The sequence below is a fragment of the Sitophilus oryzae genome, unplaced genomic scaffold, assembly GCF_002938485.1.
Source record: "Sitophilus oryzae breed Bouriz unplaced genomic scaffold, Soryzae_2.0 scaffold_358_pilon_pilon, whole genome shotgun sequence".
Taxonomy (NCBI): domain Eukaryota; kingdom Metazoa; phylum Arthropoda; class Insecta; order Coleoptera; family Curculionidae; genus Sitophilus; species Sitophilus oryzae.
This window is the reverse complement of record NW_022146927.1, coordinates 2,733,614-2,851,924: the sequence shown is the minus strand read 5'-3', so window position 1 is coordinate 2,851,924 and position 118,311 is coordinate 2,733,614. Positions and strand designations below refer to the sequence as shown.

At 33.1% G+C, this 118,311-nt stretch overlaps 1 protein-coding gene across 5 annotated transcripts; it reads left to right on the top strand.

The window, feature by feature from the left end:
- Positions 1–41,216: 41,216 nt before the first annotated feature.
- LOC115884896 (talin-2) lies at positions 41,217–117,579 on the top strand. Of its 5 annotated transcripts, none has more exons than XM_030903614.1 (38): positions 41,217–41,356; positions 81,138–81,297; positions 84,349–84,501; positions 84,721–85,234; positions 87,607–87,900; positions 88,013–88,222; positions 88,335–88,426; positions 88,558–88,649; positions 89,213–89,449; positions 89,535–89,759; positions 89,816–90,024; positions 90,859–91,366; positions 92,446–92,592; positions 92,653–92,880; positions 92,951–93,104; positions 93,248–93,411; positions 93,472–93,631; positions 94,547–95,090; positions 95,463–95,781; positions 95,953–96,569; positions 96,841–96,996; positions 97,064–97,313; positions 97,486–97,735; positions 97,928–98,076; positions 98,194–98,356; positions 98,444–98,692; positions 101,055–101,245; positions 104,787–104,903; positions 105,622–105,754; positions 105,973–106,233; positions 106,371–106,495; positions 110,758–110,900; positions 112,619–112,734; positions 112,827–113,028; positions 113,384–113,526; positions 113,730–113,793; positions 115,189–115,227; positions 115,625–115,816. In XM_030903614.1, exons 2-37 carry the CDS (start codon positions 81,168–81,170, stop codon positions 115,205–115,207), a joined length of 7,728 nt encoding a protein of 2,575 aa, XP_030759474.1. In that variant the 5' UTR covers positions 41,217–41,356; positions 81,138–81,167; the 3' UTR covers positions 115,208–115,227; positions 115,625–115,816. The 5 variants fall into 5 exon arrangements, with proteins under 5 accessions (XP_030759474.1, XP_030759476.1, XP_030759472.1 ...); XM_030903616.1 differs by having other exon boundaries at positions 113,730–113,805; positions 115,625–115,706; XM_030903612.1 differs by lacking the exon at positions 115,189–115,227 and having other exon boundaries at positions 115,625–117,579.
- The last annotated feature ends 732 nt before the right edge of the window (positions 117,580–118,311 follow it).

Below are 118,311 nucleotides of genomic sequence, written 5' to 3'. Positions count from 1 at the left end.
AAAATATTTCGAAATTCTTTGACATGACGCGACATCTATTGGACAATGCTTTAACTGCCTTGAAAAAAGCTTACTGTATAGTGGATCAATATTGCGTGGGACGATTGATTTAAATGTTAGTTTAGCAACTAGCAACCAGATGGCGCCATATCCGTTTGAGAGTGATTTCAACGTGATAATGGAGAAGAAAAACGTTTATTTAGAATTAAATTATTATTTATCTATAAAGTTATACAATAATGGGTGTTTAATAGTTTATCCACTCATTTGAAGCGTTTAAAATTATATTTTATCCACCTAATTGGATAGAGTAACTTTATTCCACTAGTGGAATACTGAAATTAAAAATACGAAATTTTTGTTTTATTTTAATTGACATTAACATTAAAATTTATATTAATAGACACTTCCTTTTGTTTGATTTGTCACATTTTTATTTCATTCTTGTTGATTTAGAACGCTTTTTCGTAATGTTCTCTAGACTTCGCATCAGGCAAAGTAAATGGGTAGTTGCTTTTTGAGATTACGCAAAAATTGCTGTTGGAATAACATCACATCATTTTGCATTTTCCCGTGATTTTTAAAAAATACTTTCTTAATTCTTAAAATAAAAGCTTCAACTTTATATTTTTTACAACACAGTTACCATAACAACAAATATGTACTATCTTTAATTCGATTTTAAAAAATAAGACTTGCTGCTAATTTTTCCTTTTAAATTTTGATAATTTTAAATAAATATTTTTTATTTTTTGAAAATTAAAAATCAGATATTCGAAAAAAAACTTAATGTTGTAAAATCGTTTTTATTTTTTCCTGGCATTTTTTGTAAATATCACAAAAGTATCACATTTTCCGATAACTACATCATATACAGGGTTGTTCACCACATACGACACGGAGTATTGTAGCTAAACGATTAGATTTTTACAAATTGTAAGTTTTGGGTTCGTTGAAGGTCTATTAGAGCTACAATTTAAAAATATTTTTACAAGATACAGAGTGTCCCAAATAAGTAAAAAATATTATAGTTGTATTTTTTTAAATGGAACACCCTGTATATTATTCTATTTTTGGATTCTACGATTGAAATAAAGGTAAAAATTTGATTAAGGTTTATCACACTTAAACCTTACCGTTTTTGAAATATTTTCAATTTTATGAAATTGCATTAAAAATTTTAATGCTTTATTTCTCCCAGGGTATCAAAGTTTTTAATACTAAATATTTACTGAAGATTATTTATTGATCAGATATTGTGTTGCAATAATAAAAATTTTACTACCTTATACAGAGTGTCCAAAAATTTATATTAAATAATTACTAGCTTTAAACGGCAATAACTTGTTTAATTTAAATGGAACACCCTATATATTTTACGTGAATCAGATGCACAATGTAATTGTCTATCAAATTGTATTATACCATTTTTACCCATCTCTTCAAGTTTTCGTAGAAAATGCATTTTCTTATAATTTAGACCTCATTTATCACTATACCCATGGAATATTGACATTTCATATTTTTTTATAGCACCATAATATGCACAAAATGTACTGGTGGTAAATATTCAAGCCCATTGGTATACAAAAAACTATTTAAATCTTTGTAAAAGAGTATACCAATTAAATATACCACCATTATTTCCTACCAAAAACACTAAAAATTAGTTAATTACATATTTTAAATTGTTTTAATTAATAAATTATTCTAAATAAATGTGGATTTGGCTCAGAAATCAATATAATAATAAGTTATGAAAATGAATGTCTCTATTTTTATAAATAAGCATTCGTCAATAAATGAAATAAAATTAATAAGGTGTTACTTTTTACCACACTGTCTAATACCCACAAAAAATTATTTTTTTTTATTATTTGGAGCAAGTATTACTACAACGTAAATAGTCAATTAATGTAGTTTGAATACTAAGATTATATTAATTGGTCCTCTAACAAAAAATATAACAGTTTTTATATTTTTTAATTAAATAAGCCAACTATATCGACAATATTAGTATCTGTACCCTTTGAAAATTTGTTACATCTTTAAAAATAAGCTGAAATGTCAATATTCCATGGGTATAGTGATAAATGAGGTCTAAATTATAAGAAAATGTATTTTCTATGAAAACTTGAAGAGATGGGTAAAAATGGAACAATACAATTTGATAGACAATTACATTGTGCATCTGATTCACGTCAAATATATAGGGTGTTCCATTTAAATTAAACAAGTTATTGCCGTTTAAAGCTAGTAATTATTTAATATAAATTTTTGGACACTCTGTATAATGTAGTAAAGTTTTTATTACTGCAACACAATATCTGATCAATAAATAATCTTCAGTAAATATTTAGTATTAAAAACTTTGATACCCTGGGAGAAATAAAGCCTTTTAATAAAAAATAAAAATTTTTAATGCAATTTCATAAAATTAAAAATATCTCATAAACGGTAAGGTTTAAGTGTGATAAACCTTAATCAAATTTACCTTTATTTCAATCGTAGAATCCAAAAATAGAATAATATACAGGGTGTTCCATTTAAAAAAATACAACTATAATATTTTTTACTTATTTGGGACACTCTGTATCTTGTAAAAATATTTTTAGATTGTAGCTCTAATAGTCCTTCAACGAACCCAACACTTACAATTTGTAAAAATCTAATCGTTTAGCTACAATACTCCGTGTCGTATGTGGTGAACAACCCTGTATATATATTTATTTTTTTTTATCACATTTTTCGTAGAATTCAACTAAATAAATTTTGTGCTTCTTTAACATTTTAAAACAGCAAAAAACACGACGTTAATTAAAATTCTATTAATAACAATCTCTCAAAGAATCGAAATGATATTAGAAACTCCGTTTGATTTTAAGACAAAACAAAATCAACTATATTTTCATGTTTTTTTTAATTTCTCTAAAACGGTATGAAAATTTGGAAAAGTATAAACGGGATTAACCATTTTAGAACAATCAAAAATATTTATGAAGAATACATTTATCTCAAAATGTCAATAATAAAAAAAGTTTTCCTCTTGTAAAGATAATCCGGGGACATACTGTATATCTAATATCCTAATAAAAAAAAACTTGTTTACAACAAACTCCCTGTTTTTCTAATCTCATATTTTCTCCTCCTCCTCCTTTTTTATCTCCAAATCTTTATATCCTCCTTCCAATCCAGTCACATGTACCGGGTGGCCAATTAAGAATGGACGCCGGCTGTATCTCAGAAACTACTGATCGTATAACTTTGGGAAAAAAAATTCTAATAAGTAAATCGATCAAGAGAAATCGCTGGAAATTATTTTCAAGTTCGAAAAATGTCCGCTAGTGGGCGTCTCGCTGATAGCCAATCAGAAAACGGGGTTTTTCTCAAAAATATGCAGGTGAACAGGTATTTTAAATATTACTATTATAATCGTCGAGAAATTTCTAATTTTTTTGATATAGAGTGTTTTGTTCTATCTCATAAATTAAAGTGGTGGGGGAAGGTTAAACTTGCTTTTATTAAAATAAGGATAACTCTGGTTTAGGTTAACCGATTTAAACAAACTAGAGCTCGTTTAAAAGAGATTTTCTTCCTTATTGATCTCCAGTTTAAATTTTGTTTCCATCATTTTTTTTTGTGGTAGCTAGAGGGCGCTATTTGACATCATAACAGATATTGCGCTTTTGCATAAAAAAATTAAATAGGAGGCTATATTTCTGTTTGCACAGTTAAATAGAGCACAAAATTTCCAAAATATCAGCGCAAACCGCAACTTTCTATTTTCTCTCTAACCAGAGATATTAAGAGAAAAAATCATGTTAGGCTGCCGCTTAGGATTATATGGTCTAAAAATTAGAGATTTTTCGTACTTGAAAATAATTTCCACCGATTTCTCTTGGTCGATTTACTTATAAGAATTTTTTTCCCAAAGCTATACTAAAAGTAGTTTCTGATATACAGCCGGCGTCCATTCTTAGTTGGCCACCCGGTAACCATTTTACTAAATATATACTATTACAGCACAAGACACGCCCCCAAATACGTCATTGGAAAATATAATCTATCTCAGCACATTCCTCCAAAATCTAAACGTTTGCAGCACAACAATACGTCGTTGGAAAATTTAATTTTATGTTCATTTCACGTGTGTCAGGCTGTGTGGAGATGGTTGTGGGATGCAAAAAATCACATAGATATTAAAGAAAGAAAAAAACTTATGATGGAATTCCGTTATATACTTTATGCACAAAGTGAAGAAGAAGCAGAGGAATTATTTGGTACCTTATGTCAAAAATGCAAATACCCAAATTTTATCAACTATCTTAAAAATTTGTGGGAAAGAAGGAAAGAAGGAACGACTTTTATAGAAAATCATTGTGTACTAAAGGACACAACACAAACAACTTTGTTGAAGCATCTACCAGAGTACTGAAAGATATTATACTGGAAAGATGTAAATCCTTTAATGCTGTGGTATTAGATTTTATAACCAATATTCTGGAATGTTACCATAAAAGACGTCTGATATCATTTGCTAGCAACAGAAAAACGAAAATTAATTTAAACTACTTAAAATTTAAAGATAAAATTAGAAATCTAACAGTTAAGAAAATAGATAATGAAACTTTTTTAGTTTCTTCAGCTGAAGACAAAAATATGCATTATACTGTTCTAACAAATTCCGCCTTATGCAATTGCGCTAGTGGAACAGGAGGGGCCTTTTGCAAACATTTATGTGCTGTAGAAAATTCGTTTAGCATCAATATTTTATCGAGTCCCCAGTTAACGGAAAATGACCGACAAATAATTGTTTATCTAGCCACTGGTAAAAAAAACTGTTCATTTTTTAAAACATGATCGAAAACGACGATTCGGTTGCATTTGGGGAATGCAATACCACTTTAAACGCAAGTAATCAAACCCAATCGGATTCTATAACTGATATTGAAAATATTGAAAGTAAACCTTGTAAGATAATCTAAAAGTTATAATATTGTTACTTGCTTAATATTTTTTGTTTTAGGTAGCGAAGAACATAAAAATGTAGTGGAAAGTCTGAAAAGGGAGTTTAGCCGTATTGCAGATTTAGCAAAACATGAGAGTTGTAATACAGAGTTAATAAAAAAGTTTGTTGGAAGCCTAAGAGCAATTAACACAGGTAGTCAGTTGGATTCATTCCTAGCTAGCAAGCAGTGTATCAAACGAAAAACAAAATTAATAAAAGTACAGCCTACAGCACGCAGTAGAAGAAAGATACAAAATGCGAAGATGGGGGGACAGAGAATTCAAAGTGGGCGCCCTTCAAGAAAAAGAAAACCCAACCTGTCCCTTAATATCCTGTCTAATCTTCCTAATTCCAAAATTCATTAGATGTTGCTATGTGTTGCTTTGTGCTGTTTTATTTTGCAGATATTAGATATAGCTCCAATTAAAAGAGTATCTATTAAAATTCAATTTATTCCATTTCAACCGATTTGTATGACTCAGCCACGTTGTTGTGCTGCAAACGTTTAGATTTTGGAGGAATGTGCTGAGCTAGATTATATTTTCCAATGATGTATTTGGGGGCGTGTCTTGTGCTGTAATAGTATATATTTAGTAAAATCGCCACCCGGTACAGGGTGTGATATAACATTTGACATTATCGCCAGGGTTAAAGCCCGTATCTGAGACGGTTTTTCAAAGGGTTTTACAGAGGGTAGTTCTCCATCTCCGATGTAACATAATACGTAATTCCTCATGGATACCATACTGTAATTTTTGTGGTCCATCTGTTGTCCGTCCTTCTTGCCCAGGTGTTCTGTACACTATTTTATTTTAGAGAAGTAAATTATAAATAATACCTCTTTGTCCATGGGATATTGGGACACCCTGTAGTACATCCATATAAAATCAAGTAATAAAAATCTCTTATCTTTATATTCGCCCAAATAGACAAAACTTTTTCAGCTTCTCCCATACTCATACAGAAAGAACTTAGAACGACTACTACGTAGTTATTTTGACAAATGTCATTTTTCCAACCCCGTCAGAGGGGTTAAGGGCCAAAAAAAGGGAAGTTTTAGGGACAGGAGGAGTCAAAGGGGGGTATTGGGGTACGGGTGAGATAGTAGTAGTTCTGACTGCAGTCGAAAACAACCATAAATAATAGAAATAAAACAAGCGATCCATGGAAACAGGGTGGTGCAGGGGGGAGCAGTGCGGGGGAATGTTTTTATCTGTCGTTGGGAATCCCGCACCTTGCTCGTGATTGGCCCAAGTGACATGGCCAACCGGGATAGATTCGGAATAGAGGAACGTCTGTTAATTCGGCTTGATTTAAAAATTTAATAAAACGTTTATTTTAATAGTGGAAATTTAGATATTTAAGAAATTTTATATATTTCATATGCCTTTTTTTAATAATATATTATTATACTCGTAGTTATAGAATAAAAATTTTTAAATTTCGTGTATTTTACCTATTTTATAATTAGGAGAGAATTTTTAAAAACTTATTTCTGGTAATTTTTGGATACCGATGTATTTAAATGAACTTTTTATTGAAAAAAACAACACGATCAAAAATGCTGTGATAGATAGTCGTCAGCAGTATTATAAAGTATGTTTCAAAAAATTAATTGCTTACAATGACTGCTTGAACCGAGAATAATTAATCGTGCAAGAAGTCATGATCAGCTGACAGCTGACTTATTAGATATGTTTTCGTTTACCTATTTATTTCTTTTCAACATCAAGAACTTTGGTTTAGGTATGGAATGTGTATAATAAGGCGTGTTGAAAGATAAATATGTATCTATTATTTTTTTCTGAAATATTAAAATCTTACGAATTGCAGTCTATTTGACAGCAGCACTGCTTTAAACTGCATCCTTAATTAAACACCGTTAAAGTGAAAAAAATAGATGTAGAAAAAAATAATAAATACTCCTATTAAATATTTAAACAATTTTTATTGCGCAAAACTTCCAGAAACCTTCACAATGTCTTCTTTTTGGATACAAAAATCCTTTAGCCCTTTAATGGACGAAATTTTACTATAAAATCCTTCATATTGAAGGAAATTACAGGGAAGTCAAAAATGTCGTGAGTTGCTTTGAGAAAAAGATGGCTGAAATAAGAAATATAATTTAACCATTTTCAAGATATTTTTTATTAATCTTGAAAAAAAAATTAAGCTTTTTTTATATTATAAGAAAAACGCACTATACCGGGTGCGTCTCAAAAGTGGCTTACCCCTATAACTTTTTTATTTTTTCAGATAAAAAAACGAGATTTGGTATGTTAGTATATGACATAAATTAGGATTGATTGACGTATAATAAGTTGTTCCGACCGAGTTGTATAATAAATTGTTTTCGGTCGCTTCCTGTTTCACCAGAAATGACTACCACTCTTGATTTTTAAATGGCACCCTCGATATTTTTTTACTTTATTCGATAGAAAATGACACTCTGAATCCAATGACATATCATATGTCAACTTTAGCCATAATTGTTCAGAAACAAATTGTATTTTAAATTTCAATCTAGAGTGCCATGGCTGTGTTAAAAACACTAATTTTTAATCAAGGAGCTTTAGAAAAACAGACTTGATTGTCTAATGTTTTTAGGGTCTTGTCCCGGCCAGTTAAAAGAAGCTCATATCGTATTTTTAATGATATCTAATTTTTTTCAAATGGAACAAAGGTGGCTCATTAGCATATTTAGAAAAAGCATTTTTTTACGAATAATTTGATACCACACACTTGGTATTTCGAGTCAAATTGTCGTTATGAACCTCATGCTACAATTTCAAATAAATCATATGCGAAAATGTCAAAAGTTGACATAATATGATAATATGTCATTCTATTCAGAGTGTCATTTTCTATCGAATAAAGTAAAAAATACCAAAGGTAGTTTAAAAAACAGAAGAAAAACAAAAGTTGTAGTCATTTCCGGTGAAACCGGAAGTGACCGAAAAAAATTGAATTTGTCAATCAAACCTAATTTATGTCATATACTAACATATCAAATCACATAACACATACCAAATCTCGTTGTTTTATCTGAAAAAATAAAAAAGTTATAGGGGGTGTACCACTTTTGAGACGCACCCGGTATATTTTTGAAGTAAAGTGCCTATTGAATTACAGGATATTTTGGGAAAAGAATTTGAAATATCCGACATAAAATTAGCATTTTCTAGATATTTTTATTAATCGTTACATGGGCTTTTTCGTTTAACAAGTTCTGGGCGAATTTACCCGCGGTCTTCTATCCAGGCCTGCTCCAGACCGGGATACGTCGAATTCGGGAGGTCCGACGGCGCCAATGGCGGGCGCCATCCAGGCGGCCCTGGAAATTTCTTCGCGGGAGCTGCCGTTCTGAGCCATTGTTATGCAACAATCGCTGGAAAATTTGGCTCCGGAGACGCGGAATTATCCGGGGGCGCCGAAAATCCGGATAAACATGGCTATGTGTATGGGAGATGACATTTTGGGGAATAACAGCACTATTGGAACAAACACTTTAAAGTCAAAATAGTTATTTAATCGTATCAATAGTCCTCTTGCATGTTAGATCTGTTTTGTCACCCTTTCTTCAGATATAACTCATTATACAGTCTCAGGGCTTTGACAAAAGCCCTTATCTGAGACGGTTTTACAGAGATTAGTTCTCCATCTGCGCTATCAGACGTACCAAAGTTTATGGTACGAATGGTTGTTGTCTTGGCGAACTCAGTGATGAGGTGCTCTGGTGTTTCCCCACCTGGGACCCACTCTTAGTCTCTACAATAAGTCCTTAGAAATATCGAATGTTTTAGACAGATGATTATAAACTGCAGTTTATAACGCAGTAAGACGCGCGTCCAGTGTAAAAGCAAAAGTGTTTTGGTGTATTGTGGTGATTTAGTGTTTTTATTTTGGTGTGTAACACCAAAGGTTCCAACCCTCAACTGTGAACTAAATACAGCCAGCAATAAAATGGGTCTCAAAATGAATTTAGCAAAAACTGACTATTAGACTAAGACTAAACACTGACTAGTAGAAGCTTATTTGGGACAACTAATACACAGCTCGGGATCTCTACTACAAGAAACTAACAGAAGAATTAAGTTGGCTTGGAGTACTTATGGAAGAAACGCAATCATATCCAAATCTAGAATGCCACTAAAGAAGAAAACATTCGACCAATGTGTAATGTGTACTGTATCAGTCATGACCTATGCATGCGAAACCTGGACACTTAGAACGGACATCGTAAGGAAACTGCATGTCGTACAACGTTCAATGGAACGAAATATACTGGGAATAACCAAGAAAGGCCGTAAAAGGGAATAGAGTGAATACGACAAAAGATCCAGGTAATAGATGTCATCGCCAGAGTCAAATCCCTTAAATGGCAATAGGCAGGACACCTGGCAAAAAGAACGGAGAATAGATGGACCACAAAAATTACAGCGACCACAAAAATTAGAGGAATTAAGAGACCTAGAAGAAGACCAAACCTGAGATGGGACCATGATATTAGAAAATTAGCATGGATAACTTGGGCCCGCATATCCAACAATAGGCAACAATAGGCCCAACTACAAAGAGAGTATCTAAATATATGAGGAAGGCTACACCATAATTGGAAATGGTTGAATAAGCTGAAAATGATGATGATGATGATGATGATACATATTTTTATAAATGTAACATGGCACTTATGTGTATAATGTTCACAAACTTGTAGAAATATTCTTCATATATATACATATCTGTTTACTGTAGAGGGTTAGTGTGCGAACACAGTGCAAGCAGGTTTGCCGCTTACTAGTAGTCAGCGCCAATCTGGGTACCTATTCTTGACATCATTCGCAACTTTGCGTATACGCATCACGTGTATTGTTATAAACAGGGTATCCCAGAAATAAGTGCAAGTATTTTAAAGGGTTTTAGATCTCGATAAAAGAAACATATTTTCTCTTTATCGTTTTTCAAATAAGTCCAAAATAACGGAGTTATTTTACTTTGAAAATTTCCAAAAAAAAATGATTTTTTGCTAAAATTTTGAGAACCTTCTTCTTCATGTGCCTTCTCCTCATCGGAGGTTGGCGACAATCAATTGGAATTCCTCCCTGTCTTGAGCCAAACGGTTAAATGCACTGGCCTCTCCTACATCAAACCACTGGCGCAAATTCCGCAACCAGGAAAGCCGTTTACGCCCGATGCCTCGTCGTCCTTCAATCTCTCCCTCAATGATCAGCTGTAGGAAACTATATTTGTTATTTCGAAAAATATGACCAAAATATGCTGCTTTCCGTCGTTTTATTGTAGCCAATAGTTCTTGGTCCTTACAAATTCTTTCCAATACTTCGAAATTTGTTTGAGAACCACTGGATCTTTTCTGGATTTTCTTTCTTGTAAATTGAATCTACTGTCTATGTTGCCATATTAACAAGAAATTTTTTTTTTAAATAAAAACTAAAAAAAATTCCGATTTTTAAAAAAAAATTCGGCGCGGCCTTTGAATATGATTAGGTTAGGTTAGGTTAGTTAATCAGGTAAATTTCCACTTAATTAACTACTTCCGAACCCTGCTCGCATCTCCGAAAAAGCGATATAACAATACACGGCATATACGCAAAGTTACGCATCACGTGTATTGTTATATGGCTTTTTCAGAGATGCGAGATGTAAGCGATATTTGAAGATGCGAGTGGTCAAGAATAGGTCCCCAGAGACGGCGCTGGTTGCCGGAAAGCAGAAACCTGCCTCCACTATGTGCGTACCCTTAGTAACTACCTATGTTATTATATGCTCAAGATGTTGTTTTAAAACAACAGATACAAATTTTTAAAAAAAATTGTATCTGTAATCGCAATAAAACAGGCAAAAATCTAATTTAACCATGATATTGTCTAGAATTAGAATTAGAATAAGTGGGAGGGGGGTTAATCTTTGCGACCTTAGAGATCTATTGTGTCCCCCTTTCTTGAGTTATAACTCATCATACAGTCCCAGGACTTCCTACGGAGACCCGTGTCCCTCACAGTCGAGGAGCTACGACCCAGGCCGAGTAGACGAAACGGTAGCTTGTGTCGCCTGTTGGGTTTAGAGGTAGGAGGTAGGCTCCCGACCCTTGGAGGAGGTGGTAGCTTGTATGCCACTTGCGGAGGATGGTCTCAGGCAAGTGTCAGCCACCTCTCCTGTAGTTCTCTTTGGGTTTGGCCTCTTGGAACTTTCATTGTTACTGTTCCCAGTGTCGCTAGGGGGTTTCCCCACAGCTTCACCGGTGATGTTTTTATTACTATTATTATCAGATCTCATAGTGTTCCTATGAGTCGCTAAGGACAGTCGGTCCACTTCTACAGAGCCCCGCATGTAGAAGTAAGGGGTAAAATACAATGGGGTGGCCCCCGGTGCCACAAGGTTGAGGCTGTCCGTAGCCCCGCCCGGTATCGTTATATGTCTTGGTGCAATTCCCTGGCCACGACACTACAGTCAGGGACAAGACGATGAGTGAGATGCTTCTTAGACCAAGCCAAGTGCTAGGGGGATTCCCCCCAGCACCTGACCAGGAGCTTCACCACCAACGACAAGGTCTTGCATCTCCTAGGGGAAGTTATGATATTGTCTAACTGGAGTCTAAAATATTCAGGAAAAATAACTGCTTTCAATAACACACATAAAAATCTAAAAGAATTTTAAAACATACTTTATCATGTGTTTCTCCATGATTCAGCTTTTAAGCTTTCTAAACAATCAAAAACTTATCCATCTTATTACTTTGCTCCAACGATAGTTTGAGGAAAAAACGAAAGAAAGAAAACAAAAGCACAAAATGCTATCAGACTTTTTGGCATGGGAACTAAAACTACCCTTTCAAGTGGAATTACAAAAGAAAAAGAGTGCGGAGTGTGGGAACAAAGAAGAATCTAACACAATGTAAATTCGGCTTCTATCTTTCGGGAAAAGATAGAACAATATTTACATAAGGAATAGTGGATGTTGTTGCCATATTTTAGACGAGATTGAATGAGATATTTTACAGTGGCGTACCTACCCTGCTAATTCCTAGTGATAAAAAATAAAAATAAAAGAAAAATAGTTTGTTACTTTGTTAGAAAATAAAAAAAATAAAAAAAAATATATATATATATATATATATATATATATATATATATATATATATACAGGGTTGTTCACCACATATATATATACAGGGTTGTTCACCACATACGACACGGAGTATTGTAGCTAAACGATTAGATTTTTACAAATTGAACAACCCTGTATATATACGAAATAAATTGTCAGTTATACTATACAGTATGTCCCCGGATTGTCTTTACAAGAGGAAAAACTTTTTTATTATTGACATTTTGAGAAAAATACATTTTTCATTAACATTTTTGCTCGTTCTAAAACGGTTAATCCCGTTTATACTTTTCCAAATTTCCATTATATTTTAGAGAAAATTAAAAAAAAACATGAAAATATGGATGAATTTTTTCCCAAAAAGTCCTAAAAATCAAAAGGCGTCTCTGTGGTAGTATAATTTCGATTTCATTCTTTGATAGATTTTTTTTTTTTCGCCCGAAGTAGGCTTTGTCATCAACGTCAATATTTGGGTGATAATTGGTACCTATCTAGGAATATTTTACCATGAAAAATTTGATTTTCATGTCAATATGAATCCTACTTGTAGAGAGCGCCACCTACATATTTCGTAAATGGTTTGAAGAGTAATAACTTTTTTCAGTACCTGTATAAATTACCGAGTAAAAAATATACATTTACGACGTTTTTTACGTAAAAATGGCCTCTTGGTAAAAATCGCTACGAGTAATGGTTCTGGAGATATTTGAAACCTAAATTATCAATACCTGTCATCATTGACATAAATTAAACATATGTTGACTAAATAGTCATTAGACTGAAATCATAAATTTGAAATGTTCTTGTGCCAAAAAATCAACAGAAACTGTTTTATCATCATTTTTTTTGCAGAAAAATTTATGATTAATTTAAAAAAATAAAAAATTCCCAAATTTATCATTTCAGTCAAATAACTATCTACTCAACATGTTTATTTTTTGTCAATAATGACACGTATTGACTATTTCCATTCTAAATATCTGTTGCTCGTAACGATTTTTAACTAGAGACATTTTTTACGTAAAAAATCACGGAAATGTATATTTTTTCACTCAGTAGTTTTATATAGGTACGGACGAAAAGTTATTAGTCTTCAAAACAGTTAAAACACATATAGGTGGCGTCCCTTAGAAATAGGAGTCATATTGACAAATTTCTCATGTCAAAAAATCTCCAGACATCAATTTTCATCCAAATATTGACGTTACTTCAGAAATTATTTGGAAAAAATCGATATAAAAATTACTTTTACTTGTCCAATAGAAACTAACTGCGTCAAAAACTGCTACTGTCCAATTTTTTTGTTAAAAAAAAACTAAAGTAATTGTAAAGTGAAACGTTTGTAAAAGATTTGATCCCAAGCCCACCCCTGACTATGTTCGGATTTTTTCTCCGGCTCTCCATGGTACAGCGCCGCGACGCTGGCGACGCTCAGGCGGCGCCAGGCGACGCCCTATCCCCCCACCTCGTCGCAGCAGCTAAAATAACAAATTGTTACTATCGGGGAGCGTTTTTGCAAAAAAGTTGGCATCGTTTTGTGTGCTATTAAATGGGACTCTCTCCTCTTGGCTTTTTGTTGGGTTGTTTACGAAAAGGATCAAATGGTTTTGGAGGGCGTAAAAAGATAGTTGGAGGTATAATAGGAAAATAAATAAGACTATTTAATAAAAATAACTAATATTGTTGTGAGTGGAGTGGTTTCCACATAAGTTTTTGGAAATTCAAGACAATTGAGCTATGAAATCCGAACTTCACATGTAAAATGTGTTTTGTGTCTATAATTTGGATGTCGTCTGACGATATTCGGGCCCATTGTTGTCTATTGTTGGCTATGCGGGCCCAAGTTATCCCTGCTAATTTGCTAATATCATGGTCCCATCTCAGGTTTGGTCTTCTTCTAGGCCTCTTATTTTCTCGTAGGTACCTACCATGCTGTAATTTCCGTCTGTTATTATCAGTCCTTTTTAGCAGGTGTCCTGCCCATTACCACTTGAGGGATTTGATTCTGTGGATTGCATCTATTACCTGGGTCTTTTGTCGTATCCAGTCTACTTTGTTACGGTCTTTCTTGGATATTCCCAGCATATTTCGTTCCATTAAGCGTTGTGCGACCTGCATTTTCCTTATAATGTCCGTTTTAAGGTTGATTCTCACTATACCTTCCATATCAGCTCTCTTCCGTTTACATAAAATATTACATCATGTAAACGAATAGGACAATACACACTATCCGTTCCGTTTCCCTTCCGTTCCATATCCTTTCTTTCCTTTTCTTTCCTATTTTTTGTAAACACTTCTGCATTAATCCAAACGGAAACTACTCGTCAGATGTTAGGTTTACAGATATACCTACAAATTTGCCTAACGAACAAAAAAATGTTTCGGAAAGTTTATCTCTTTCCGTCGTCGGAAGCAAAAAAATACAAAGAATAAAGAAAAAAACTATTTAAAATATTTAAAATCAACTATTCGAGAACACTTTAGTTTTTTAAAACAGATACGTCTACAAAAACCGTTGACGTTCTGTTAAAAAAGTATGGAACTGATACAATACAATAAAAAATACGGAACGAATATGGAATGGAAACGGAAGGTATAGTAAGAACCAACCTTTCTATCGTGTATTCTTTTTTAATAGAAGATAAATCTTTTGAGCATTTTATTTTAGCATTATTAAACCTCATAACTCTTCCAGTTTCCCAGATCTCAACGATGAGGTTCGAACTACTGGACATCCCGTACATACAAAAACTAATAGTCCCTTAGCTCATAGAAATCCATAAAAATATACATTCGCCAAAGGCATTTTTCCATTGAAATGGAAATTCGCTACAATAATACTCTACGACTTTTTCCGCATTTCCGATGATTTTCCAAAATAAAGATTAACGGTCCGTGCGCCAGCGCTTGTTTGATGGATAGATAGATATTAGTAAGGGTGGATTCGACGATGTTTTTTCATCATCAACCCCCTTTTCTTTCTTTGGAACTTGAGGGATCGTCATAGGAGACGGTCCATGTCGCAGCGGCAGCATCGGAAAAAACGTCACGGCTGACTTGACAGTTCGGGTCGCCGGAAACGGGCCTAGGAACCGGAAGTGACGAGAGATGTCACTGTCGTCTTCGTTAAAATGGAGGGGAGGAGAAAATAGAGCAAAGGAAGGGGTTTCAGAGAGCAAACGATGACTTGACAAAAGTGATTTCTTTTCTTCTATATAGTTTGTTATAATAAAGCTTCATTCACGAGCTTTAAATAACTATACTGGAATAAATTAGTGGTTTCAAGTAGCGTAGAAGTTTGTTTCTTTAATTTGAATGTAAGCAAGTCTAAATTAGTGGTAGTAATTTTCAATTAGTAGAAAAATTTACCAAATTTTCAACTTTTCCACTAATTATACTTCAAAAGTTGTGAAGAATGTCATCATATCAAGAACATTATATAAACTTTGAGACCGAGACTTTGAGTCTGTTTTCTACCTTGTTTAATCCCAAGATTGTTCTACTTAAATCAAGAAAAATCATTGATTTCAGCAGTAAGTCCTGAAAAAAAGTTTCGAGTATTTTGACCGTTGGAGGATTCTCATTCTTGAGTTCCGCTTTAAGTTTGTTTCCATTTAGAAAGCAGAACGGTTCTGGTCCAGTTAGTAGAGTGTTTGCTCCTTTTCTAGCTAGATCGTTTGCTTTTTCAATATTCAATACCTTCTATCCTTTGGTGGTCTGGCACCCAGAGTAGAAGGACTTTATTTTCTTTGCCTAATTTGTTTAGCTTCTCTAGGCATTTGACTATCGGGTAAGATGGTTATTTCTTGTTTCCGATTCATTTTCATACAATATGCAATCTTTACCATTAGTACAATTAAGTTTTCATATATTAAAATTACATGTCACCCTAACCAATTATCACCAAACACATTTGATCTTGCTTTAAGCACCATCTAACTCATCCCAAGACTCTAATTATATTATCTTTCTGCATTCGGCGACTCTAAAATTAACAGTTACTTTACAACAACCCTATTAATAACATTCATCGTTCGGATATTTATTCTGTTCTGTCATTTCGGAACGCTGCCCTTTTCTAAGGGTCCAAACGAAACCAAACCCATTATCAGTATTAAGTTCCAGCCGGCTGAGGGCTATATGGTATAGGAACGACATAATTATTATTAGTTGAGTTGTTAATCCAATAAAGACGCCCTAGTCGCGTCGATCGCCCTTTTCGGGTGACGAGGAATCTGTTTGGCCCTTCTGACTGCGTTCGAAATTTATGTTTTATTATGATTATTGTATTGTTCCAGTAATTTTTTAATATATATATTAATCGGTTTAAAACGTTCTACGTCTTCCGATGCCTGTCTGTCTCTCCATGCACCGTCTCCGAGAGATCTTTCCTCCATAAACGTGTCAATCCCTTCCTGCCAACTTCTTCTCGGTCTACCCGGTTTTCTTCTTCCTGCAGGTTTCCAGTTTATAATTTGCTTTGGGATTCTTATTTCTGCCATTCTTTGGACATGCCCGTACCATATGAGTTGACTGTTCTTTATCTCGTCCATTATCGTGTGTTTAACTTCCATAATCTCTCTTATGCGTTCATTAGTTATTCGCTCGAGTCTTGATTTGTCTGCTGATCTTCTCCAAAAATCCATCTCTGTAGCTTCCAGCATTCGTTTTGTTGTTTCCTTAATTGGCCACACTTCACAGCTGTACGTGGTTATACTCTTGATGATGGTATTATATATTAGAGTTTTGTTCTTGTTGTTTATGCTTCTGTCCCACAGTATCCCATTCAATACCGTGATAGCATTCCTTCCAAGTTGGTTTCGTTCTTTAATTGCTGTATCCAACAGTCCATCATTTGTGATTTGCATACCCAAATATTTGTATTTTATGCAGCACTTAAGTTTCTTCCCTTCTTGCGAGATTCTGAGTAAAGCTTAAAGGGGGATATTTTGTGAATCTATCAAAAAATGAAAACGAAATTATATTACCATAGAAACGCGTCTTGATTTTTAGGACTTCAACTATAATTTCATATTTTTTTAATTTTCTCTAAAATGGTATGGAAATTTGGAAAAGTATAAACGTGATTAATCATTTTAGAACAAGCAAAATTTTTTATTAAGAATGCATTTTTCTCAAAAAATGTCAATAATAAAGTAAGTAGTAACATACTGTATATTTATAATTGTTTCTTAATTTTTTTTTTTTAATTTTGAACTTTCCAAAAAAAAAATAGATTTTTAGTTAAACAAAACATATCTTGATAATATGGCAACATATAGGTTATAGGATAAAATTTGGAAGAACAAAAACCCAGAAATAATCCAATGGTTCTTAAAATTTAAGCCCAAAATCATTTTTTTTTAAATTTTCAAAGAAAAATAACTAAAAAAAAATGGAAAAGAAAAAATATGTTTCTTTTATCAAAATCTACCAGCTCTAAAAACATTTGCACTTATTTAAGACTCACCCTGTATAAATAACAGATAAATTAAATAATGACGGATATTTTTCAGGAACCGTGTTCCATAATATTAAAAAACTGGGTATTCTCTCATTTTTTATATATTTACAATGTAGAAAATATTATAAAAACAAAAAGTATGATTTTCGAACGCAGCTCTTCAGCGTTACATTAAGCCCTTTCCCCACTACACATCGCGGATCGTTCGAACGGGCATAACATTTGGCAATTCATTATTATTCACGACCCCATAACCCCACCCCACTCCACCCCCATGCTCATTCCTATGCCCTCGTCGCGCTGTAAAAGTTTTTTATGGTCCATCATTGTCGACGTCGTTTTCTGCGGCGGGAACTTTTTATTTAGCGGAAATAATCGTCGGGACGCCATTTCGACTTTAAAGTCGACATTCGGGCACCGAATTGGTCATTCGAGTGCGGTCTAGGTCGGGTTTCCGATTGATTGGATGCTAAACTAAGGGTGTAGGGTTAGCTACAGCTGACCAACTAAAATCCTTTCCCCTGTTTTCACTTTCAAGTGCGGTTGGAACTGCCCTATGCATTACTTCAACCTCACAAGATATTCTCCATTTTCATCATCATTATCATCATCATTTTCAGCTTATTCAACCATTTCCAATTATGGTGTAGCCTCCCGCACATACTGCAACAAGTCTACAAATGACGCTATATTTTCCCTCCTTAATAAAGTTTACTCCAGCCTAAATAACCATTGATTGGATTCATGTGTAAATCATAAGATCCTAATTAATAAACTGCAGCACTATGGGTTCACGGGAACATCTCTCGAATGGTTTAAGTCGTATCTGAGCAACAGAAGTCAACTTGTGAGGGTGGATACCACGTTGTCTTCTAGCAAGCCAATAGAATGTGGAGTACCGCAAAGCTCAGTACTAGGCCCTATTTTGTTTCTTCTTTTTATTTAACGACATTGCTAACATAAACATCAGTGGTAAAATATGTCTTTTTGCGGACGACACTAGCTTCACTTGGAGCAACAAGAACGTCACGACACTTCATAGGATTATATCTAATGACTTAATCACCATTAAATCTTCGTGGTGCGATTCGAACTTCCTGAGTCTCAACATTTCTAAAACTAAAGCTTTGTCGTATAAAAACTCGCTGCAGCCTTTTGTACTTAACAACATTGACGTCGTAAAATTTGTAAAATTCTTAGGGCTTGTAGACAATTCTCTGAAATGGGACATGCATATCGACGCTTTCTCGAAAAAATTAAACTCTGCCTGTTTTGCATTAAGTTTCTGTTTCTAAAGAGCTTAACTTGTCAGTGGCTAGAACTGTTTATTATATTCCATTCTGGGGTACGTGTTGTGCGACTCAATTTGACCGCATTTTCAAGCACCAGAAGAGAGCTGATCGATATTCACTGGGACTAAACAGCAGAACTCATTGCCAGGACTTTTAAAAAAAATAAAAATATTAACTCTTCCTTCCTTATTTATATTTGAATCAGTTTGCCTAAACGTAAGCATGTATCAGCTTCTCAAAAAAGGCCATCTTACACTTATCCTCTCAGGAACGCGGAGAGCAAGATCTTTATCTACCCACGCTCAGAGTTAGTTAAAAGTTCAATATTATACAACTCGAAAAAAATGCACAATCACCTGCCATTTGAAATCAAATCCATAACATCATTTTCTTCATTTCGCAAAGCATTGAAATCTTATTTACTAGATAAGGCTTTCTACGCCGTAAATGACTTATATTTTGATGATCGAATTTACACTGGTCTAATATTTGCTATTACGACATTTTCTATAAACTTACTAAATATTTTTGAATCTTATTTTTATTTTTTTTATTCTTTGACATTGTAAATATTTATAAACGTTTATTTTAAACAATAAGACTGACAATGTAAGTTGTATACTTGTTTTGTATTCTCTTTTGTTTGTTTAACAAACAACAAACAACGCTTTATTGTACAAAAAGCCAAAACAGCATCATCGACAAATCACTCACAAACAACAAAATCACAAAAAAAAATACAAACAACAAAAAATACACAATACAAATAATACAATTCAAAAAAAATTTAGTCTTTAAAATTACAAAAAGAATATACATGGACAATTTTAGAACAGTACGCAGTAAATAGATTTAATTTTAGAGTCATAAAATATTAAATACTTAACCTTTGACCAGTGTGTGAGATGATCAAAATTTTAAAATTCAAAATTGTTCATAATTAAACATCAACAAAAAATCGTTTACCGCATATAGGGCTCTCTCCAGTAGGTATGATTTTAGAGCTTTGCGAAATGCGGGAAAGAATGAAAGCGACTTGATATTCAAAGGCAGATGATTGTACATTTTTTTGGCATTGTACAGTATTGAACCTTTAACTAGTTCTGAGCTCGGGGTTGGCAGATAAAGATCGTGCTCTGCATTCCTAAGCGGATAGTTATGAGATGGCCTTTCGGGAATAGCAGATATGTGCTTGCGGATTAAGCAAACGGATTCAAAAATGAATAAAGAAGGAAGAGTCAGTATTTTCAAATTTTTAAAGAAATTCTGGCAGTGAGTTCTACTGTTCAGTCCCAATAAATATCGAACTGCTCTCTTTTGAAGTCTGAAAACTCGATCAAATTTTGTTGCGCAGCAAGTACCCCAGAATGGAAGGGCATAACGAAGTAACGAAGATGTGACTCAAAAAGGGCATAATAGGTTATTCTAGAGGTTGAGAAGTTAAGTTCCTTAAAAACTGATCTTAACGCAAAACAGGCAGCGTTTAGTTTCTTTGATAGAGCTTCAATGTGAAAGTCCCATTTTAACGAGTTGTCTACAACAAGTTCTAAGAATTTCACAGAGTCCACGACGTCAATAGTGGTGTTATTAAGTACAAAAGGTTGTATAGTACTTTTATATGACAAAACTTTAGTTTTTGATAGGTTGAGGCATAGGAGATTAGAATCGCACCAAGACTTAATGGTGCGTAAGTCACTGGATATAGTATCATATAGTGCCGCAACATCTGGGTCGCTCCAAGTGAAACTAGTATCGTCCGCACAGAGGCAGATTTTACCGCTAATGTCTAGATTTGCAATGTCGTTGATAAACACCAGACTTACTTTACCGTTGTCTACAAATTGTAAAAAAATTTGACAATAAAGGCATTTATTTATTTACTCTTTTTGTAGTTGGGCCCATTTTAAGGTCATGACTGGTAGTACACATCGGTCGAATGTTTTCATCTCTAGATAGAGTGGCATTCTAGATTTGAATATGATTGAGTTTCTACTCCATGCTAACTTAATTCTTCTGTTGATTTCTCGTAGTAGAGATCCCGAGCTGTGTATTAGTTAGAGGGGTGTCTCACTTCGGTAAAAAATGTACATGTACTGCCAAAATAACATTTTACGCCCAAGCGACTGCCAAGTACTACCAAGAAAACTGCCTATGACTGCCAGCGACTGCTACGGAAAATGTACATGTAATTCCAATAGTGAGACACCCCTCCAATGTTGTGTGTTGTGATATTTATTAAACGTCTTTTCTTTAGTTTTTTCTAAATTTATTTTGAGGTCCACTTTATTGCTGGCTGTATTTAATTAATTAATTGGTACTTGTAGTTCTTCAGGACTATGGAATCTTAGATGGTTAAGATATTCTCCATCTATTTTTAATCATTTGTTGGTCCAGTCCAGTTGACGAAAGATTTCTTGTAATGTTGCTGTAAACAGCTTTGGGCATATCGCGTCTCCCTATCGTACTCCTTTTTGGGATCCTCCATTTTATTAGCTCATATATCTCTTCTTTTCTTTTACTCATCTGTCTTTTCCTTTATTATGTTCCTCATTAGTCTTCTGAACACTATTTCGCTCGTTTCTCAGGAGGACTTCTGCTACGTTATCTTTTGTAACTTTATGATCAATCCTCGGATCAATCTCATTGTACCAGGTTTGCTTCAAACTTTAGACACACGAACATTGTGAGTTCTGGACTATGCACTTCTTCTGCACATATTCTTCATTCTGCTGCTTCCTTGCTCTTTGAAGGTATGAGCTAAAGACTCTATGTCCGATCTTAGTTTGTGATGTATAAAAATCTTCTTTTACACCATTTTTTAATATTTTTAATGAATGTTTTGTTATTCATACCAAAGGATACCATCTATTCTTTTCCCCTGATAAATGAGGTTCAGTATTTCCACCAGCAGATCTATTGGGGCCATTCCTGCAAGAGATGTAACTGCTTCTCTTGAAGCGGTTCGGTAGTCTGATAAGAGTAGCTAAACGCACTTGGTTTCACGAAAGTCAATTTTAGACTAATGTGGGATTGTGTGTGTGCATGCTCTAAACACATTTGTGTAGTCTCGACGGCTTGAAAGGATAATGAAGTACACGCTTGCAACTTTTATTGATTTCTCTTATAAATTATGTATTCTCTTTTATATATTTTTCCTTCCTGAAACAAGTTATCCCATAAATCTAAATACATGTATCATTTTCAAAGAAAAAGTCCTCCTCATAAATGCATATATCTCTCTTCTCATACGAAAGAGGGATAAGCAGGGAAAATAAATTCGAATGAGTTTGTATCGTATCGTCGGGTAAATCTATTGCACAATTCTGTACCAAACTTGATTAAATGGAGTATTAGTTAATACGGCAGGGAGATTTACAGCTTGTGGGGGGCGGAGATTGTTTTGATATTTTTCCATAAATTTTATTCGCGGAAAATGGATTTCCTTGTTGTCGCTGCGGATGCAGCGATCGGGGGTTGTTTCTGTATAGGGTACTCTCGATTATTTTTATCTGCTTCTTGTTATTGGGGTGAGTCAACGAGAGATATTTTTCAGATAAAATCTTATACAGGGTCCGGCAATAGTGCGTCGGGCATCTGTAGATCTTAGAATAAAAAACTTGGGAATTTTCTTTAAGTGCAAACCTAAAGTATGTACTAGAATGTATTTCAGGAAAACATTTTAACTTCTACAGGGTAACTCAAAACAGTGTAAGTGGATCGGGATGATTTTTTAAATGGAACACCAAGAATTAAAAAATGAACATTTTTTGTATTTAGAGTATTTCAAAACTTTTTATATGTTTCGCAGATACTCGCGGTTATATATTTCATATGGTAACAGTAAATTTTTATCAAAGCCACCCTCTATTATTTTTCTCTCGTATTTTACCGTTGAAAGGGCCATATTAAATAATACTGCGTGTATCTGTGAAACCATTAAAAATTTGAAAATTTTTTAAATACAAAAATTGTAAAATTTTTTAACTCTCCATCTAATTAAAAAATAATATACAGGATGTTCCATTTAAAAAAATATATTTTTTTTTAGAAAGTAGAATTGTGAACACCCTGTATGATTTAAGATTACGATAATTATAAAAAAGTTAAATATAGACCATTTAAAGTAAATTTAAATATCTATAGGGAAATTGGAACAACTTTCGTTGCACGTCATCAATGACACCATGCATCGTCTTAAGCCGGGTCCACATATGTAGCACTCTATTGTATCAGGATCATGTATCACGTATCAAGAGCTTGTATCGTAAGTATGGACGTTTATTTGGGCTGTGTCGACTGAATATGCATATCGTGACAAAGTAAGCGTCCATACTTATAAAATTCATACGTACCAGCGTACAAGCGTGCGTATCATTGTATATGTACAACAAATCACCTTGTATCGTCGTATCATGTTCATCAATTTGTCAGCGAACCTCAATGCTCCTTTTGATGATCGGTGAAACCGCCCAAGACGGGTCACGGCGTATCAAGTCAATTTATCGTTATACTGTATCAAAACACGTCCAAATGACAGATCGTGATACGTGCATCCGATACGCAGTGTTAAGATACGCACCAAAATTCGGATTGGCATGTATCAGATACGGTATCACAAAGGTGTACCATATGATCGCGTTAATTCGGCGTCCAAACTAGCGATCATGAAACACGTTGGTGCAACGCGACGGAGATATGATACACGAAGATGCTACATATGTGGACCCGGCTTTATGGAGTTTGCTGGTGGTCGTATTATGATGTGCAACGAAAGTTATTTTAATTTCCCTATAATATAATTTTGGTTTCAGGACAGTTCTTGTATTTGTAATAATTTTTTTAAGGAAAGGTGAGAAATATATAATTTTTATTTATTTATTGATATATCAGAAATTATTGAAATATATTTACTCATATATTAAGATTATGCAAAGTGATCTGAAAGAAAACCTAAAATGCAATAACATACAAAGTGTTTACGGAATGAAAGGAACTAGTTCCTGGTTTCTCAAAGAACTAGTTCCTCAGGACCTATTCCGGGATCGAGACTGTGACCGATATAGAATAATATGCGACGGATCGGCTAGCGCGCGTAGCCCGATGGTAGGCAGGAGTGGGGAGTGCCAGCCGTACGTTATCGGATCCGGACCTAGAGGAACTAAACTAAATAAAATACTAGTTTACGTACGAACAGATCGGGCCAGCGCGATCGATGATAGGCAGGAGTGGGGAGTGCAAGCCGTATGCCGTATGTTATCGGATCCGGACCTAAAGGAACTAGAGGAACTAAATAAAAGACTAGTTTACGTATGGATCAGCCAGCGCGATTGATGCTAGGCAGGCGTGGGGAGTACCAGCCGTATGTTATCGGGTCCGGACATAGAGGAACTATTAAAAGACTAGTTCACGGGAATCTATTCAGTCGGCAGATCCGAGATATAATACAAGGCGACGACGGTGGATACTGTTTTTGATTTTTACTTTGTTTTTTAAATATTTTATGGGAATGTTTCACTTTAGGTCCCTAAAATTAAGAAATATCTTATGAAACGAAATAGATATTCTGAATTTTTAGACAAAAACAAAAAGCTTGAAGTGAGGAAAAATGCATTTTTTCGTAAAATTTTTGTAATATTTGTTCCAATTGATTTGTGATATAGTTTTTTAAATTCTGATTTGAGATTTTTTATTTTTTTTATCTGCAATAAAACTTACCTATATGTTTTTAACATACACAATTACACGCCTCGTTATACTCGTTATATCTCCGTACATTATAAAAATTATTCAGATCATACTGTGAATAGTTCTAACTGACAACGAAACGCATTAGCAAGCAAGGGGGATGTCAATGTTAGTCGGGAACTATTGTGAACTAAAGACCTAGTTCAAGGAACTATTCCTCTGGAGGAACTAGAACTAAGGAACTAAAATTTCCACTTCTAAATAGAAGCTAAAATATTTTCCTGAAATACATTCTAGTACATAATTTAGGTTTGCACTTACACAAAATTCTCAATTTTTTTCATTCTAGGAGCCACAGATGCTCGACGCGCTATTGCCGGACCCTGTATATGTAGGTACACATTATTGCAATAATAACAATTAATGCACTTAATAATCACTACTCCTACAGAATATTTAATTATCGTATACGTATATACCGTGTGGTGCATCGGAACGCGGGACATAGGAAATCTCATATATATTTTGAAAAGGATTTGAAAATTGTCAAACCGCAGAAATTCTTGTAAAGAAAAAAATGTGACATCGAATTTGACAATGACAAAATCATATATTTGCTAGTATTTTAACAGTGTGACTCTTCGAAAAAGTCTAATACAATTTTTTCATAAAATCATCTGGGGAGATGTAGAATGTTTAGAAGGGGCGTTAATCACCGCGACCTTATAGATCTCTATTGTGTGTTCCCCTTTCTTGAGTTATAACGAATTATAACTCATCATACAGTCTCAGGGCTTTAACAAAAGCCAGTATCTGAGACGACTCCACAGAGGCCAGAGCTCTCCATCCTGCGACATCAGCCGTACCAAAGTTCATGGCACTAATGGTCGTCGTCTCGGCGCACTCAGTGATAAGGTTCTGGTGTTTCCCCATTTTCCCCACAGAATCTGCATTCGCCGTTGTTTCTCAGCTTCAGCCTACTGATGTGTCCGTACTGAGGAGACAGTGTCCTGTTAGAAACTCCGTAACAATCCGAAGATTGTTATTACTTAAATCAAGGAAAACCTTTGATTTTTCTCGGTCGTAAGTTCTGAGGAACTTTTTCGAGTGTCTTAGACCGTTGGAGGACACCCATTCCAAGTTACGGATGGAGTCTTCCAGATTCTTCAGTTCCGCTTTCAGTTGGTTCCCGTTTGGAAAACAGAACGGTTCTGGTTCAGTTAGTGGAGTGTTCGCTCCTTTCCTAGCTAGATCATTTGCTTTTTCATTGCCTTCTGTCCCTTGGTGAGCAGGCACCCAGAGTAGGAGGACTTTGTTTTCTTTGCCTAATTTGTTGAGCTTCTCTTTGCCCAACTTCGAATTGATGGTTACTGAGTTGATCGCGTTAAGTGCTGTTTGACTATCGGATAGGATGGCAATTTCCTGTTTTCGATAGTTCCTATCTAAGATAAATTGTACGCATCTTTCGATAGCGTAAATTTCTGCCTGAAGGATACTGGGGTAAGTGCCCATTGCACAGTGGTTCCCCTTAATTAGCTACGCGGTCATAACTGTTAAATATCTAGATATAGCTTCACTGCACCTTTTTTAATAGAAATTGATAACAAATGCTAAATAAAGGTATATAAAAAACTTAATGTAATATGTATTAAAAAAATTGGGCCCAGTTCGTGTGATTTGCGTTTTAAGTTCTAACTATTGGGAAAGGTATACAGATTATGTTTGCACATATGTACATGTTTTTTCATATTGAAGAGGTCAAATTTATTTTAAATGTTGAAAAAATAAAAGAGATAATTGTTTCATTTTATAAATACAGTTTTATTGTCAATTGATATACAGTGTGTCCACGAAATAAGTTGACACGAAGACAAAAAAATAAGTTACTTTTATTTTAAGACAAAAAGTCAATTTTTAACCACCCGGTATAAGATCCGGCGGCAATTCGCGGCAGCCAGTGGCAATTAATTTATATGCAATATACTTTAAGGAACAAGTATTTTCATGCCGTTTCAGAGAATTTGAAAGGGAAAGTAGTTAAAAGTCTTAAAGAGTGACAAGCAAAAATGTAAAAATACTATTTTTGTTGCCTTCAAATAAATTGTCATAAACTAATATTTCTTAGGTTTAATTAAGTGCAAAAAAGAAAAAACAGTTCATTTTACCTTCTTTTCGAACGTCCATTGCAGAAAAGGCAACAGCTTTTAACAATTTTAATAAAATAAGTAATTAATTGACGTTATCTGAAAACTGTTTATGTCAGCTTGATACCAGTAGCAAAAATGTAATATTTCTAATAAAAAAAGCGCTACACTAGGCTTACTTGATTTTGTTATTTATTATGTATCGTTTACAGGTGAATATAAGCGAAGTATTAGCAACAGTTTCATGCAAACATTTAGGAATTAATATTTCTATGTAATGACCTATCTGGGAACCACTGCCCATTGCACAGTGCTTCGTCCCATGGACAAAAATCAAAAAATAAGTTAAAATTTACTAATATCTGAATATATAATTTTATACCTATAGCAATGTTCAACCATCCTGTATATTATTTTTCATAAACAGCGTTTTTGTTAGCAAATATTTTAACTAAAAATAAATTTTGCGATCATTATCTCATCAGTGAAAAGAATAATATTCATAGTAGTTCTGTATATTATGGAGTTAAACGAGTACGTACTTAATTGAAAGCCACTATGGATATTGTTAAACAAGGTATGTACTTTAAGTTTATCTCTAAACAAGTTCGTGATTGTTTAGTTTTTACTTATTTTTTAAGATGATTCTTAAATGGGTATAAAAATTTTACGTTTTCAAACTTCAAAAAGGCATTTAAAAAAAACATATCAAAACATATCGTATTTATTGAATATTTTTGTTGCCATATTCATACACTTTTAATTTTTTGTATAGTTCACCTGCGTCTGCTTGCGACGAACTTTATTTTATAATACTTTTCAGATGGAGTAAAATTGATAAGCAATGCCGATCTGGCTAATACTTGGCTTGATCACAAGGACAAGAACTCAAAATTATTTGTATTTCAAAAATGTGTTCTTTATTAGATACTGATGAACCTTCCAGTCAAATGAGACACCACTTGTGCCTGAAAAAGCCCACTATGTTGGAGCGAAACGTCGCATAAAAATTTTCCAACTTTCAATTTATTATAAAACCCTCATACCCAAGAAAAGGGAAAAAATAATATATGGATATGGTCTATTAAAGAGGTAACTATTAATATCCGAACCCCTCATACCAGCAAGAAGAACAGTAACAACGCGAAAAATTAACTTATTAGAAAAATGATGTACAGAAATATCTTATATGTGAGGATACTTCATCTACCTGTGATTTGGATACTATAAATTTGGAAGATTCTGTCAGCAGTGATTCTCCTGAATTAGAGTAGTTACGATCTATGCGTTTTGTTGTCCTAAAGTAAATTTATAGTATCTTAAGTTTTTTTTAATTAAATATAACATTAATGTTTTTTTTTCATTAAAGAAAAACATTTTTATCTTATATTAGGCTTATATTGTAGGAATCATGTTCTAATGTTATTTCAATTTTTTTATCACAGGAATTTATTTAATACTTACACCGTTTTCATACTATAACTTATTATTTGCTTAGATGGAACACAGCTCCAACATTATTATTATTTATAAGATTTTTTTTTCATAAACGTGGGACTAAGAACATCATCATTTAGTACAATGAGAGTACTCATCATTTGTGTCAAATAAACCTAGTTTGAATAAATTGCTTACAATAAAAGAGAAGTTTTGAATTTTTGTCCTCTAGAGCCATATGTTCGAAGCACTGTGCATTGGTTCGGAATATTTCTAATCTGGGCAGATAATATTTGACCTTTTAAAAATGATCATGGGATTTGCTATGTCCCGCGTTCCGATGCATCACACGGTAGAAAATTTCCTATGACTAAAACGAGTTTTTGTCCTAGGATATATTTTCCCATTTATTGTTAATTTATTTGCAAAATTCAGTGATTTTAGTGAACTGCCACTAATTAGAGGGTTTACGTACTAAGAATGGACGCAATTTCAGACCGATTTATCTCCTTCTTCACCCCCATGCAACGCTCCGTACTCCGTACATCCCGATGACAAGATCATCCTCCCTCGCTTACCCTCACCCTCCTCCGCCCCTGCCCCAGCTACACCCCTGCACTTAGTCGGCGGCCCGCGTCCATAAATAACCCATTAAGGGCCGACGTCGCCCGTCGAGACGCTGCGCCGCGGACGTCGCATCGGACGCGCCCATGTGGAAACTGCAGCAAGGCCTATAAGGGCGAACCGTTCGTCTTTTTGTCGTAAGGGAGGATGTGCGGTGATTTGTATCGTTTGTTGTAAACAAGTCGATTCTTCGGGGAGGATTATCTTTTTTTTTCTATGATCTAGAGAATGTGAAAAAATCCTCCTGGCTATTTCGACACTAGAATAAAAGTCTAAAAAATTAAAATAACTATTTATGTAACAAGTTGCGAAATGAATGTGTTTAAGCACGGGAACGAGGCGAAAGCCGAGTTGGACAATGCGTCGAGTCCTTAAAACACTATTTTCGCAACGAATTTCATACAGTATTTTTTGTGAAAGCGGATAATTTGAGATTTTCATGCTATTATTATTTATTTTTAAACATTTTTTAAAATGTTCTGGTTTCTAAGGCATTGTTTAATGCACAAAACTTTAGAACTTTTTCTTTAATGGCCATAAGCGGGAGTAAAAGACCAACCGCCCGAACAAACACTAGAGGCGCCACCGGTCATCAAATGGTGTAAAAATTGCGAAAATTTAATCATCTAATTTTGACACAAGGGGTCGCGCTTAACTTTTTCAATTTTAATTCAATATTCATTGTTTTCAAACTATATTATTAGACTTTGTTGTATTTTGTGAATGTATAAATGTTTTCTTAGTATAAAGTTGCATTATAGTAATTTAAATTATATTACATACATATTTAAGATTCAAATATTATGACATATATGTCAGTTGCCGTCTAAAATGTCATCTTGATAACAAAAAGTTAGTCATAGATAAATGCAACAAGTTTAGATTGGAAAGCCCGTAAAAATTTTAGGTCGCGAAATTATTTTGGGTCGCCACCGTTATACGCGATCTGGCGTTGCTATAACGGTCGCTAAGAACAACGACAAACAAAAACAGAAATAATTTTCTCTTGTCAAAGTCAGAATCTTCAAACATCATAAAATCTTTCAAAATCTAAACCGCTCTTATTAAAGAAATTCCGAAAAGTGTTTATAGCGTCCATTTTCAAAGTAATTATTGCTATCTTGTGAGTTTAATTCAAGTTTTATTTACTCCAACCGGTGATAATTGTGAAAAAGTGGCATTAAAAATTTAAAAAGCTGTGAACTGTGAACTGCAAAAACTATCGTGGATCGTGGCATAACGTTAGTTATTGTCAAAAGTAGTTAAAATCATGTTAAAATATTAAAATTTACAAGTTATAATTAGATATTTTATATTATTTCAACAACAAACACATAATAGTACAGCGTAATGTTGATATGCAGGTCCAAAACAAAAAATGCCGTTATATTTTTCAGTTTTCGTTGTCAGCCGCGGAAGTTTCAGTGCTTTTTAGTGTTGTCGGATATTTTTATTTGTGAAATAGAAATATTGCGTTTGGATTGCAAAACTAAAAGTGGAAGTTTTATTGCAATGTAAGTAAGCGTTTGTCCATTTTATATTTTACTTTTTTCATACCTACGACAAATATACATATATTGAAATTTTATAATTCGTTTTATTTAAAAAATGTTAGAAAACAAGCTTGTAATCCTGTAATTGACATAATTGTTATGTACCTAATATATTCCATTTAAATGTAATATATTACTTTACAATTAAAAAAATGTACATTTAAAAAATATATTAAAAATATATACAGGCATTAATTGAAATTTTTTGAGTGCGAACAAACACGAGAGGCGCTTTATTATTTACTTTCATTTCTTAACATGATAGACGAAGTTCTAAAGGGGGATGTTTTGTGGTTTAATGACAAAGTTCTGTCAGGTTCAAACGTCGCCCTATTTCCTACAAACTTTTGTGAAAAAATGAGTGATAATGACGAGTCTCTGGATATTCAACAAGCTGCTGAAACTGCGCTATCCACGTTAGTACCCGAGAAGTCGAAAAATAACTTTGAAACCTGGGTCAAAGAAAAACATGTTGAGAATTTCGCAGAAAAGGTATTGCTAGCCTATTTCCTGAAGTTATCCACTACCTTAAAGCCATAAACTCGGTGGAGTAAATATTCGATGCTCCGCACCATGATTGACCTGAACGGAAACGTAGATATTAGCAAATTCACAAACCTTAATGCATTTTTAAAAAGAAAAGCTTCCGGATATCAGGCAAAGAAATCAAAAGTATTTACAAAACTGGAAATTGAACGCTTTATGAAAGAAGCCGATGACAAAGAATTCCTGTTAGCTAAAGTTGTCTTAATCGTTGGAGTATTTGGAGCATGTAGGAGGGAAGAAATCACATTTTTGATCGTAGATGCCATTAAAGATTGTCAGTCATTTATTAGTGTGAAGATTCCGAATACAAAAACGCATTTTCCAAGAGTGTTTACGATTACTGAGGGACCAATAGATGGTATCAATTTCTTACATGTATTTCGTAAGTACGAAAAACTTCGACCACTCAATGTGACACATCAGCGATTTTTCTTGACGTATCGAAAAAATCAATGCTGTACCCTGCTTATAATTACACTTAAACAAAATTCCCAAGTTTTTTATTCTAGGAGCTACAGATTCCCCACGCACTATTGCCGGGCCCTGTATAGATTAACGTGATTGCTTTGTTTTTTATTCCATTTGTATTAGAGTTCTTTCTTTATTAAGTAGTGGAATATTTTTTGCTTGTCCTTTTGTTGCAAAAAAAAACAAAACCCAAAAAACTTTACTGCTTAAAATATTAATTTAATTTAGTTTAATATATTTACATGTATCTAAATAGTAAAATGGTAATTTTTTATAAATTATTTTTTTCCGGGCGGACCTCTACATAATAATAAGTTTACCGCATCGTTAATTCCGGCCGGAAAAGTAGCATTATTGGCCCGCACGCGCCTACGTGCCTAAGTGAAGTGAAACTATTTGTGAGCCGAGCGGCTGCACGGTTTCCATGGTAACGTGACGTCAGCCTAGCGGCAGCATGTAAATTCCCCGCCCCGAAATTTTTTATGGGCGACCGATGTGAATGAGTTTTTGGGCAGTTCGCTTTGTCTTCCTTTATGCTAATATTCGGCTACTTTGGCGAGTAATTAACCGTGTAAAGACTGTAAAGTTGTTGTTGATTATTTATTGTTGTTTGTTAATGGTTTTGTTGATTTAACTTGTTAATTTTTGCTGTTTGTTTTGTTGTGTTTTAAAACTGTTTTGTGTGTGAGTATGTGTTGTAAAATGAACCAAATCAATGACTTGGTGTGCAATTTGAAACATGAAAAATTGAGCTGATTTACAAAAATTAGTAAGGTTAGTAATATAAATAAGTCAAATTTATTTTGGTTAATATTGCTTTGTAAACATAATAATAATTAATGTAATAATTGAATGGCTCCTTGGTTGTAACCAACAATTTTTTCAATATCGAAATTTCTGTGAAAAAACCGAGGAAAAAACGTTATACTTACCTATGAAAATTATTTCACTGAATTCTCTATTTTGAAAAAAATGTCGGTTACAACGTTTTCCGGGGAAGCCCTTCAATAATTACAGTGTTCGCCATAAAGTTGGATCCATATGGACGGTTTTTTTTGGTATTAGAGTTTAAAAAAAACTTTTTGTGCCAATCAATTATGCTTTAAAAACAACTTAAAATGCACCAAGTCAAAGGTGAAACATAATTTTGTTAGTCACCTTTTTTAAAATAATAATAATTTAACCAATTTTTAAAAATTTCTTTTAAATATTTTGTATTTGACAGCTCCCAGATGTTAGCTGTCAACTTTGACTTGGTGCATTTTAAGTTGTTTTCAAAGCAGAAGTGATTGCCACAAAAAGATTTTTAAGACTCTAATATAAAAAAAAAAACGTCCATATGGATCCAACTTTATTGGGGACACTGTATATAACGTTTATTATATTTAATTTAAATTTAATTATATTTTCACTGGAATGCAAAACAATGTGTTTATCGAAAACTGGTTGTATCTCTTTTTACTTAATGTGTTTTAGCCCAAACTAAAACAAAAATATTATAGATATTAGTGAATAAATAATAACAAAAAAAATGTTGACAAAATGGTGAATGCAGCAAAAATTTTTCAAATAATATTTTAAAAAATGTTGACAAAATGGTGAATGCGCTAAAATTTTTTTAAAGAATTAACTCTTCACCTAATTTTATACTCACGAGCCGCCACAGACACCGAACATGTTCAAAATAGAGTTTAAACAGTTTTATACAAACATTTAAAACAAGTAACGATGCTTTAAACACGTTTAAAACAATAACTTGGTTTCAATCAAAATGTTTAAACCATAAAAAAAAACATGATTTGGAAGCTGTTCTACAATAGAATTAAATGATTTTATCTTAGAGCGAGTAGTACTTAATCAAGTAAATCAAATTGGTGTCAGATTGAAATCTCTAATATTCCTTTATCCCCTTTTTCTATCCACAACCCACAAACCAATAAATAACTGACGGGAAAAATTGGAAAATCCGTACTCCATTTGATTACGTCGCGATACTTTATCTTTTGCAAGGGGAAAGAACAACTTCGAAGACCATTCTGTCAGATTTCTTATCTACTCTTATGTTCCTATATCCCTGCTTGAATTTGTCGGATTAGTAGAGTCATTCATCTCGTATATTTTTATTGTTTTTATCACTCAAGTTAATGAAATCTCCAGAAATATATATTTTTGTTATCGATATATAGCGTTGGAGTTATAATTATATCATTATACAGTGCTTAAATAAATTATAGTGTATTAGTCAAAAATTTTCTTTAAATAAAAATGAAGCTTAGGTAATTACCTACAAAAATGGTCCTTATTATTTTTTACGTACAATTAGTAGTTTTAGAAATATTCCGCATCGAAGATCCCTGAATTGTCTTCCCAAGTCTTAACGCTCCGGAGATAGATTTCAAATATGCAAATGTCATTGACTGATAGGACAAATTGTTTTTTCCATAGCAACTGTTAAAATTGCCTTATATCTATCAAAAATAGTAGATAAAATAGTACTTTAACCGCAAGGGTAGATTAAATGATACTTTAACAGCGAGGATAGGTTAAAAACTTTATTTCTTCTCGCACGTTTTATAATTGCTTCGATTTTTGAAAATGTTTGTATTCCTTTTCGTAAGTTATTGGGGATTTAAATGGAAGTAGTTTGGATATGGCGTTTGTCCCCTCAGCCTGAATATCTGTTAGTAATTTACTTATTTCATTTTGAGTCATTTCTGACTCCAATTCAATCAGCAATCGGCACAAAAGACAATTAAAAAATATTGACTCAAAACTGACAACTAAAGAGACAGCTTTATTTATTTATCAAATTACATAGAAACCAACGCAACCCAGCACAATATTTTTTCTACTCGTAATAAATTCCTTGAAATAATAATTTCTGAATATTTTTTAAAACGTAACTGGCTATGGAAAAAAATATTGTTTTATACACTTGATTTTATACAATTGATACACTTGATTTCCAACCCCTCATTGAAGTTTGTTACTTGTAAAGTTATTGTGCAATTTTCTTTTGTTTACGATTACGACACTTTCCCGAAATCCCAAAAATGCGGAAAACCCCACTCACGAATACTTAGTTGTTTTTTTTTTATTAAAATATGATTAAACAAATACTTCAAACTTTCCGAGTTGCCTTAAAGAGACTCTAAGAACAAGTTTTTTGCTATCTCCAATACGTTATCCTGCAGGTATGGAACTAAATATCTGTGAAAACCCTATAAAAAAATAATTGTATTTAAACGTTATTAACCAGCAGAAACATACTTTAAATGTATGTATATTACTCTCAACAATAATACTATTTTAGCAAAATAAATGCATATATTATAGTCATCCTAAATTATTGATTAGGAGTAGTTTGTATCTATTAAATTAATATGAGATTTAAAAAGAAAAACTGCGAATGAAATTGGTAATAAATGAAGAATTAATTGGAATTGGTTCTGTTTTGCCCTAGTTTAAACTTCCCACGCACTCAGCGCAAAACGTAGGAAGAAAACGTAGAAAATGCGCTCGTTTAAAATCTCCGTATCGCGCGCCACCTACATCACGAAACGTTGGAACTACTAGAGCTCGACCGAAATATCAACGACATAGGCGGTTGATCTCTGTTATTGTAATATACCAAGCTTTTTGAATAAAAAAGAATATGGAAGGGAGTATAAGATAGTAGATATACAATATAAAATTGTATGTTTCTTTATATATTTGGACTGTTGCTCGTTCAATAATTGTAATGCCGGATCCAGACCAAGCAGACAAGACAGAATCATTCGTGTTTTACGACAAAGTTGTAACAAATCCAATATATTTCTGCGGCATTTTTGTCTCATTTTTGTTGTGAAAATTCGAGTCGGTAAAGGTCAAAGTGTCTATGTTTTGTTGGTATATTTTACGGCAAGTTGTCGGCGCAGTGTGGATGACGTGTGCTGCCAACAGTAGGAGACCAGTGAAATCACACATGGTTAATAAAATTCATTCGCAACAACTAAACTTTTGATTGTGTTGTACTTTTCTCATTGCGATGTGGACAATATGTCTCAAGTTTGCCTTGTCAGAAGTCTCCATTTGTTGTGACAAGTTTGTCTTGTTTTTGTCTCAAAATCGTGTTTACTTTGTGTCGCCTTGGTCTGGACCCGGCATAAAATTTAATTCTATGTTTGATTTGTACTTTTGAATATACTATTATTTACAGTCTTAACATTTTGACGATACCTATACTGTATATCAGTCTGAACGGTAAATAAAGATTATTATTATTATTAATGACAGCTAATACATAACAAATTATTGGAGTGATGCAACGACGGACGACGCATTACGGATGCATGTAAACCAAGAGCACATATAATTATTTGAAAATGTGTAAAAAATAGCGAAAAATGGGCATTTTTCGACTTTTTTTCAAATATACATATAGTCATGAAAATTGGCAATTTTTGTCATGTCACCGGTTTTATTAAAACTGTCATTATTTACTAATTAAAAGGTGTAGAATAAGAAACTATATAGGCCATTGTAGTATTACGAGAACAATAATTGATGTAGGAGACGTTTTAACCTTCATCAAAAATAGCTAAAAAACAAGGGTCCAAAAAATTTATTTTCTCACAAAGCCAAGGTAACTAAGCCCTCAAAGGTTATATATAAAAAGGTAACTAAGCCCTCAAAGGTTATATTCTGAATCTACATAAAATTTCTTACAAATACTACTGAAATTGTCATAATTTTATGTCTATGTTTACTATGTTTCTGAGGCTTTTGAAAATGTGTAAAAAATAGTAAAAAAAATCGAAATTAAGTAGTCAGCCATATACAGGGTGTCCTAGGCTGAGTGTGCATTAGAAATTTCTAGAGAACTGCAGTATCTAGATCGGAGATTTTTTGCAGTTCATTGTTTTACAGCGAGATCTATCTATTAAAAGTATTTTTAATATGGCGGCACTTCCCGAAATACCTACCAGAAGTTGATAGCAACTTTCTTGTTTTAAATTGATATCCTTATTTTTTATTACATACATTCTCTGTAAAATTTTATGAATTTTTATATTAAACACTCTATACCTAACCAGTGCCGGATTAAGGTCCTAGGGGGCCCGGGGCTATAGGCTACCCTTGGGGCCCCCAGGTCGGATTATTTTTTCCTCATTGCTGTTATTTTCACTTAAACTAATATTGCTTGAAGTTGAACAGGAAGGCAGTTGTTCATGATCTTGATTTTTATTCAACTCAGAATTTGACGTTAAAGGGGTTTCGCAAATACTAAAAAAGTCTGTTACTTTAGTCAATTTTAAAGTTTTCTTTAGTTTTTCTTCTTGAATCTGAAATTAATTTAAAATATCCCTAAGTTTTCGTAGATTTAAAAATACAGGGTGTTCCGAAACTATTGTATCAAAATCTAAAGGTAGGTAGATCTCGCCAAAACTGATGGTCGGAAATGCGTCGTTTTCAAAATACAGGGTGTTAAACTTTTAAGAAAAAAAATCGATCTTTTTTAATATCTATTACACCACTGTATACCACCCTACGGTACTTAAACAAAATATTATTGAATTGAATATTATTGCACCGTTTTCGCTTAAAAAAATAAAAACCATTTTCGGATTTTCATACATGGCCAAATCGCTAAAATGGTAATGTAAATTTTTAATGGTAAAACTTGAAAAACGACAATTTAGGTTTTTGGGCATTTTAGTTCGTACTATGTTCATAGAAAGAAGTTTTTGGAAAATAAAAAATCTTTTTAAACTTAAATTTGCCGTTTTACAAATTTTGCCATTAAAATTTATGATAACATTTTAGCGATTTGGTCATGCATGAAAATGGTTTTTATTTTTTTACGCGAAAACGGTGCGTCGGACAAAAAAAGTCAAGAAATAAAATATGTTGTAAATTGAATGGGGATTTCAAAAATAATATTAATTTTATTTAAAAAGTAGTGGCGTACCATTCAACGCGAATTGCAATAGAGACTTCAAACTCTACAGATATAAAAAGACTCAAAAGACCTTTAAAACAAGGTATCACTCGACCCCCTATTCCATTTAAAATTTTAAGGGTGATAGCTACTCCGTCAAAGGGGTGCAAGCAAAGAGGGTGCAAATACCAAAAAAATAATTCTCCCTGAAAAACAAAATCGACGTGTCCGAGCATTTTTCGAATTATTTATTTACAAGCAAGAAACCCGGGGTGGAAAGTTTTCGGTGGACCACCCTGTATAGATTTTTTCTTAAAAGTTTAACACCTTCTATTTTGAAAACGACGCTCTTCCGACCATTAGTATCCCATTTCAAAATATTTGGGCGAGATCTACCAATCCTTACATTTTGGCATAATAGTTTCGGAACACACTGTATATTATTGAAAAATGTTGCTTAAAATAAGGCTTAAAACTCTTAAAACATCAATATCTCTCATTAATACGAGTATTGTTTAGCAATTTTCAAAATTGGAGTAGTTCTCGAATTTTTTATATTTTATGAGCATACGGGAATTCTTTTTCATTTTTCATAAAGTTTATTTTTAAAAAAGGAATAGTTTGTCTTTTTATCTTTTGTAAGCGGCCCAGAGAAAGTATGTACCTATTATATATTAATGCGCTTATTTTTAAAAGAAGAAACTTAAGAAAGTTATTGTAAATTAAATTGTTAATACCAAAGTTATTATATAAATGATCATATCCAGTAAATGCGTAATAAGGCTAAAACTGATTCCTACCTTACGTTTAGCAGATCCACTAAGATATTTTCTACATGACATTTTTTAAAATACTGGTATACACTACACAATTCAAAAACGTATTATTGTTCTTGTTTTCTCAAATTTATTATTGGCAATCACTTACTTCATAGATGCGCTATGCAAAAATAACTAATCTAATCTGAGTAATTCCCCTAGCGCTTTCGGCTTTCGGTAATCCATCCATCCAGAAACATTTAAAAAGAAGAACAAGCCATTGTCTATGCAGCAATCTTGATATTTTTTTGGGAAAGTGTTTTGCCGCCAAAAAAAAAAGAAAAAGAATCTGTTTTTGACATTATGAGAATAACAAGTTGGCTGTTGCAATATATTTAATAAGACTAAATATATTTCTATTGCACTGTTGCAGGTGTTCCAGGTTGGATTTAATTTTTTTATTGTTTTTAAAATACAGTTTTAGTTACTTTTATAATAAATAGAAGATTTATAACAATATGTGACGAAAAATCGTATTTTGTTACAAATCGGTATTTTTCGTAATGTACATTTTCATTTAACTAATCTCGATTTAACTCTATGAATCTCGATTTTAAATTCTCCTAATTTGGGGGCCCCTCTCAATGACGGGGCCTGGGGCAATAGCCCCCATAGCCCCCCCCCCTTAATCCAGGCCTGTACCTAACATTTTAACCGTTTTTGAGAAAAAAATATTTAATATTTTTGGAGGCAAAAAACTGCCTGTCAAAAAAATATGTATAGCCTAAACGTCAAATTTAGTGATTACCATAGCCACTGTGACATAAAGAGAAGGCATTTGGCTATCTATTTCAAAAATTAAATTGTTTGAATGTCATATAATATTAGCCGTATCTGTCATGGAATTGAGAGATTAAAAAATTATCATAAATATGTTTTTTAAATGTAAACCTACTTTTTTTATTTCACTAGTGAAAAGATTTTTTAATTTGTTACTTTTTGTTTATCCTATACCTAAAATAAATCGTTTTTAAGTTATTACAAACAGAGACAAACTTTACAGAGAATTTAAGTATGTAGTAAAAAATGGGAGTACTCATTTAAAATAAGAAAGTTGCTCTCAATTTCCGGTATTTCCGGAAGTGCCGCCACATTGAAAATATTTTTAATCGATAGATCTCGTTGTATAACATTGATGTGCAAAAAATCTCCGATCTAGATATTGTAGTTCTCTAGAAACGTCCGGTGCACGCTCAGCCTGAGACACCCTGTATATAATCCCCCATCGCATTCTCCTAAGTTGATTCACATGCTCCTTTCTTAATCTTTTTATCAAAGTTATATAATTAAAAATTATTAAAACATTCTTATTCGAGTTGCCCTATACACGCTTCTTTCAAATTCTCAAACTGTTGTCCAATATAAACATCGATAACCTGCTGAATTCTTGGCCAAATTTGGAAATGCTTTCAAATACCAACTGCAATATAAAATTTAAAGAAAAAACACACTACACCTAGTGTAATAATAACATTTATGTCAAATCTATATAAAATGCACTCGTTCAAATTATTTTAAAATGCATTTAGTTGTCAATAATTATAATATCATTAAGTTTGAGTGGGTTTCTCTTTTATCATTTTATCGTACTTCGAATTTTGAGTATTCTCAGTAGCGTCGAAATTGTTATCAGTTTATTTTGCATTAAATTAGGTTGTTTTGTAAACACGGGAGATAAATGTGATTTACCTAAGTACGGGCAAAATTGCCTGATTTTTTATGCTCAGTAGCGTCTCTTTATTTGGTTTGAGATACTGTAGATTGTTGCTATGATTAAAACTGAACCTTTTGGTCAAATAAAAAAGGCATCACTATAGGCGATAAAGTAACAGAAGAAGAGCACAAGAACAAGAACTGTGCGATCTAAAAATGTTTATTTTGTTTTGAAATCGACATATTTTTTGGTATAATTACACATAAAGATAAATAAAAAAGTTCGTATAAATGTATGTCCTAAAATAGTTAGTTTTGGAGATACAGGATGTAGAAATTTCATTTTTATTTCGATTTTTTCCAAATAATTTATGAAGTAACGTCAACATTTGGATGAAAATTGGTGTTTGGGAGTTTTTTGACATGAGAAATTTAATTTTGATGTCAATTTGACTCCTACTTGTAGAGAGCGCAACTTACATATGTTTTAACTGATTTGAAGAGTAATAACTTTTCGTCCGTACCTGTATAAAACTACTGAGTGAAAAAATCAAATTTCTCATGTCAAAAAACTCCCAAACAAACATATATATAAATGAAACTTCTACACCTTATATCTCCGATAGAAAGCATTTGAAGACATACATTATTTATACGAACTGTTTTACTTATTTTTATCTACAGAATATGCTGCCGAAGTTTTCCGAATACAATTCGGTCCACCCTGTAAAAGGACTAAATTAAATAATGTCATGTCAAAAAATCATTGATTTTACATTTGAGTAAAAAAATTATTGTAATAATCATTATAATTTAATTATAATTATTATTATAATATTTTGTGTTTTTTATAAAAGCCCAAACAATCAGTTAAAATATTTTTTATATTATTTAATTCTATATAGTTTTAGACCCGTTTGCCGACACGCCTCTGATTCCATTCAGTTACGAAACTTAACACCAGCTGACGCCACGCTCATCGCGACGGTGCCGGCAGCACTATTACCTACCAAAATTTCAAGAAATTTAATAAAGACAAAACCCATCGCCACAGAAATCGTACAATTTTTACTCTTTTATTTATAACAACAAAATAATTAAAAAAACTATATTACAGGAATGTTTGCATTGTATTTGTGATGTTAGATTAGATATATTATTTTTAGATAGCAAGACTGATTAAGATTTTACAAAAATTAGAGATAATTAATATATTTTTTATTTGTTTATGTCTTACTGAGAGTATTTATATATTTATATCTAATAATGTTTACAGAATCTAAAATCTTAAATAATTTGTTGACATATTATCCACACAGAAATATGTTACTTGTTAAAATACACTTAAAAATATTTTTTTTGAATTTAATAATGCACATAAGTTGGTTTTTATTTGTTACAAATAAATAAAACTTATAAAGGATCATGTTTATCCAAATAAAACTTAAAATTAAATTTCGTTTTCTCTGAGCGCTGAAAAACTTTTCAGTCGAGCCGGCAACGTGGCCGGTTCCTAGCAGTCGAAGTGTTGTAGTGATTTGGGCGTGAATATAACTCAATTTTCGTGAAAATTTATCTGTTTTTCTAGATATGTGAGCCGTGGATAACTGAAAAAGGTACTGTAACACTTTTCTACACTATTCCATCCATTTCCACCGTGTTTTTTTGGCGAAAATGCGCTAAATCTCTGTTAAATACGACAAAAACCAGTCATCTGCGTTTGTATGGTTATTTTTAATCTAGTCCCATTGCTGTAATACATCCGATTTACAGAAAATTCCTTGGAAATGGTGTGGAAATCTGATATCACCAGCTCTGGGGAATTTTCTTTAGCCTTTCAGCAGATTTTCTATCGATTTTCTGGGGTGTTAAGGGCCATTTTACTGCAAGGGTGTATTTTGATTGTTTACGTTTGACATAATCAATGATTTTTTAGTTTTTAGTCTGTTTTGGGAGGTTTTCCTTTAACCACCCTTTCAGTTTTCTTAAAATCGCGATCAATAATCCTGAAACTGAGTGCTAGATATTTATTTTCGCTATGGCTATGTCAAAAAGGGGGTGAATTTAACTCCATTGGCGGACATTGGCGTATTTTTCGAGGTATTTTAATTCAATAAAAAGATATTTTTCCTGTAAACAATGGTTTATTATGGTATAATAAAAGAGAATTAGTCAGAGATGATTTTTTTAGCATTGATTCAAAAGACTGAGTCATTTTTAATATTATAGTCCAATTTATTATTATTTTATTTTGTATGGAGTATTTACTGCTAATATGTAAAGTATTATATTTATAATATTTACAAATTATATAATTTACATAAGGTTTTTGTTTTCTGTAAGAAAGAGGAATAAAGAAAACAATGTTGCCATATCAAAAAATTGCCCTGATTTTGGTTACTAAACAAAATTTTATTATTTCTTGCATATTTTATAAGTGTAATTATTTTATTATAATATAATAGGCAGTGGATTAGTCAGATACGTTTATTAGTTTTCTCAAAATTTGATTCACAAAATGACTCATTTTTAAAATTATGTAGGTATGTAGTCTTTAGAGTATTAAAAATAAATTAAATAATTTGTGAAATTTTCGAAATATCTATGTAATCTAAAATAAATTAACTTAAATTATAATTAGATTGTCTGTAAATGGATGCGGTTTGTACAGTGTTGTCATGTCTATCAGAAAATATCGAAATTTTATACACTCAGATGCAAGATGCAAAGAAACCGCAACGGAGAATTTTTTCGTTTAAAAAGTTTAAAGTGTTATATTTATTTTTTATTTTTATTTCTATGTTCATGATTTTTTTGGCGAACTGTATATAAATCCATCAACTTTAATTCATAAACCCAGTTTTTTATAAACTTTAGCATTTGGCTTATTATACAGGGTTAATTGAAGATTTGTTTTTTACCCTAACTTTAAAACACCCTGTGCAATCATTTCAAGAGTAAATTTTCCTAAAATATTATTTTTTGGTCAGAACCATGTCAACACATTCCTTCGTTAATTTTTAAGAGCGAAATCAACTTGCCACCGCCAATTTGCAATTTTTTCAAAAACCTGATTCAATGAAAATAATAATTAAAAATTAACAAATTATTTTTTTGATAAGTTGTAAATAAAAGCAAAAATGCCAGAGAAAAAAATATAATTAGTTAATTCTTAGAATTAATAACTGTTATTATAAATAATCCTTTAACCAGACTCTTTTTATATGATGTAATTTAATTTCGTCAAATCTGGTGAAGTTTTGTCAGATCCGGCAACAGCGGCGAGGAAGGAAATGACATCAATAATCGAATACACTTTCCCTTTTCGTGAAGATCGATACCGGCATCCGGTTTGCTTTGTCTTACGTCACGCGTTGGAAGAAGACGGAGATGTATTGAGGTCGGTATGGTTTCCTGCAAAGGAAAACCGCGCGGTATCAAAAGATTTTTGAACAAATGTCGTCAAGGATTCGGCTGGTGACATTGAAAAATATGAGATTTGTGGTTTTGGCATTATTAAACCATAGAAAATGTAATTGTTCTAATAATAATAACAATAGATAACTGCTGACTAGATATCAACAATAAAATTAAGAACTTATTTTTATTTTTTATCGCGAATTATAGTTTTTCTTTATAATATCTGTATTATTATTTATTCTGTGATTTTTCTCATGAAATTTTATCATATATCGTGGCAAAAAACTGTTTTACTTATTATACAAAAAAAATATTCCTCAAACAATCTGAAGAATATCAGATTTATCAAAATGTAAAGATACACCGTATGATCGAAAAAAAAAAACGGCGTCATAGACAGGTGGGGAATAACAATCGATGATAATTTTGGCGAGGTCAATCTCTAGACGCCATATACTAAAAATAGACATAAAAAAGGATAGAACGTTTCCAGACACATAAATCTATATTTCCAAAAATAGTCTTTTCTCGAATCTTAAACTACACCATTTAAAAAAAAACAGTGTGTGCACTATGTACGCATATTTGAAGTGAAAGTTCTTACTAACAGATATTAAATTGAAGGATTTGAAGGACATGTTTGAAAAACTGACATTAATTATTGCTGTTTTAATATAAATAATATAATCAGTTTATTTCTGTAATCTGTACACTTTCTGCTTCCTCAATAGCCTGCAAATTTTGTGAAATACCACTCAAAATACACACTTTTATTCAAATATTTAATAATACTAACGCTTAAATTTATTTAAGAAAAGAAAATTTATTTATTATAGTGACTTTCTTAGCCACGTTTGGCACAGATCGTTACCCAGAGCGAGTTAAAATGGTTTTACAAATGGGTAGATGTACCCCGAATGGGGTAGCTGTGGCAACACTGCCGCTACCACTTTTTCTGACGCTAGCTCGTGTGTCACGCACTTGAATTTTTACTCCCAACGTGCGTAAAGAAGAAGACTGAAAGAGTCTTGCATGCTAGGTCTTAGTCAAGACCACTCTTGCCCATCTAAATAGCATTTTCAGATTAAAGTTGGGGGTTGAACCTTTGGTGTTACACAGCAAAATAAAACACTAAATCACCACAATACACCAAAACACTTTTACTTTTACACTGGACGCGCGTTTCACTAACCATGTTAGCATCATCAGCAGATGATTAAACTAAACTACAATAATAGAGAGTTATCCCGTGGTCTAAAAGGAATTTTTAAGAATGCCAATTATAAACTTGTTTATAGTGTTAATAATAAACTACAACAATTATTGGGTAATCCAAAGGATAAAACACCTCCACTGGAAAGGTCGGGTATTTATGAAATTTCTTGTAAAGATTGTAATCAGAAATATGTTGGGCAAACTAGAACATCAATATTAACTAGATTTAAAGAACATTTAGCTCAGATAAGATATGGTAGACCGGATAAATCTTGCGTTGCTGAACATATTGTTGATAAAGAACATTGTATAGATCTTAATAATTTAAAATTAATTTAACAAGTCTCAAATTACAGGCAATTAGATGCATATGAAAGCATCAGAATTAATAAATGTAAAGATAGTATGAGCAGAGACAACGGTCCAATTCCTTCAAGTTCTTTGTTCCTGCTACTCTAGTGACGGAAAACTAACTGTTACGCTTGGTTGGCTAGATCTTTGTAGGCCTGTTCCAAACACCGGAACACCGTATTAACACCGGTGTTGGGCTGACACCGGTGGCCAAATATAGGCTATCCAGTGTTCCGGTGTCGACACCGACACCGGTGTTGACACCGACATCGGTGTTCATTTCGATACCGGTGTTCAACTCGACACCGGTGTTCATCTCGATACCGGTTTTGACTACGACACAGGTGTTTGGTAAACGGGTTAAAGAAGAAATAATGTTAATTAATAAGTTCAAAATAAACCTGATAATAATAATGAAACTGAGGAACTACTTCTTGAGTAACAACTTACCGCTTCACCGTACCCTCCGAGATATTGACCAAAACTATTCCCCTCTTGACTTGATGAACCCCAACAGCCCAACTGTACGAAGTTGGACGGAAATGGAAGAAGAGTGGGCCAGTAAAACTCTCCATGGCAGGTATAGAGCAAATTTAAAAAATACCACAATTAGTATGCTGGATTCAAATACTTACCTAAAAGCGGGTTACCTGTTCCCAGAAACCGAAGGAAGTATACTGGCAATACAAGATCAAGTTGTCCCGACACTGAACTATAGGAAATATGTCTTGAAGGAGAGAGTTGAGAGCATCCAGCGTACAGCTGAGAGCATCCAACATATAACAGCAGGGTGTTCTATTTTGGCTCCAAGGCAGTATCTGGCACGCCATGATGAAATGGGAAAAATATACCATCAAGCTATAGCACTGGGAACTGGGCTAATGGAGGAAGGAATAGAATGGTACAAGTATAACCCAAAGGATATTCTGGAGAATGCTGAATATAAATTATACTGGAACATCACAATTATTACAGACCGATCTGTCCAGCATAATCGCCCTGATATGGTGCTTTTTAAGAAGAAAGAGGAGGAAGCCACAATAATAGATTTTATAACACCATTAGACGAAAACGTCCAAAAAGCATATCTAGAAAAGAAACAAAAATACGAAGAACTGGCATATGAACTTAGACAGTTATACAAATTAAAACAAACAAAAATCTTACCTCTAGTGATATCCGTCAATGGCTTAATACATCAGCAAACTGTGCGACATACTAAAGATTTGGGACTATCGCCAAATGTTTAAAAAAAAAATGTATCGGTGTAAAAATTTTTATCGTTTATTAAAGCGCACCAACTTTAACTTAAAGCTTTCAAACTTAAATATAATTTTTTTGCCAGACTAATCACTAAAATAAAGTGGAAGCGTCAGATAAACAACTATAAAGTAAAAAATTGTTTAATCAAACACAAATAGAAAAGAAAACAAAACATAAAGAAACAAAAATTCGTAGCTGTAAAATAAACTAAAAAATATTACATTAAAAAACTAAAAAAAAACAAACAAACGGCACCATCGACGTCGACACCGACACCGGTGTTGATCTCGACACCGGTGTCGATCTCGACACCGGTGTCGAGATAAACACTGATGTTGAGATAAACACTGTTGTCAAGATAAACACCGGTGTTGTAGATGAACACCGGTGTCGCGAGATAAACAGCGGTGCTGAAATGAACACCGGTGTTGAGATAAACACCGGTGTCGGTGTTGACACCGGTACACCAACGGAAACACCGGTGGTCATCAACACCTAACACCGGTCTTCAAATCTCAACACCGAACAGGTCTAGATCTTTGAGCGAGTATATAAACGCTCAAATTGTAGATTGTAGTTTGGTTTAATCATCTGCTGAGGATGCTAACATGGTTAGCGAAACGCACGTCCAGTGTGAAAGTAAAAGTGTTTTGGTGTATTGTGGTGATTTAGTGTTTTATTTTGTAGCATTTTCAGCTAAAATAAATTAATAAATACCAGTTAATTATAATAATTTAGTTAACTTATCGCTTGATTAAATTCAGACAATTTACAAAATTAACGCTATACATAGAGCCGTCAAACTTTCTTCTCCCCTGTTTTGTTTACCAACATTTCCCCTACTTTGTCAAATTTAGCTTCCCTCTCCCCTCCTGCTGCTTTCCTCGTCATTACAACCCCAACTCTCCTTGGTTTCCTTTCAAAACAATTTCAAATGGATACGACAATTTAAAATCATCCCGATACGTATCGATTTAGGCTGATAAGAAGGAATAAATTTAATTTTATTCGTTTTTAAATTTCTTAAAAAAGGCAAATTTTAGAGACATGACTATGAAACGTCGACGTTCGAAACGTGGACGAAATACGAATCTGTGGACTTCAAAGTGTTGTGTTTTTTACTAGCTTATATCCAAATAATAGGAAAATGACTTGTTTCTTGCTTCATAATAACATAACTCAGAATTGGAAGAGACAAAACTCAGGAAACAAGAAATAACCTCTTATCCGATAGTCAAACAGCATTAAAGGGCGATCAACTCAGTAACCATCAATTCGAAGTTAGTCTAGTTATGCCTAGAGAAGCTGAACAATAGGGTGGTCCTTAATACGGATGTATCCGAATTTCTTTGCTACCAGGGGCTCAAATGCTTCCAAGGCTTAAACATCAACATCAAGAAAACCAAATTTATGATTATATCCAGAAACCTAGATATGTTTATAAACTCCATCCTAACATTTAACTCAAGGCCCATAGAAAGAGTAGATAAATTTAAGTACTTGGCATCTGGCTCTCCGAAGATTGGACATCAGACAAGGAAATTAAATGTCGCATCGAACAAGCTCGGCAGGCATTCTTGAGGTTTCGAAAAGTACTTGTCTGTTCTGATTTTGACCTTTTAGAATTTTTAGAATTTAGAATGAGTGGGAGAGGGGTTAATCACTTCGACTTTACAGATCCATTGTGTCCCCCTTTCTTGAATCATAACTCATCATACAGTCCCAGGGCTTTGACAAAAGCCAGTATCTGGGACAGTTTTATAGAGGGTAGTTCTCCATCTCCAATATCAGTCGTACCAAAATTCATGGCACGAATGGTTGTCGTCTCGGCGCACTCAGTGATGAGGTGTACTGGTGTTTCACCATCTTCCCCACAGAATCTGCATTCGCCGTTTCTTCTTAGTTTCAATCTACTGAGGTGTTCATTGAGGAGACAGTGTCCTGTTAAAAACCCCGTGACAATCCGAAGATTGTTCTTACTCAGACCTAGGAAGATCTGTGATTTTTATTGATCATAAGCCCTCAGAAACTTCTTCGAGTGTCCTAGACCATTGCAAGATTTCCATTCCAGGTTGCGGATGGAATCTTCCAAGTTCTTGAGTTCCTCCTTGAGTTGGTTACCACTTGGAAAGCAGAACGGTTCTGGTCCAGTTAGTGGAGTGTTCGCTCCTTTTCTACCTAGATTATTTGCTTTTTCATTGCCTTTTATCCCTTGGTGAGCAGGCACCCAGTGTAGGAGGACTTTGTTTTCTTTGCCTAATTTATTCAGCTTCTCTATGCATTCTTTGACCAATTTCGAATTGATTGATACTGAGTTGATCGCCTTTAACGCTGCTTGACTATCAGATAAGATGGCTATTTCTTGTTTCCGATAGTTCCTATCTAAGATAAGTTGTACGCATCTCTCGATAGCGTAGATTTCTGCCTGTAGGATACTAGGGTAAGTGCCCGATTTTGACCTTAGTCTTAGATTAAGATTCGTAAAGTGTTATGTGTGGTCGGTGCTCCTTTATGGTATGGAAGGTTGGACATTGAAAGCAGCTACCATCAACAAATTGGAGGCTTTTGAGATGTGGCTATATCGCAGAATCCTGAAGATACCTTGGACGGCTAGATTGACAAACGAGGAAGTTCTCAGACGCGTTGACAAAGAGCGTGAATTATTTGAATTGATTAAAAAGAAAAAGACCGCATACCTGGGGCACATAATGCGAAACCCCAAATATCAATTCTTGCATTTGTTGATAGAAGGCAAGATCGATGGCCGGAGGGGTATCGGAAGGAAGAAAATGTCTTGGCTGAGGAATATTAGACAGTGGACAGGGCTACTCGATGTTCAGTCGTTAATACACACCGCCCGGAACAGAAAAGCAATGGAAAATGTTATCGCAAACATCCATTAATGGATCTGCACTAGAAGAAGAAGAAGAAGAATAAAAACTCTCCTCAACGAACACCTCAGTAGACTGAAGCTAAGAAACAACGGCGAGTGCAGATTCTGTGGGGAAAATGGGGAAACACCACAAGACCTCCTCACTGAGTGCGCCGAGACGACAACCACTCGTCCCGTGAACTTTGGTACGACTGATATCTGAGATGGAGAACTACCCTCAGTAAAACCGTATGAGATTCTGGCTGTTTTTCTTTCATAAAAAAGTATAAACTATACAAAAAACTACTTCACTGACCCCACTCTACGCTACACACGAATATCGAGAGAATTAAAAAAGTGACACCTGTAAATCACGGTCCAGCGTTCGCGAACCTCCCGAAATTTAAATCTGGATCCGTGACAGTTTCCTACTCCGTCTAAAAATAGCCATTTTATTGGCCTATTTATTTCGGTTCGTATTTTGTTTGGTTTTCCTTCATCCCGATTATGAGATGAATCATCGCAAGTCTTGGCCTGTTCTAGCGATTTTAACACGATTGGCATATTGTTTACGTAAATATATGATTTTTTTTATTAAGTACTATAGCTGACCCGACTAACTTGGATAGTGAGATTTTTTTGTCAATCTTGTGGTACGGATGACTGATTGACCGAATGATCTGGAATAATTGACACCAATCCGTTTGACAGTTGTTGCCATTTTTTCTTTGTATTTTTATTTATATTTCGATTCAAGTATTTTCTATACAGGGTGGTCCGAATTGTATTCCAGAAACTTCGGCAGCATGTTCTGCAGATAAAAATAAGTAAAAAAGTTCGTATAAATGTATGTCCTAAAATGCTTAGTTTCGGAAATAAAGGGTGCAGAAGTTTCATTTTTATTTCCGATTTTTTCCATCAGATAATTTATGAAGTAACGTCAATATTTGGATGAAAATTGGTGCCTGGGATTTTTTTTACATGAGAAATTTTATTTTGATGTCAATATGACTTCTAACTTGTAGAGGCCGCCACCTACATATTTTTTAACTGATTTTAAGAGTAATAACTTTTCGTCCGTACCTCTATAAAACTACTGAGTAAAAAAATATACATTTACAAAGTTTTTTACGTAAAAAATGTCTCTTGGTAAAAATCGCTACGAGTAATGGTTCTCGAGATATTTGAAATCGAAATTATCAATACCTATCATAATTGACATAAATTAAACGTTGACTAAATAGTTATTAGACTGAAATTATAAATTTGAATTTTTTTTTGTGCCAAAATTCTTTCAATCAAAATAATTTTGTGTTTATGATTAATTTAAAAAAATAAAAATTTTCCAAATTTATTATTTCAGTCAAGTAACTATCTACTCAAGGTGTGTATTTTTTGTCAATAATGACATGTATTGACTATTTCCATCCTAAATATCTTGAGAACGGTTGCTCCTAGCGATTTTTACCAAGAGACATTTTTTACGGAAAAAGTCATGGAAATGTATATTTGTTTAACCCGACTTTGTTTTATTTATTTAGATTATATGGGTAATGTCATCGACTGTCTTTTCCAAGCGATCTAGACGCCGTTTTTTTTCGATCATACATCGTTAAAATTATTGGCTATCTTCACGGATTTTTTTTCAAAAATGAACCAACCCACTACAAAACTATTAACATTACTTATTTTTCATGCTGCTTATTTAAATGAAATTCACTTTATTGCCAGAGCAAAATTTCTACCAATTAACTTGTTCAATTAGGAGCAGATTCTTATTGAAATCTGGTGTGCATTTTCATCCAACACTCACACCCTATAATCTATTTACTCAATAATGTATCCATTGTCCTGATGGAAGATGCGTGTAATAGATACTTGCCAGATGCCTTAATAGGAAAATATAGAGGTTTACTGGATTTTCTATAAATATCCAGTATCATTACTGTAGTCTGTGCGTACAAAACGCACTGAAGAATTTATTTTTGTCATGACTGATTTTTTTCAGACATATTTTGACGCACAGGCTTTATCTTAAAAGGTGTTCGACACTTTCTTTGGCTGTTGTTATGACGTGCGTATAAAATACACCTAAAAGACCTTTATATAGACCCACGCAAATCCCACGATTGCAGAACAACGAACTAAAAATGGTGTATATTAAATACCATGCATTTAAATGGTTGAATTAAAGAACTCAGAAGATATTTAAATAAAAGGACATTTTGCAAATCAATTTTATACATCATATACAGCACGTCCCCGGATCGTCTTCGAAAGAGGAAAGGTATTTTTGTTATCAACATTTTGAGAAAAGGCATTCTTTATAAAACACAGTTGCTTGTAAAACGGTTAATCCCCGTTTATACATTTCCAAATTTCCGTACATTTTTAGAGGAAAATTTGAAAATACTATCGATTTTTTCTTTGGCGTCCTATAGATAAGAACTCTTTTCTGTGGTGATATAATTTCATTTTCATTCTTTGATAAATGATAAATGCCTTTATTGTCAAAAAATTTTACAACTTGTAGACAAAGGTAAAGTAAACAAACAAAAGAGAATAGAAAACAAGTATCCAAATTACATTGTCAGTCTTATTGTTTAAAATAAACATTTATAAATGTTTACAATATCAAAGAATAAAAATAAGATTCAAAAATATTTAGTAAGTTTATAGTAAATATAGTAATAGCAAATATTAGACCAGTGTTTACAAGATCACATTCGATTATGAAAATATAAGTCATTTACGGCGTAGAAAGCCTTGTCTAGTAAATAAGATTTCAATGCTTTGCGAAATTAAGAAAATGATGTTATGGATTTGATTTCAAATAGCAGGTAATTGTGCATTTTTTTCGAGTTGTATAATATTGAACTTTTAACTAACTCTGAGCGTGGGGTAGGTAGATAAAGATCTTGCTCCGCGTTCCTGAGTGGATAAGTGTGAGATGGCCTTTCTTGAGAAGCTGATACATGCTTACGTATTAGGCAAACGGATTCAAATATAAATAAGGAAGGAAGAGTTAATATTTTTAATTTTTTAAAAAAGTCTTGGCAATGAGTTCTGCTTGTTAGTCCCAGTGAATATCGAACAGCTCTGTTCTGGAGCTTGAAAATGCGGTCAAATTGAGTCGCGCAACACGTACCCCAGAATGGAAGGGCATATCTGAGGTGCGACTCAAAAAGTGCATAATAAACAGTTCTAGCCACTGACAAGTTAAGCTCCTTAGAAACAGATCTTAATGCAAAACAGGCAGAGCTTAATTTTTTCGACAAAGCGTCGATATGCATGTCCCATTTCAGAGAATTGTCTACATCAAGCCCTAAGAATTTTACAGATTTTACGACGTCAATGGTGGTGTTGTTAAGTACAAAAGGCTGCAACGAGTTTTTATACGACAAAGCATTAGTTTTAGAAATGTTGAGACTCAGGAGGTTCGAATCGCACCAAGATTTAATGGTGATTAAGTCATTTGATATAATCCTATGAAGTGCCGTGACGTCCTTGTTGCTCCAAGTGAAGCTAGTGTCGTCCGCAAAATGACATATTTTACCACTGACGTTTATGTTAGCATGGTTAATAAAAATTTTGATTAACATCATTACTTTTTATACCTATCATCTATTTCTCGAAAACACTTTTTTGAAATTTAATTGGTTTGTATGTTATACAAGTATGTTTGGAACATTATATACCTACAAAAGTACATGTAACATTTTTAAAAAATATACAGGGTGAGTCTTAAATGCAAGGACTTGTTTAATTTTCACCTTTCATTATTAACTTCTTTATTCAATTTTCAAAAATAATGTACTGTGTTTGATAAAGGAGAAGCAGGACAGAAAGGTCGTACCAATTTAGTACAACATAAGATTGATACCGGAGATGCACGACCAATCAAACAAAATCCGAGAAGACTTCCACTCCGCCAAACGTGAAGAAGCTGACAAGATCCTTCGAGAAATGAAAGAAGAGGGTGTTATCGAACCATCTAACAGCCCGTGGACTTCGCCGGTAGTACTAGTAAAGAAGAAAGACGGTACCACCAGGTTCTGTATTGATTATCGGCAGCTCAATCAGTACTGCCGAGGATAGACGATAATCTAGACACACTGGCGGGATCGACAATATTCTCTATCTTAGATCTGAAGAGTGGATATTGACAAGTCGACATGGCGCCGAAAGACAGAGAGAAGACAGCGTTCTCGGTGGGCTCCGGACTGTGGCAATTCACCGTCATGCCTTTTGGATTGTGCAACGCGCCAGCTACCCTAAAGACTAATGGAGTCTGTGGTAAAGGGACTATCCTGGACCACCTGTTTAATGTACCTGGATGACGTTATATTGGTGGGGAAATCCTTCGACAATCATCTGAAGAATTTGGAAGAAGTTTTAAAGCGACTTACGAGCTCTGGTTTGAAACTTAGCCCCAAGAAATGTCATCTGTGTCAAGAAAAGGTACACTACTTGGGCCATGTAGTCTCCTCCCAAGGAGTTGCGGTAGATCCACAGAAGAGCAAGACAGTTGAAGAGTGGCCGATACCCAAAGACAAAAATGAACTCAGAAGCTTTTTGGGGCTATGCACATACTATCTCCGTTATGTACAGGGTTTCGCCACCATCGCTAAACCATTGAACAGACTTACCGAAGGCGAGAGGCGTTTCTCTTGGGACTCAGATTCTGACGAGGCATTCCGAACATTGAAGAAGGCCCTGACTAGTGCGCCCATACTCATCTGTATTTGGTGGGATCCTGTATCATTAAAAATAGGTATATAATTTTAAGCTCTGCGTAGTTAAATTATACCAAAAATATACTCTAAGCATCATTTAAAATTTTTCATTTACGAGTATATCTATCGGGATCTGTTTAAATTACACTCCTTACTCCTATCGATATTTTTCTTTCCCAAGCTTTTCTCTTAAAACACAATCCGGATAATCCGACGGTAGTATAGCCGCCCCCCGACCCTCCGTCGCCGCCCCTGGAGGCGGCAGGACGTCGTGGCGCCGTGCTGGCGCCGACGACGCCCGTTCTGGTCCGCAGGATGCGGGATAGATTTCTCTCGGCGTATAACGGTTCAGATATATATCTAGTATACAGGGTGTCCCTTAAATAAGTACAAATCCCTCGTACGCGGTTTCGCTTAAAGGCGTTTGCATTTGTGACAGCAGTGACTCATTTTATGTGGGTTTTTTAATTCCATATTAGATAAGAAAATTTTATACAGGGTCCGACAATAGTGCGTCGGGTATCAATTTTGTTTAAGTACACACCTAAAGTATGTATGCGGATGTATTTCAGGAAAATATTTTCACTTCTACAGATTGGCTCAAAAAAGTGTCAATGGATCCGATGATTTTTTTTAAATGGAGCACCCTGTATATTATTGCATTTTTGGCTTCCTTTCAGATCACTTTACATGATCCTAAGATATGAGTAAATCTATTTCGATAATTTCAGAGATATTAATAAGTAAATAAAAAATATATATTTTTTAGCCTTTCTTAAAAAAGTTATTCATAATACAAGAACTGTCCTAAAATCAAAACTATATTAGGTATTTACTTTAGATGGTCTGTACTTATTTTGCTATAAATATGGTAATCGTAAATCATCCAGGATGTTCAAAATTCTACGCCAGACTTTCTAAAATATAAAATAATTTTTCTTCGTTATTTTTTTAAAGAAAACACCCTGTATATTATTTTTTCAATAGATGGAGATTTAAAAAATGAATATTTTTTCTTTTTAGAGTATTTCAGAATTTGTTTTCGCAGATATTCGCGGTTTTATATTTCATATGGCATTTTCCACAGAAAATTTGTATGAAAGCCACACAATGAATGAGTTTTCTCTAGTATTTTACCGTTGAAAGAGTTTTTCTGTGTTAACTGAAAATTTAAATATTTTCCAGAAAATTTCAAAAAATACAAAATTTTCAAAACCTCATAGGCGTGTTTGTGGGGTCGAAATACACAAGGCAAAATGTTCTTTGAATTAGTCAATGGTCAAAGATTTCGACAAACGCGACATCCAAAAAATGACAGAGACCAACTGCCGCTGTCAGGGTTCCTCTCGTTGGTTGGTTGGACAGAATACAATAATTGTTTTATTTTGCTAATATAACTAAAAAAGTTCACATTACAAAAAAGAACATGCATCAGCAGCGTTTCCCGTTGTTGCTCTTATTTTCCTCACTTTTCATTCCTGTTTTTCCTCACACGTCTACTGGCATCCTCCTCTCAAACATCCCTCACTCTCTCCAACCCTTCACATCTTCACGTTTTTCACCCCATCCCCCGTGGGTTTATTGTTTTTTCAACGCCAGCGAGAATTTCAAGCGTCCCGCCAACTTGGCGCCGCACATTCCGACCAATCGCAAGGCCAGAACGCTCCCCACCCTGGTTTTTCGCGTTCCGCGGCCAATGGGGTGGTTTCGGGGGGATGGGGTGGGGTGAAAGCGTTCACCCCGATCGCGTGCCGCGTCGTTGGGGACATTCTGCGTTCGGCTGTGGCGGTGTAAGGTTACAGAGGGTGGTTTGTAAGGGTTGAAGTCGGTAGAGAATTGTTATGGGGTTTGTAAGGCTGGAAGAAGGAATGTGTTGGTTGGAGGAGAGTTTCGAGATGAATTCGTAAGTTTTTGCTCTTTTTTTTGTGTAATTTTGTCTTTGTATTTTTTTTGTAAATGTAGAATTTTATTTTATTCAATTTTTCTCTATGATATCGTTCTTTATAAAGAAAATTAAATTATATACTAATAAGTCCGGTAATTTTTTTAACTGGACTAATTCTTCTTCAAACCTTCCTGGAGATTTTTTTTGATAACCAGCTGCCTGGTAGCCTCGTTAGATTTGTCCATAACTTCATCAAAAAAAATCAAATTTTCAGTACTTAAAAATACTAACATTTTATCAGCTTGTTTCAAATAAGTAAATTCCTCTTTTTTCAAATGTCACAAAAGAATTATTTTTTGCGACGTGATTGACAATATAATAGTATATAGTTCATCCCAAATAAACTTTGTCACGTGATTAAGCTTCACCCGCACAGCGTTGCCGACTTTTATATATTTTCTTTTAACCAAAATATTTTAGGAAACAAAAATAAATTAATTATAAATATATAAACAGTTATTATTTACATCAACAAAACTCACCTTCTTAACAGCACTTAAGGGACATAAAGGGCCGTTACTACCGCTTTCCCGTTCAAAATATTCTAATATAGTTTTGATGTGTTTTTTTACGGCTATTAAGCTATCTTGTACACTTTGCACTTTAAAAGTCATTATCTTTAAGGTTAAAATACCACGACACTATTTATTTAAACCAAAAACTCGTAATACAAAACTAAAGTGTCAAAACTAACGACAATGTCAGGAAATAAATAAATGAATGCGGCAACTTGACATTTTTTACAGCAGAGCTACCACCTGAATCCCAGCAAGAAATTTAAATTCCAGTTAATCAGCACGGCGCCGAATATGTCCATGGCTGGCAACAATGTTTTTAAAAATTGCGCCCTCGATTACGTAACTAAAAATTTAATTGATATGAGATATATGTAATTATATGTCGAGAAACTATGGTTACGCTCGTTGAATTTGGCACTTTATGTTACTTTAATAATATATTTTCGTACTTTTATGCTTAGGCGTAAAAGTTCTTTACTTTTATACCTAGGCGTTAAAATTACTTTTTTATATTGTCAATCACGTCGCAAAAATTAATACTTTTGTGACATTTGAAAAAATATATATATTTTTGTACTTTTGTACTTAGGCGTAAAAGTGCTTTACGTTTAAGTGTGGTTTAAGCCTAGTTAAAGCCTAGCTTTATTCGTTTAACATATTCGATATTTTCTGAGTGTAGCTAAAGAATTTGTCGGTAAATACCAAGTACGAGCCCTAACAACTATATGTTGGGACAAGGTCATATTTTGGAATTATTGCCCTGGTTTTTCAAAATGACTGAAAAATATATGTATAATTTTTTAAATATAAAAATAGCCATATATCCTAAACAACTTGACAGTATTTTTATGAATTTGTAAATCAATCCATATTTACAGTAGCGGATTTTGTTCATAAAAGGACAAATTTGCTGACAACTAAATGTTGGGACAAGTATTTTTAAATAATTAATATCATCATAGGCGGCTTTGCTATAAACGTCACAAATGTCGCAAACTGTTTACTTCAGCATTGACAGCTTGTAAGTGACTCGATACTTTGAGTAATGAGACTTACTGTAAGTAATTTTAATTTTTTTAATTTTCAATTTTGTTAATTTAATCCAAAGTAATGGTCCGTGGAAAAGCTACAAATCAAAAACTACGCGAAATTATCATTCGTCAATACAGTACGGGAAAAACAATTCGAAAAATTTCTGATGATTTCTGAAGTATTCCAAAAACCACGGTCTTTAATATAATAAAAAAAAATACGGCGAATCTGCCAACGTAGACGTTAGAGGTAAAAGTTCGGGAAGGTCAAAAGTTGTATCTCAGAGAGATTTACGAAATTTAGTAAAAATTTGCAAGTCTGCGAGAAGTACTCTTCGCGAAGTAACAGTTAAATGGAATACTGTAACTGGTTTAAATATATCAAGAGAATGTTGCCGAAAATATATCCATAAATGCGGTCTGGGGTTTTACAAGGTAAACTTTATTTTGTGTGGATAATCAATTACCTGAAGATTATTGATACAAATTCTTATTTAGGCCAAAGAAAAACCGCTACTGACAGAAATTCAAAAGAAAAATCGTTACAATTGGGCAAAATCTAAATTATCGTGAACACAAAATGATTGGAATAAGGTCATATTTAGCGATGAGTCTAAATTTGATGTTTGTGTTGGAAATCATCGAAAACGAATAATACGAAATAATGTAGAAGCCTTTCATAAAGATTGCTTAAAGAGGGTTGTTAAATTTCCTAAGGGGATTATGGTTTAGGGTTGCATGTCAGCAAGAGGTTTGGGCAAATTAAATTTTATAGATGGCACTGTTAACGCCCAAAAATATAAACATATACTTCCAAACCAAGACTATATTTTCCAACAAGATGGAACATGGTGCCATTCACCAAAATCAACTAAAAATTGGTTCGGTAATAATAATATAAAAGTTCTATCCCATCCTGCAAATAGTCCGGACCTCAATGTTATAGAAACTGTGTGGCTTAAGATGAAGCAATATTTAAGAAACCACCTTCAACGATCAATTTTTGATTTGCGGACAAAACTGCAGGAAATTTGGGATAATTTTTCTCCTCAAATGTGCCAATCTTTGGTAAATACAATGCCATTAAGAGTTCAGGCAGTTGTTAAGGCGAAAGGTGATATAACTCCGTATTAAACAAATTTCTTGTTATGTTGTCCCAATATATAGTTGTCAGCAAATTTGGCTTGATTTTGGCAAAATAAGCTATTATCAAAAGTGATTTGTCTGCAAAGTTATAAAAATATATTAAAATTGTCTAGATCATATTGTAATATTTGAATTTAGAATAATAAACAAAATAAATTGAGTCGTTTTAACAAAAATTACTACTTTTATTGCAAAAAAGGCCTTGTTCCAACATATAGTTGTTAGGGCTCGTATTATAGTAAAACCGAAATGTAATAGTTACGTTCTAAGCTTTCCAAGGCACGTTTTATTAACTATTGCTACTGTATGTTTTATGTACAGTGTAGGATGTGGGAAACTGTGGAATGCTTTTGTTTAGAACCAACCATACATTATCTATAAACTATTTTTAGAATTTAAATCCACGGTTATCGTACTTGTATGTAAATATTAGCATACTACAATGCAATATTATATATTTTGTAAGATTTTTATATTACCATTAGTCACAATCACGTTTAACGTGATACATTTTGCAAAACGATATGTTAAAAATACATAGAGGCAAATTTCTTAGTGACTTTTTAATTGCATACAAATTTGCTTAAACCGACAGAAAAATAAATTATACTTATCACAAAAATACTTCCAAAACCAAAGCGGAACTAATGGGCACCTACCCGAGCATCCTTCAGACCGAAATCTACGCTACAGAAAGATGCGTACAACTTATCTTATGCCGGGTCCAGACCACGGCGACATAAAGTAAACACAATTTTGAGACAAAAACAAGACAAACTTGCGACAAAAAATGGGGAATTCTGACAAGACAAACTTCAGACAAATTGTCCACGCCGCAAGGACAAAAGTACAACAAAGTCAAAAGTTTAGTTGTTGGGAATGAGTTTTATTAACCATGTGTGATTTCACTGGTCTCGTACTGTTGGCAGCATAGACTTAAAATAAAATATAGACTACACTATTTACATCTAAACGCGGACAAACAATCTTTTTTGTACACATGTTTACTTCTGAGTACAGTCGACCGAGCCTTCCTCATCCAGCCTATGTTGTCCCGTCTTTAACATTATCAATATTTTTTTTCTTGTTATACACATATATTGAGATATTAATATTACGTTCTATTAAAGTAGGTTTTTATATTCCATAGATGTATTAAATAGTCCTTATACTACTAAATTATAAGTCGGTTACTATTTAAAAAGGATAAGTTCTTTACAATATGGCAACACCGATTAGAGGCGAAGTCGCCTATTCATTCATTTATTACCATATTTTATTACCTTGTAGTACGCGTCGCACGTGTGCTGCAAAGCTTTGTTGCCGCTATGTCCCCGGCTGTATTAGCTTATAGTCCTTAAGTGTTTATTTTATTTACTTTTTCTGTTCAAGAACTATAAAATATGGTTCCCCAGTGCCAAATTTGCAAGAAATTTGACTTAAATAATCCATTTAAGTCTTGAAACGACTTTCGACCGGTAGGCAACTCTCAATTTACCCATTGGGAGTCAGTGGCGTTGTTGTAGAAAGGCGCTTATTTAGATAATATTTTAGTAAAATGTAAAATCTGAATTTTTTCTCTTACATAATCATTTATATAAAGGTTTTTGTAACAAAATCATAATTATTATAACCCTGTTAATAATTAATAATGTTTTTATTAAAAATATATTCCGGTTTATTCTAAAATTATCTTCAGAATCTAAAATAACATACAAAATTTTAAAATGATATTACATTATGAAACGATATTTTTTAATATACCGGGTTCGTCTCAAAAGTGGCTCACCCCCTATAACTTTTTAATTTTTTCAGATAAAAAAAACAGATTTGTATGTTAGTAGGTATATGACATAAATTAGGATTGATTGACGTATTCAATTGTTTTTGGTCTCTTCCTGTTTCATCAGAAATGATTACATCTTTTGATTTTTAAAAGCACCCTCGGTATATTGCTACTTTATTCGATAAAAAATGACACTCTGAATAGAATGACATATCATATGTCAACTTTTGACATTGTCGCTTAAAAACAAATCGTATTTTAAATTTCAATCCAGGGTGCCATGGTGTTGTTAAAAACGCTAAGTTTTAATCAAGGAGCCTTGGAAAAATAGTTTTAATCGTCTAATGGGTTTCGTGTCTTGTCTAGGCCGGTTAAAAGATGTACAAATCGTATTTTTAATCATATACATATGTCAATTTTTTCAAATTGAGCAAGGGTGACTCATTAGCATATTTGGAAAAAGCATTTTTTTATGAATATATTGATACCACACACTTGGTATTTCGAGTCAAATTGTCGTTATGAACCGCGTGTTACAATTACAATTGAACCATATGCGAAAATGTCAAAAGTTGACATATGATATGTCATTCTATTCAGAGTGTCATTTTCTATCGAATAAAATTGAAATATACCGAGGGTGCCATTCAAAAATTAAAATTTATAGTCATTTTCGGTGAAACAGGAAGTGACCAAAAACAATTGAATGCGTCAATCAATCCTAATTTATGTCATATACTAACATATTAAATCTTGTTTTTTTATTTGAAAAAATAAAAAAATTATGGGGATGAGCCACTTTTGGGACGCACCCGGTATAATAAAGACAGTACCGAGTTAAATAAGTGTAGTTTTCATTTTATCCGCTTCCTATCACCTTCCTTGCTTTAATGGAACAGATTTATGTTTTCTCTAATTTACATAAATAAGACATCACTTAACCAGAAAAAAAAATTACATCATATTTTTTTTCTTTCCCTGTAGTCCCTGTCGCCGATTCTATTATATCTGTAGAATAGATCCTGTTTTGATTAATATTAGGGGTTGTAAATGTTTGACTAAAATTAATAATTTTTTTAATAATTTCAAAAATTACGTAATTTCGATTATAAAATTTCTTCTATAACATGTATTTTATTATTTTTATCCTTTTTGGACTCTAAGACGTTTTTTCTAAACTTTTATTTAAAAAAACCACTCCTAAATTTTAATAAAATATAAAAAAGTTTAAATACGATATATTTTTAATTTAATTATAGCTTCATTAAAATAAAAAAATTACCCGGCTATGATACGGAGAGTTCAGGTGTACTTGAGAAACGAAAGACAGTGTTGCGTTTCTCGTCAGAGTCGTCAGGAAACGACCGTTACGACAGAGACAACCTATCTATCGCTCGTGTCGCACTCGTTATAACCTAAAACAATAACAAGACATTGTCTGACCGCATGTTCCAGCTATTTATGAATGAGATGCTCAGTCTATATTTTATTTTAAGTCTATGGTTGGCAGCACACGCCATCCACACTGCGCCGATAACTTGTCGTAAAATATACGAACAAAACATAGACACTTTGATCTTTACCGCCTCGAGACGGGACATTGAAAAGTCTCAGAATAATCCAGTAAAATTGTATCGCCATATAGAGAGTGAAAAAAAAATTACGGGCAAGCTGATTTTTTCAGAGTTTACAGCGTCTGTCTTCTGAGTGTAAAATTAACAAAATCGGAAATTTTCCCCTTGCGGTTTTTGAGCAATAGGGGTGCTTTTTTTTTAAACTGTACTACAACAAAATAATTAGACACAAATTGTACATAAGAACATTCTCTATTAGTTCGCCTAATGATTTTTTATAGGTTTATTATTTCCGGACTTAGCGGCCGTTTCATGAGCCCTTTGGGGTGGTTTACAAAAAGGTTGATTTACAGCAAATTGACTCGTATGAAAGTTGTTCATAATAAATGGACAAGCAACTTTTCCTCATGCATTTTTTTTGTAGCTTGATTATTTTTGGAGATAGCGTCCAGTTCATGAACAAATTAGGGTAGTTTTCAATGTTACTCTTTTTTCAGAAAAATTCACCCTAGGAAAGTCGTTCAAAATAAGAGTACATATACCTTTAGGTTATGAACTATATTCTGACCAGGGCCGGACTTAACGAAGTTGCCGCCCCTTAATTTTTTTTTAATTAAAAAAATTACGGATATAAAAAACATTTATTTCAATACAGGACCAACAACAGAATAGACCAACAGAACAGATCAACAATATTTATATAAAATGACAACAAACGAACAACAAAGCTATAAGGTTTGCTTATATGCCTATAAAGGTTTCCTACGTACTTTTTTGTTCGCAAAATTATCAATTACTTCATCGTAATTGATAGTTTTTAAAAGGTCGGACTCAATATGTAAAACTGCCAAATGATTTACACGTTCTGTTTCTTGTGGACCGTAAATAAGTTTTAATACGTTTCAATGCAGAAAACGAGCGTTCAGCAGAACAGTTAGTAATAAAAGTACATGTCAAGATTCTTAATGCTATGAAAGTATTTGGAAACAGGTCTTGAGCGTTTTTTTTTTCATAAATTGCTTTAAGAAGCTCTCTAGCAGATGGTTTTGTTGACTTAATGCATTTTATAAATTCACGAAAATGTATTAATTCATTAGGCATTGACTCATCTAAATCATTTGGATAACAGGTTATTAAATGTCTGGACTTATCGGTAATGTCGTCAATACTTAAAGTAGATAAATCTGAAGAAACCAAATGTGGTTGAAAAGTCATTGTAGGCACTTTTCCTATAGGAAATTTCAAGAATTAATTTATCAATAATAACATTAAATACATTTATCATTTATCCTAAAATCGTCCCTAGCGTTAAATAGAGTTTCATTATCATTGGTTTCATCAAATTGTCGTTTCCGTTTCACTTTTCTCTTTTTATCTGCCGCATATTCTTCCTCACCTAACAATTCTATGGCCCTTCTTTCATATTCCTCAAATGATTTAGTATTATCTAGATTTCTAATTTCAGAAAAATATTTTTCCAATGAGCTATATAAATCTGCAGCAAGTTGTAGATCAATATCCACCATTTGAAGCTTTTTATTGACTGCATCTAATCTATTTAAAACGTCTGTCCAAAATACCGCCATAAAACCCATTCCTAGGCTTTTGAATTGTTTAAGGAGACTAGAAGCATCTAATCGGGTTTTAGGCTTTTCGGTATCGTCTTCAGAAATTGACTCCAACGTTTTTATTTCATTGGAAGACAAAGATAGTGATTGGCAAGCTTCATTTCGTGCAGACCAACGTGTTTTTGATAAATTTTGTAATGTTTTTGAATTTATTTTTTTATATTCGAGGTATTTATGTATTTATTAACTTGATGCATGGCACAAATAAATATGTAATCGGCTAAGGCTATATTCGAAATATTTTATGAACAGATAAAAGTTAAAAAAAAAGATAAATATTTTGGTATGCTCAAAATCTGCCGCCCCAGGCCCGGGCCTAGTTGGCCTAGGCCTAAGTCCGGCACTGGTTCTGACGACGACGACTTTACTTCATACGAAGCAACAAAAGAAACCAACAGTAAATCTGGGGAGCCAATGCCAGGTCCATCACACAAAAGAAGACGATACAAATAAAAAAATCATAATATTCATTCGCTTGATGAATTCCATGTTTCGTTTTGGGGAAATAAATACATATCATAGGGAAGTTTGCATGTAATTTTAATATGAACACCTTTAAGTTGGTAAATTTGTAGAACTAAACAAAATTTATGAGACTACCCCAATTTGTTCATGAACTGGACGCTATCTCCAAAAATAATGAAGCTACAAAAAAAATCATGAGGAAAAATTGCTTATCCATATTTATTATGAACAACTTTCATACGGGTCAATTTGCTGTCAAACAAACTTTTTGAAAACCACCCCAAAAACTTATAGAGAATGTTCTTATGTACAATTTGCGTCTAATTATTTTGTTGTAGTACAGTTTTGTTTGTTGATGACACAGTAATCTTGGCAGACAACGCTGACGACCTTCAAGCACTTCTGCATATGGTTCAGGAGAAAAGTGAGCACCTGGGCCTAAAACTTAACTCAAAGAAGACCAAGTTTATGGTGGTTAGCAAAAATAACATCCCTGCCACCCCTTTATATCTAAACGGCATTCTAATAGAGGAAGTCACTAAATTTAAATACCTAGGCTGCCTCGTTACAAACAGATGGGATCCAGAAGTCGAGATCAGAAGCAGAATTGAACAAGCTCGATCAACTTTTCTTAAACTTAAAAAAATTCCTAACGAATAATGATCTCAGCTTTCAACTCAGATATAGAATGGTTAAATGTTATGTCTGGTCCGTCTTGTTGTATGGTGTCGAAGCCTGGACTCTTAAAGTAACCTCGATAAACAGACTGGAGGCATTTGAAATGTGGACTCTTAGAAGAATGTTTAGAATCCCTTGGACAGACCTGGTAAGAAATGAAGAAGTCCTTGGAAAAGCCGGTCTGACTAGCCGTGAACTATTCGACGCCATTAAGAGAAGAAAGACGTCTTATTTGGGACACATCCTGCGTGGTCCTCGTTATGAATTCCAACGTCTTATCCTACAAGGGAAAAATCGAAGGAAAAAGGGGAATAGGAAGAAAAAAACTTTCATGGCTCAGGAACATTCGACAATGGACGGGAATACATGACTTTATGTCTCTCCAAAATGCTGCTTTAAATAGAGAAATCTGACAGGATGCAAATGGACGGTCGCCTACGCAGGAATCTGCTTGGCACTTTAAGAAGAAGAAGTACAGTTTTAAAAAAACCACCCCCATTGCTCAAAAACCGCAAGGGGAAAATTTCCGATTTTGTTTATTTTACACTCAGAAGACAGTCGCTGACAAACTCTGAAAAAATCAGCTGGCCCGTAATTTTTTTTTTAAATGACAATTTTATTGGTTTAGAATTTTGAAACAAAACTTGAATGTGAAAATGTCGCAGTAATGTATTGGATTTGTCGCAATTTTGTCGTGAAACGTGAATGTTTCTGTCTTGTTTTGTCTGCTTGGTCTGGACCCGGCATTAAATGAATGCACATAAATATCTTAAATAAACAAAGCACTCAATTCATTGTCTATTTACATAGTTGCTCAATGATGTAACGCTAAAAATGATAATAAATCTGTTGGACATTAAAATTAAAAGATTACGCAATCTTGGTCAGAGGACGTGTTTATGTATTTCATGTTCATTTTCCGTGTAATGAGAAAAATAGTTGTTTACTATACGTAATCAATAGAAATATTTACTATAATTCACTAATACGGTATTTTTAGTATGCGCAATGCTGACTGTGTCGTTTTTATTCATATTCATTAACATTAGCATCTGTTTGACATTGTATTAATTAGTAAATAATTTAATAATAATAACATTAAAATGAATTATGAAAGAGTTATTTTTTATTTTCATTTTATGTACAGGGTGTCCCAAATTCGAGGTAATTTATTTATAAAATAAGAGTATTTGACTATTAAGAGTCTATTACCCTGTACTGTTCGGGTCGCTCTCAGGGCTCGGGTAAGCAGATTGTTTTTTTTTTTTTTTTTTTTTTTTTGGTGAGGGGTGGTTGAAAAATCTTACGTCGAATAGTGATCATTTCCATGACCATCTCGAGAGAGATGGTCATAGAAATAACCCCTAGACAGTGTGGGACTCGTGTTGATACCCACTAAAAAAAGTCCACCTCCGAGGAATCAGCCGCCGAAGAATGGTCAGCTATTATTCCTGCTAATATGTGGGGAAGAAAAAAAAAAATATATATATATATATATATATATATTTTTTTTTTTCTGGTAAAGCGGGTGTAAAATTATAGAAAATATATATAGTGGCGGACTAGGGGGGGGAGGGAAGGGGCGGTCCGCCCCGGGCCGCGTCTTTTAGGGGGCCTCCGAATCTTAATAAATAATTTTTTTATTCAACTGGCAAACAAGGCCAATATGTGTTCAGTAGTTATGAAGCAGTTTGTAGGAGGAGTATGCAAACCTAATTTATTACAGTTGGGGTTGGAACCTTTGGTGTTATAACAGCAAAATAATTCACCACAATTCACCAAAACACTGTACTTTTGCACTTACTTGTTTTATTACATCAAATTGCATTCGTTTTTCGATTTAAAAATATTATTATAAGCTTTAAAAAACTGAAGTTGTCGTTTTTGAGGCCTTTTTAGAGCTGGGGCCCTTAATACTCCGGGGGCCAGGGCCCATCTGGTCCCTACGTAAAGACGGCACTGCTGATGAGTAACATATTTATATCTATATATATTTTTATTACAATTATTACAGTATAGAGGGTGTCCGGAAAATGATTTATTTTAGGTACAGGAACTGTTCTTTAACAAATTTTAAAAACGAAAGTAACGAAAACCTTTTCACGAGTGAAATAAAAAAGTGGATTTCCATTTGAAAAAAATGATTTATGATAATTTTTTAATCGCTCCATTCCATGATAGCTGCGGTCATTATTATATGACATTCGGACAATTTAATTTTTGAAATAGATAGCCACATGTCTTCTCTTTATGGTACAGTGGCTGTGGCAATCACTAAATTTGACGTTTAGGCTATACAGGTTGTTACCTCGACAGTTACTTATAGAGGAACAGAATGGCAATACTGCCTATTGAGAATGCATGCACTTAAAGGGCTTTCTGCCGACTCGTCCCGTCGCGTCGCGTCGTCTATCGACGAGCGGGCCGAGGTTGCCATATTTCAACCATAAAGCTCTTGCCGCGAGTAATAAACAAATTAACAACCTGTATACATATTTTTAATAGGCAGTTTTTTCCTCCAAAAATTATAAATATTTTTTTTCTCAAAAACGGTTAGAGTAGGTATAGAGTGTTTAATATTAAAATTCATAAAATTTTACAGAGAATTTAAATATGTAATAAAAAATTGGGACACCCATTTAAAATAAGAAAATTGCTCTCAACTTCCGGTACTTCCGGAAGTTCCGCCATATTGAAAATATTTTTAATCAATAGATCTCGTTGTGAAACAACGATATGCAAAAAATCTCGGATGTACATATTGTAGTTCTCTAGAAACTTCTAATGCAGGCTCAGCCTGGACACCCTGTATAAATACTTGAATTTTGTCAACCATTATACATACGTCATTCAATTTTTACAAAATGTGTTTTAGAAGTACAGCGGTAGCCAAAAGTATGGAAACTTTTTTAATTTGTCATTTATGCTGAGAAATTAAAATATGAAATAAAACGACTTATAATCGTGACCTACAAATAATTTCCTACAAAACCTAAAACATTTAAATAAAAAATTACAGCTATCAAAAAATATATAAAAAATTATGAATATTTTCTTGGTCAAAAGTATGGAAACTTAAGAAGGTTTATTAAAATTCAAGATAATATAAAAATTACTAATATTTAGTGGAATATCCCTGTGAATTAATTACTTCTCTACATCTTCGTGGCATCGAATCGATCAATCTCGTACAATCTTTACTGGAAATGGCCGCCCATTCAGTTTTTAGCACTTCCCATAATTCATTTTTATTTGAAATAGAATGGCTTCGAATTTTGCTATCCAAATGGTCCCATAAATTTTCTATGGGGTTAAGATCCGGAGACTGTGAGGGCCAATCCATTAGTGGAACATTATGTTCATTTAACCAATTTTGAACAAACCGAGATTTGTGCGTGGGATCATTGTCTTGCTGGAACAACCATCTGAGTGGTATTTCTTCATCAGCATGAGGCAGCATATTATTATCCAATATGTCTTTGTACAAAAAACTGTCCATTATCCCATCAATTTTAACAAGAGGACCAACACCTGAGCGAGAAAAACACCCCCATACCATTATACTCCCACCCCCATGTTTTACTGTGGGCATCTGGTACTTATGGCTGTACCGTGTATCTTTTGGTCTTCGGACATAACGTCTCCCGTCACTACCAAACAGTTGAAACTTGCTTTCGTCGCTAAACAGTACAGTATTCCATTTCTGATAAGACCAGGTGAGATGATCTTGAGCAAATTTAAAGCGGACTATCCTATTTTTCTTTGATATTAGTGGTTTCTTCACCGCAACTCTTCCAAAAAGTCCCATGTCATCCAACCTTCTTCTCACCGTGCGTGCAGACACCGATATTCCCCTTTCACCCATTTCTCGAGAAATGTCTGTGGATGTTTTTCTTGGATCTCCCATTGATATTCTCTTCATTACTTTCATTGTCCTGTTGCACAACTTTCTTGGTCTTCCTGACTTAAAAGCTGTTGAAACGTTCCCTGTTTTATTAAATTTACGAATTATTTTCGAAACGGTGCCTTTTAAAATGTTTAAATTTTTACTTATTTGAATTTGTTTATAACCGTTCTTGTATAATTCAACTATTTTATTTTTTAAATCTGTAGAGAAATATTTAGACTTGGGCATGATGTTTATATTTATCTGAAGCAAATCGTACCGTTTATCAGCTTAAACTAAATAATTTTAATGTATTTATTTATGATTTCCATACTTTTACAAAATTCCAAACACACGTGCTTTGATTAAGGCTTCATTAAGGTTTGCAGAGCTTCAGTATTTGGCATAAAATAGCGAGTAATTTGTGACAAAACCATATAAATTATATATCACTGTAATTACAAAACTTCAATCTATTTCCGTATTGTATAGGAATTTTAAATTATGTCTTTATTTTGGAGAAAATTTAGTCCTAACATAAGGAATATTTCATTGATGTTTGACCATCAAAATCTTAAAAATTTAGAAGTTGTCTAAAAATGTGCTATAATACGGATATAGTATAATCCTTTATCTTTAATTTCCTTCTTCATTTGTGTCAAAATATCTAGACAGTTTTACATAAAACGTTAAATGCCGAACGCTTATTTTGCTACTTTTTCGGACTATTGAAATGGACTCTACTACTGAGCTGAGTATCTTTTTTATAAAAAAAAATCGTAAGAAATTTTCAGAAAACCTTTCTATTGATTTCTAGTATAAGTACACGTATATTATGCACTTTCTGAAGATTTTCAAGACTTTGTCCTAAATATATCTCCGTGGAGGTGCATTATACCTGCCCCGTTAATTACCATCTATTTTTAGCGTTCCCGTAATACTCCTGTAGTAAAATCTTATAAATAGTTGGCGGACAAACGGCAAACCCGACTTGAATCATTAAGTTTTTCGAGCAGGCTGTGTATTTTTGTCGTTATTTGTTTTCGTTTATTTGACAAACAACTTCAGTACGATTTTAGAGACAATATAATAAATTTTAAAAAATATTCTTTTAGAGATCTTTTGCATTTCAATATTGACAAAATAATTTTTAAGTTTTGGTAGAATGCAGCAGATTTTTTATCAAGAAAAATCACTTCTGTACAATTTAAAATAAAAAAAAATTGTGTGTGCACTATGTGCGCATATATGAAGTGTCAAACTTCTTACTAACAGCTATTAAATTGAAGGATTTGAAGGATATATATTTTTTTCAACTCAAAAAATTAGAGTTAATATAAAGCCGTATACTATTCTAGCTTTATAATTTTATAATGTTTTATTAAAAAACGATATTTCTATCACCCGGTCGGATAGTCCTGGCAGCTGTGGCCATTAAACCAAAATACTTCTACATCTATATCCCTGACTACTACTAACCAACAATTTGTTTTGTGTAGTCTGTTTTTGTTTAAATGTTTTGTTCATTATGTTGGAGATTTATTTTTAAATTAATGTTAATCGTTAGGCAAACTCATAGAATATGTATTTATTTTGCATAATCAAAATTGTCACTGTCACAGTCAATTTCACATAACCAAATTGTCACTCTAGATCGCTGTCTTTTTTAGACAGATGTCACTTGTCTTGTCATTATCTTTGAATAAGAAGACTAAGGAAGGAGCATAATGCTATCCATGTATTCATGCATGGTGGGCGGAAAAGCCACCATAAAAGCTCTCTAGGGTGGGGATCCTTGACAGTTCTGTTTGACGATTCATTTGACACATTTGAATTTGATTTGAAATTTTGTTGATTTGTCAGTCTTTACGGAGCTTATTTTATGTTATTTATTATTTATTCTACTACTGATAGTTGTATAAAGGTAGTAAATCTAGATGGAAATTGTGGCAGAACATAAATTAACAGTGACACTATCGCGATTTATCGAAAAGACTCTAAAATAGTTGGTTGTTTAGCGTGCGGTAGATCTCGGCAAAAATTGAGTGAAACAACTTTTCGCTAGTAAGTGACTATATAATATACATACGTGTAGTAAACCGATTATTTAGGAAATTCACTTAAATTAACTAAATTATATATTTTTTTCTGCATTTTAGCTTTTATTTATTACTTGTCAAAGATTAGATGTCAAAGAATTTAGATACGTTAATTTGACTTACCTGCTTCAGTAGCGTATCGGATGTTTGTGTTAATAAATACTTATTATAACTTATCTATTTTTATTAGAATTATATATTTTTATAACAATTTTAATAACTACCAACATTTATTCACAACGTAAAATAAAACAACAAATTATTGAGTCTACCCCACGTCTACCCTATATCATAGTTTTACATTTTTTAAATAAAATTAGAACGACACTGATAAACCGGAATTTAAGTCGGCCATATTTGAGGCCTATCGCGGTGTACCTAAGATTTTTGATATACTCCTTCCTTAGTCTTCTTATTCAAAGGTCATTATTCAATTCATTATTCCAATTCTCAGAATGTTGTTAACAAAAGTTTCATCTTAAAATAAAATTTTAATCAATCACAATTGTTTATCACAATTGTTTATCGCGTCACAGCCAGCTGATTTGTTGTTTTGAAGCTGTTTTATGGAGATCTTTATTTTCTGTTCTGTTATTGGGATGTCTAATACATCGAGGCTGTTATACTGAGGTACTGTGTTTAGTGCTTCTATATTGGGGTTGTTTTCTTGGTTAAGGATATGGCTGTAATATTCTTTCCAGCGATTTCTGATTTGTTCTTCCTCTTTTAGAAGTTCGCCATTTTGTGCCATGATTGGGCAGCTTACCTTCTTAGTTGGACCGTATACTTCTTTTACAGCCTCGAATAATTTACAGAAATTACAGTTCATTTACAAACAATTTATTATTTATAGCGATTTACAGTAATTTTATTAGTGTCCTCCAATGAAAATGCGAGTTACTAACTCTAAATTTTAATTCTGAGCTAGCAAATGAGCTAGATGCTTTACCTAGACCGTTATTCAGAAGCTACAAACCTATCGATGAAAACATGCATGAAATCAGGGTTGGTACAGTTTCAAGTTTATTATAGTGATTTTCTTAGCCGCGTATGGCACAGATCGTCACCCAGTGTTGCCACAAGCTTATTTTTCATCTATATATTCCTCCTATACATTCTACTCATACTCTGCAGTCTAATAAGTAGTTTTGGTCTTACTGCCAGACGTTATAATAACGTACTGACTTTTAACTTGACAAAAAGACTAGTCTACGTTCTGTTCAATAACGAAATACCCTTTTTTCGGAAATTCTGTGATTAGTCTTGACATGTTATACACTATATGAGGAACACCCGGTATATTCGTCAAATTAAATTCCACAAACCTCATAATAATAAAACTTAGACTAGTCGTGGTGCGTAAAGAGTCTACGAGAGGGTATATGAGTCGAATTATATCCTCCCACCCCACCCAGATTTACATCTTTATGGTCAAACGATAAAAATTACGTCCCCTAACCTTATACACTCATTCCACTCCCCCTTGCCCTTTTAAGTCGTTTAACGCCCCAATGGTTAATCGGTTAAATGCGTTCGTATGCCATTTTATGACACCCCTAACTGTCAAAACGGTTTACGATGACAGTTGTGATGGTGATGAGTCGCTCGAGGACATTCTTGACAGTTTAATTTTGCTCATAACATGTTTTGAAGATGGTTTTAATTTTTTTTTTTTTCGTTAATTTTAGACCGATTAATGCAATGTTTATGAATATTTAATCAACAGAGTGCTAGATGGTAGATTGTATGGGAGGGGGGGTTAATCATACATTTAAAACATATTTGCATGCTAAAAAGGTGTCGATACATTCTTCAGGGACGTGCATAGGGGTTATCACTGGAAAATTTTAAAAAAAAAACATGTGCGCTACTGACTTTTTTTCTTTGCTCATCACTGTTGTGCCGTTTATTACCAATAATTAAAAGTTATCTCTTGGTATTTTGTCGAATTTGGCCTCCTTGATTATATAAACGCAATTTTATTAATCACAATTAATAAAATTACAATAAAAATAAAATAAATAAATTATATACTTATTTTACCTAATTTATTATTAAATATTATTACTATTAGTCCAACCTACACTGAAAAAAAGGATCTCTCAGTCGAAATGAATATGACTTTGACCCAAAAGATTGGCGCTTTTCAATAGAGTCAAGAACGACGTTTCTTTGCCCAAAGCATTAACTATCTTTTCATAAGCTTTAAAAAATTACTTTAGAGAATAGAAGAATCTATCTGTCCAAAGTATTTCACTCTTGACCCAAAATGAATATGCAAAGAAGTTCTTGCTACAAGAACAATAGTCTCTTTGATTCGTGCAAAAATTCTTGATTGAAAAGGGACATTTCTTGATTAAAGAGACACTTTTCTTAAACCAATAGCGAATACTATTGACTCAGCTAAAATTTATTTTGATGACATCATATACAGGCATATTAGATACGAGGTATATTATTTTCTGATAAATTTAGGTTATTTCTGCTTCTTCACTCCTTGGTATTTTTTGGGATGGTTCATCACTCAAAAAAAATGTTACATCACGATTAATCAAAGTAAAGCAAATAAATTATTAAAATTATAAGCTTTGGTCACATTTTGAATTTTTTAATACGACGACTTGAAATTCTAAAATTTTTGTAATTATTTGTATAAAAAAATCGATACCTATATTCTTATTCTATAGTCACGCATGCATTATCTAAACAGGTGCATTAGGTAAATGTCTCTTACCTTCAAATATAGCAAATAAATGCTCTAATTTCCATTCTTTCAGAAACTCCTTTAAAGAATCCATATATCCTAAAATTTGTCCATAAAAAATGGCAAATGCATGTTAATAACGATCACTGATTTGCTATTCGATATGCGTTTAAAAAGCAAATTATGCAAAATTCCAAGTGAAGTGATTCCAAGCAACAAAACCCGTGCGTACTATGATGTGCGACCTTAAGAAAATTATAATAAATCGAAAAAATATTAAGACTTTAACACCCTGTAGCTACGAAACAAAGCAGAATCGGACCTATGTTGATATGAAAAATAAATCTTATTTTTACGTAAGGAATCTCTCCACGAGAGATGGCACAATTCCATGTTTTTTTTTTCTGTAGACGGTCTTAGCGTTTTAACTGACAGTCAAAACTTACGGTAAAACTAAATGTGTAGGCGAGGCTTAACCCGGGTCAAGTAATGTTTTGACTCAACTTATTATGTGATGAGAGACATATGTTCTTAAAATTATCACACGCCAAATAATTGCTGTTAAATCGTCTGCATCCGCACTTTGGGTTAATGTGCATATAAAAAAATAAGATTTTTTTTCTTCTTCCTTTGTAATGAGAATAAGAAGAGCGCCACTGTTATACCAGATGGCTTAATGTATTTTATTTGATATAGTTTATTTGTATAATTTTTATAACAACTAGCGGAAGATGCCATTTTAAGAAATCTTAATTTTCTGTATCGTTATCATAAAAAATAAATGACATAATCAAGTGTCATTGGGTTCATTGACATCGGCGGAGTAGTGGTTGATTTTTGCCCTCGAAGTCTTTGACAAATAATAAGGGATGAGGGTTAGTGTAGTAAAAGGTTCTCGCCAGTTGCTAGCGATAGTGAATGACCCATATTGGCCAAGGGCCGGGACGGATTGGTCGAAGTGTTAGTGTTATGTATTCGACCATACAAACATATTATCTGACAAATTAATTTAAACCAGCTTTAAAGCTCTTCTCATTTTTTCTTATTATTTTCGAGAAAAGTGAGAATTTTGAGAACATGTAGAACAGAAAGAAGTTTATTTGAAGCACTATGCGGTGTTGTCGTTCTATTTTTATTTACTAATATCCAAAAAGTGGAGTGAATATAACTTTATTAATACTAATAAAATTATATAAAGATTCTTGCCACTTAACTGCCAATATAGAAATTTAATTCTACGCTGTGTTTGTCATAATGCGGATCAACCTGCTCTCACTACCGGTTTCGGAGCCCTACTCCATCATCAGGTGAGCTTGGGAGATCCACAAAATGACAACCACAGCGCAGAGATAGTTAATTCCGACTTGTCGGAAAGTATCGGTTAGATATTAAGATTAAGTCCCGAACGGGAGATAGCGGCCTGCGTGCAATGGTAGTACTTTCGTACCACCGAGGCGCAACTATCGATAGTAAAAGGATGGTAAAAGGCTTTTTTTCAGGCAAGCCAAATTATAAAATAGAAAACAAATTTCTTGCAGTAGAGGTGTATAATAAAATTATATAAAGATTCTTGCCACTTAACTGCTAATATAGAAATTGTTTTTGTGGATCTCCCAAGCTCACCTGATGATGGAGTAGGGCTCCGAAACCGGTAGTGAGAGCACCGGTAGTGATCCGAATTATGACAAACAGCGTAGAATTAAATTTCTATTAAAGATATAATTATTTATTAGTTCACTGTTATTAATATCTTAATTATTGGATATTAATACCTCTGGTATTATGGTATTCTGATATTTCGTCGATTTTAAAATAAACTAACTGTTTCTATCTTATTTTTTTGTTAGAATGGGCATAATTAAGAGGGCTACTGATGCCGTGTTGTAAAAATAAGGTATTTAAGGGCTTATTTTTTGGTATTTATTATATTTTTGCTAATATCTTCGGTTTGAAAGAAGATATCAAGATGCAGTTTTCGCTGACTTTTTATGTTTTTTACTACTCTTTACTATCAGCTAAAATTACATATACTATTGCATTTATTTTTTTTGAAAAAACGCTTGTTAAATTGTAAGACAACGCCCCCTAGCGTCTACGTTCAAAAGCTTATTACTACTGTTTATATGGTACAATATAGAGTAAGGAACGCTCTTTTAAAGGAGCCCTCGCTTGTTGGATTCCGATCATCCAGTCCAGAGTTATTAATATTTAAATAAAAACAGTAAAAACCACTTTATTTTGGTAGATAGGGGAAAATGGCTGTAACAAAAAATATTCAAAATTTACTGAAGGTTATGAAGCTATTACTTATAGTACACCTTATCTAGGCAAAATTGTGTAAAAACTCCATTTTCTTATTTTTTGTTACAGTTGCAACCCCTAGCGGTTGTTCTACAAACTGTAAAATAATTTCCAGCAATTTCCCATAGCCTCTTTAGTTATAAATATTTTTTTCGCAGCCCCTACGGCTAATACTTTCCGAGATACAGCCGAGAGCTATTCTTAGTGGGACACCCTGTACATTGTGTATTACGATTATTGCTTAAAATTGAAGAAAGAATTGAAATATACAATAATATACAGGGGGTTCCATTTAAAAAGAATAAAGTTTGATGTGTCGCAACTTTATGACCGACCCTGTATATTTAAATTTACTAGTAGGTAATAAGCATCTAAAAAAATGTCATTACAACAGTATCACAGTTTCGACAGAATGCCATCATTAAACGAAACTGAACATATCGATATTAATTAAATCAAATTGTTTAAGTGATATGTTCAAAAGTCAATAACTCGGAAACGGTTGGTTTGATTTTACACACAATGTACCGTGTGTATTTCGATTTTTGCTTAGAATTGAAGGAAGAATTGAAATATGCAATAATATACAGGGGGTTCTATTTAAAAAATGAAACTTTTATGTGCCATTCTCGCTAATAGATATTTCAAAATCCTGTAACTTTTGTATTTAACTTTTTGCGGTCCCTGCTATATTTTACCTAATAATCGACCGTTTCCATACATAACAGCGACCCTGTATTTTTGCTAAACACCAATGATAACAGAATAAATACCTGAACGAAAATTTAAATTATCCTACACAGTGTATTTTTTATGATGTCAATAATAAAATTAATAATTGATAATGTACACCAGGCGGATGAAACTGCCATTTGAATTTTGGAAACACGGCGGAGTTTCTGCCAGTAGAGGGATAGATGGCGCTGCGTAGAAATTACATTTAAAAAAGTCTAAAGTCCCTAGATATTCATCTAGGGACTTTAATTTCATCATGATTTTATCAAGTCATCCACAGAGTATAGTTTAATTAACAATTCGTTTGATTCTCTGTGGAGTAATTGGAGTAGTTGGAGTAGTTGAAAAATATAAATATTTATATAAAATGTTGATGATTTAACAGTGATGTGCTTTGTTACCCTATGAATAAACATTGATATGAAGTTGCTTTCGCCAGAAACAATTATAATTAAATAATTTAATAAAAATTTAATTTCTAAGTGACCCGGATCAGTTAGATCAGTAAAATAAATTGAAAAATAAACGTCATTCCATATTTGGCAATGTCTGTCAGTTTCTGTGAAGTGGAAGTGAATTGTGATTTGTTTTTATGGGAATATTTTACGGATTTTTGCGAATTTAGAGTATTTTGGACGATAGGATTGTGAAATTTAAAAGCCAAGTAGTTTAATATATAAGATTAATTAATCCCTGTGATAATTTTTATGAAATTTCTCATAATCAAAACAAATTCTTTCAACAAAATGGCTGTCTCAGAAATTTGGAAGATCATTAATTTTAAAGTTTTATTTAAGTGTATTTATATCGAATCAAGAATTTGTATAACATATTAAAAGCTTAATTTTAAAGGTTGTGCAGTAATTTATGTAAGTGTACGCTTTTAGATAAATATTAAATATACAAATTTGCAAAGACAAACAAGTAATTTTAAAAAGATCATTTATTTATTTAAACGAGTATAATCATTAATCATTAGGTTGAAAATATATTTGTATTTACTTATTTATATATTTTCTATACCCTTGTATTATTTATAAGCCCTATATGTCCTGTTTTATTTGAAAAAAAAATGCTTCGAGTCATCGAGAATAGATTTAATAACAATTTTGTCCCTTGGCTTTGTGTATTATATAATGTGAATTGTAAGATGTTTCTATTTGAATAGGTCATTAAAGTTGAGATTAAAGTTATACCAAATTATATTCACGGTAACTATATGTCTTTTATATAATGAATTATTTATTTATAATTTATAACCTTTTTTATAATTACTTATAACTGATTGTATAAATTCTGATAACTTTTATATATACTTGTATAGTGTTGAATGTGTTATATGTAATTTTATTAACAATGTTATAATAAAATAATCAAGTTACAAATTTTTCGTGTTTTATTCTAATTTCAGGGATAATTTCAACCTAGATTATTAATTTATTTGTATCAAAATACATTATTTTTATTTTGTAACCTGTTTTGTTACAAATAAGTTCATAATCTAGATTGAAATTACCAAATATAAGTAAAAAACTTATGTACTGGCAGTAAAGGTCCATTTAAAAATATGGCGCGAACTTTTAGTTCTGCCAATAGCCCGCCTGGATCGCGTCGAGCGCGTGTTTCCAGGCTTTAACATAGGAGTTTTCATTTCTTTCAGTTAGTTATTCTATGATGTACACAAAGCGCCATCGGTGCAGTTTGTCCGTGGCTTGGTCTTCGACCACGTGGCATCTTTTTCCGATCGATCGGGGGTGGCTGTTCGGGATGAAATTGCGGTGGTGGGGGGTCGGCTTTAAGGGCGCCGCGACTGTCGGACGCCGAGCCGCCACGTCCCGTTGCCTGGTTACCCAGGATCCCCGACCGCGGCCGAAGAAGTGGGCCCCATTATCTCGTTTGTCCCCTGGACTAATTTACTCGTTACGTGCGGTACAGGGTGTGCCAAATTTGCGTGGCGACGCGACGCGACGTCAAAGCAGTCCTGCAGTGTTTTCTAACTGATTATAACTCATATCCTGTCTCAGTAATGTTGGAAGTGCTCTCTATGGCTTGTAGATTGTATAGATCAATAGAGAGTATTATACAGTATGTTCCTGGGTTGTCTTTACAAGAAGAAACGCTTTTTTATTATTGGCATTTTGAGAAAAATGCATTCTTCATAAAAAAATGTGCTTCTTCTAAAATGGTTAATTCCGTTTATATATTTTTTTTAAATATGGTTCAGTTTTTTCCGAAAGTCATAAAAATTAAAACGCGTATCTATGGTAATATAACTTCGTTTTCATTTTTTGATAGATTGTTATTGATAGAATTTTAATCAGTGTCATATTTTTTGCTGTTTTAAAATGTTAAAGAAGCACAATATTTATTTCGTTCAATGCTTTGAATAAGAAGACTAAGGAAGGAGCATAATGCTATCCATGTATTCATGCATGGTGGGCGGAAAAGCCACCATAAAAGCTCTCTAGGGTGGGGATCCTTGACAGTTCTGTTTGACGATTCATTTGACACATTTGAATTTGATTTGAAATTTTGTGGATTTGTCAGTCTTTACGGAGCTTATTTTATGTTATTTATTATTTATTCTACTACTGATAGTTGTATAAAGGTAGTAAATCTAGATGGAAATTGTGGCAGAACATAAATTAACAGTGACACTATCGCGATTTATCGAAAAAGACTCTAAAATAGTTGGTTGTTTAGCGTGCGTAGATCTCGGCAAAAATTGAGTGAAATAATGGAACAACTTTTCGCTAGTAAGTGACTATATAATATACATACGTGTAGTAAACCAATCATTTATGAAATTCACTTAAATTAACTAAATTATATATTTTTTTTTGCATTTTAGCTTTTATTTATTACTTGTCAAAGATTAGATGTCAAAGAATTTAGATACGTTAATTTGACTTACCTGCTTCAGTAGCGTATCGGATGTTTGTGTTAATAAATACTTATTATAACTTATTCTTAATCTAAGATTATAACTTATCTATTTTTATTAGAATTATATATATTTTTATAACAATTTTAATAACTAGCAACATTTATTCACAACGTAAAATAAAACAACAAATTATTGACTCTACCCCACGTCTACCCTACATCATAGTTTTACATTTTTTAAATAAAATTAGAACGACACTGATAAACCGGAATTTAAGTCGGCCATATTTGAGGCCCATCGCGGTGTACCTAAGATTTTTGATATGCTCCTTCCTTAGTCTTCTTATTCAAAGGTTCAATGCTATGAAAAGGGTGATGATAGTTATCGGAAAATAAGATGCTTTGACAACAGCAAAGACTATGACATTAATTCACAAAACATCCCCCTTTAGAACTTCGTCTATCATGTTATGAAATGAAAGTAAATAATAAAGCGCCTCTCGTGTTTGTTCGCACTCAAAAAATTTTAATTAATGCCTGTATATATTTTCAATGTATTTTTTAAATTTACATTTTTTTAATTGTAAAGTAATGTATAATGTATTACATTTAAATGGAATATATTACATAACAATTATGTCAATTACAGGATTACAAGCTTGTTTTCTAACATTTTTTAAATAAAACGAATTATAAAATTTCAATATATGTATATTTGTCGTAGGTATGAAAAAAGTAAAATATAAATTGGACAAACGCTTACTTGCATTGCAATAAAACTTCCTCTTTTAGTTTTGCAATCCAAACGCAATATTTCTATTTCACAAATAAAAATATCCGACAACACTAAAATCACTGAAACTTCCGCGGCTGACAACGAAATCTGAAAAACATAACGGCATTTTTTGTTTTGGACTTGCATATCAACATTACGCTGTACTATTATGTGTTTGTTGTTGAAATAATATAAAATATCTAATTATAACTTGTAAATTTTAATATTTTAACATGATTTTAACTACTTTTGACAATAACTAACTTTTTGTTATCAAGATGACATTTTAGACGGCAACTGACATATATGTCATAATATATGAATCCTAAATATGTATGTAATTCAAATTACTATAATGCAACTTTATACTAAGAAAACATTTATACATTCATAAAATACAACAAAGTCTAATAATATAGTTTGAAAACAATGAATCGAATTAAAATTGAAAAAGTTATGCGCGACCCCTTGTGTCAAAATTAGATGATTAAATTTTCGCAATTTTTACACCATTTGATGACCGGTGGCGCCTCTAGTGTTTGTTCGGACAGTTGGGCTTTTACTCCCGCTTATGGCCATTAAAGAAAAAGTTCTAAAGGGGGATATTTTGTGCATTAATTAAAATTAATAATAACCATCTATCAAAGAATAAAATGGAAATTATATTACCATAGAAACGCCTTTGGATCTTTAGGACTTAAAATTCAATCATATTTTCATGTTTTTCTTAATTTTCTCTAAAATGGTATGAAAATTTGGAAAAGTATAAACGGGATTAACCATTTTAGAACAAGCCAAATTTTTTTTGAAGAATGCATTTTTCTCAAAATGTCAATAATAAAAAAGTTTTTCCTCTTGTAAAGACAATCCGGGGACATACTGTTGATCTATTGTGTTCCTCTTCTTCTTTACCTTTTTTCCTTACCCTTTTATGGCATTTTTTACGAATAATTTGGTACCACGCACTTTGTATTTAGTGTCAAATTGTCGTTATGAATCGCATGTTGCAATATCCAATAAACCATATTTGAAAATGTCAAAAGTTGACATATGATATGTCACTCTATTCATTATCATTTTCTATCGAATAAAGTAAAAAAAATACCGATGGTGCCATTTAAAAATCATCATTTGTAGTCATTTCCGGCGAAACAGGAAGTGGCCTAAAAGAATTCAATACGTCAATCAATCCTAATTTATGTCATATACTGACATATCAAATCTCATTTTTTATCTAAAAAAAAAATAAAAAAGTTATAGGGTTGGGTCACTTATGGGTCACTTTTTGAACTTAAAACATTACCTGATTGACACATTTAAATTTATTTTAAAATTCCACTTTTGGTTGTTCACAATAATTAATGTTGAATATTTGTGTTACAGAATAAGTGTGAATAAAGTGCATCGGCCATCATGTCCCTATCACTCCGAATCAACATCGTCGACAGCAACGTGACGAAAACGATCGTGTTCAGCTCATCGACGACCGTTCACGACGCCTGCCGAATCATACGAGAAAAATGCACCGAAGCCATTGGCCAACGTAAGTATTACATCGTTTATTATCAAATTACCAAAAAAATCAATTAGTACTACAGCTTATTCAGACGTATATAATGTACGTCTACTGAATCTGTGTCAACGAAAGGAATTTCAAAAATGCAGACACAATATTGGAGTATGATCAATTCATTGATCGCTACCTATATACTAATTTATTGATTGCTACCTATACAGTGTTGTTAACCACATACGACACGGAGTATTGTAGTTAAACGGCTAGATTTTTACAAATTGTAAGTTTTGGGTTCGTTGAAGGACTATTAGAGCTACAATTTAAAAATATTTTTACAAGATACAGAGTGTCCCAAATGAATAAAAAATATCAAAGTTGTATTTTTTTAAATGGAACACCCTATATATTATTACATTTTTAGTTTCTACGATTAAAATAAAGGTAAATTTGTTTACGGTTTATTACACTTAAACCTTACCGTTTTTGAAATATTTTCAATTTTGTGAAATTGCAGTAAAAATTTTAAGGCTTCATTTCTCCGAGGGTATCAAAGTTTTTAATACTAAATATTTACTGAAGTTTATTTATTGATCAGTTATTGTGTTGCAAAAATAAAAACTTTACTACCTTATACAGAGTGTCTAAAAATTTATTTTAAATAATTACTAGCTTTAAAGGGCAATAACTTGTTTAATTTAAATGGAACACCCTGTATATTTTATGAGAATCAGATGCACAATTTAATTGTCTATCAAATTGTATTATACCATTTTCTTGTAATTTAGAACTCATTTATCAATATACTCATGGAATACTGACATTTTAGATTATTTTTAAAGATGTACCAAATTTTTAGAGTACAGATACTAATATTGTCGATATAGTTTGTTTATTTCATTAAAAAATAAAAAAAACTGTTTAAATATTTTTTATTAAATAGGACCAACTAATATGATTCCTACATTAATTATATTGAAACTACATTAATTGACTGTTTGCGTTGATTAATAATAATTGCTCCAAATACTAAAAAACTGAATTATGTATGTGTATTAGACAGTGTGGTAAAAAGTAACACCTTAAAAATGATATTTAATTTTTTGACAAATGCTTATTTATAACAACAGAGACGTTCATTTTCATAACTTATTATTATATTGATTTCTGATTCAAATCCACATTCATGTAAAATCATTTATTAACGAACACAATTAAGTATGTAATTAATTAGTATTTGGGCGGAAATACTGGTGGTATATTTAATTAATGGTATACTCTTTTATCAAGATTTAAATAGTTTTCTTTTTGCATACAAATGGGCTAGTAATATTATCGTTTTACTAAAAACGATAATATTACTAGCCTGTACATTTTGCACATTTGTTGTTTTAAAAACAATCTAAAATGTCAATATTCCATGGGTATATTGATAAATGAGGTCTAAATTATAAGAAAATGCATTTTCTACGAAAACTTGAAGGAATAGGTAAGAAGTGGTATAATACAATTTGATAGACAATTAAATTGTGCATGTGATTCTCATAAAATATACAGGGTGTTCTATTTAAATTAAATAAGTTATTGCCGTTTACAGCTAGTAATTATTTAAAATAAATTTTTAGACACTCTGTATAAAGTATAATTTTTATTATTGCAACACAATAACTGATCAATAAATAAACTTCAAGTAAATATTTAGTATTAAAAACTTTGATATCCTCGGAGAAAAAGCTCTTAAATTTATACTGCAATTTCACAAATTGAAAATATTTCAAAAACGAGTAAGGTTTAAATGTAATAAACCTTAATCAAACTTACCTTTATTTTAATCGTAGAAACTAAAAATAATAATATACAGGGTGTTCCGTTTAAAAATACAACTTTGATATTTTTTATTTATTTGGGACACTCTGTATCTTGTAAAAATATTTTTAAATTGTAGCTCTAATAGTCCTTCAACGAACCCAAAACTTACATTTTGAAAAAATCTAATCGTTTAGCTACAATACTCCATGTCGTATGTGGTGAACAACCCTGTATACACGCGGCAGAGTGTGTACGTAGACTAGACGACCATGTCACCGCAAAACACACTCCACCCGCTCATTACATTGGCTACTCTTGAATTTTTATTGACGGGATGCATCGCCTATTTTTTATGACAACGGTAGTAGACCGAGCTTGGAGAACAGTGCTGTCGTTATCGGTAAAATAGTTGCGTGATTTTATTAATTTTTATTGTTTTTCTTCCCAATTTTTAGGGTTCCGTACCCAAAGGGTAAAAAAGGGAACCCTATTACTAAGACTTCGCTGTCCGTCCGTCCGTCTGTCACAAAGGTCTATCTTATGAACCGTTATAGCTAGACAGTTGAAATTTTTGCAGATAATGTATCTATGTTGCCGCTATAAGAACAAATACTAAAAACAGAATTAAATAGGTAAATGTTTATAAATAAAAAAGTACTTTCACTAAACATTATTTTTCAAGTAAGAATTTTACATAGAATCTTTCAAGTCCTCGGTGGCCGCGTGGTTAAAGCGTTGGGACTTTACGCTGCTATGAAGTTGGAGCCGTAAGGCAGGTTCGAATCCTAGTCAAGGCGACTTTTTTTTAATAGTTTTTTTTTTAATTTTCACATATTTATTTTTACTTTTTACATATTTATTATTGATTAATACAATTTTTAGTAATGTGTTTCTTCATTTTTTTTAAATTACTTATACGCGCATTCAAAATTTCAGCTAAATCGGAAAAAAAGTTTATAATAATATAGTGTCTAATGTTGTATAGATAATGAATGGTACGGAACCCTTCGAGTCCGACTCGCACCGTAAACGCTCGCACTTGATAATTTTTTTCTTTTAACAAGCAACTAGTATTACAGCTTATTCAGCGTTATACAGAGTCTACTATATCGTTTACTAGATCTGTGTCTACGAAAGGAATTTCATCTAAATAAAGATTAAGAAAAATTAATAAAAAAAATTAAATTATTTTTTTTTTCAATTGTTTCTCTTAAAATTTTGAAAATATATGTTAATTATGTTGAATTAACACTTTTTCTTTTATATTTACAGCGAAAGATTATGGACTGTTTCTCACAGACGAAGACACGAAATCTGGAGTATGGCTGGAACCGGCCAGAACTCTGGAGTACTACCTATTGAGAAACGGTGACGTTATCGAGTACCGGAAGAAATTGAGGAATTTGAAAGTCAAGATGTTGGACGGTAATTATAGTTCTTTAAAAAAAACTCTCAAATTAAAGTGACCAGATTTTGAGTCAAATAATTACAAATAACGTGTTTGACTACTTATTTATTTAGGGGACCCTAAAATCTACATAAACATAGTCCCAAATTGCAACAAAATGAAGGACATTTTCATTTTAATGAAGTAGTTTTGCGAGAAAGCCTGGTATATGTAGTAAATTTGTTTCTTCTATACAGGTACGACAAAAACAATCAGAGTAGACGATTCCCAAATCGTAGCCAACATGATGGTAGTCATCTGCACCAGACTGGGCATCACCAACCACGACGAGTACTCTTTGGTACTGGAAGACCTCGAAAATCAGGAGAACATCGACAACAAAAACTACGGAACTCTAACCTTAAAAAAGAAACGCGAAGAACGCGAACGAGATGCCAAAATGGAACAGCTAAGAAAGAAACTTCATACTGATGATGAAGTGAATTGGTTGGATCCCTCCAAAACGCTGAGAGAACAAGGGATCCAAGAAAACGAGACAGTGCTTTTGAGGAGGAAGTTCTTTTTTTCTGATCAGAACATCGATTCGAGAGATCCGGTTCAGTTGAATTTACTCTATGTGCAAGCTAGAGATGCTATTTTGAATGGAACACATCCAATCACGCAGGAGAAGGCTTGTGAGTTTGCGGGAGTTCAGTGTCAAATTCAATTTGGAGATCATATCGAGAGCAAGCACAAACCTGGATTTCTTGAGTAAGTAGTTTTATTGATACAAAAACCATAGTATATTATTCAACGAGCATATAATGGTGGCTGTTGTAGAATGTAGAATGTAGAATGTTTAGAAGGGGAGTTAATCACCGCGACCTTATAGATCTATTGTGTGTTCCCCTTTCTTGAGTTATAACGAGTTATAACTCATCATACAGTCTCAGGGCTTTAAGAAAAGCCAGTATCTGAGACGGCTCCACAGAGGCCAGCTCTCCATCCTCGACATCAGACGTGCCAAGGTTCATGGCACGAATGGTCGTCGTCTCGGCACACTCAGTGATAAGGTGTTCTGGTGTTTCCCCATTTTCCCCACAAAATCTGCATTCGCCGTTGTTTCTCAGTTTCATCTTACTGAGGTGTTCGTTGAGGAGACAGTGTCCTGTTAGAAACCCCGTGACAATCCAAAGATTGTTTTTACTTAAATCAAGGAAAACTTTTGATTTTTCTCGGTCATAAGTTCTAAGGAACTTTTTCGAGTGTCCTTAGACCGTTGGAGGACACCCATTCCAAGTTACGGATGGAGTCTTCCAGATTCTTCAGTACAATCCGAAGATTGTTTTTACTTAAATCAAGGAAAACCTTTGATTTTTCTCGGTCATAAGTTCTAAGGAACTTTTCATAGTGTCTTAGACCGTTGGGGGACACCCATTCCAAGTTACGGATGGAGTCTTCCAGATTCTTCAGTTCCGCTTTCAGTTGGTTCCCGTTTGGAAAACAGAACGGTTCTGGTCCAGTTAGTGGAGTGTTCGCTCCTTTCCTAGCTAGATCATTTGCTTTTTCATTGCCTTCTATCCCTTGGTGAGCAGGCACCCAGAGTAGGAGGACTTTATTTTCTTTGCCTAATTTGTTGAGCTTCTCTAGGCATTCTTTGACCAACTTCGAATTGATGGTTACTGAGTTGATCGCGTTAAGTGCTGCTTGACTATCGGATAGATGGTGGCTGTTATTCACGCGGATGAAGTTATAAATCATCCAGGTGAATAACAGCCAATCAATAACATTATCAAAAAAATTTAGATAATATTAATATAAGTTTTTATTTTTGTAAAACAACTTTTGAAACCCCCCATCGATGAGTGCAAAAAATAACATTGAAAAGTTCAAATTTTTAAATCGAATTTTAGAGTAAAATATGAGGGAATTTTAACATTGTTTTTTTGTAATGGTGTTTAATAATTTGTTTACATGTCTGGATATAACATGAGAGACTTATTAAAAAGGAAAAATATTTTAAAAATGTTATGACAAGAAAAACAACTTTTCGAACACTCCATAGATGAATGCAAAAAGTGACATTAAAAACTTCAAATAGCTCTTGTTTGGAGTTTGGATCGAGATGAAACCGTTATTCACTATTGAATAATGAATATTATTATTATTTCATAAACTCATGTATAATAATCAAATTATAGACGAGACGAGGATAAATTAACATTATATTGTCTGGTCAACGTTTTCTTCATTATTTGTCAAATATGCGTTTTAGGGTGTGTCTGAGATCAGTTCATATTGTATAGAAAATTTTAAGTACGTTATGAAATTATTAATTGAGTTCCGTTTTTATTAAATTCATGTAGATATAGTATGTTCAGCCATCGTTCAACGTCACTTCATATATCGTCGAACTCTCTCAATCACTTGCCAACCGGATGAAAGAGATTAGTGACGTCGTTACGGCATTTCGTAAATTACTGCATATTATTTTTGTCATTGTCATTTGATTTGGGGTTATAATTGTATTGACGGATATCTATCAATGTCAAAATTAAAAATCAATTGTTGCTGTAAAACAAAATGCAAATTTTTTTATTGCAAAAATGCCTCAAAGATTTAACCAAAATGAACAAGAGCTCATTGCTAAGCTTATAAATTATTTTTCTCGAGAAAGAGACGCTAGTAGAACACTCTTGCCAGTGGACGCCGTATATGAAGTAAGTTCAATGCAAAGGTGTAATATACCTATGTAAAATACAAATTTATAGCGGTTTTAAATAATATAGCGAGTTGCTGATGCTGTAGAAAAAGGAATTTCAACAGTCCAAAGGACTGGAATTAAAGGGATTGTAACTGAAGAAAAAATGAATAAATGCCGAAAAAACGGAACTCGCTCAATCAATAATATAGGAACGTACTTAAAATTTTCTAAACAATATGAACTTATCTCAGACTCACCCTAAAACTCATATTTGACAAATAATAATGACGTAACAGTGACCGATGGCTGAACAGTTTCTACCTTTCTTACCTATCTAATATCGGATTAATAAAACCACGTATAAATATGCCGCGTAAATGGGGGACACCTGTATGTCGTTTTTTTTAAATACATAAAACGATTTCTTCTTTTCTTCTAGTTTAAAAGAATTCCTACCACAGTCCTACACGAAAATCAAGGGTATCGAAAAAAAGGTGTTCCAAGAGCACAGGAAATGTCAGGGTTTGTCAGAGCTGGATGCCAAAGTGAAGTACACCAAAACGGCTCGATCGCTACCAACCTACGGTGTGACTTTTTTCCTTGTCAAAGAAAAGATGAAGGGCAAAAATAAGTTGGTACCTAGGCTTTTGGGCGTGACTAAAGAGTCGGTACTGAGGCTGGACGAGAAAACTAAAGAAACGTTGCAGACGTGGCCTCTGACCACTGTGAGAAGGTAAAGCTATATTTATTTTTAAATATAATACATATTCTGTTTTTCTAAATCTATAATTTTAAGTAATTCAAATATAAGTGTATTAATACTTCAACACTTTATATTTTTTCAGATGGGGTGCTTCTCCAAATACTTTTACCTTGGATTTTGGAGATTATTCCGACCAGTACTACTCAGTTCAAACCACAGATGCTGAGCAAATACAGCAGATCATTGCGGGGTACATTGACATTATATTGAAGAAAAAACAAGCCAAAGATCATTTTGGAATTGATGGCGACGAAGGTTCAACTATGTTTGAAGAAACTGTGTCACCACACAAGTAAGTACCTAATAAAATGGTATTTATTTTTAATCTTTATCAATTTCTGTCATGAAAAATTCGAATAAGTCCATATTTGTGCACCTTATAAATTTGATATCATTCATTTCAGAGCGTCTTTCATACAGCACGAATCAAATAAAGTGGCTAAACTTGACACACATTCAGTGGCCAAGCCTGCGGTCATGAGAGCTGGAGATAACGGTAAGTAGTATCAATTTTTTGAAATTTAAAATCCTATTTCCAAAAAATTATCACTAGATCTTAATATTTCTCTTCTCGTTTTTTTATATATTTTTTTTTATTTTTGTTTTTTGTTATTTTTGTTTTATTAGGTGAAAAAACGTTTTCTATCGGTTCAATGGGTGGTCCACAGCAAACCACTGTCAGTGGTCAAGCAAATCTTGCCCATACACCCCCTGTAACGGTAAGATTTTCGCTTGTTTCAATTGTCCCATGTATTTCAACCACTAACATTTTTTTCCATTAGTAAAAATATTTTTTTTATCAATACACTAACTGTTTTCCTTCTGTTTGTTTCATGTCTGTATATAGGAATAGGTGACAGAGTAGGTACATAGAGCAACTTTATAGATTCTTTTAATTTAATTTTTTCTTTCAATTCTATGATATTTATATCGATTTTAAATAAAACACACTAAATCGCCAAGGTTATTTTTAATACTTTCGATATCTCGCCATGCGTTTATTTTTATTATTATTTTTTGTAATTTTTTGGCCTCACGTTGGGCGCCAAAAATGTGACGTTTAAAATTAGGGAAATGAAAGACGTGTATAATCAAATGATAAAATATTATCAGCAGATAAATAAATAATAATAAAAAATATAAGATAAATATTTTAAAATAGTAAAGTTAAAGCTCTAACTCCTTTGTGTTTTCTAACGTCCTAACATTTTTGTTTTCTATAATTTATGTTATTACTCTTGATTTAAATGGCTATATATTAAGCAAAAAACTCATTCCACAGTCTTACAAGCACACCAAAATTACTTCGGTGCTCACCGAGCCACAACGAGCCCTGATTTCCTGCATTGAAGCCACGCACACCAAGATCAAAGAGTCCCAAATCGATTTGGAGACGGAACTGCACTATCCAGAGATAGGAAGCGATGCGGTGGCCAAAAAATGGAAACAAGTCACTTTGGACACCAGCAAACAAAACGTGGGCAGTCAAATAGCTGCTATGAATGCCGCCACTGCTCAAGTAAGTTCACTTTTATCTTTACTTTGTTATAAATCAAAAAGATATGCATAAAATGTCAAGTTATTTAATACAGGGTGTATTTTAGGTGGTTAAACTAGCTTCGGCGCCGCAAGACGAAGTCGATCACCACGCGGTAGGTGCTGCTGTCACCACAATCGGCAGCAACCTTCCAGAAATGACCAAGGAAGTCAAAAAGATCATAGCATACTCTGACGACAAAAATATGGGCGAAAAGCTACTGGATGCTACGAGAAAACTCTGTAATGCTTTCAGCGATCTCCTCAAAGCTGCAGAACCAGAATCCAAAGAAGTAACTCAAAGAAAAAAATAATAATTAATGATTTTTAATTTTCGTGAATATTTCAGCCAAAACAAAGTGTTATCAATGCAGCCTACAGAGTTGGTGAAGCTAGCACTCAGGTGTTGGCTACTATTGGAGAAGATACGGCTGCGAACAAGGAGCTGCAAGATCTGTTGATGTCGTTGGCTAAAGGAGTGGCTAATACCACGGCGGCTTTGGTTTTGAAAGCGAAGAATATTGCGTCAACTTGCGAGGACCAGCAAATGCAGAATAGGTAAATATATTAAATTTTTATATCACTTTCATCTATTTAATATGGTCAGTACAATAAATATCTAAAGTGTGGGTTGGAGAAGCTCAGTGAATACTTCGGATATCACCAGTTTTTTTTTCTTTTTCTTATAATCTTATATTCTGGGTGAACAGAGAGCATACTGTCGCACAAAGTAAAAGAATTGGCCGATACAAATGTTTCTTTGCAGATGTGATATTTATTATCATATCTCATATCTCTCTAATTGTTTTCCATTGTATCATTTTTTCAAGCCCCACGTTGGGCGCCAAACTCGAGTTTTCTTCTAAATTTAAATGAAAAATTTGAATATAAATGCCTTTTGTTTAATTAAAACATTGCGATTTTTATTTCAATAAAATCAGCAACTTGTCTAGTCTCTACTCAACTATATATTGAACAGGCTAGAGGTCATAGCGAACCCCTTTTGCCTTTGAACTGCGTTAGAGAGGTGAAAATTATCAGCTTTCATTTATAAAAAAATTGTTAATAATTTCACTTAATTAGAATTTGTTTGTGTAATAATCATAGACAAAGAAATTATGTAGATATAAAAAATATTTACATATATATTGTATCTAAAATTGAAGTAAAAAATGTAACAGAATTACGAATATCATTTGACACCTGCAAGTAAAGAAAGTGGCCGCGGCAACATTGCAACGTACATTGTCAAATATTTTGATGACATTAACCGCCAACTTTTATTGATTTTTCTGCACACGAAACTATATCAGAATTTCTCTATCTTAGAAGCTCTCTTTATGATTTGGTTCTCTGTGGACTAAGTTTAATTTTTACTTACTATTTTTTCAGAGTCATTGGTGCTGCTACCCAATGCGCCCTAGCCACCTCCCAACTAGTAGCCTGCGCCAAAGTAGTCGCCCCCACCATTCACTCCCCCGCCTGTCAAGAACAATTGACAGGAGCTGTCAGAGAAGTTGCCAAAGCCGTCGAAAATCTAGTCAGCATCTGTAACGAAGCCACGCCCGACGAAAACCTAAACAATCAGCTACGTGACGCAGCCGCTGAAGTGTCAAGATCATTGAATGCTTTGCTGAACCATATCAAGCTTAGTGGAAGGGAGAAGGCTAAAGAGTCTGTGCAGGAGCATAGTGTTGAGGAGATTTACACTGCTACTGATAAAATATCGGCTGCTACAGGGGATGCGAATGAGATGGTGAAGCAGGCTAGGAGACTGGGCAATGCTACTGCGCAGTTGATTCAGAGTATCAAGGGTGAGGCGGAGAAGTTGCCTGATTCGGATATACAGAGAAGGTTGCTTGCGGCGGCTAAGACTTTAGCTGATGCCACGGCTAAAATGGTAAGCTATTTTTAACAATTAAAATCTGGCAAAGTAAAACACTAATTCACCCTAATACACCAAAACACTTTACTTTTAAATCAGGCAATTATTAGTATTTCTAATAACTAATACGTTTTGAAATGGTAATATCTGGTTGTTCTCAGTTTCATAGGTAAATTTAGGCTGTATTCCGTTGCAAAACCAGGCGAACCAGACCGGTAAACTAGAGCGGTTCCTGAAAAACATCGGTTTGATACGGAACGGTTTGGTAAAATACTTGAAACATCAAATTGTTGACGTTTTCTAAATTTCAATACCTATGTTATAAAATTTATCTTTTATGCATTTTTAATGTACCTATTCTCTGCTTTTACGTTTGCTTCTTCTTTTCAATGGAGTTTAATATTGAAAAGTACTTTATTAATAAACTGTTAAACTCGTTAGACAGCTCAACTGAAGATTTGCAGGTCCAATATTAAAACAGGTCAATAATAAATAAACAAATCTAATCAATATTTATATTTTTATAGCTTACAAAACATTCACGATTACTTGTTGTCTTGTTTTTCATGTTTTCTTTAAATGTTCCTGACTTTAAGAAACAATGGCTCCATGATAAGTTTAAATGGTCCTAAAAAGTCATTCTATTTAGTTATTGAAATTTATTTACCCCTACTGCCTACCTCCATTGCTTTTGGATGTAAATACAAAATATTATTACAAATTTGAGAAATTAAATGAGAATTTTACTCGAACTTCCAATATTTGCTTGATTTCTGTCACATATATGACATTGATTGAGAAACAAAATCAGAAAAACCAGCCTTCTCGCGCTGGTTAGTTTGGTGACAATTATAACCGAATTTTGAACCGTGTTCCATAATAAGAAAACTTTCAGGAAACCGATAGAAACGGAACATAAAACCATAACCAAGGTAAGCAACGGAATACACCCTTGATGAAATGGAAACGATTATTTAATTTATAAATACGGTTAAACTGTTTTGGTTTATTGTGGTAAATTAGTGTTTTTATTTTGCTGAATGATTTATCCAATACTTTGACAGTTTTTATGAGGTTCTATATCGTTTTATTAGGTCGAGGCAGCTAGACAGTGCGCCACAAATCCTAGCGATATTAAGTACCAAGATCAACTTCGTCGTACCGCTGAAGACTTGAGAGACGTCACTATAGTAGCTGCAACTACTCCAGCTCTACGTACTAAACTAGTAGATCGCGTTCAGGTATCTACCTTATATCAATTTCATTATTTAAATTACTTTCAATAACATTTCTATGAACAGGTATGTGCGCGCAAGGTTGTAGCTTCCGCGAATCTGTGCCTCACAGCTGCCCACGCTAGTCATCCTTATAATCCCAACCCTGCTACTAAGCAGGCTCTTATACAAGACACTGATGATTTGGCTGATCATATTCCACCGTTGGTCGAGGTTATCCAGGCTAATAGTGCTCATCCAGAGGACATAAACACCCAAAGTGAACTAATGTATATTGCAGAAGTGTTCTTACATGTAAGTTTCATTTTTTAAATATATAATTAAGTACTATATTTGTTGGAATTCATTTATTTCTTATTTACAGCCTGCCACTCAATTTATCCAAACATCTCGGTCAGTGTTGCCAACCATCACTGAACAATCGATCACAGAACAACTGTCAATCACCAGTCATCAACTCAACTCTGATCTGAATGATCTGAGAAACGCTTTAAGTAGAGCTAAACCGGCCTGTCAAGGTAAAGTATAATTCAGTGACATCTTTTGACAGTACATTAGTGACGTTTTTCTGACATTAAATTTGAATTTTCTAATATGTCCACTGTATGCATCGCCATCTTCTCTGGTAATAAACAAAAAAATTAATGGTAATCTTATACAGGACTTGGTATGGATGGAGCAGCACAATTATTAGAAGGCTTGCAAGAAGAACTTCGTGAGTTCGAACGAGCGGTTGAAGCTCACAGGTTGCGTCCATTGCCGGGTGATTCAACAGAAAAGGGCGCTCAACAGTTGATCGCCAGCGGAAAATTAGTCAACCAAGGCGTAAGATAATTTTTTCTTTATTTTATATCAACATATTTATTTAAATTTTGTATTTTATAGGTTGCGCAACTGCTCAGTGCAACGGCTCAAGGAAATGAAATGTATAACACTCAGGCTGCAAGAGATACAGTGCACAGCCTTAGGAATTTCACTGGAGCTGTGAGGTGTATTGCGGCGACAAATGACAACCCTGACTTGCAGAGAAAGATAATCCATGCAGGTATAGTCTTAATATTTACTATACAGATTCTTCACACAAGATCTAGTCAATAATTTATCAAGATATTATAAAAAAATAAAAAGATACATACCAGGATAACAATAAAATATCACACGGTTAGGTTAAACTCTGTCAACGACTGTCTTTATTCATGGACTATCAGTTACAACTAGACACGTGTACAGGTACTTTAAAATATTGTCACTAGGTGCTATAATAATAAAGTTCGTATCAAATAAACTTTTAGTCGCGTGATTTAGCTTGACTTGCACAGCGTTGCCGTCTTTTACTTATTTTCTTTTAATCAAAGTATTTTAGGAAACAAAAATAAATTAATTATAAATATATAAACAGTTATTATTTACATCAACAAAACTCACCTTCCTAACACCACTTAAGGGCCATTACTACCGCTTTCCCGTTCAAAATATTCTAATAAAGTTGCGATGAGTTTTTTACTGCTATTAAGTTATCTTGTACGACTGCAATGTCTGCTAGTAAACCTTTTTAAGCTTAAAAACTCGTAATATACAAAACTAAAGTGTCAAAACGAGTGACAATGTCAGGAAATAAATAAATAAATGTGGCAACTTGGCTTGTTTTATAGCAGAGCTACCTCCTGAATCCCCAGCGGGAAATTTAAATTCCAGTTAGTCAGTTTGGCGCTGAATATGTCCATTGGTTGGCAATAATGAATTTAAAAATCGCGCCCTCGATTATGTAACTGAAAGTTTAATTGATAACAAATATAGACTATCAATTACAACTAGACATATGTAATAGGTACTCTCAAATATTGTCACTAGGTACTATTAATAAAATTCGAATTTAGATACAGATTTATAGATTGAGAATATTTTTTTAATATAAATAATAATTTAATGATAATATCGCAATATTTTCTTATGCTTCTAGGCCAAGACGTCCTGGACCACTCTGCAAAACTCCTGGAAGAATCCCAACGCAGCCTCCACGAAGTCGACACTACCCCAGCCCTCCAAAGAGCGGCCAAAGACGTGAACGCGGCCATCCAGCGCGCGGTTGGTTGCCTACCCGGCCAAAAAGACGTCGACTCTGCCATCACCAACATCATAGAATGGACCTCGACCATAGAATCAGGCCGTTTTCCACCTACTTCCAAGTCTTACGGCGAGCTCCAACACGAACTGACTACTGCTGCCGCTAATCTAGACCAAGCGAGTGCCGGAGTGGTTCATTCGGTACACAGTCCGGTCCAACTGGCCTCGTCTTCGAAAGATTTTAGTTCGGCCTTCCATGACTTGCTGCAGGTGTCGCTGGAGATGGCCGGACAGACTAGCGAGCCATCGGTTAGAGGTGAGATGGTGCATTCGTTGAAGAGCGTGTCTACATCTTCCAGTGCGCTGTTGACCACTGCAAAGTCCTTGTCTGCCGATCCGAATTTGCCTAACGGGAAAAATCAGTTAACCACAGCTGCAAGGTGAGTTTTCATTCTTTACATATTGTCGGGACCTAGTTTTGGTGGTTCCTGGAACTCTATATTAAAACAACCATTACAAAAAAGTCTAGGAAATGTCAAGATTAGAATATGCTGAAATACTTACAGAAACATCTCGGGACTGCGCTGTCTTCACTGACGATCACTCTAACCACCCTCTGACTAATTAACTAATTACTGACGGTGTCTAGCTTGTGAATTAATTATCTGACTGTGACGAATTTATCAAGGAATGGTCAGTTTCAAAGAAATTTTTATTTACTAGTATTTTAACTTGATAATAGTTTCGACGTTTGTTGACATGCACGCCCCATTTTTGTATTGATTTCTCTATAAGTATTTAATTAATTTCAGAGCGGTCACTGACAGCATCAACCACCTCGTCATAGTGTGCACTTCAGCAGCCCCTGGTCAGAACGAGTGCGATAACGCTATAAGAAAGATCCAAGCCATGCGCTACTTGTTGGAAAAACCAAGTGAACCAATCAATGACCTTTCGTATTTCGAATCGTTAGAACAAGTGATAGAGAAAAGCAAAGTTCTGGGCGAAGCCATGACTGGTATCACCCTAACTGCCAAGAACTCCCAACATGAGAAATTTACCGAACACATCAAGAACTTCAGTGGAGGAATTTGCTCTTTGGTGGAGACTTCAGCACAAGCAGCTTATTTGGTAACGTATTTTCTAAAGAAGTAATTTTTTTCTAAAAAATATTATATCTTTATTGTATCTAGTTTCCGTATCTAGTCTTGTTAGGGTAGGACCCTAAAATAAAACATGTTTTTCTTATTGGTCTCTTTAAGTCGATTGATAAAAAAAAACAATTCTAATTCTGAATTTCAGGTCGGTGTATCTGACAGTTCCTCCATAGCAGGCCGCCCAGGCCTAGTAGACCAGGCTCAATTCGCGCGAGCTTCCCAAGCCATAGCCCGCGGTTGCGAGGCTTTATCCAACCCTACCAGTCCCCAAAAACAAGTCCTAGAAGCCGCAACAATCATAGCCAAGCACACCAGCGCCCTGTGCAACTCTTGCCGAACGGCTAGCTCCAAAACTAACAATCCCGTCGCTAAAAGACAGTTCGTGCAAAGCGCCAAAGCTGTTGCCAATTCTACGCAAGCTTTAGTAACTGAAATCAAGGCTTTGGATAGTAATTATTCGGTTGAGAATAGGAGGAGGTGTGCTGAGGCTACCAGGCCTTTGCTGGAAGCCGTGGAGGATTTGTGTGTTTATGCTAGTTCAAGCGAGTTTATTACTATACCTGCCAAAATATCTCCGCAGGCTTTGGAGGCACAGAAGCCTATAGTAGGAGCTGGAAATAGATTGATTGATAGTTCATGCTTCGTCATTTCTTCGGCGAAAAATTTGATTGTTATGCCGAAAGATCCTTCCACTTGGCAACAGTTTGCGAAGTCTTCCAAGGAGGTGTCTGATACTATTAAGCAGTTGGCAGATAATATTAGGTAAGTTATACAGGGTGGTCCGAACTGCATTCCGGAAACTTCGGCAGCATATTCTGCAGATAAAAATAAGTAAAAAAGTTCTTATAAATGTATGTCCTAAAATGGTTAGTTTCGGAAATACAGGGTGTAGAAGTTTTATTTTATTTCGATTTTTTCCAAATAATTTAAATATTTTTTTTTTAATAATTTTTTTTTAATAATTTTTTTTTCCTATACATATCACAAATTTTGCTTTTTTCTATTTTTGTTAATTTTTATTTGAAATATATAGAGAGGGAGCTCCAGGAAAGAGCGAAGCCGACCAAGCTCAACGTATCCTGAACAATCACCTCAAAACACTCGACGCAGCCTACATGGACGCTGTTTCTCAGTCTCTTAAACCTAGGAGAGCCACTACACTGCCCATATACAGCCAACAAGTTGACAGGTACTACCCACAGTCAATTAGTTCTTAATCTTATTTGAATTAACATTGGATTTTTCTTACTTTACAGAGCTGCGGCAAGTTTGAACGATACCATCGAACCCTTGCGTCAAGCAGGCAAGTATGAAGCTGAAAACATTGGTCACAGTTTGACTCAAATGATCCAGTATTTCGAGCCTTTGGTACAGAATACGATAGGAGCTGCGTCTAATATGACCAACTCTAAACAGCAAGAACAACTGTTGAATCAGGCAAAGTCAGTGACGGAAAGCGCATGGCAGTTGGTGGATACTGTCAAGAACTGTGGCGGAAATCCTAAGGTAAGTAAGTGATCTAGAAAAAAACTGGAGATTTAACATTCCCTAAATGTTTTCTATTTATCGTTTTTTTTTCGTATTTCTCAAAACAAACAATATAATGAACTTTATGGTTGACTCCTGAACCTGTACCAAAGACAAAATATAGTCAAAATACAATAAAACAATTTTCCAGTCTGTCAATATCCACCCGGATATCGACGAAACCGCTGACATCACCAAGGAAGCCCTACAAGAACTAGTCCAATCCCTAGAGGTCATCTCCACTCAAACGGGCAAAGTGTCCAGCGTGGTGGACAACTTGACACGTGCAATGACGCGTCTGTCTGACCACAGAGCCTCTCTGGTCATTTCTGACAGTGAGGGTTATGTGGACTATCAGACAAGAATGGTGGAATGTGCCAAAGATATCGCCAAAATAGCCAGTAAGTTTTATTTGATACATTTTTATGTTATTCAGAAATTTTTTATTAATAAAAATGAATTAAAATTACCTAAGCCAGTATTTTTTTGAAAAGTCTGATACAAAGTTTAAGAATATAGCTTGCTAGATATTGCTAAGATATAAACTAAAGATAATAAAGGGTGTATCTGGCTATATTTTCTACTTTTCTTAGGTGAAATGGCAACTAAAGCCGCAACAGATAGCCAGGAGTTGGCCAGCCTTAGTGCCAAGCTAGCCCATAAGTACACGCAGCTGTCAAATGACAGTATTGGCGCTGCAGCAGCTGCGACAAACGCAGACGTGGGAATTAGACTTAAAGAGGTAATTTTTACACATCCATCTGAAGAGAGCTTATAAAATAAAGTAAAAGAATTAAAAGAATCTCTCAAATATCATTAATTTCTATGAAACACGTTTTAAGACAAACTCTCTTTGAAGGTGGTTCAACAACTTGGTGGTGCTTGCGTGGAACTTGTTCAGGCTAGCGGGCAGTGTCTCATCGCCAAAGACGACATTATTCTCAGGGAGGTTGGTGACTGTTCGCGCAACGTTGCCGAAAAAGTGTCCAGAGTGTTGGCAACATTGCAGAGCGGATCTAAAGGTAAGACAAACCAGAATACTTAATTATTAGTTGAAATTGACTCTTTAATTTTTTTTATTTAATTATCTGTTTTTTTTTTCTTTTTAGGCACTCAAGCTTGTATCAACGCAGCGTCTACAGTATCTGGTATCATCGGAGACCTGGAAACGACCATAATGTTCGCTACTGCCGGAAATTTGAATCCAGAACACGAGAATGAGTCCTTTGCTGATCATAGAGAAAATATACTGAAAACAGCAAAGGCCTTGGTGGAGGATACAAAAACGTTGGTGGCTGGAGCTGCCAGTTCTCAAGAGCAGTTGGCTGTGGCCGCACAGAACTCTGTTGCAACCATAGGTGAGTTGATATTACGAATTATTGAATATTGTATACAGGGTTGTTCACCACATACGACACGGAGTATTGTAGCTAAACGATTAGATTTTTACAAATTGTAAGTTTTGGTTTCGTTGAAGGATTATTAGAGCTACAATTTAAAAATATTTTTACAAGATGCAGAGTGTCCCAACTAAGTAAAAAATATTATAGTTGTATTTTTTTAAATGGAACTCCCTGTATATTATTCTATATTTAGATTCTACGATTAAAATAAAGGTAAATTTGATTAAGGTTCATCATACTTAAACCTTACCGTTTTTGAAATATTTTCAATTTTATAAAATTGCAGTAAAAATTTTAAGGCTTCATTTCTCCAAGGGTATCAAAGTTTTTAATACTAAATATTTAATGAAGATTATTTATTGATCAGATATTGTGTTGCAATAATAAAAATTTACCACCAATATAATAAAACCACCAATTACCACCAATATAATAAAAGTTTTGGGTTCGTTGAAGGATTATTAGAGCTACAATTTAAAAATATTTTTACAAGTTACAGAGTGTCCCAACTAAGTAAAAAATATTATAGTTGTATTTTTTTAAATGGAACTCCCTGTATATTATTCTATATTTAGATTCTACGATTAAAATAAAGGTAAATTTGATTAAGGTTCATTATACAATATCTTAAACCTTACCGTTTTTGAAATATTTTCAATTTTATAAAATTGCAGTAAAAATTTTAAGGCTTCATTTCTCCAAGGGTATCAAAGTTTTTAATACTAAATATTTACTGAAGATTATTTATTGGCCAGATATTGTGTTGCAATAATAAAAAATTTACTACCTTATACAGAGTGTCCAAAAATGTATATTAAATAATTAAACGGCAATAGCGTGTTTAATTTAAATGGGACACCCTATATATTTTGCGTGAACCAGATGCACAATGTAATTGTCTATCAAATTGTATTATACAATTTTTTACCTATCTCTTCAAGTTTTCATAGAAAATGCATTTTCTTATAATTTAGACCTCATTTATCACTATACCCATGGAATATTGACATTTTAGATTATTTTTAAAGATGTAACAAATTTTCCAAGAGTACAGATACTAATATTGTCGATATAGCTCGCTTATTTCATAAAAAAAATTTAAAAACTCTTTAAATATTTTTGTTAAAAAGGACCAATTAATATGATCCCAGTATTCAGACTACATTAATTGACTGTTTATGTTGATTAATAATAATTGCTCCAAATACTAAAAAACTGAATTTTGTGTGTGTATTAGACTATTAGACAGTGTGGTAAAAACGGCCTTATAAATTTTATTTCACTTTTTGACGAATGCTGATTTATAAAAACAGAGACGTTTATTTTCATAATTTATTATTATATTGATTTCTGAGCCAAATCCACATTTATTTAGAATACTTTATTAATTAAAACAATTTAAAAGTATGTAATTAACTAATTTTTGGTCGGAAATAATGGTGGTATATTTAATTCATATACTCTTTTATAAAGATTTAAATAGTTTTTTTGGTATACCAATAGGCTTGCAATATTTACCACCTGTACATTTTGTGTATATATGTTGCTTAAAAAAAATCTGAAATGTCAATATTCCATGGGTATAGTGATAAATGAGGTCTAAATTATAAGAAAATGCATTTTCTACGAAAAGTTGCAGAAATAGGTAAAAAATGGTATAATAAAATTTGATAGACAATTAAATTGTGCATATGATTCACGTAAAATATACAGGGTGTTCCATTTAACTTAAACACGTTATGGCCGTTTAAAGCTAGTAATTATTTAATATAAATTTTTGGACACTCTGTATAAGGTAGTACAATTTTTATTATTGCAACACAATATCTGATCAATAAATAATCTTCAGTAAATATTTAGTATCAAAAACTTTGATACCCTTGGAGAAATGAAGCATTAAAATTTTTACTGCAATTTCTTAAAATTGAAAATATTTCAAAAAACGGCTAAGGTTTAAGTGTGATAAACCTTAATCAAATTTACCTTTATTTCAATCGTAGAATCCAAAAATAGAATAATATACAGGGTGTTCTATTTAAAAAAATACAACTATGATATTTTTTACTTATTTTGGACACTCTGTATCTTGTAAAAATATTTTTAAATTGTAGCTCTAATAGTCCTTCAACGAACCCAAAACTTACAATTTGTAAAAATCTAATCGTTTAGCTACAAAACTCCGTGTCGTATGTGGTGAACAACCCTGTATTATATTATTACATTATTACGCATCTACTTTTCTTTTGACGCCAAAAGGAAAGTGGTTTCTCAAAAGCAATAAAAATGATTTTTTGCATTTTTTATTTCTTTCTTCCAGTAAAATTAGCCGAAGTTGTCAAATTTGGAGCTGCCAGTTTGGGCTCAGACAATCCAGACTCACAAGTGATGCTGATCAACGCGGTTAGAGATGTGGCCAGTGCTCTGGGTGATCTAATTCACGCCACTAAGGCTGCCAGTGGCAAACCTATAAACGATCCTGCAATGGCTCATCTTAAAGACAGCGCCAAGGTTAGTGTTATTTTTTTTCTTAGTTCAATAATTTTAAAATTATAATTAACAAATGCAGCTAATAACTTTAATTAACACCACTTTTTCGATAACGTCTGACGCCTTTTTATCACGTGGTCTTAACATCCCAGTGAATATATCTGGTGAACAACTATAGACACAGACTAATAGATGTCATAACGCACTGAATCCACACAATTTGGTTCTGTATGTAGCATAAAAATTGTAAATCTATCGTGATTTTTACTAAATTATAAACTGTAAAAAAATAATCAGTGAATTGAGTGAGGTTAGGTTATTTAAATTTAAATATGAAAAGGAAAAAAAAGTTTATATAGTAAACGCCACGAATGTTTGGGAGTGATTCATCGCTTGATGAAGTTAGAATCGACCCGCGCGCTATCATTTTTACATTAAAAACGTAAATTTTTACCGCAGACGTAGGTTTTTAAAGGCCCGGTCTAATCATCTCCCTGCGCTCCTCCTACTTATTCTAAAATGTTAGCGTGATTGACAAAGACGATACGATATCGCGTTTCTTTGATTGATTCGTTTTTGTGCGTCAGGCCATTGGTGTGCTTGCAGTGCGACCAATGGGGCATTCCATTTTATATTTATAACCAAATATATGTTTTGACAAGACTTTGACAGTTAAAACGACAAATTACAACAGATTATATATTGATTATTATATGACTTGAAATACCACGGCACTGGAATTAAGTTTTATGTGACCTTGAACAGATTAGTTCACATGGTAGCGACCGATAAATCACTCCCAAACATTCGTGGCGTTTACTATAATAACTTCTCTAATGTAATAACATGCCTTGTAACTAATGCTTTCTTTCCTGATGATTAACTTGACTAACAAAAAAAATACTGCTTATTAACAGATAATGTCATTCATCAACTAACTTAACCACAAAACATTTTGGGGTGGACTTTAAATAATATATTCCTAATAAGTCACATATATCGTCCTAATCAACAACAATCACCGCAGCTTGAACTCAACACTAAATACAACCCGAAAAAAAGCTAAATTTGCACAAAAATATAACCCAAAAACCAATCAAAACATGTCTGAAATTAATTATAAACTTTATTTGAAGTCCACCTTCGTCTAACATTTTATTCTGTCTCTTTCTCTTAGTTGTCCCAAGTTCCTGCTAAGTTTTTTTTTAAAAGTTAGGTTATGTTTATTTGTTCTGTACATGTTTTGATTGGTTGAATAAGTCTTGTGATTTATCGTTTTTATACCAGCACTTCTCTATAGCTTATGATTTAATATAAATGCCCTTATTATAGTTACTTTTGGAACAGTATTTTGATATGAAATTAGTTAAAAAAATTCTGATTATTTATAAAATTTTATATGAGTGTAAATTTTAAGAAAATTTAAATTCTTTTCAATTAAAAAGACAGATACAGTCTGTAGAACTGTTGTACTCTTTCTTTCGCGTGAAAATAGGATGAAACAGATTGTAGTTGTCATTACGACATCTTGTAAATAACTGCACATTTTCCTAGTAACTGTCATTTCTGTTTTGTGGTTATGATCCTATTGACAGATATCGAATATTGTCAAAATTAAAATTCGACTGCGCAGTCAAATGCTATTCAAATCAGTTTGTTGCTATAACTGTATGTGCGCCTAAAATTATAAATTAAAACACAACCAAAATTAATAAAGGTCTAACGAACCTACTTGAAATTAATAAAATCGGAACGTACTTGAAATTTTTTAAACCAATAAGAACCGATCCCATAACGTTGTACAATCGCAGTTACAACAAAACATTCTAAAATAATTAGATGAATTATTATGTAATAATGATACACTAAAAATACGAATCATAATTTAAACAGATGTACAATATGACTGTGTTTCTGATAATAACTGCTCAGAAAGTTTAAAACTTCAAATTTTTTATTTAAGTACTCTGCATTTAGGCTATTCTCAACTGATCATCACCAAAAAATATATATAAATCATCATGCAATCATCTGGCTTCTAACTCTTATTTTATTAAGAAAATATAATCCCCAAGATTGCACTAATTTGTTACTTTCACGTACAAAAATCCGAATTTGCATCATTAATCGCTACAAAAGAATAAATAAATAAACAAACAAGCCAAAAACCAATCAAAACATGTATTTATTACCTAATAATCAAAAATGCAACCTTATTTCAAATATACGTTCATTCTAACCTATCTTTTTCTCTTCTAATTTTTTGAATTTCCCGCTAAACGTTAGTTCTTTCGTGGTGGCGCTGGTAATCTAATACGTGTTTTGATTGGTTGACTAGGTCTTCGACTCGGACACCGATTGGTGGATCTCCGACCAGGAGGAGGAGCTTCTGCGCTTGCTAAGCGACAGCAAAGAGAACGTCAACTCTGAAGGATTGACTGATGTCGAGAATATGCCTACTGATATTGCGCATTGTATCGTTTCCGCTTCTTAAATTATAATTAATCGCATCTATCGTATCGTATGATCGCAAATAATATATTTAAGTAGGTTGTGAAGCCGTAGTTTTTTTATATAAAAATATTATAGAAAATAGTTCATACATAACACTAATAGAATTTTGAATTTTCTCTGTCTTTATGATTGATGTCTAGAAGTTGCTTAAATTTGAGTTTTATTTTTTAATTCAATATTGATTTTATGCAAACTGTTTGAATCTAGGAATACATTGTGTCTGAACTGGAATTACAATGAGATTACTATGAATCTTAAAAAGAATCTTTGAAAATAGACTAAAAAAAACGTAAAAAATATTGGAAGAAGTTTTTACTAGTAAATAATAATAATTATTATAGGTACTAAACTAGAGTGAAGTTCAAACCAAAACGAGATGTCACAGCCTGCTTAGATTTATTTGCGGTTATAACGGAATGTCACTTCTAAAATATAACTTTGATAAGAGTATTTAAATTTAAAATGTACTGATTTTTATCTAGTGTTGCCTGTGTTCTATGTGTGCTTTGAATAGCATAGTTTCCTATATTTACAGAGTAAAAATAAGTGATCTATTACAGTAAATAACAAAATTTGTGTGGTTTGGTTTGATTGTTTGGTTGTTAGTTATAATTATTTACACCCAAAAAATAAAAAATAAAAAAAACTCAAAGAACATTATGTTAGAACCAAAGTATTTTCTTTCTCTAGTCTTATTTATATTTATATTTTTCTATCTGTTATTTTTATTATGTATTTATAAAATTATACGGAAAGTTTTGTTCTTTTGTTTGTTCAATTATATTAGCCGTGTGACAGTCAATTTGTTTTATTTTTCTTAATAATAAAACTTAAAAAATCTCCCAAAATATTTTAATGGTATGTATTAGCTGGTTAGATGTGATTGATTCGTTTTCTTTTTGTCGTTTTTTATTCTTTTTTGTTTATTTTTAATTTTTGCTAACCTACATTTTTTCAGATTTCCTGTGAGTGTTACATCTAAAAGCATGAGAATGTCTAGAAAACATTTTTTTGATAATTTTTTATATTTTTTATTATTTTCTTGCAGATTATGGTGACAAACGTAACCTCACTTTTGAAAACTGTCAAAGCCGTTGAAGACGAACACACCAGAGGGACAAGAGCTTTGGAGTCGACAGTCGAAGCTATTGGGCAAGAAATGAGGGTAATAATAAGTGGCTTATTTTATTTATTTATTTTTTTTCCATAGCAACTATTAAAATTTCCTTATATCTATCAAAAATAGTAGATTAAATAGTACTTTAACCGCAAAGGTAGATTAAATGATACTTTAACAGTCAGGAGAGGTTAAAAACTTTATTTCTTCTCGCACGTTTTTTAATTGCTTCCATTTTTAAAAATTTTTGTATTCCTTTTCATAAGTTATTCGGGATTTAAATGGAAGTAGTTTGGATATGGCGTTTGTCGCCTCAGCCTGAATATCTGTTGGTAATTTACTTATTTCGTTTTGAGTCATTTCTGGCTCCAATTCAATCAGCAATCGACACGAAAGAGAATTAAAAAATATTGATTCAAAACTGACAACTAAAGAGACAGCTTTATTTATTTGGCACATTACATAGAAACCAACGCCAACTCAGCACAATATTTTTTCTACTCGTAATAAATTCCTTGAAATAATAATTTCTGAATATTTTTTAAAACGTAACTCGCTATGGAAAAAATGTTGTTTTATACACGACGATAAAATTGCATTATCGTAAATTACCATTTTATCGTCTTGTATAAAAAATAACTATTATTTTTTTCTTTAGAAGATTTTTTTTACATTTTAGAAGTCTCTTATCTTATTAATCATAAACTAAATAAATAACTCATATAGGTAAAGAGGTTTTTAATTATAGTTAATTTTATTTCTTCAGACCCTGTATTCTAGTGAAGGTTGCAAACCAAACGTGACAGCCGAAGACCTGATTCGCTGCACAAAGAATATCACTAACGCCACAGCCAAATCAGTATCAGCAGGAATCAGCAATAAACAAGACGATATCATCGGTAAATATTGATTTAGAATCTGGTCTTATAGTAGTTAAAAAATTCAAAATAACCTGATTCATGTTCTGACACAATGTCTGTCCAGATTTATCCACTTTACATAGTCACAAAAATTCAAATTTGTCAAGAGATATGTCAAAACTAGTTAGTGTCTCAAAAAATTCTTAATTTTTCTACAGAATAAATTAAAAAACTTGTATTTAACTATTTTTTTTCAGCTGCTGCAAACATATCCAGGAAAGCCATCTCGGACATGCTTGTCACTTGCAAGAGCGCCGCCTATAACTTAGCAGAAACGCACGAACTAAGGGAAGAAACTCTGAACGCAGGCAACGTATGCGCTAGAGACTTCCGTCAGTTACTGATCACCATCTTGGAAGGCAACGGATCAGCTGATATGAAACAGACGTTGCCTATCATATCCAGAAAGATAGCTCAGTCGGTGACAGAGTTGGTCAGCATAGCCAAGAGATTGAAAGGTAGGTAGTATTAAAAGTAAAAAACAAAATATTCAGTAAAACACAGAATACACATCAGCTTTGCTTAGGGTTGTAATTAAACAACCATAGAGAGGATTGATTAGAACTTCATTACTAATTGCAAATTATTTTTTTAGGATCTGATTGGGTGGATCCTGATGACCCTACCGTTATAGCTGAAAACGAACTACTTGGAGCAGCCGCCTCAATTGATGCCGCAGCTAAGAAGTTGGCTAGTCTACGACCTAGGCAATCTGTTAAGGTACGTGTATATATTTTAATTCTTCATTTAATATTTTTTTATGTAAATATACAATTATCATATATAATATAATAGGAATTTCGCTATAGCAAGCAAAAAACACTTTATATCTAACGCTGTAAGATATGTTTGATATTCTTGGTTGTCGTTTTGCAAGCACCCAGGAGTCAAACATATTATTACAGAGTTGGTAAAGATCATCGGTTTTTTTGCCGGCTTTTAATGAGGTAAGTTCTAATATATTATCAGTATTAGACATGAGAATAATGAGATTATACACAGTAACTCACTTGCACCTCAGCCTATACATTAGACAGCTAGTCGACTTATGATCATTTACATGGAACTCTGTAGTATAGTCTATAAAATGAATAACTTTGAATTTTGACCGTTATTTTTTACCAATATGGCAAATATAAAATCCCTCTGTCAAAAAAGTTACTGATATTCTTTAAATTGAGTGCCTGAACGAATCAGATAGGTAACTCTTTTTACTTTCGTGAAATAGAAAAGGAAAATAATAAAACAAGTGACAGTTCTTCCTCTTCTTGCAAAAATCAACCCGAAATGTCATAATTGCCAAAAGTAAAATGTCATCAGCGTTTGACATTTCTAAATATCAAACCAATGCCGTCTCTAATAGAACAGCCACGGAGCGAGATTTATGACGTCACGCTAATTAGATACTAAGGATTAATAAATATGTTGTAAAATACATGGAAAACATAATTATTCCTCGTATTTTTGGTTTGTATTTTAAAAATGATATAGTTTACATGAAATATATATAATATACAGTTAATAAATACAATATATATACCTCTTTATAGTAATAAATACTTTGGCAAATAAATTATAAACCATACAAATGCAGCAAATGTTTTACAATATACAAATAATGAATAGGTACGTAAGATAATGGGTAAAATGTAAAATATATTTTAAATTTTGGTGTTTGAAAATCGATCTAATTTAACAAAAAACATTCAATATCTACTAATAGTGATGTATTATTATTGCATTCACAAAATTTATATGTATATTTTGCAAGTATCAATGTTCGAAAAATTATATTTGCAAATAATACAATATCATAGAAAAAAGGCGTCAGCGATGGCTATAAAATAAAGATCGCTGTCATTTTATATGTAAAATTATTCTAAAATTTTTGATTTTCTTGGAATTTAGGTTAGGATGGAGTACGATTTCAGCCATAGTCAATGTAGATAGTTAGTGTTAAGAATAATAATTTTAAAAAATAAACAAAATATTAAAAATAAACAAAGACAATAAATAATAATGAATTAATATTATTAAAAAAGTTATTAACTGTATATTATGTATATTTCATGTAAACTATATCAGTTTTAAAATACGAGGAAATTTTTTCCATGTATTCTACAACATATTTATTAATCCGTAGTATTTAACTAGCGTGAGGTCATAAATCTCACTCCGAGGCTGTTGTATTAGAGACGGCATTGCGTCAGCATGGCCGCAAGTTGCTAACCTAATAAAATTAACACTAGAAAAGCGCGCGGGAACTGTCAAATTCAAAGTTATTCGTTTCACAGACTATACCTACCTAGATATTCGCTTATATTATGTAACAAGTCAAATTGTGAGCGTTCCATTGAAGCGTCGTTCATAAAACTATCGAGACTGGTGCTCTTGCTAACAAAGTCGACTGGCTGTCTAATGAATAGGCTGTGACGAAACTAAGACGAATAAATCATGGTTGAATAATTGTTCACTTTTTTCTTGCGTTTATTTTAACTTCTAGATGTATTTAGAGTCAGTCAATATACAGGGTCGCTTTTATGTATGAAAACGGTCGATTATTAGGTAAAATATAGGAGGTACCGCAAAAAGTTAAATACAAAAGTTATACTCTGTTTTTTTTCTCAGGTAAGATTTCGACAGACAATGACAGAAGAAAAGCAGATGACGTCCCATACCAATCTATATATTTTACTAAAAAAAGTTTCTAATAATTTTTAATATTATAGTTGAGGGTTGGAACCTTTGGTGTTACACAGCAAAATAAAATTACACTAAATCACCACAATACACCAAAACACTTTTACTTTTACACTGAAAACAGTGTAAAAGTAAAAGTGTTTTGGTGTATTGTGGGGATTTAGTGTAATTTTATTTTGCAATAATTTTTAAGTTAACTATGGATGGGTTTAAATATAAATTCGTGATGCGTCGTCACTTGTTGTTTTTATCCAGTTTTATTGGTTTATTTCAAAAATGACAGATCGTATTTCAATTTTATTGGTTTGACGGAACGATGAACGACAAACGGACGCCGATGCGTATGAACCCGCCTTTAGATTTTGACGTTTGTCAAAGTCTTGCCAAATTATAGGTTATAATTTTGTGACAACTTTTGTCAAATACCCAGCGTTTTGGAAGATGATGCATTTTGATTCGTGTTATTACGTGTGTTTTGTGTCTTTTGAAGTCAAGTGGAGGAAAAATTGAGTGAAAATTAACTGTAGAACCCAGAGCACAGTTTATGGTTAATACTCGCTGCCCAGGCAAGTCTTATACAGATACACCAATAAAGTTACTATCAATAAAGTTCGTATACCATCTCGTCGTAGATAAGTGCATCACGAATATGGTAGAAGGACCATACTAAACCCATACTAAAAACTGGAGTAGCTGTAAAATATCGACATCACACGATAGGTAAAATAATGGATTTTAGTACTGCAGAAAAATAATGTCAAAAGGTACTGGTTTAAAAAAATTAAGATTAAAGTTAATTAATCAACCTGTGAGGTATAAAATTTGGTAAGTGTTATTATTAATAAAATAGTTTGTTTTATTTATTTTGTTTTATTTATTCCTGCGGAATATTACAAATTTGTATTTGTACATAAGTTATATTGATAAATATAATCATAAATGCGGGAAGTTTCATAAAGCTTGAAAGTAAGAAATAGTTCTTTTTTATATTTTTTGGTATGTGGTGTATTGTTTTTGTTTGTTTTGTATTAACACATGCCGTTTTTTATCAAATAAAATAACTCGATTACATTTTTTCAGTTTTATACAGTTTTTTTCACAATATTTTGAAGTTACTTGTCAGTCAAATTTTAAATACATATATTTATTTCCTGCTATGCGTTCCAGTTGTACCAACTTATTTCTTTGTAAAATAAAATAAACTACTTTGAAATTAAAATGACAGACACATCTATCACTGTCAAGGATCTTCTCGTTGGACAGACTATATAGGATTTTTAAATATCTATTAGTGAGTAATAAATTTAAGTATACAGGGTCGTTCATAAAATCGTGGCACATCAAAGTTTCATTTTTTTAAATAGAACCTCCTGTATATTATTACATATTTCAATTCTTCCTTCAATTCTAAGCAGAAATCGAAATAACCACAATGTACCTCAAAGCAACGGTTTCCGAGTTATTAACTTTTGAAAATATCATTTAAACAATTCGATTTAATTAATTTCGATGTGTTTGGTTTGATTTAATGATGCCATTCTGTGACCCATTCAACTGTGATACTGTTGTAATGGGTTTTCAAATTCCTATTAGCTACTAGTAAGTTTAAGTATACAGGGTCGGTCATAAAGTTGTGTCACATCAAACTTTATTTTTTTTTTAAATGAAACCCTCTGTATATTATTGCATATTTCAATTCTTTCTTCAATTTTAAACAATAATCGTAATACACAATGTACATAAATTAAAGAATTGAAATGTTAATCGAAAATTTTGTAATTTCCAGACTCGCTATACTCTCATTTTATACATCTATAAATGCTAACTTGAGAACTAATGTCAAATATTATTAAGTATCACAGTTTCGGCAAAATGGCATCGTTAAATGAAACTGAACATATCGAAATTAATTAAATCAAATTGTTTAAGTGATATTTTCAAAAGTCAATAACTCGGAAACGGTTGGTATGAGGTACATTGTGTGTATTTCGATTTTTGCTTAGAATTGAAGAACTGAAATATGCAATAATATACAGGGGGTTCCATTTAAAAAAATGAAACTTTGATTTGCCACGACTTTATGACGGACCCTGTATACTTAAATTTATTACCTGCTAATAGATATTTATAAACCCTATAACTTCTATATTTAACTTTTTGCGGTACCTCCTATATTTTACCTAATCGACCGTTTCCATGCATAAAAGCTGTAAAAAAATCCTGTATACCTGTATAATAAGTGTTTAAAGACGTTTTTTTTTTTATTTTATGATTCCTTCCAGACTCAAGATCCAGGATTTGAATCGATGAACTTCGACGAAATGATTCTAGAAGCCGCCAAATCTATCACTGCCGCAACTTCCGCTTTGATCAAAGCCGCCAGCGCCGCTCAGAGGGAACTAATTGACAGTGGAAAAGTGTCAAGGTTAGTTTACTTAACATCAGGGTTGGCATGATTTAAATCATTTAATTTAAATCGATTTAAATCAAGTGATTTTTTTAATATTAATCATTGATTTAAATAAAAAAAATATTACAACTTTATTATAAATCAAAAAATAACTGTAAAAGTTATAAAAATGTGTCCTAGAAAACTATAAAAAATATTTCTATAAAAGATATAACAGATAATAAATCGAAAAGTAATCGTAAATGTTATAAAACTATTTAAAAAAAAGTATCTATTCATCAATTTAAATGTTGGACCGATTTTTGAAGTAATTTCGTGTGAATCCATTAGACCGCTAAACGCAGGGATTTATTTTAAAATTTATGTATAAGTGACAAAAATTCGCTGTTCGAATACATATCATTCGCAGTCTAGTGCAGAACTAGGTTCTTCTGATATAGAGACTATATCTTCATTCCCGAGAATCTATAATAATAATTGTTGTCAGGAAATATGTTGTTTTATATTTTTTTTGAAATGATTGTATTTTTCCAAATTCTTACCGACATTTTGATCTGCAGTAAGTATTGCACTTTGACTAATACTAATTTCAGTCTCGACTTAAGAGTATTTCCGAACAATAATGTTGTTAAATTGTTTTATTAGGAGTAAAAATTATACTTTTTGGTGAGCTTGTAGACGGTAAGAGGAGGCCGGGTGGACAACTCAAAAAGTTCAAGGATATTTTCCACGAAAACTTAAAGGAAATTAACAAGCAGAATGAGTGGGAAGAGGCAGCTCACAATAGAACGGAATGGAGAAGAATTGTAAAGTCAGTTAAGAGCGACAACCAAAAAGACCAAAAAGTAAAGAGGCAACAAAGCAATGAGATTTTTGAATGTCTGGAGTGCGGTAGACAGATAACATCACGTATCGGGCTTTTCAGTCACAGAAAAGCTCATGAAAGAAAACGCCTTGCGGGACCATCTTCTGATGCGTGTCAAATACTCGTCAGCGAGTAATGGCGGTATGTATGTATGTATGTAAAAATTATACTTTTTTTGATGATGCCGTACCTTTGAAGGACCATCGTAAAACTATTCCGACGTTACAAAGAAGGACAAAAAGTATATTTTTACTCCTAATAGAAAATACATACTATTTTTTTAAAACATTACAAATCGTTTTTAATCAATTTCAAACATTGCAAATAATATAAACAGGAATCGAGCAACAATTTGTACACTCGTTGAATTTGACACTTAATATCAGTTTAATAATATATTTTTGTACTTTTGTGCTTAGGCGTAACCGTGCTTTACATACCTAGGCGTTAAAATGACAAAAATTAATACTTTTGAGACGTTTGAAAAAAAATCCTTTTGATCTGAAGCGAGCCATTTTTTTGCAAAATATATTAGTGACCGATGTGGAAAAATGACAAACACACCTTAGAACTATTAATGTTATCGATAACGGGTAGAGTTATAAAAATTTAGCCATTTAGGATAGGACTTTAATTGGAAATAAGTCCTAGTCATTTGGAAATCCGATTTAAATATTGTTTTGAATTAAAATCAAAAAAATCTGATTTAAATCACAAAAATCTGATTTATATCAAATAAATCTGATTTTTTTTATTTTTTAAAAAAATCATGATTTTTTCCAACCCTGCTTAACATAGACCTTATAGGTTATAAAAATATTTAAGCAGTACTATAATTGCGATATTAATATAACATTTTACTTTGCAGACATCCAATATCATCTTCTGATGATGGCCAATGGTCGGAAGGTCTTATATCAGCTGCCAGGCTTGTAGCAGCAGCAACGCATAGTTTGGTAGAAAGTGCTAATGCTCTAGTCCAAGGTAATACCTAATATTTTAATTTTATTGTGTTCCCAACAAAGACAAAGACTATTACCAACAAATGTATATTAACATATTTTTTTTTTGTTTAGGCTTGGGTAGCGAAGACAAGCTGATTGCTGCTGCTAAGCAAGTTGCCAGTTCAACAGCGCACCTATTGGTCGCTTGCAAAGTTAAAGCCGAGGGAGATACGGACGCTACGAGAAGGCTACACGCTGCCGGAAATGCGGTTATTAGATCAACAGATAATTTAGTCAGAGCCGCTCAGCAATCAAAACAAGTCGAAGAAGAAAGGTAGGTTGAATTAAAAGACATTTTGGATCTTTGGTAAAAGAAAAACTCTTTCGTTCTATTGGCCTATTGGGCAACGACACTTCCAGTTCTATTGTGTTCCTCTTCCTATCCTCTGCCCTAAATTTTGACAAGTGAATTGAACAAAATCATCATGGTATCATGGTGATAAGTTCTGACCCTGTAAGAAGTTTTCAATACATCACAAACGGAATATTAAACACACACTAAAAAGAATGATTAATAGATCCAAAATTACTGACTAAAATTTATATATGTATTTAAGATAATAAAAAATATATAGTAGAATACTTTAACTAGTGTTTTTCCGGTAATATATATTATTTCTTTCTTTCAGATATCTGGTAATAAACAAAAAAATGGTTGGAGGTATTGCCCAAGAATTGGATGCTCAATCTGAAGTGGTCAGGATTGAGAGAGAGTTAGACGATGCAAGGAGCAAGCTAGCTGCTATTAGGCAGGCTAGATACAAACTCAAAGGTAATTTGTTTATTTGTAATAATAATTATAATTCTCGGCTTATCTATGGAGTTTACAACTGTATTTGTCTACAACGGCTCCTAACAGTTTTTTTATTAACTATCTGTCTCATCAAAAAAAGAACTAATTTTTTTAATGGCTCATTCATTATCCTAGTTTGATTTTGTTATGAATATGTATTTAGAATTCTGTTATATTTTCAGGTTATGAGACGTCGGGCGACGAAACTGACGGTTACGGAGGCTCCGCCTCCGAACAGGACATACGGTGAGTCAAAAGGTGTGTCGTTCGTCTCTATGCTAACTCCCGCACCCCCTGTATATTTCGTCCTATTTTACCACCTCTACTTAATATTAACCTTGTGGCAGTATGGTATAGTATACTTAAAAAAAAACAGGGATAACTTAAAATTTAAACGTTTGTTTTAATATTGTATCATCAGGCATGTTAAATTAGTGTAACAAGACAAAAAGACTAAGGAACGAGTTTTGAGTTCAGTGAGCGCTTTTCTGTTTGCATTTTGTAGTATTTCTCGTTTGTTTTATAATTTCTTTTACGCAAAGTGTATACATCTGGTAAGATATTGTGTCAGAACTTGAATTACAGTGAGATTTTTGTTAATCTTGGAGGAAGTCATCTAAAATTTCAGTAATTTGCTCAGCTTGCAATCATTACTAAAAACGAGAAATAAAAAGGAACAACTTAATTAACAATAGTTAATTAATTCAACTTAAAAACAAATCCAACAAATTTTTAAAGGCCTCTGATCAACGGGAAGTCATTGATATTAAAACGCTCCAAAAGTTTCTTGATTTTACTCCTTCTTGAGCCTTTTGTTTAATGATTAAACTATTTTAAGATATCCTTGCTATAGTCCGTACAAAGATCATTCAACGTTACGTCATCATTATTTATCTAATATCCGTTTTAGGGCGTGTCTGAGATCAGTTCATATTGTTATTAAATTCGTAAATCATATATACTTACGTAGATAAGTGAATAACTTCAAAAATTGTCGTAAATATATCAACGACATACTGTTATCTTATTTATCTGTTGCATACGCATTACTACTACGCTATCTATCCTTGGTCAGGAAATATCTATCATCCAAGCGCCAAATTTGAATATGAATTTTAAAAATTGATATACAACTATGAATAAAGAAACTTAAAATTAACAGGCAGTTCCTAGGGTTATCCCTAACGATAGTTAATTTGTACTTTTTTAATCATATAAAAATGTAAACTTCCATGATCTATTTCATCTTGTTTTCACCTGAAGAATAGAGTACGAGAATATAATATGACGTAATGATGAGCGTTGGTTATACAGGCTATATTTTTTTTATTTTATTTGGTATTTATTTGAACTAAGTGGTGTTTTTTTTTTCTTTAATATACATATCGTACAGAATTGTCAGGCTTTGTCAAACTACTTTAACATATCTGCAAGTGAATTATCATATATTTTTGCCTAAATAAAATACAAATTCGTTTTTTTTAGAATTGTACGATATGTATATTTATTACAATTTATTTATAACTCTGTAGTTATACTTAAACTTTTCGAATGTTTTTTTTATTGCTTGCTACTGTTTTGCCTTGCTAACTGTTTTTTCTTTTATATTCCACTAACTGTTCGTTTTGGTTGCATGCACAGCATCAAGATTACGTATTAATCGATGTCGTTAACACACAGGTAAGTCCGTCTGATTTTTAAAACATTAAAAACAGACTAAAAACCAGTACTAGATCATTTATACTTCGTGGATACCTCTACCCCATAACTTTTGCATGATAACTATTTTGTCTTCACCTTGAATGTGACACGATACAGAAAGCAAAATGAAACTTAAAAATGAAAACAAAGCAAAAGCGCCAAGTCAGTAGATGGAAAATGACTATGTCATATAAGGTCTTCAATTATGGTGACATTCTAGAATTATTCTGTTTGCATTAGATCTGTTCTGTACTTTCAAAGTGTAAAAAATGCCTCTGTTGTTTTATCCACGAAAGTATAATATGATTTAGAAACCAAAAAACCAACACAGCGTCTTTAAAAAGAGCCTCTTTTAACTAAGCTATTTCATTTACAGGTCTAGATCTCCGTACCAACCCAGCGCCACAAAGTACTACCAAGACTCCTACAGCCATCTGGAAAGCCCCGACAAAATCAACTCTTTGGAACGCACCAAAAAATCTAGTCCCTTACTAAGTGCAATAAACGATTTGGACCAAGCAGTATACGGAGGCACCAACAGTTACGGTCAAACCAACGCTGGGTATGGCACAACCACCAGTCCGTATGGCCAAAACTACCAATCGTCCCCCGTGGGAGGGTACACTACTTCTCCCAGCCCTTACAGCGGTCAAACACCCCAACCTTATTCTTACGAAACTTACAGTCAAGCCAGAGGAAGTCCTAAACCTAACATAAGTTCTCCGACATATAAAACGCCTAGTTTTGGTACTGGTACCTTCCAGTCTTCGTTGAACGCGCCTAAAAGTTATGGAACCACCACAAATACCTCTCCTAAACCTTTCAGTACTTCTCCACAGCCACCTCCAGTACCTAGTTATCCAGAATCTTACACGAGGACTGATCAAAAAAGTACCGGGTCTCCACAGCCTGGATACCAGAGTACTAGTAGCGAGTCTTATGTTAGATCAGAGCAACAACAAAAACCTGGGAGTGCTTTTGACCGGTACTCTACGACAAGTACCTTTAAACCAGCCCAAGTGAGTTTAGGAGGTGGTGATGGACTTACTAAGTCAGAATACAGTACTAACACTTATAAAACACCCGAAGGTTACCGTACTGACACTTATAAATACGAGTACTACAAATCGGAACCTAAGACAACGTATTCTTCTGCCAGTGAGAAGTACTACACGACAACCAACGTCAAAGACGGTCTGGGTAATGTCATAAGTTCGATACAAGCACCTCTGAGTCCAAAAGATGTATTCCAAACGTTCAAAAATGGTGGTACGGATGAACAGTACCAATCTTCATATTCCTCGAACGTAGAATATATTAACGAACCTCCGATACTAAAGGACGACTGTTTGGAACAGAAATCGATAAAAAAATCGATGACTGAGCAGGTGTTTGAAAAAAAGACTACCACAACCACTAAGTCGACTAAGCAAGAATCTCAGTTGAAGTCTTTTAAGTTCCCGTAAAGGAGAAAATATTTGTGGTGTTTCCTTGAAAGAAACGAAAAAAAAAGTGTCATAGTAAACTGTAAAAATTAAATTTACGTTACAGTAATAAGAGAGAGAATTTTCAATGTCCCAACTCAATAGGGTAATAAAACTAAAGTGTTCACATAATGATAACTGCCATTTTGTTTTGCAAATGAATGTAAAGTACACTCTCTGAATGGCTTACTACTTACTATGACACCTTTTTTTCTAGTAATTATTTAAAATAAAAAGAATATGCACAATAAGTGTCCTTTTTTCAAAATGGTGCTAAACAAACCAATTATTTTGCTTTTAAGGCATTTTTTCGAGAATTAAATAAGTAAAAATCCTCGAAATATTTTTTTTAATTAACCAAATAAATTAACATTGTCGTGACTTGTATATTAATTATTTGAATAGATTTTTTAATGTGCCAATAATGTTTTCATCTTTTTTTTCTGTTATAGAGAGCTTTATTATATATGTATGTACGTATTTAATTTTAATTATTGTAGTTATTTTATTATATTGTAGCTAACGTCGGTTTTGAAAATATTTAACTGTATATTTTTTCGATTTACTTTACTACTTAAATTTAGATACTTAATATTGTTAGATAAACTGTTTCAAAAGTGCCTAAAATTTCAAAGAGCTTCTGCTGTGGTATAACAAATAAGAGATACATGAAACCTTAGTGCCTAAAAAGAGATAAAAAAACTTTTTTCACGTCTTTTTACAAAACACATTGCATTTTATTAATTATTCTTAAAATAGATGGATTGTTTATATTTTTTAATTTATATGTAACATTTGTAGGTGTTTTACACTGTCGATGTGTTGAATAAAGATTTTAACAAATATATTTATTGTTTTGATTTACCCAAACAAATAGGAACATAAGAGCAAGGAGATAAAAATAATATGACAGTTAAATTTCTTGACAAAATGGTGAATGCAACTTCTTACTCCTGGTATCAAAATATACCTCCTTGCTCTTATATGCTCCTGGTACAAATTTAAGAATTCTATTCGCTAAGACATTTAAATTTCTTGACAAAATGGTGAATGCAACTTCTTACTCCTGGTATCGAAAAATACCTTCTCCCTCTTATATGCTCCTGGTACAAATTTAAGAATTATTATATTGGCTATGACATTTAAATTTCTTGACAAAATGGTGAATGCAACTTCTTACTCCTGGTATCGAAAAATACCTCCTCGCTCTCATATGCTCCTGATCGAAAATCCAAGCGTCAGTTTTTAACAAAAGGTAGTCAAAATAAATTCCACATGGCAAAAATCAGAGGACTTGACCAACGAGTTCGAACGAGTTAGATTTTTTAGGAAAACGGCCATAACTTCTAAACTATAAGAGATATCAAGGAACGGAAGTCGGCATTCGATTCGCCTTTCAACCCTCTATAAGGGTGCAAAATAAGGGCGCGATCGGAGACAAAAAAAAATTTTCGGCAAAAATGAAGGAAGGTTAACCCCTTACCTCATTTTTCGCCAAAAATATTTTTTGTTTCCGATCGCGCCCTCGTTTTGCGCCCTTATAGAGGGTTGAAATGCCTATCGAAAGCCGAGTTCCGTT

What these genes read in the sequence shown, in the direction of transcription:
- LOC115884896 (XM_030903612.1), top strand. Translation starts at nt 81,168, where the DNA reads ATGTCCCTATCACTCCGAATCAACATCGTCGACAGCAACGTGACGAAA. An exon ending in GAAAATTAGTCAACCAAGGC is followed by an intron (nt 93,412 to 93,471) that starts GTAAGATAATTT and finishes TGTATTTTATAG; the next exon opens with GTTGCGCAACTGCTCAGTGC. An exon ending in GCCTCCGAACAGGACATACG is followed by an intron (nt 113,794 to 115,624) that starts GTGAGTCAAAAG and finishes TTTCATTTACAG; the next exon opens with GTCTAGATCTCCGTACCAAC.